General features: G+C 45.2%; 1 protein-coding gene and 1 long non-coding RNA gene across 2 annotated transcripts; one reads left to right on the top strand and one right to left on the bottom strand.

The window, feature by feature from the left end:
* Positions 1 to 87,460: 87,460 nt before the first annotated feature.
* Positions 87,461 to 114,649, bottom strand: LOC118025768. Its single transcript, XR_004683385.1, has 2 exons — positions 114,505 to 114,649; positions 87,461 to 87,887 (listed from the first exon to the last, which is right to left on the bottom strand). It is a non-coding gene; the product is annotated as an uncharacterized LOC118025768 (long non-coding RNA).
* CCND2 (cyclin D2) lies at positions 112,941 to 143,282 on the top strand. Its single transcript, XM_035028440.1, has 5 exons — positions 112,941 to 113,415; positions 115,219 to 115,434; positions 118,087 to 118,246; positions 128,027 to 128,175; positions 137,885 to 143,282. The coding sequence occupies exons 1-5, from the start codon at positions 113,221 to 113,223 to the stop codon at positions 138,032 to 138,034; spliced, it is 870 nt and encodes a 289-aa protein (XP_034884331.1). The 5' UTR covers positions 112,941 to 113,220; the 3' UTR covers positions 138,035 to 143,282.
* The last annotated feature ends 897 nt before the right edge of the window (positions 143,283 to 144,179 follow it).

Raw genomic sequence — 144,179 nt, 5'->3', positions numbered from 1 at the left:
GACCTGAGCCAAAACCAAGAGTTGGACGCTTAACTGACTGCACCACCCAGGTGTCCCTGAAGATTCCCAAATATAAGCATCTGGAGCTCACATCTCTCCTCTGAGCATGGAATGGGACTGATTCCCACCTGGATACCCTTACTTACTAAGGTGCCTTTCCTACATCCACCCCCATTTCTGAGAATCCATTCCCACCTCCCCCATGGAAAGGATACATCCAGGTAACCTTATTTGTACCAGAGAACCCTGACACTTTCCTTAAGCCTGTTCTACCTCTGCCCCCAGGCACAGTGATGAGAATACCAATATTACAGCTGATTGGAGCAGACGTAGACATCTGAGTCTCTCTTTTGAAAACTGAGTTCAGAGACAGAGTGACTGAAATCGGAAGCTGGGAAACACTTGTTCTTAGAATAGCTGCTGGCATGGCATGAGCCCTCAGTAACTGCTAGCCATCACTGTTGCGTCTTCTTGCCCCTCTGAGTATAGCCATATGCCTTCTACAGTCGTCTAATCGGGAAGCTTGGGAGTTGTGTTTTTCATTCTTTACCCCCTCATTATGCATATCAATCAATCATAAAGCAGCTTCCCAACTGGCCCATTGCCTCCAAGCTATGCCCCAGTCATTCTCCACACGTAGCCAGAGTATTCCTTCTGTGATAGAAACCTCACAGAGTCATTGTCTCACAGTTCAAACCCCCCATGCAGGCACATGAGCCCCTCTGTGACCCAGCCCTGATGCCTGCTCAGCTCTATTCTTGCCATCCCTCTCCTCTCCCTAGACCCTACAGCCAGAAGTGCAGTTTCCTACGTTCTCTGCTTTCTTTCAGCTGTGGATCTTTGCACGTTTTTTTGCTTTGTTTTGTTTTGCTGCTTGGAACATTCTTTCTCCATCCTGTTTTGGCTGTGTAATTCTTGACCATCCTTCCAGTTATGTCCTTAACTGTCACTTCCTTGGGGAACCTCTCCCCAGTGTTGCCAGTCATGGACCCACATGGCAACCTTCCTTCACTCGGTTATATCACCCACCACAGTCTGTTAGAGTTCTCTTTGGATTGGTTTGACTCAACCTAGACTAGAAGGCACTTGAGAGAAATCCATCACTGCATGACATGGCCCTAGCTTAAGATCTGGCACATAAAAGTGGTTGAGTGAGGGGCACCTGGGTGGCTCAGTCGGTTGAGCATCCGACTCTTGTCTTTGTCTCAGGCCATGATCTCAGGGTTGTGGTATCGAGCCCTACACTGGGCTCCGTGGTGAGTGTGGAGCCTACTTGGGGTTCTTTCTCTCCCTCTCCCTCTGCCCCTTCCCTCCCACACCCTTCTCTCTCCCTCTCTAAAAAAAAAAAAAGTTATTGAAGGAATTAATGTTTGTTAATGCCTTGTAAGTATTTACCACTTTTATCACTTTTATATGCACTGAAGAGTCAGAGATTAAAAATAACATGCCTGCATAAAAGAACTTGGGTAGACCAACAAAGTAACTAAGTATGATGAAATGTCATCAATACCATACAAAAGTATGACATGGCCAAGTCGGGAACAGGCACAAAGGAAGATGTGATCAATTCTACCATCTCGAATGATGCTTAAGAGACTCCGTTTCCTTTCTTTCTTTAACTTTTCATTTTGAAATAATCTCGGACTCACAGAAGTGACAAAAAGAGTATGGAGTTCCCTTCTACCTTTCATCCAGAGTTCTCAACTATTAATAACTTAAATAACTACAGTCCAGTGGTCAGAACCAGGAAATGTACATTGATACAACTCTATCATCTAATCACAGACCTATTCAAACTTCACCAGTTTGTTTCACTAATGTCTTTCTTTGGCTCCAGGAGCCAATCCTAGATCCTACCTTGCATTTATTTGCATTTAGTTGTCATGTCTCCATAATCTTCTTTATTTTTTAAAAATATTTTATTTATTTATTTGACAGAGAGAGACACAGTGAGAGAGGGAACACAAGCAGGGGGAGTGGGAGAGGGAGAAGCAGGCTTCCTGCCGAGCAGGGAGCCCGATGTGGGGCTCGATCCCAGGACCCTGGGATCATGACCTGAGCTGAAGGCAGATGACGCTTAACGACTGAGCCACCCAGGTGCCCCTCTCCTTTATTTTTTTAAGATTTTATTTATTTATTTGAGAGCACGCGGCGAGTGCCGGGAGGCAGTGCTGATGGGAGAGGCAGAGGGAAAGAGAGAAGCAGGCTCTCTGCAGATCATGACCTGAGCCGAAGGCAGCGGCTTAACCAACTGAGTCTCCAGGCATCCACTATAATCTCCTTTAATTGGTATAGTTCCTTAGTCTTTCCCTTTTTTTAGTTTCATGACCTTGACACTTCTGAAAAGTATTGGCTGGTTATTTTGTAGAATGTCCTGTTTGGATTTGTCTGATGTTTCCTTATGATTAGATTGAGGTTACGTATTTTTGGCAAGACTAACACAGATATGATGCTGTATTCTTCTTAATGCATCATATCAGGAGCTCCGTGATGTCAATATTTCTCATTACTGGTGATGTCAACTTCAACCATTTGGTTAAGGTGGTGTCTGCTAGGTTTCTCCACTGTAAATTTATTATTTTTCCTTCATAATTAATAAGCGTCTTGTGAGGAGATGCTTTGAGACTATGCAAATATCCTGTTTTCCATCATATTTGTACCTTGTACTTCTAGTACCCATTGATGATTAATAGCCACCACAGTTTTTAATGTGATGTTGCCAAATTGTGGTTTTCTACTTCTCTCATTCCTCCTATATTTGCTAATTGGAATTCTACTGAGAAAGAGCTGTTATTTTTTTCTATTGATGTATATGTTTATTCAATTATTTAGTTATGTTGGCATGGACCCGTGAACATTGAGTAATGAAATAAATGTTAGGTATAGATTATAATCAGTAGAATTGAGTAGGATAAATGTTCATGGGTTCATACTGAGATAAATAAATAATGAATAAATAAATACATAAATTCATTCCCACCATGAATTTCTCTGGGACACATTAAAGTCCAATGGTCATATCATCTTGCTGAGTGAAGTTCAAAAAATTAAAATCTAAAATCACATAAAATGTGCAAAATGTGTCAGATATTTTTAAAAGTGATAGAATAAGTATCTAGTTAATGAAATAAATATTTCATTATAATTTCACTGCCAATGTTAATATCCTGAATTAGTATATTGTTACTCTTGCAAGTTTTTGAACTGGATTTAAATTAATCACAGTGTAGGAGCATCTGGTTGGATCAGTTGAGAGAGAACGTGACTCTTGATCTCGGGGTCATGAGTTGGAGCCCCACGTTGGGTGTAGAAATTACTTAAATAAAAAGTAAAAACAAACTGAGGGTTCTAGAGGGGAGGGGGGTGGGAGGATGGGTTAGCCTGGTGGTGGGTATTGAGGAGGGCACATTCTGCATGGAGCACTGGGTGTTGTGCACAAACAATGAATCATGGAACACTACATCAAAAACTAATGATGTATGGGGATTAACATAAGAATAAAATAAAAAAAAAGTAAAAATAAATTAAAAAATGAAATAAGATAAAATTTTTAAAAATCACATAAAGTCCCAAGTCTGAAGTTTTAAAGATTGGATGAATTGAAGCCTCTCCCAGTTTCTGATTCTGCTCAGCTGAGGAAGATCTGAATATGTAGTGGAGTTAGGGTTCCTTCAGCAGCCACAGCCTGCCTGGGCTATCTCTGGTGGGAATGAGTGGGGTTCCTTCAGCACCTCAGCAATGGTGGTGACCATTTAAGATGAGCCTCATCTTAATAGCATCCAAAGAGCTAACACGGTGAACCCAACAGATTAATGCTATGCCAGCCACACAGTGAACTCCCAGCTCTTGAAACAGTTATCGCAGGCAAGTGTATTCCCTGGGTCTGGCATGCAGTGCTGCAAAGACCATGGGAAAACCCAGAGGACGTGGGGAAGAGACGGAGCAAGAACATCTTCCATTCTGCCAGGATAACAATCAGGGAATGTTAGCCTGGAGTCTGGAGTCCACCTAAACTCAATGGGGTCAAATCTCCCTTGGGAGGTTCCCTTTGCCACTATGCAGGTGCCATATGGAGTGGGGGACACCATGCATGATCTCTCTTCTCTGAGATGATGGATTTGAGACTCCATTGCCTTCACACTAAGTTTAGCAATTTGCAATCATGGCAGCTCCAGTCAGCAGGTCTTCTTACCTGAGGTACCTTCCTTTCCGAGCTAAAATTTTCAAAACTTCCTAATGTCCATTTTGGGGGGGCTCCAGCACCTCCTTGAGCATGAGCACCTCCACCCCTGTTGTGGGCAGACATTTGGGGGAACATCCCACTGAGGGTGTCCATTACCTCCTGCTGTGGAAGTGCTAAGACTCCTGAGGAAGACTCCCCCTCCCCATTCCCCATTTGTTCCAAATGGGGGACCACTTTGGCTGAATCCCGAACTAAAGCTGTAGTGATGATTCTGGCTCTGCAGGTACTTCTTAAGACACACCTCGGAGATTTTTAAAAATTGTCCAACCCTTTAGATATCATGTCTTTCTCTCATACCTTTTTCTGCTATGGTGAGATCCTGCACTAGTGTGGTCTTCCTCTGGACTACACCTCCCTTCCTTCAGGAAGGTTCAGCATTATAACAGTTTAACCTGTCTTTTAAGTTGGTCACTTTATTTCAAAACAAAAACAAAAACAAAACTAACCCAACCCTTTCTTTCATTTTCCAATGACTGTTTTCTGAACATAACCCCCCAACTGTTTTTTCTTACGGGATTTCCCATGATGCTATGCAATCCTTAACTCTGGGTCTGTCAAAATCAAGCACTGCTTGGACAAATCTTGCACACCCTCACCTTACTGTGTTGGAAAATCCCACCCAAAGGTCTCCTCCCATCAACCCAGGATTCACTGCTGCCTGTTCTGGTTCTGTCTGTCCTGCCTGGCTACACTTAAGAGCATCTCATTTTTCCTGGGCTTTCTTCGAGAAACCAGATTTCATAAATTTTGCAGATATTCCTTTAGTCTTAGGTGTTTCTTGGGTCATGCAATAAAGTTCATAGAATGATTTCTTTTTAGGACTTTAAACTGATATTTCTGGTTTTTCATTGTAAATTTGTCTGCATGTTGGTAACCATTTTGAATATCTGTCCCATCTTTCGAGGAGTAGTTGCCAATCATTTTTATAATGCATTCTTGCTCTGCCATCCTCCCTGTAGATCTAAGACAGACACTTCTCAAATTTTCCTGGATCCTGGCTGCCCCTGCAAAAGTCATTCCAGTCTGCTCTTTGTAAAAATTTGCTTCTCTTCTTCTGTTGGACTTCACAGAAATCCAAGCACTGTTTCTGTTATGGGCATATCTAAAATATGCCCATTGTTTCAATTTCCCCTTGAAGAACAATTAACCTTGCATTTTCAATAACATAGATCAATTTCTCTACCACAAATTGAGAAGATAGCATTCTTTTCATGATAAAGGACCTCATTTCTTCGCTCTCTCTCTCTGTCAATAAAATCTGCTATCTTTCTGTAAGGGAGGCCACAATTTGGGTCCCTGACATTTAGAGCCACAGACAGAGTATGTATAAGTAACAAATCTGGAACCACCTTGAAATCCCAGAATGGGCATTTCCCTTGAACTTGTGGGCAAGTTACAGGAATTTAAAGTCAGTTCCTCTGCAGTCCTCTCTCTTGGTCCTAAAGAACATTCAAAGCAGTATAAGAAATAGAACAGCATTTAGGGTAGTTTATCTCATTTTGCCTAAAAATACCTGCCACTAACACTCTAAAATGCAAAATTCACTGCTAGTCTGCAAAACCAGAACTTCAGTTTAAGGTCCTGGCCTCTTGGCTTGAAGATCTTGCTGAGGAACACAGTAAAATTGTCCTGCTCCCTAACACCTAAAAAACCTCATGAAATGCTCTCATTTCTCTTTAATCAAATCCTTTCTTCTTTCTTAATCCTCCTTAATGCCTCCTCTTAATCAAATCCTTGCTGTTTCTGGTTGCTGAGTCCATCTGAAAGCCACCCCACTTGCTAGGGTCCAGCCTGCCTCTCTATGCTTGTGTAAAACAGCCACTTGCTGGTGACCCACCAAGGTGAGGTCCTCCATGGCCCATTCTTAGTACAGCCTGATGCCACCTGCCCAGGCCACACCTGTTAAAAGCCAATTGTGTTACAAAGCAATGAGAATGAGTGACATACAAGTATACGTGACAATATGGGTGAGCTCATAAATATAAGTTGAGTGGAAGAAGATGGACATAGAGAAGTTCGTACTGTATGATTGTATTTATATAAACTACAAAAGCAAACAGAAACAACTGTTGTGCTGTCAGGAGTCAGAATGGTATTTGGCAGGTAGTAACTGGCATGGGGGCGTTTCTGGGGTACTGGTAATATTCTATTTCTTGATCCAGGGGCTGGTTACATAAGAGTGCTCAGTTTGTAAAAATTCATCACACTGCCCACCTATGATAAGTGTACTTTAATAAAAAGTTCATTAAAAAAAAAACAAAACAATAGCACAGCCATCAGAAACAGTCACATGACATCATGGAAGCACTACTACCAACCGCCAAGGTCAAAACCCTGACTGTCCCGGTTGCAAAAGCCTTGCCTCCTGACCATGCCCAAAGTCCCCATCCACACGTGCCAGGTGTTCCAGAAATGACAGCTGTTATCCATTTTTCAGTGTTCTCTACTCCTTAATGAGATGTTAGGGTTTGGAGGAGTATAGTGGGTTGAACTGTGTCCCCTAAAATGACATGCCCAAATCTTATCCCCAAATATTTATGAAGATGATCTTATTTAGAAATGGAGTCTTTGTAGATGTAATTAAGTTAAAGATCCCGAGATGAGCTCATCCCCAATTTATAGTACTCCCTAAACCCAGTGACAGGTGTCCTTATAAGAAAAAGAAGAGGAAGGTTTGAGACATAGACACGGAGGAAGAGATACAGGGAAGAAGGCCATGTGAAGATGGAGGCAGAGGAATGCTGCCACGAACCAAGGAACACCAGAAGAAACTGGAAGAAGCAAGGAAAGAGTCTCCCCTTGAACCTTCAGAGAGAGTGTGGCCCTGCCAGTGCTTTGATTTCAGACTTGTGACCTCCAGAACTGCGAGATAATACATTTCTATTGGTTTAAGCCAATCCGCTTGAAGTGATTTGTTATGGTAGCCTTAGGAAACTAATACCGGGGGCCAAATATAAAACACTCCCTTTTCCCTGCCCTAGTTCTAAACTCAGAGATTAAAAATTACACTCAAACAAACAGAGATCAAAATTCTGTCTTGATTGCTGATAAAGCCATCCTGGATGACATGCCAAATTAGCCTACTTATTAGGCTGAGAATTGAATTTACTCCTCTACACCACAGACCCACCTAGCAGGGGCAGAATCTGCCCTAAAGTACTTACTGTTTAGCCAAGAACAGGAAACATCTCATTTATCCAAAAGGTGTTCAATATTTGTTTAGAGGTGCTAGATGCTTCCTGGGGGAATACAGTAAAGATACTATTTATCAGAGAAAGACAAATATGTAGGATATTACTTATATCTGGAACTTGAAAAAGCCAGACTTAGAGAAATAGAGTGGTGATTACCGGCAACTGGTGGGTGAGGGAAGTGGGGAGATGTTGGTCGAAGACTACAAATTTTCCAGTTACAAGATAAATAATTTCTAAGAGTCTAATGTACAGCATGGCAGTAACAGTTAATAATATTGTATTATATACTTGAAAGTTGCTAAGAGAGTAGATCTTAAAAGTTCTCACCCCCCCCACACACACAGCAATTCTACGACATGATAGAAACTATATGTCAATTATATCTCAATAAAGCTGGAGGTAGGGGGAGGAGAGATGCTGTCCATCACTCTGAGTAATTCAGCTCTGGCCCCATACCTGCACACCCCTAATCAGGAAGGAGCTGAGTACAAGAGTCCTTTTTTATCCACAGGGGGGTACATTCCAAGCCCCCCAGGGGATGCCTGAAAACACAGATAGTACCAGAGTCCCATATATACTATATTTTTTTCCTATATACACAATACCTATGATAAAGTTTAATTTATAAATTAGGCACAGCAAGTGATCCATACCAATAACTAATAATAAAATAGAATGATAACAATATACGGCAATGAAAGTGATAGGAACGTGGTCTCTCTCTCTGTGTCAAAGTATCTTACTCTACTATACTTACTCACCCTTCTTCCTCTTGGGATGATGAGCGAGGAGACAACAGAGACCTGGTGAGACAAGTGAGGTGAATGGCGTAGGCACTGTGCCATGGCGTGAGGCTGTGTCAGGAGGATCATCTGCTTCTGGACAGCGGTTGACCGACACTGCAGAAAGCACCACTGTGGACAACGGGGAGGCTATTGTCATCAACAAAACCATCCTTGAATGCAGATGTGAGGCTATTAGTTGTCACCTGGGCTTTGATTATGTCCCTTGGGCTTTTACCTACACAAATATCCACCAAGTGTCTTATTCACCACTTATACTACTGTGCCTATGAGGGGTCATTGCTTAAAAAAAAATCTGTTTTGTTATAGGTCAGTGATGTTGTTATACCAGTTACAGAATGTCGTCCCTTACTGTGGCTTGCCTGGCCTGCCCCCCATCCTGCTCTGCTGTGGAAACCAGTGGAGAGAGATTCTCTTTAAGGTGATACAATCCCGTGGTCACTCTGTAGGCCAGAGAACAGGCTGGACATAACTTCCTGTCTGGAAGGCTTACTGTGACAACAAATTTCCCACTCCTAATAGTATCAGAGTAACCAGACCCAAAAAACAGATGTGACCAGTAGCAGGTAAAAGTCCCCTTTGGCTAAGGCCCTCCTAGGGGTCTATCGCTCTCCCCAGTGGGTATTCTTGCTACCAGTCATGATGCTCCACCCTGGACCACCCATCCCAGACAGGACTCCATGTTCCAAAATTGTTTTCCCCTCTTTTGACTCCACCCCACTTCTTCTCCCAGCTAAATGTCTGGGCAATGTCTTGGTGACAGTTCATCCCCTCTGAGGGGCCATGTTAATGACAACATGCATTATCTCTCTCAGGGCTATGTGTATTTTGAAAGAAGGCAATTGATGATAGTAAGGCCTGAAGTCAAAGGAATGAAAGTGTAATGTTGCAATTTTAGCCAGCGAGAGTGAATAGAAAGATCCTCTTATAGCCCTCAAATAATGTTCGGTGGGGTAGCACCAATCGGGTCATGCCTAAAACAGGGGCTGTTCAGTGCGTCTGTCACTCACTGTAAGATGTGGAGGTAGGAAGTCCTACTTTCCATCGCTAGGACACATGATGGGATGTAGGAAAGAGAAGACACTACACTAGAAAGGCAGGTGGAGCCCCAGCATGCCATAGTAGGAAATTTGCACTTTCTTCTAGGGGTGACAGGGAGTAGCCGGGTCAGATTGGCATTTTAGCCAAACTACTCCACAGTGGTGTGGAGAATGGGTATGGCAGACCCAGCAAGCTCAGTTGGAAAATCATGGTGGGGATGATGTGAGAGATAATGAGGCTTGGAACTAAAGCAAAGTTGGTGTAGATCAAGAGGAGGGGAAGGGTTTAAGAATAGCAGGGAGACAAAAGAAGCAGCCCCAGGGACTGCCATCACTAGTGGCTGGGTGTCTTTTCCCACATCTCTGTCCTCCATTGACTTTCTCTCCATCCACAAATAAAGGCGCTATGTTGCTCCTATGCGTTAAAACTCAGGGGGCATCAAAAAGGGGTACAGTTTGAAAAATTGGTGTCAGTGAAGCCTTTAATCAAAGCACCAGGATGCTCCCCCTCCCCCTTTCTGTTTCATACATGTTTCTGTTAAGGACAAAACTTGGTCTTAAAAATGGGATATTTTGGCCAATGATGGGGTGTTCTCAATTCAGATGTATTGTAGAATGGGCCTGGACTGAGAGTGATTTCCATTGAATGACCTCTTCCGTCCCACTGTTGCCAAAGGTTGTGTCTCTTCTTAGGGGCGGTCCTGGGAGAGCAAAGCCCAGAGAGCCTCAGCGGGGAATGTGAAAGGTGCCACCTTTACCTTTCATCCATGTGACACACTCATGGCGGGTCCCCTTGTCATTTCTTCTCTATCTATCTATCTAGAATTTAGAAGTGACAATGTTGTCAAAGGGTTCCTCAAATGGGGAAATGACAGTGGCCTCTTTCTGACAGAAAGGATCACACAACTGGTGATCCATTGAATGTTTTCCACAAATTGAGTGAGATAAATCTGTGCTACCAAGGATCTGATGAAAAGAGATCTAAAGCAAGTGACAAAATAAAAGCATTTTAACTCTAAGACATATTGGCAAAGATATATTGAAGTTAACAAATATTTCTATTTCCTGAAGCTCTCTGAGTTTATCTGGTTGAGCAAGTTGCCTTTAAGTGAAAGAGTCACAGGTATAATTTACAGTCATTTAACATGTCAGGGTAAAGCCTTCTTAGCTGAATTCCCAGAAATTGAAAGCAATGACATTAGTATCTGAATATCAAATCCACTCATAAGTCAAATGGCTTTTATTTCTTTGTTTTCAACAAATTGGTGGGGGACATAAATTATCAGTTGATAAATCATCAACTGACAAAACAGTTTTGATGACACATCACTATGTGATGTTTTGGCAAATAACTTAGAACTCGTTCAAAGAATTGAGTGACTCTTGTCATAATAAAACTTCTTCCCTTGTCATCTACTTTTTATGTGAACAAAATGTCCATAAAAGTGAAACATCAGAATGGAATTGATGCTGAATCACGTAAGTAATATTCATCCACGGACACATGGACTAATTGAGAATAAAATCTTCCAATTAATCGCCAATAAAAGTTTACCATTTATGTAATAATTATAAAAATGTGCATATTGTGTAAAATCTGAGAGAAAATTTCATTTCAACCTATATACATACTTTGGTGGTGGGGAAACATAACAGGGTGACCAATAAAACATATTCAACCATAGTCATGTCCAGATAAAATTCTGTGGGGTCCAAGGAGAAAAGAGAACTAGGTAATGCTTTTGGCCTTTAAGAGCCTAAAAATGTATTTTTTAAACGAATGATGATCTGGGTCAAGTAGCTTTGATTCTCTGTGTTACGTTTTAAAGTGATACAACCAGATACATTTTTAAATGTCAATGAAATGTCAATAGGGCAAGAGTTACAACGTTGACAACTATTTAAAGTTATGATGAGAAGTTCTGCATGCTTAAGATGGGCGGTTTTCAAACTTGGGTTGGCAATGATCTTCGGGGGTTGCAAAGGCCGGCGCCTGCTGTCCCTCCAAGGCGGCGCGTCCCCCTTGGGCGACCTCCCTGCTCCTCGCTACAGTCCCACGCTGTCCCCGGGTGCGAGGCAGAACAGCGCCCCCCCACTCCCCCCAGCGGCCTTCTCCTTCCCTCACTTTCACACCCGTTTTCCCCGGCGACGCCCCGCCGGCTGAGTTGTCACCACTTCCCCGGCCGGCTAACGGGCCGCAGAGAAGGCGCCGGAGCCCCGCGCGCTCCAAGCCCCTGGGCGCGGGCGCCCCCTTCCCCGCAGGCGCACCCCCAGCCCGGCGCCCCGCGCGCCCTGCCCCGGCGCCGGGCCCGGCTGAAGGCGGCCAGCCCCGCTATTATGTAATCCAGCCCCGCCACGCCAAGCCCGGCCTTCGCGCGCCGCGTGCATTTCCGTCCGCTCTGCCTTTCATCCGCCGAGGGCCCGGGAGGGAGAGGATGTGACCTCATCCGCGTGGCATCTGAGCCCAGGGGTGCCCCCACGCTCCCACCCAGGCCCCTGTCTGCGTGCGGGAGGGGCGCGCCCACCCCGGGGGCTCGGCTTCGAGGGAGGGGACGCAGCAGTTGTGAGCAAGGGCAGACAGGAGCGGAAATGGACTTGGCTAGACGTTCACTTTCTGTAAAACGTTCCCCAAACCGGGCTGCCGTGCACAGAGCTGTACACTCAGGCTCACACCCGCACAGCTCCTCCCCCCAAACACACACACACACACCCCTAACTCATTCGGGCCCAGACACAATCAGGAGGCCTGAACGAAGGCGAAAGCTATCTGGAAGAAAGACAGACGGAAACCCTCGGAATCGCGGAGTCGCCCTGGGAGGATGGGATCAACAGGGTTAGGAGCTGCATCTTCAGAGCTCCCAGGCTATTCTGGGGCTGGCAGCATGGCCGCCCATGGCTGTACCTCTCTCTTTTCTCTTGCCCCCAAAGCAAACATGCTCTTCCCTCAGATGGTGCCTGGATTTTCTATATATATTGGAGCTTAATTCCTTTGGGGTCTTCAGGGTTTCCAATCTTCCGGAATTCTTGGCTTAATACAAGTACCTTATGGAAGAGTAACATACACAGGTGCGCGCGCACACACACACACACACACTTCTGAGGGAACACGACAGGAGCAAATGGATGAAGGGGCAAGGCTTAAAAGGAGCAGGGAGGAAGTGTCCCTCTCCCTCTCCAAATCATTCCCCAACCCACAGCACAGAGCTCAGTTGGTACCCTCAGGCGGGGTGCCAGCCCCTAAGCATGGTTTGCAGGGATGGCTGGATGTGCTGCTCCCTCACCTCAACGCCTTAGAACCCCACCAAAGGTGGGGCTCCCATCTGGGCCACTGAGAGAATGCCCCTGCCTTGTGGGATGCGCACTAACCCCCCACCCCCACCCCACCCCTTCCACCCCGCCAAGCTTGCAGAGACAGCTTTACTCTTAGGTATGCTTCCTGCAAGTTAGTCACCCAACCACAACTAATACAAAATAATGAATACAGCCAAAGTTGCTGATCCCCATCTCAAATGCTTTCCACGTGTCTTTCTGGCACACACACATGCCTACCACCCTGGCCACCATTCACCTCATGGACTCTTACACCCTTCAGGTCTTTATTAAGGAGGTCCCTTCCAACCACGTTATCTAGACTTGCCCCCCACCCCTGGACCCTTGTCTCCTATACTGCCATGCTTATTTCCTTTCAAAAACTTATCTTTTTTTGATCTTATGGACTTATTTACTTGTTTATTATCTGAGCAGTATCATCACCTCCACCACTCAGTCCCCAAGAATGTGGGCTCCACAAATGAGGGGCCCTTGGCAGTCTCACTTAGCATTTGTACAGCCCCACTATCGGCCTGGCACCCCGGTAGGTACAGATTTGTTGAATCAGTGAAGGAAGGGAGAAACGTTAGGTGTCAGTGATGGCTCGTGCCCTCTGAATCCCGTTATGTGAAAGCATTTCACAATAAATTATTATTTATAATGTATAAACATATATAACATAACATACATATTATATAAAATATATAAAATTATATATACATAAAATATATAAATATACAACATATAATTACCAGGGTTTGCCTTCTGTACCAGACTGTGAGCTACCCGAAGGTGTTCACATTGCCCTCTCTAGAACTCAGCATCTAGCCCAAGAGCCCAACAGAAAATAAGTACTCAAGATCTATTGACCTGTTTTGTTTTCTGCCCGATGACAAGCAAAACATTGTATTTTACCCAAAAAGAAAATGATCAATCTTACATGTGTAAAGCTATTAAGAACCTACTAAATTCATCCATGTCCACTTCATTCCCACAGCTCCAAAAAGTAAGCATGGAATAGCACTATCTCACTTTACAGATGACCAAACTAAGTCTCAAAAGGTTGAGAGATTTGTCCAGGGCAAGCATTGGTAAGAAAGGAGCATGGAAATCTCCAGCAATACTTGGGGAATTGCCTACTTCTTCTTTTAGTGCTATCAGATTTGCTTTACGTATTTGGAAACTCTGTTACCATAAATCCTTTTAACCTATAGAATTAGGGTGGACTCATGCTACCTCCCCTCACAGCTGTCCTTCCAAGCTTTCTAGTGGGGTGGTTTTGGCCTATCCCATAAGACTCAGGGCATATGTCACTTCCTCTTACTACCTTTTCCTGATATCTCGAGCAGAAATCAGCACCTCTGCAACTGTATTCCTGTCGTACTTGACATGCACATTTGTCATAGCTCTTAACCCGGAAGAGCTCATGCCCCATCTAAAAGGACAGCCCGTATTCAGCCCCAACATACTGTGGCCATGCAAGAATGGTGGGAGGAGGGGTGTTAATGTATATTCCAATTTTTCAAAAGAATCTGGAAACCTGGACTTTTATGAGAAATTCTCTGATTTTAAATGTTGGCTCAACTTAAAAAAAATATTGTGTGTGCCAAATAAAACACACCTGTGGGTTTTAATGGGCCAATGGGTAGCCAGTCTGGGAGCACTGGGTTAGAATGTATATAAAGTGTGAGGCCGGACGTGGCTAACAATGAGCAAAAGTGGAGGCTGGAGCATGAGGAAAGTTCTGAAGCCAGCCAAGGAGACCAGAAGGGGTGAAAGACCATTGAAGGGCTTTAATTTATGATCAGGTTTATATGTTAGGAGGACCACTCTGGCTGCAATATGGAGAATCAACGGAAAGGAATCAGCAGTGTTAAGGAGAAAGACCAATGATCATGATAACCCAGGTGAACCACATGGCTTGGTCTCAGGTGGTGGCACTGGAGGAGGATAGAAATTGAAGCATTTGGAAGATAGTCTGGATCTAGAATCATGGGATTTTCTTTCTGATTGGCTGTGAAGGGTGAGGAAAAAAGAACAGGCAAGAGTGATGTGTAGGCTTCGGCTTAGACAACCGAGTGCATGTTAGTGTCACTTAGCAAGAGAGAAAACATAAAAGGGGGAGCAGGTTTGGGGGAAAGGTGAGTTCCATTCTGACCATGTTGAATTTAAGTTTCCAGAGATCACTCCAAATGAAAATTTTAGTGGACAACTGGATTTCAATGAAAGAAATTTGCGTTAAAAAGATAGATTTTGGAGCTACTGTCAGGTCGTTATAAAGCCATGAGAGACAGTGTGCAGAGTGAGGGCATTAAAGGGCCCAAGAAAGAGCCCATTCTGTGGGCGACTTTGAGGAATTGCACATAGATCAAAAAAAAAGAAGGAGAAAACCAGTCGAGTGTTGGAGTGTGGTCTCATAGGAACCAGGGAGAGAAGTGTTCCAGGAGCAAGCGGACAGCTGTGTCAGATGTTGTGGAAATGTCAAATAAGAAGAGAACTGGAAAGTGTCCATAGATTAGTGACACGCAAGTGCAGGGTGATCTTGGGGATGAGAGTTTCACGGAGGTGATTGGATGAAACCCAGCTGATAGGACACTCAGGAGTATATGAGACATGAGAAAAAGGGTCCAATGAGTTCAGATATCTCTTTCAAAAATGTTGGCTGTGAAGGGAGAGAGAAAGATATGACCAGAGGAGGGTGTGGGATCAAGAAAAGGTTTTAATACAGAGGAGAGAGTTGAACATATTTTAAAATTTATGAGAAGTATTTAGAGGGGGAGAAAGAAGTTGAAGGAACAAGAGAGAAGAAAAGTCATCAGTAGCCCCAAGGCGGCTAAGAATGCAAGAAAGATAGACTCCTGAGCAAATGGGGAGAGGTCGCTTTAGACCCAAGATGAAAGAAGGAGAGTTGCGGACTCAGTGTCCATAGTGAGTTCATTTGAGGGCTTCTCCTTTTTCCTTCTCAAGTCAAAGTAAGGGTGGAAGTGGAGGCATTCTGAGAGTCAAGAGAAAGTGACTAATCTTTGGGGACATCTGGAAAGAAAGTGAAAGACTTGCCCTAGTTCCCACATTTGGTAAGTTTGGGATTATCTGTGTGTTCTAGGATTCCTCTTTTGTGCAAAGGGCAATTGGATTTCTCCCCAATGGTCCACAACATTTGTAGTCCTTCCCACACACCTTGCAGAAAACATTCTGGACTGGGGAACATCCCAGCCCCACCACTCACTAACCTGGACTTAAGAGGTAAAAACACCTGGGCATGAAGGGAGAGGTCGTGTTTGAATACTATATGTTAATGCTTTATCCTGAGTACTCAGCCCCCATCTCTTCCCCTTTGTCCCAATTGCCAACATTCTGCCCAGAACCTTAGTGTTCGTTCAATCTCCAGGTGGGGACCACTCCCACATACTCAATAGAAATTACTTCCCTATTTTCCACGTCCAAATTTTTCATTTCCAAGATTTGGCTCCATTCTGTTAATTCACCCCCTCTCAACAATGTTAGAAAGAGAATAAGGAGACATTCTCTTCTGGCTTCCTCCTTGTGAATCCAGTCAGGCAGCAGGGCCAAGGGGACAGCACAAGAGTCAGGCAACCTGGGGAACCAGGCCCAAGGCTATGTTGCATGCTGAGTGGTGCCAGAGATTCTTCTCTCTTATCTTTCACATTTGAACTTGGACTGATACTTGGTTCTTCAGAGGGCTGGTGAGAACCTGCTGCACAGGTCACATCATTCTCTAGCCTTCAAAAGAGCAACACCTAGAAGATTCTAGATAAATGAACAACTTAACCTGCAGCTCTCTGCCTTGCAGGAAAGACATCTTGGCCGCTCTATCTCTTGCTAAAGTGAAAACTTTCTTTTTTTTATCCTTTCTCTGTGCACAGAGAAGGCTCCCTTTGGACCTTACCCTGAGTTTAAAGATTTGTCTCACACCTCAGCCTTCTGTTCTCCTATCTATTTGCCCATGATCCCTTTGCATTTTGTTTCAGTCCACCAACAACAATGATACTACCATGTAACAAAATGGAAAAACCTGGATTTTCCAGTATTTCTCTTAGGAAGAAAAAGTATCTTTTGACAAGTGCTTGGGTCTATGGGTAGAACCATGCATAGAACTCTTTGGCACAGGTCAAAGGAAGAATTTGCTATTGTCCATCGCTCAGAACGGATGAAGAGAAAGAAGGAGAGAAGAGATGAAGTTTCCCCAACCCCAAATCCTCATTAAAAATACCTCACTCAAGGGCCATCTGGGTGGCTCAGTCAGTTAAACGTCTGTCTTCGGCTTGAGTCGAGTCCCGGGGTCCTGGGATCGAGCCTCCTTGCTCAGTGGGGAGCCTGCTTCTCCCTCTCTCTCTGCTCCCCTGCTCTTGCTCTCTCGATCGCTGTATCTCTCTCTCTCTATCTCAAGTAAATAAATAAAAAACATTTTAAAAAACTCACTCAAATGGGTGCCTGGGTGGCTCAGTTGGTTAAGCGACTGCCTTCGGCTCAGGTCATGATCCTGGAGTCCTGGGATCGAGTCCCTTATCAGGCTCCCTGCTCGGCAGGGAGTCTGCTTCTCCCTCTGACCCTCCTCCCTCTCATGCTCTCTGTCTCAAATAAATAAATAAAATCTTTAAAAAAATAAAAAATAAAAAAAAATAAAAAAACTCACTCAAAAAATGTTTGAGTCTGACCGGATATTTTTATGGAAAATACTGAAGGGATAGAGACACTAGATTGCTAAAGCAGGGAAATATGACCAATATCAAGATTCTAGGGGAAGTCATTAGTCACCTATTGCATAATAAGTTACCCTAAAAGGTAGTGGTTTAAAACAGCACATTGTTTTATTATCCCCTGTTTTCTAGGAGTCAGGATGCAGGCATGGCTCAACTGAATCCTCTGTCTCAGAGTCTCTTACAATCAAGCTGTGATCAAGGTGTCGTCTAAAGCTGGGGTATCTCTGCAAGATCCTCTGGAGAAAGCTCCACCTCCAAACTCACACAATTGTTGCCAGTCTTCAGCCCCTCTCTGGTTGTGGACGAGAGGCTGCCCTCAGTTTCTTGCCACATGGGCCTCACCGACGGGGTGACTTCATAAGCGAACACGAACCATGCGGGCCGTGGAGTCTAACAGCAAGGCAGAAGTCACGATCTTTTGTAACCTAGTCAGAGAAGTAACATCCCTTCGTTTTTGCCATGCTCTTATCCATTAAAGGCAAATTACCAGGGCCAGCCCAGGCTCAATGGGAGGCAGTTTATACAAGGGCACAACTACCAAGGGGCAGGGATCCGGGGGGCTACTTTTAGAAGTCCACCTACCACAAATAGGCTCTGGATTTTCCCAGGGCTGTGGAACAGGGGTTCATGCCAGGTTTAATCATGTCTTAGAGAGGCAGAGTGGCCCTGGCCGACATTTGACTTTTAAAGAGCCACAACTAATTGACACAACTATGTGCCAGTCGCTATGCTAAGCTCTATACCTGCACTTCTTTTTGAACGTGCAAAATAATGTTACAGATTAAGCGTTTCCACTCTCAAGATTTAAGAAACAAAGTGAAGTTAAGTCATCTGTCCTGTGCTCACAGAGCCAGGAAGTGGCAGAACCTGGATACAAGCACAGACTGATGCCCTTCAAGCTGTATGTGCTTCCTCCACTCAGCCAGCTCCACACTTTAGACTCAGTTTACCTCTGGATACCAAAATCAGGATCAGCGAAGAATGCATCTGACTTTATCCAACAACCAGGGCTTAAATAAGAAAGGCTTAAATAAAAGCTCTTAGGGGCGCCTGGGTGGCTCAGTCGTTAAGCGTCAGCCTTCAGTTCAGGTCGTGATCCCAGAGTCCTGGGATCGAGCCCCTCATCGGGCTCCCTGCTCGGCGGGAAGCCTGCTTCTCCCTCTCCCACTCCCCCTGCTTGTGTTCCCGCTCTTGATGTCTTTCTCTCTGCCAAATAAATACATAAAATCTTAAAAAAAAAAAAAAAAAAAAGCTCTTAGGACAGGCAGTCCAGGACCCATAGGGTAGTGACCCCCCAATTTCATCCAAGCCCCAAGCTCCTTCTCTTTTAGTTCTACCAACTTCCATGTGGTGAGTGACTGCTGCTCCTCTGGGGTCCCACCCATGTCCCAAGCGAGGAAAAAATAGGACCAAAATCTTCTTTTGTGACTTTTTCTCTTTATTCAGGAAAGAAATCCTCTCCAAGCAGATTTGCACGTTCAGCTCTTTGATTAGAAATGGTATTATCCTGTTCTCGCTAATGGCAAGGGGTACAGGGAGAGCTAGAATTTTAGCTTTCCAACGTTTAATAAAGAAGGGTAAAGAGAGACGCCTGGGTGGCTCAGTCGGTTAAGCATCTGCCTTCAGCTCAGGTCACGATCCCAGAGTCCTGGGATCAAATCCCACATCGGGGTCCTTGCTCAGCGGAAAGCCTGCTTCTCCCTCTGCCTGCTGCTCCCCCTCCTTGTGCTCTCTCTCTCCCTCGCTCTCTCCCTCTGACAAATAAATAAATAAAATCTTAAAAAAAAAAAAAAAGAAGGGAAAAGAAAACAAGATGACAAACAGGTTGGAGCTAGCCAGTTCATACCCTGTTCCCAGCTTTATACACATTCTATTCATTCCAGATCTCCTTGTCCCCATATTGAGGATGAAGAAATAAGTGCAATTAAGCCTCTTCCCATCTCCTCTCCTTTTTCCATCTCAAGATTTGTATTACTTATATTATTATTCCTACATCATCAAATTGATAGCATTTACACTCTCTTCTGATACTGTAACTTGCACACATTTTTTTAAAGATTTAATTTATTTTTAGAGGAAGAGAGAGAATGGGGTGAGGGGGTGGAGGGACAGAGGCAGAGGGAGAGAGAGAATCTCAAGCAGACTCTCCACTAAGCGCAGAGCCTGAAACGGGGCTCGATCCCACGATCCTGAGATCATAACCTGAGCCAAAACCAAGAGTCAGATGCTCAACTGACAGAACCACCCAGATGCCCCTGAAACTGTAATTCAAACACTTTTTTTTCTTAAAGATTTTATTTATCTATTTGACAGAGAGAGACACAGCAAGAGCAGGAACACAAGCAGGGGAAGTGGGAGAGGGAGAAGCAGGCTTCCCGCTGGGCAGGGAGCCCGATGCGGGGCTCGATCCCAGGACCCTGGGACCATGACCTGAGCCGAAGGCAGACGCTTAACCACTGAGCCACCCAAGCACCCTTGAACACTTTTTAAACTGTCACCCTATATTTAAATCTTTTTAACATGGCTTTTCCATTTATCTTTTTTTTAGGTTAAACTATATGCAATTGCCAATCTTGGACCACTTTTGCCCTAGAAAAATGTGAATTTAATATGCTCAATCTAATAGTCAAGAGGATTTTTAAAATATCTGTCAGTGCCTTCAGAGAAAATGAAAGTTTTTTGTGAGACACTTTTTCCTTGAGGGTTTGTAGATCTTCCTTTGTTTTTTCCTAATATTAGGATATTGTTGAAATCTCAAACCAGCCTGATAGTATTTTCTTCATAAATGACTAGGATTCTTGTTTAGATGCCCACAAGATTATTTATTACTTTTATCTTTCTTCATTTAAAAAACTCTTAATCTTAGAATTCCTGTAGCTTTACTGAGATACAACGTAGTTTTGACAGTTCATTATCAAAGATTTGCCTGGAACACAATTACAATCAACACATTCATGTCTTTTAAGAAGTGTTTTCATCTATGATCTATTTACTATTTTTCTTTTTCATTTCCAACATTCTTTTCCTTAAAGAAACTCACTGTTCATTTGTTGGATTGTTCTTATCTTCCTTATCTGTCATCTTCCCTCAGATCCTTAAAATCTTTCTTTTCTTTTTAAATTTTAATTATGTTTTAATATTCTTTTTCCATTTCACTGACTGTTTTCAGCACTATTTTTTCTTCCTTCTGTAATTCTTTTAAGATAAAATTAATATATAGACCATATAGGATATAAAGTGTTCCAAGACTCTCGGAACAAGAAAAGAATAAAAATATAAATTTGCCCAGATTTTAATAAGTATAAATATTAAAAAGTCTAGAGTAATCATCTGGAATACAAGCATAGTGTAAAACTTCCAAAGAAATGGAATAATATATATATATATTGGTTATATATCAATGCAAAAGAAAGTAAGCAAAGTAAAGAAAAGTAAACACAGGCAGGAAAAGTGGAAAACATAAAAGATGGTAGGAAAAAATATTAAGATCTATTCATCTTTACAATGACTATAAGTGACAAAATGGATTGTTGTAATGGGTAATAATTGACAAAAAAATCCAGAAACATGCTTATTACTAGATACAAACCAAAAGCATAAAAATGAAAGTTGAAAGTAAAGGAATGGAAATAAAATTTAATAACAAAAACAAATTGACAAATCAAAAATAAAGTAAGAGCGGAGGAACAAAAAGCAAATGTGACAAATAAAAACAAATAACAAGAGAGTAGAATTAAATACAGTCACACCAGTGGTTATATTAAATATAAGTACACTGAAAACACCAACTGAAATTTGAAGATTTTCAAATAGGCTAAAAAAGTAACACAACTATGTGCTGTTTACAAGAGACATACTTTAAATATATGAACACAGATAGGTTGAAAATAGATGGGAAAAGATACAGCATGCACAATTTAACCTAAAGAAAGCTGGTTATAATTTTATATATACACTAACAAATAGATATATAAATATACATAGCTGGGTTTGGCTATATTAGCATCAGAGAAAACTAAACTTTAAGACAAAAACTATTTCCAGAGTTAAAGAAAAGCATTTAAGAATTATAAAAAAGATCAATTCATCAGGAAGACGTAACAATCCAAACCACACATGCACCTAATAATAGAGCTCCAAAACACGTAAAGCATAAACGGACAGAACTAAAAGGGGCTGGGGGATAGAATAAACACACAAAACCTCAGTAAAACCGGTCAGAAAACCAATAAGGCTATTAAAGATGTGAACAACAGTTTTATTCAACTTGACCCAGTTGATATGTCTTGGACACTATATGCAACAACTTCATAATATTCGTTCTTCCAAATACACAAGGAACATTTACTAAAACACACTCTATGCTGAGCTATAAGACAAATATTAATAAAATCCAAAAACTGAAATCATACAAGTATGATCTCAGGCCACGATAGGATTAAACTAAAAATTAACAATAGAATATAATAGAAAAATAATAGAAAAACTTTAGATGTTTGAAAATTAAACAATATATTTTTAAATAATTCATGAGCCAAAGAAGAAATCAGAAAAGAAATTAGAAAAGATTTCAATTTGAATAATAATGTAAATATAATGTAAAAATTTAGGTAGCAACTAAACTAGCACTTAGAAATTTATAACTTTAAATGCATCCATTTCAAGGAACTAGGAAAAGAAATGCAAATCAAAGGCAATGGAAAGAAGGAAATAATATAGATAAGAACATAAATTGAGGAATGAGAAAACAGATATATAAAGATATAGAACAAAGATGAGTAAGATTGATAAAGCCCTAGCAAGACTGATCAAGAATAAAAACAACAGAAATTACCAGTATCAGGAATGAAAAGGAGGTATTATTTCAAACTATAGATATTAAAGAAAAATAGAAGGATATTATGCTGATAACTTTATGCCAATAAGTTTGACAACTTATATAAGTGGAGAAACACAACTCAGTGAAACGGACACAAGAAGAAATAGAAAATGTGAATAGCTTTAGATCTGTTATTTGCAAAGAGAAATCTTGTAAAGAGAAAATTCCAGGTGCCGATAATTTTACAGTGAAATTCAAATTCGTTCAGTAAAAAGGTAATGCTTCTCAACTAATTTTCTGAAGCTAAAAATAACCTGATACTAAAACCAGAGAAGGAAATTCCAAAAAAGAAAATTCAAACCAATATCCCTTATGAACATAGACACACACATTCAAAAGTCCTCATAAAAGTATTAGCAAATCAAATTCAGCAAGATGTGAAAAGAACAATATATTATGAGTGGGATTTATCGCAGGAAGGAAGATTAGATTAATGTTTGAAAAACAGCGTAGATCACATTAACAGAATAAAGGAAAAAATAATATGATCATCTTTACACAATAAAAAAATCAAAATATTTGATTAAATTCAGTATCTACCCATAATCTCAGAAAATTGAGAATAAATAGGAACTTCTTCAATGATAAAATATCTCCTAAAAACCTACTAACCTGAAGCTTAATAGTCAAACATTGAATACTTTTCTCTAAGCACAGGCTAAGATGTCCATTCTCACACTTTTATTTAACATTGTCCTGGAGGTCTCAGTCAGTGCAATAAGGAAGGAAAGAGAAATAAAATGCATAAATATTAGAAAAGAAAAAGTAAAATTTTATCTATGAAAGCAGGCATAGAAAAAACCTAAAGAAATCTAAAAACAGACTGCTTTAACTAGCAAGTGAATTTAGCAAGATCATTGGTTAATATACATAAATTAATTGTGTTTATATGTATCTATATATACTAATTTATATATAGTTATATACTTATATATTTTCTATACACTAACAGTGAACAGTTGGAAAATAAAACTAAAAAGTACAATCATTTACCATAGCATTAAAAAAAATCAAATTCTTGGGAACAAATATAAAAAATATGTGCAAGAGCTTTACACTGATAATTTTTAAATATTTTTGAGGAAAAAAGAAAAGACCTAAGTAAATGTAGGGATATGCCATGTTCATAGATTGGGATGCTCACTATTGTTAAGATGTTAGTTTGTCCCAAAGTGATCTATGCATCTCTAGATTCAAAGCAATCTCAGTCAAAATCCCAGTAGGTTTTTTGAAGAAATCAACATGCTTATTCTAAAATGTGTATGCATTGGCAAGACAATTTTGAAGGAGAATGAAAAACTGGAGAACTTACACTGTCATATTTCAGGACGATATAAAGCTGTAGAAGTTAAGACAGCATAGTATTGTCATAACAAACTGTGGAATAGAGAAATCTAGAAATGAAACCACACGAATACAATCGCTTGGTTTTTGCAAAGGTGCCAATATGACTCACTGGGAAGAACAAGAACTTTTCAATTAGTGGTGTTAGAACAACTGGATTTTCATATAGAAAAAAAATTACGTATGACCCCTATTTCATAGCATACACATAAGCTAATTTAAGATGAATCATAGGAGCACCTGGGTGGCTCAGTCGGTTACGCATCAGTCTCTTGATTTCGGCTCAGGTCATGATCTCAGGGTGCTGGGATTGAGCCCTGACTCGGGCTCCCCGCTCAGTGGGGAATCTGCTTGTCTCCCTCTCCCTCTGCCCCTTTCCCTGCTTGAGCTCTCTCTCTCTCTCAAATAAGAGAGAATAAAAGATGAATCATAAAACCATGCGTGATAACTAGAACTATAAAGCTTCTAGGAGATTGCTTAGGAAAATACCTTCATGACCTTGGAGTAGGGAAATATTTTTTAACAGGATGAAAAAAGTACTAACCATAAAATTTTTAAATGATAAATTGGGTTCATCAAAATTCAAAACTGTGCTCATCAAAAGACATCTAAAAAAGTGAAAAGTCAAGCCACAGCCTGGGAGAAAATATTCACTATATATACATATATATAGTGAATATATATATATATATATGAGAAAGGACAAATATATAGTGAATATATATATATATATATGAGAAAGGACAAATATTCAAAATATATTAAAAACTCCTAAAAAATAGGAAAAAGACAAACAATAAATGTTTTTAAAATGGACAAAAGGCTTGAAGAGAAACTTCATGAAAGATGATATCCAAGTAGCCAATAAGCATTTGAAAGGATGCTCAATATGCCATAAGGAAACTCATTATCTTCTTAAAATGAAGATCATAATTAAAGTTATGATCACGTACTCATCAAAAGGCACTACCAAAAACTAGAGAATGGGAGAAGACATTTAAATAACAAGACCTAAAAAGATTAGTATCCAAAATACAAAAACTCTTGCATATCAGCAGGGAGAAGACAAACAACCTCCCTCCAAATTTAGCAAAATTAATTCACAAAATCCCACAGAAAATGAGGCACGAATTTTCCATACGTATGTAAAACTATCTTCAACCATTAGTCGTCAGGGAAATGCAAATTTAAATCATACTTTTTATACCCACCAGAGTAACAAATATTAAAAATCCTGCCAATCCCAAGGGCTGGTGAGAATGTGGAGCAATGGAACTCTCACCTAATTGCTGATGGGAATTCGGAATGTCATCATAACTAGGGGAAACTATTTGGCACTTGCACATGCGCACCAGAAGACTTTTACCAAATGTAAGCAAACCAAATATCCATCAACAGTAGAGCAGATAGGTTTCTTGAGGTATTGTCATACATAGGGATACTCTGTGAGGGTAAAAACTCTATGCGCTAGAGCCATGTGCAGCAGCATAGGGAAAATCTTAAAAATAGGACATTGGGCAAAAGAAGAAAGTCAAGGAAAACTGCATACAGTAGAATTCTACTCATGTGAAGGAAATAAATAGATAATAATTTAAAGGATTGATAGCTCTACTTAGGAAGTAAAATTGCTAAAGAAAAGAAAGAAAATAATTAGCACAAAATTTGCTGTGAGGAAAGAGGAGAGAAAATGCAATCGGTAAAGGGCATGGCAGTACATGTCTGAGGGATGATAATGTTCAATTTCTTGCTCTAGATGATGAGTACGTAAGAGTTTATTTTGTTATTTTTCTTAAAATTGTATAAATGCTTTTTCTTATATTCCTTTGCATGCTTTTTACAGTTCACAACTTAAAAAAAGAAGTCACATGGTGTTCATTACTAACCTTTGACTTTATGAGTTCTATATTTTACCTCATAATCCACAATTTAGTTTCTGAAAACTTGGATGTAATTTTTTTGAAAAGACTATCATGTTCTGTTGTTCTGTGAAACTGTTTCTAAACCTAAAATACCTTGGGGCACCTGGCTGGTTCATTTGGTAAAGCATGTGACTCTTGATCTTGGGGTCTTGAGATCAAGCCCCTCATTGGGTGTGTAGAGATTAAATAAATAAATAAATAAATAAATAAATACATCTTAATTTTGGACTGCTTCTTAGTGGGTGTGATGGTTAGTTTTATGTGTTAACTTGGCTAAGCTGTTTAATCAAACACTAACCTAGGGGCGCCTGGGTGGCTCAGTCCGTTAAGCATCTGCCTTTGGCTCAGGTCATGATCCCCAGGGTCCTGGGATCAAGTCCTGAATGGGGCTCCCTGCTCAGCAGGAAGTCTGCTTCTCCCTCTCCCTCTGCCCTTCCCCTCAGTTCCTGCACTCTCTCTCTCTCTCAAATAAATTAATTAATTAAAAAAAAAAAAAAAACACTAACCTAGATTTTGCTGTGAAGCTTTTTATATATGTAGTTGAGGTCAACAGTCAGTTGACTTTAAGGGGATTATCCTTGATAATGTGGGTGGGCCTCATCCAATAAGTTGAAGGCCATAAGGGCAAAAACTGAGGTTTCCCAGAGAAGGCAAAATTCTGCCTTAGGAATACAGCATCAACACCTGCCACAGTTTCCAGGCTGCTGGCTTGCCCTATGGATTTCAGACTTGCCTGTCTCCATGATCAAGGAAGCCAATTCCTTTAAATAAATTGGTTTCATTTCTCTCAAGAACCCTGAGCGATCTGGATTCTGGTACCAGGAAGTGGGGTGCTGCTGTAACAAATACCTCAGAATGTGGAAGTGGCCTTGAAACTGAGTCATGGGAAGAGGATGGGAGAATTTTGAGGTGCAGGCTAGAAAAAGCCTGGATTGCCTTGAAGAGACAATTGGTGGAAATGTGGATGTTACAGACGATTCTGGTATGGGCCCAGAAGGAAGTGAAAAGAATGGTAGACAGCATCTATCATCTTGGAAAAAATATATATCATTATAAAAAGAATGTCAGCAGAAATATTAAAGGGGCTTCTGGTAAGGCCTTCGAAAGAGGTGAGGAGCGTGCTATTGAACACGGGAGGAAATATGCCCTTTGTTATGAATGTCAGACAATCTGGCTGAATTGTGTTATACTGTTGGATGGAAGGCAGAACTTGTAAGCCATGAACTGAGGTGTTTAGTTGAGCTTTCCAAGCAAAGTATGGAAGGCTGAGTTGTTCCTCACTGCTTAGAGTGCACAGTATTGTATAGAAGAGAGATAAATTGAGGAAGATAAACTTACTGTTAAGTAAAAAGGAACCAGACCGGGGTGAGCTGGAAAATTCTCGGCTATCCATCTTAGAGAAGACAAGAAAGCATGCTCTCATGGAGACACCAGCCACGGTGCCGCTGGACAGCTGGCTGTGACTATAGCTCCGACCGGGCACCTCGGCAGAAGGCAGGAATCAAGATGAGGTTATCGAGGAAGCCCTGCAGAGAACGGTTGTGTCTAATGATGTGGATCCTCTGTGCGTACACAGAAGACCCCCAGGGTTTAGAGAATTTTATACCAGCTTAAACACTGCCAGTCTGGACAGAGAGGGGCAGAGACAAAATGAAATGAAGGAAGAATGATCTTTGAAAAGGAGCTCAATATCTTATCACGGATAGGATAGAGTCACCGATAGAGGGGCCGGAGCAGGCGGAACCAGAGCCCTAGAGGCTGGGACCCCCACAGGCCCAGAGCACAGAGAGCGTTGAGCCACAGAGGCTCATTCTCAGGACTTGAGAACTAACGGAATTTTCCCTGCTGAGTTTCAGACTTGTTTGGGACAGGTGAACCTTTCATTGCTTCTATTTCCTCCCTTTCGGAATGGGAATATTTATCCTGTGCCTGGCCCAACATTTAGTTTTAGAAGCAGAAAGCTCATTCTCCAGTTGCACATGTACACAAAGGGAGAGGAATTTTGACCTAGGATGGCTCACACCCAGAGGCTTGTCCTTACCAAATTTAGATGACCTAAATGAGGAGATTTGGGGCTTTTTGAGCGGATGACATTTAGATTCTAGACTTAAAGTAGATGCTGGAATGAGTTGAGACTTCAGGAGATAGCTAGATGGGGTTAATGCACTTTGCACATGGACCAACATGAACTTTGGGGGTTTTAAAGGGAGGACAGTACTGGGTTCAATAGTTTCCCCCCAAATTCATGTCCACCCAAAACCTGAAAATGTGATCTTATTTAGATATAAGGTCTTTGCAGCTGTATTCAAGTTAAAATGAGGCCATAGTGGATGATGGTGGGACCTAATCCACTGACAGATCTTTTTTTAAAGATTTTATTTATTTATTTGACAGGGAGAGAGAGAGAGAGAGTACAAGCAGGGTGAGGGGCAGAGGGAGAGAGAGAAACAAGCTCCCCACTGAGCAGGGAGAGCCCCACACGGGACTCGATCCCAGGACCCTGAGATCATGACCTGAGCCGAAGGCAGACGCTTAACCAACTGAGCCACCCAGGCGCCCCTGTTGACAGATTTTTATAAGGGGTGTCTTTCAAGGGAGACAGAGATACAGACACTGGGGAAAGCCATCGGTGACACAGGCAGAGACTCGAGTGGTGCAGCTACAAACCAAGGAATGCCAAGGATTACCAGCAACCGCCTGAAACTAGGAAGAGGCAAGGAAGGATTCTTCCTGAGAGCCCCTCCAGGGAGCATGGCACGATGGACACCTTGATTGCGGACTTCTAGCCTCAAGAACTGTTAGAGAATCAATTCTGTTGTTGAAGGCCAGCACGTTGGTGGCAATTTGTTGCAGCATCCTAGCAATCTGCTACAGCGGGTACCGGAAGTGATTGCTTCTAGGGAAAGGGGATAAGGTGAGGAGTGGAACAGGTGTGTTCTCTTTCTCACAGCGAATCCTGTAGAGCTTTGCTTCTCTAAATCATTTGCACCTATAGCTTTGACTTTTAGAAAGGAAAGCTGTCAAATTATAGTTATAGATCAGGTAAACCTGACAGTGTTTATATAAAAATAAGCAAACCACTCTCAGTTATGAATACCAAAGCAGGGGGTTGATTCCAGAGCTGTAAAAATGATTCAATATTGAAAACTCTTTATATGATTCTCCACTTTAATAGAGAAAAAAGATGATATTCTCCATAGATGCTGAAAAATAAAATTAAACATCTTTTAGTGTCTATAAAATGCTTAAGAAAGTAAGAATAGATAGGTACTTTCTTAACATGATAACATACATCTATCATAACCTAAAAGCCAGTATCCTCCTAAATGCAAAAGTATGAAAAGGAATTCCATTATACTCAGGAATGGGACACAGATGTTCAGGATCATCAGGTCCCAGAAAAGGTAATTAAATAAGAAATAGAAATCAGACATGTAAAAATGAGAAATGTAGAGATCAATTATCATTAAAGACAAGTGAAAATATTGTATACTTCAAAGGTCACTGAACTTGTACTTTAAAGGACCAGATAGTAAATGATCTCTGTTGCATTTTTTTCTTCTTCCTTTTTCTTTAAAACAGCTCTTTCAAAATGTAAAAAAAAAAAAAAAAAAAAGTCAGGGTGCCTGGATGGCACATTCAATTGACCATCCGGACTCTTGGTTTCTGGTCCAGTCATGATCTCGGGGTTGTGAGATCGAGCCCTCCGTTGGGCTCCGTGCTCAGCTCCATGCTCAGTGCAGAGTCTGCTTGGGATTCTCTCTCCCTCTCCCTCTGACCCTCCCCCCTTCTAAATTTTTAGTTCTCAGTGGTACAAAAACAGTCCACGGCTGGCCTTGTCCCAGAGGGCATAGTTTGCAGATCCCTTGTATACCTGGAAAAAGAAGAATCAAAGGAAAATATAACAAACGAAAATAGAATTCAATAAATTCCATTTGTATATATATGGAAATCAAGCAGGACTCATATCTACAAAAATAGCCTGTTAGAAAATACAAAGAAAGCAAAGACCCTATTTAGAATAGGAAAAAAAATTTGATTTTTAAATCCTGAGAATAAACTTAACAAGAAATGCAAGCTCTATAATTTACAATTTTAATGCTACTGAAGGACACAACAGAAGATTTAATAATGCAGAGGCACACCATGTCCTTGGATTCTCAGCATCATAAAGCTGTCAAAGATAGTTCAACTGTAAATTTAATGTCATCCCAATAAAAATACCAAAAGGGTACTTTTTTGGAACTAGACTAGCTGGTTCTAAATTTCATATGGAAAAATTACCAAGAATAGCCAGGAAAATTTTGTAAAAATTAAAGTAACAAGGAAGTTTAAAACTACCATATATAAAAAAAAACATTCAAAGTCCTTAAAACGTGAATAGAAACAAAGATCACTAACACCAAATAGAACATTCAGAAATAGATTTAAGAGGGGGTGCCTGGGTGGCTCAGAGGGTTAAGCGTCTGGCTTCGGCTCAGGTTGTGATCTCCAGGTCCTGGGATCAAGCCCCACATTGGGCTCCCTGCTCAGTGGGGAGTCTGCTTCTCCCTCTGCCTCTCCCCTTGCTTGTGCTTTCTCTAATGAATAAATAAAAATAGTTTTTTTTAAAGAAAAAATAGATTTAAGAGAATTTATGAGAATTTTGCATGTTAAATAAATGATCTTGGCTCAATTGGATATTCATCAGCAGAAAAAATAAAGGTGATGCCTAGCTCACTATTAACATCAAAACAGATTCTGACAGAAAAAAGATTTCAACGAATTCATAAATTACTAGACAGAAAGATGAGAAGTATTTTATAAACTCATGTGAGAGAAAGTATGACACAAAATCCAGAAGCATAAAAGAGTGATTTTTTTTAATGTAAGTTCTACACCCAACGTGGGCCTCCAATTCACAACCTCAAGACCAAGAGTCACATGTTCTGCCGACTGAGCCAGCCAGTTGCTCCAAGAGTGATGAATTTTAACATGTAAAAATTTTTTACTGTTTGTTTTCTCTGAAACAAAGACAAAAATAATAACAGTAATAATAGTAATGTTTCGTAAAACCAAGAAATAAGCAACCAACTGGGAAAAAAATTTTTTTAGGGGGGAATCAAACTATTTTATTGAGGGGCTTCAGAGAAAAGCCCAAAGAGCAGGATGATAATGAGATTCGAAGTCCTCGACTCTGACAGAATCTCCCCAGCTCCACAGGTGCCAAAAAAAGTGGGAAAAATATTTTTAACTTGTATGATAAGCAAGTGCTGTTTTCTTAATATATGAAGAACTAAAAGTAAGAGAAAAGCCAACAACCTAATGGAAAAATAGACAAGGAATAGAAACAACTCTACAGAAAAAGAAACCCAAATAGCTCTTGAACATATGAAAAGATGTTTCAACCTTGCCCATTGAAAGAGTTACAATGAAATAGCATCTTTTCACCTGTAGGGTTGGTAAAGATTTTTTTTAGGGTTGATAGCCTAGTGTGCTAATGAAAATATTGTTTCAAAATATTGACACTCACATATTGTTGATGGGAATGCAAACTGATACATCTTCTATGCAGCAACATTTGCCAATCTATCAAATTACGAGATCACATACCCATTGAGTCAACAATCGCATCTCTAGGGCTCTATCCTACAAATATGCCTGCACATATGAAAAATTGCTGTCAGGGACATTCATTATTTGTAACAACAAACCAATGACCCTACCTTGAAAACAACGTAAGTGCTTTATCATCAGTATAAATTTTGATACATCCATATAATGAAATACTATGTATCATCTATTAAAAAGTGTATGGCAGTTATTTGTCCTGATAGAGAAAAATTGCTAAGATATGTTGTCAAATGAAAAAAACAAGGCATAGAACAATGAATATTATAGGCTACCACTTGTTTACTATATATATCTATATATATATATATAGATATATATATCTATATATATATAGTGGGTGTATGCATGTGTTGTGTATGTATGTAAATTAAGAAGCTGGCAACTCTGGTTGCCTTTGAAGAAAGGAACTGGGTAGAAGGGGTACAGGGATGGAAGGGGAGGTTTTCTCTTTACTAAATATCTATTTTTTGATGTACCATAAAAAATGTAGAAACCTGTTTAACAATTTTGTTGAAGATTTTATTTACTTATTTGAGAGAGAGAGAGCATGAGCAGAGGGAGGGGCAGAGGGAGAGGGAGAAGCAGGCTTCCCGCTGAGCAGGGAGCCCGATGCGGGGCTCCATCCCAGGACCCCAGGATCATGATCTGAGCTGAAGGCAGATGCTTAACTGACTGAGCCACCCAGGTTCCCCTAACAATTTTTTTTAAGTAATCTCTACATTTGGGCTTGAACACAGACCCAGAGGGCAAGAGTTACATGCTCTACTGACTGAGCTAGGCAGGCGCCCCAAGCCTATTTAAAAAGTAAAGTAATATAGGGTGCCTGGCTGGCTCAGTCAGTTAAGCATCTGACTAATGGTTTTAGCTCAGTTCATGATCTCAGGGTAATGAGAAAGAGCCCCTGTGTCGGGCTCCACGCTCAGCAGGGAGTCTGCTTGAGATTCTCTCTCTCCCTCTGCCCCTCCATGTGCACTCACACGCTCTCTCTCTCTCTCTAAAAAATAAATAAGTCTTTTTAAAAAATAAAAAATGAAGTAATATATGCTCATAATAGAAAACAAAAATATTAAGGAAGCAAACAATAATCTCAGCACCAAAGAAAATTTAACATTTTGGTGATTATTTCCAGCCTTGTCTTTTTCTGAGCATATCATTTTTTTAGTGGCAGGTATGTTAAGATCACACCGTGTGTGATTTTTATCATTTCCTTTAATATTACGTATGTAATGAACATGTTCCCCTTTTCCTTTTCAAAATGTATTCTTCTATACAGGTCTCTAACTTTTTCCTGGGTCAGAGCTGGGATTATATGGATACCTTTATTTCATTTTACATCATGTAAGCAGCATCTCGGCAAGAAATATGCTGCATCTAACACCAGTGGGCAGCCCTCAGCATCTTCTGATCCAAGCTTATTGAAGAAAAGACTGAATGACCTCAAGAGCCCTTCTTATAAAGTTTAATACTTGGTAGGGAAAGAGAAATAGAAGGCACCATATATTTCTTAGCAAAAGCCACCAAGTGGTGGAGAAGGAAAACATTAGCAACCACCCAGGAGGGCACACAAACCTTCCAGGACCCTGCGGGGGGCCTTGGCAAGGTCCTGGAACTAGGGCCAAGGCCGCTGGAGACTGTAACCCAGATCCTTCACTGTGCCCTAGGGTCATATTTGCTATCAGCGAGGATCTTTTATAACCCAAGGAACAGACAATGTGTTTGAGCACATGCTAAGTGACAATAATCGGCTAGACACTAGGAATCAGATGAGTAAGATACAGGCTCTTGCTTCAGTGGGCTTCCACTCCGGGAGGTGGTGGGGTGGGGCGGGGGTGGGGACGGTGAAGCTTCCCACGGGAGCAATTACAAAGTAGGGAGGTGAACACCGTATGAAAGTGTGCAGAAGGTGGTTCCAAGTTGGAGGAGCTGGTGATCCTCGGCCCTCCTGGGCTTGCCTCCACAGCAGTTTGTCCCCTGGCATTCTCCCCTTCTTGTAAGGGGAGTGTGTGTCCTTCCTGTAAGGACCCCAGTCATACTGGGTTAAGGGCCCAACCTCTTCCAGTATGACCTCATTTTAACTAATCACATCTGCAAAGACCTTAATTTCCCAATAAGGTCACTTTCTGGGGTTTATACGCACAATTCAAGGGGTAACACTTGCTTACTAGACATTGGGGGGAGTGGATTAATAGGGAAATACATAAACACATGGGAATGGGGTAGCTTGGCTAGAAGTGGGGAGTGGCACCAGTGTATCCCCCAGGGGCACATAGCTTGCAATTTCATCCGCTCCAGGTGGGAATTGCTGAAAAGTAAATCCTTTCCATTTTTACCTGGTGAAGAAAGGCAGCCTTCCCCACCCGCTCCAGATACACATTTTCTTTGGTACTAATCTTCACTACCACCCTGTGGATATGAAATCACATTATCTCCACTTCGTGGATAGGGAAACTGAGGTGCAGAAGGGCCATGTGGCAAGCCCTGTTACTAAGCAACGAAACCAGAATGACAGCCTGGAACTTTGGGCCCATGGGCATTTTTTTTTTTTTTCATAAAAAAATTATCTATTTTTTTTTCATTTCACATATCACACATGAACAAATGTTCACAAGAAAAAATGCAAATAATACAGAATTACATCAACTAAAATGTTAAAAAGCCCCTTCACCATCCCCAAACCACTCCCAGGGCCAATCCCTTCCGGGGAGATGACTCTCTTTGCAGCCTAGTATCTCTTTCCTGGCTTTTTTTCTCTGCATTTACTGCCCAATATGTATATTTATGCCTATTTTTAGTGCTTGTTTTTTATTTACATAAAGGGGATCGCACTCTTCATGCTGTTCTGGTACTGGCATTTTCCACTTAACGACACCCTGGAGATGTTTCTCATGTGTCAGCAAAGCTGATATTCACCCTGGGTGTACGGGCGCAGGGACAGGGCGGCCTCCTGTTTCTGCCCGCCAGGCTTCTGTTCTGACTGGTCAGCTCCCGTGCTCAAGCAGGGGGTGCCTATTTTGAATATCGCTCTGTGTATTATTAATACATACGGGTTTGTCTTCTTTCTTTGAACTGCGGTATGGTGCTCCAAGGGACAGAGCTGCCATTTTTATGTAATTGTGTGCACATTTAGGTTTTCCCATTTTTTCAGTATTTTATTTTTGTTTGTTTGTTTTTTTAAAGATTTTATTTATTTGACAGAGAGAGACGCAGCGAGAGAGAGAACATAAGCAGAGGGAGTGGGAGAGGGAGAAGCAGGCTTTCCGCAGAGCAGGGAGCCCGATGCGGGGCTCGATCCCAGGACCCTGGGATCATGACCTGAGCTGAAGGCAGACGCCTAACGACTGAGCCACCCAGGCGCCCCAGTTTTGCAGTATTTTAAACAATCTTACTCCACCATCCTGTACCTGCCCTTTTGTGAACACGTGTGAAAATGTGAAGTCTTCTCTCCAGAGCCACTTGCATGATAGAGACCTTTGTGATCTCTTCCTGACTTCCGGGGGACGGGGAAGGGGGGGCATCCCCTGGAAGGAGCTTCTCCCGAAGACACTGTAGGCATATTACCCAGAACAGGCTGGCCACCTGGGCTGTACTTAGGATCAGATCACCTGGGGAGATTCTGAATTAACACCTGTGCCTGGGCCTCACCCCAGGGAAATCCCATTTAACCAAACCAAGATGGCTCCCAGGCACCGGGATTTTTTAAAAAACTTCTGTAGTTGATTCGAATGTATAGTCAAGGTTAATAACCATTAACAAAGGACCTCTGAGTCTTTTATAAAGGGCCTACCAAAAGATTCAAAACAAAAGAAAAAGAAAGAAACAAAAGAAAGGCAGGGAGGACAGAAAAAGGAAAGGGGTGCTTTCCTCCCAGGGTGCTGAGCCAGCCCCACCTCCAGCCCCTGAGAGGCCCCCGCAGGTCGGGCTGGATCTTTCCCCTGGAGGGCTGCATTCTCACCCGTGGATCTCTGGACACGTTCACTCCCTCTAAAACAAGGCCCAACCCAACACCCACCGGTGCTTTCCATCCTCTGTGAGGATAAGGACTCCTAACAGCAAGGAAACTTAGCCATAGTGGTGGATCCATGACACTGTACATCCAGCAAAACCCACAGATTGTACAACACAACGAGCCAGCAGCCCCTCATGAAGTTCATGAGCCGTGAACCTCGGTTAATAACTGTGTATCCATCTTGGTTCATCAATTGTAACAAAGGTATCACACCCATGCAAGATGTTAGTAGTAGGAGAAACTGAGGGGTTGGAGGAGTGTAAGGGAACTCTGTACCTTCTGCTCAATTTTTCTGTAAACCTACTCGGAAACCTAAAATCTATTAACTAAATCAAAAGTATCCCCTTCGGGAGTTCCTCCCTCTGCCTCTCCCCAACTCCCCAGAAGACCAGCTGAACCTTTTAAGATCTTTTGACTGAGAAATTGCAGAATGACCCAGACCACTGCGAACGCCTTTGGGCTTTGTAAATAAATCGCTAGCTGATCATCCCAACAGCAGGGCCAGGCAAGAAAGAGAACATCGCTCTGTTCGGAGTGCATGGCGCCTTGTTGCTTCAATCCCTACTGTGTGTGTGTGTGTCTGTGTGTCTGTGTGTGTGTGTGGCAGTGTGTCTCCAGCTCCCGGAGCCTCCTGCTCTAAGTCCTCCCAGGCCATCCAAGGGTTAAGGACCTCGGGATGGTGTGAACCCCTCGCACTACCTTTTCCCTTACTTCACATTTCTCTGGCCCAAGATTCCTATTTCAACGGAGGTTAATCTGATTAGAGTGAAGGTGCTAATAACTTGAATGAATGCCATTAAACAGTACTAGATAAAATCTGCATTTCAACAGAGGTGCCCAAAGGGCCAGAGGCTGGAATGTCAAGCATCCGGGTGGGGCCCCGGGAGTGAGGTTTGGGACTGGTCCTTTGCTGGACCTCTGGGGAGCCTCCCGCTAGGTATCTGATAATCCCTTTCATGAGCGTGGTATTTTAGAGTTTGTAAGGCAATTTAACAATGATTTTTCGAGGGCTTCTAAGGGTCAGTACTGCGCTGTCTTTATATACATGATCTCATTTTATTTTCGAAGCCACCCCATGAGGTAAGTTGTGGGTTGAGGTGGCACCGTCTCTATTTGGCAGAGAAGGTGCTTGAGGTCGGGTGAGCTAGAAACTGCCTATGTGTGTGAGAGGTGCCATTCAAAGCTAGTTTGCACTCCCCTTTAATTCCTTCTCTTCTAATCTGTGGATCCCTAACTGTTAGCGGAAGTTATGCGCAGCAGACTTTCTGTCATTCCTAGGTGACAACAATGGGTGGGACCTCGTGCACCTGCAGCTGTCCTTCGACCAGGACAGACCTTACCCCACTCCTCACCTCCCTGCTAGTCCTCCCAGGCCTCTTGGCCCTGCATGGCTAGCTAATGTTATCAGCCCTGTTTGGAGAGACCCCCATCTTCCGCAGCCTGACTCTGCCTTCGAGGCAGCTTTGAGACAGGCTGTGTGCACCCTCGAGGACCTGCAGATTGAGCTATAGTGGGCCAGGCCATGGCAGCAGAGTCTGGTAAAGAGACAGGAACCTGTAATTCACTAGTCTCCGCCCACTCATTGAGCATCTGGAAAGTACTGGGTGTGGGATACCAAATATGGCTGAGATGAGGTTCCCACCCTCAGAAAACTCCAGTCCAGTAGATGAGGAAAGGAGGGTGGGAAGGAGAGGAGGAGATTGAATGGACAGGCAGTTGATTTGAAAAAAACTCACAAGAGGCTTTGACATTGCCTCCCGTCTATTGAGAACCACTCACAGACTCTTCACACTTTCAGGGGCTCCTCTAACTCAGTCAGCTTTTCCATAGTTGTGGTCATTATACAGGAGACGGGATAAAGCAATGCACATGGGCCATTTCAAACCTTATTCATTCATTTATTCAACAAACTGATACCGGGTGCCCACTTTGTGCCTGGCACTGTTCTGAACCCTGGCGCATACAGGAGGGGAAACCAGACAGACGAAACCCCTGCCTTCAGGGAGCTTCCACTTGAGCCACCAGATGATTGGGTAATTAAGTAGACATAGAGTACAACAGCAGGTGACGTTAAGTGCTAGGAAGAAAAAGAAGGCCACATAAGGTGAAGGTAAGAACATATTACTTTGAATAACAATTCCATATACACATTATGTGTCTCACAGGGAGGGGCGGGGGGTGCCAGCAACATCAATTCTATCTGAAAAGCACAGCTCTGTCATCTGAAAATGATTAAAGTGTAAATACAGATCACAGAAGAAATGAAGGTATCACACAGAGAGACAAGCTAGTACTTACCAGAAAAAGGACCCGAGGCACAGGTAGAGTACTGTACAGGGTACTGTTGAAGAATTTGACGCCAGACAACCCTGGTTCAAATCCTGCTGCTCTCATCTGCGAACTATGTGACTTTTGGAATTACTTGATCTTTTTAATGTGCAATTTTCTCACTTGAAACATTGGGACAGTGATCTCTATCTTAAAGGTTGTGGTGAAGTTGAAAAATCGATAATATTGGCAAAGTACACAACGTCTTGGCACAGTAAATGGTAAGTACTGTTATTAATTTTTGCTACCAAGAGCAGAGAGGGTCCAAATATTTCTTATTATTTTAATCATTGTTGGTAGAAAGCATGGTATTTATATTTGTAACACTTTATTTTTTTAAGTACTTTTACATATGCTGTCTTACTCGATCCCCAGCAAATCTCAGAGTTGGGTATTATTTGGGCACATTTTCCTGGAAATGACATTATCCATATTTCATATGAGAAAACTGAAACTACGTGAGATATTAAAGATCAGACATGGTGAACGATAAAGCCAGAACTTAACCAAGACTGTCTGAGCCCAAATCAGTCTTCTCTCTCCTTCCTGCATTTTCAATTGACCACCAAGGGCTATTATTAATTTTGCCTCCTGAATGTCTTTCAGAGCTGTTACCATCCTCATCCAGGCTGTTACCATCCTCATCCAGGCTACAATGTCTCTCTCCCATCTAGCCCCTGCTGGGCTGCAAAGTACAGAAACTGGTTTCCTGGCATCCCCTCCTTTCTACTCCTTGCTGCCAAGATGACCTTTCCAAAAGTGATCATACCCCTCTCTGCTTCTCACTCTTCAGTGGTTTCCGGCTGCTCTCAGGAAAATGTCCAAAGGCCTGCATGGTAGGGGCCCAGCCCACCTCCCTGACTCATTCTCCTCCCTGTTCTTCAGATTCTGCATCCTACCTGCACTGGTTTCTAGTTCCTGCTTCCTCTCCCCAGGGGGCCTCTTCTGAGCCTTTCTCCAAACACAATTCTCCCCTCTCCAGCACCTCTCCCTGCTACTTCCCACTTATCCTTGGTATGTGCCACCCTCCCCTCAAACACCCTCCTAATGTGGCTCAGGAGTCTATGTGAAATGCTCTATCATCTCTAAGCAGCAAAGACCCCCGTCCCCCAAATAGTGGTTTAAATAAGATTGGTGGCGGGGGGGGCATTCTGAGCGGGGGGTGTCTTTTCTCTCATGAAACAAACAGCCCAGAGAGATAGGCAGTCAAGACTGGTGACAGACTGGTGACAAGACTGGTGACAGACTGCTGGGACCAAGCGCTCTTCCTCAGGCTTGTCAAAGGGCTTCCCAGAGCTCTGGCCATCACAACAGCTACCCTCTATTAGAGAGAACTCCCAGAAGTCCCACCCAAGAACTTTCACTCTACCTTATTGCACCCAAATTGACTCAACAGCCACACCGGTCTTCAGGAGAGGCTAGGAAGAGTAAAATTCCAGCTGGGCCCTCTATCCCCTCTAACCAAATTGGGCTTTGGTGAGTAAAGAAAGGGGAGATGGGGCTTTGAAGAGGCCATCAGCAAGCAGCCTCTGCTACAACCACTTGCCCCAAACAGTCTCCTTTCCTTCATAACACTTGGCTGAGTTGGAAGTTACACATGTTGGTTTCAGTGTTTGAGCATTGTATGGATATCTGTCTCCCCAATGGGTTGTAAAGTCCTTAAGAGCAGAGGCTGTGTTTGGTGTTTGTTCATGATTGAATTGTTAATGCCTGGCACAGCTCCTGTCACATGTAGGTGCTCTATAGATATTTGTGAAATGAATGAATGAAAAGCAAACATTAAGTAGTTTATCTTCTTCCTGGAGGCATTTTGAACGCATGCAATTCCCAGTGATGTTGTAGTGATGAGGATAAGGTAACAACTCGAGTCCTACATATTTGGGGATCTGCAGACAAATGAAAAGAACCATGGGACAAGAAGTGAATTATGACCTCCCTAGAAGAGACAAAGCATTGGATGGCTCCAGACCACGATATGTTTAAGCAGGAGACTAACTCCTCCCTGGTGGGTCCTGGAGGGCACATTAGTTGTTGGCCCACCATGTAGTATTGAACGCTCTAACATAATAAGCTAGAGGCCCAGGAATTCCTGACCTTGTAATATCATTAACATCCAGGGCTTGACTTGAAAGTGGCAGATTAGAGGCGCCTGGGTGGCTCAGTCGGCTAAGCGTCTGGCAGATTAAATCCCTGAGAGGCACACATTGTCCAGAAGCCTCTGGCATACTGGAATCTATAGTAGAAAAAAGTCAGTCAGTAACTCTCAAAACTCCAACTCTTCATCATCATAAACCAGGGGAAGTCATAGGATATTTGTCCTGTTAAGAAACCTTAGCAGCAGGGCGCCTGGGTGGCTCAGTCAGCTAAGCGATTGCCTTTGGCTCAGGTCATGATCTCGGAGTCCCAGAATCGAGTCCCGCATTGGGCTCCCCACTCAGCGGGGAGCCTGCTTCTTCCTCTGACCTTCCCCCCTCTCATGAACTCTCTCTCTTTCACTCTCTCTCAAATAAACAAATAAATAAAATCTTTAAAAAAGAAATCTTAGCAATGACCTTGCCAACCCCTTCATCTTACACACCAGGACACTGAGGCTCAGAAAGATGAGCTGTTCACATGGGAGTTAGAGATAGAATGAGACCTACAACTCAGGACCCCACTCTTCACAATAAAGTGCTCAGGATCTTCAGAGAGGGCCAGAATGCAGAGGGCCCACAGTGAGAACTGAACCTCCTTCCCCACATCCCTCCTTCTTCTCTCTAAGGTTGTTTAAAAACAAACTAGAAGACAAAAGTGTCCATCTTCCCGTGGGCAGTTCCCTTGCAAACCTCAATTTTCATCCCCTTAAATTCTCTAATGAAGTCTCTGCCTTTGTCAGCAGACCCAAATACAGCTCCACGTGTGGCTCTGGGCTTGCTTAGCCAACCATCAGTACACAAAGCAGTCTCTCCAGGCAGCCAGTGGCCACTGAATTGTAAGCAGTGATTCCACAGATCCCGCTCTCAAGAAACTTAGATTGTATTAGAGTGCACAGGATGTGTATCTGATACAAATGACCAGTAGGTAGAAAGTACTGAACTGACCTTCGTCCAGAGAGGAGAGCCAGCTGCCTCCTTTGCCCTTCACAGTACCCCCAATTTCAAGCAAGATGCACTGGAGACCCCTCTACTAGGAATCAAATGATTGCTCTTTGGCGTTTTCATTTGGAATTTTAAGCTCTGGGGTTCTGACATAATTCTTTACTTACTAATCTCATTATTGTTCAATAATTTTTTTTTGTAAGTCAGTATTTATTGATTAACTGCCTAAATGAATTAATTAATAGCACATATGTAATAACGACCCGTGGAAGAATGTGTTACAAATAACTTAATGAAACTTGCTCTAATTATCATTTATTTAGTATGCACTATGTTCCAGGCACTTTGCATGCATTATCTTTAATCTTCATCACAACAAACATGCAAGGAAAGTATTTAAAGAGGGCATCATTTGCCCAAAGGCACACAGCTTTTTAAATAGTGGACATAGGATCTGAACTTAGTCCTGACTGACTCCTAAGTCTTTGGTCTTCCACTACCACGCTACTTTTCAACTTTGCAGAATGCACTTGTCCATGCAAACATAGGTCAGCCCTGTCCTTTCTACTTTGGGAGTCAAATGAAATGTGTAATTTGTTTTTCAGTCCAGCTTATGGCCCACTTTTCTGGGCCAGTAGACAAGCAGCTACTTAACAGGGGTCAGGTGGGATGTGGGAAGCATCCTCCTTTCTGCAAATGGATAGGAAGCAGGCAGTGGGCATTCAGAATATTTTCACCAGAAAGGTATTCTAGGAGTGGTAGAACCACTTAACAGAAACAGGCCAAGATAAAAGGGATTTCTCATCCCCTTTACAGATGATGTTCTGCTAGCACTCCCTAACACAGAGGACAGAGGCCGATCTTTCATGTGACAGATTGTTTAGACAATGCCTCGCCTCTCTGGTGGAAAGGGTCCTGGGGTTAAATTTCCTCTAAGGACTCTCCCACCATCTCAAACCCCTTGAATCACCGGAGGGAGACACATACATTGGTGCCAGTGTAGAGCCAGCGATGCACAGAAGGGGGTAGGGGGGAGTACGGGACAAGATCCCACTCCAAACTTAATGCAGAGTTATCCATCAACCTCTGTCGTTTCTGACTCTGGGTTGTTTACAAAACCCTCACCCTAGTCTGCACTGGGCTGCCTTAAATAGCCCTTGTGCCTTCTTTAAGAAGGGGGCATTGATTTTGTTATAGCAAAAACAAAAACCCTAACTTTTCCCCCAGGCAAGACACACCCAAAGACTGGGCGGGGGGAAATAAGGCTGCTTCCCATGTGAATTCAGCACCCACGAAGTATGGATGCTTTCTCTTAATATCCTTAAGGCGTTCTTTATCCCCATCTCTCTCCCCCTTCCCTGTTTATGTGAGTTTATCTACTATAAGCACAGGCTGGGGGCATGAGAGTGTCAAGCAACCTACAGGAGTGAGTGCCACTGATTCTAAACATAAAGGGGTGAAGAGGGTAGGCAAGAAAAGCAGATTCTCATGCATCTCACAGTTGTCTGTATATCCTTGTAAAGCCTAAGACCTGGTCAAGGAATTTCTTAAGGGAAAATGGACTTCTCTTTTCCCCTGTGCTCATTCATGAGTGATGGAAGATGGGGAAGCTGCATGGACAGCGACTAAGACTGAGAGCCATGCATGCAGCCCTGGGGACTCTCATAAATTCTACCTGCTCACACTGAGGTTCCAGGCACAAGTAAGCCAGCTGGTCAACCCTAAGTCAGAAGATGGGCGTCTCGCCTGATCTAAGGGTAAATGCTCCCCTCTGCCCTCAACACAGGCCTCTCATCCACCCTTATCCCACCCCTCACAAAATAAATATGTGCTCAGGGAATACAAATTCATTTTAATATGACCTTAGAGAAAGCGGCTGGAGGTTAAGCCCATTGCCTATCTCAGGAAAAAAGCAAAACACTCATAAAAATTCCCAAGTTTCTATTAACCCTATATCCACTGATCAGGGATGCTAGTGTATCTCAACTGACCTGTGAACTTTGGGAAACTAGAGCATTTGGCATATGTATATTTCTTTTTTTTTTTTTTAAGATTTTATTTATTTATTTGACAGAGAGAGAGAGTGCACACAAGCAGGGGGAGCAGCAGAGGGAAAAGGAGAAGCAGACTCCCCGCCAAGCAGGGAGCCCGATGCGGGGCTCAATCCCAGGACCCTGGGATCTTGACCTGAGCCGAAGGCAGACGCTTAACCGACTGAGCCACCCAGGCGCCGTGGCATATGTATATTTCAAGGACCTGAGTTGTAAACCTTTTTGTGCAGTGTGACCCTGTCTCCCCTAGCCCGTCTTGGCTCTGGGTAGCCATGGGTGTGGGCAACTGAGAGATGGTGGTGGAGACCGTCCTGGGCTCTCCTCCTGTGGGCTGTCTGGCCAGCTGAACTCCTGTGGTGGGTGGGGAAGGCAGCCAGGCTTGAGGTTCAGTCAAGCATCTTTCATGAATTTACTTTCCACAGGAGCTTGAGCTGGCAGAACCCAAAAAGCACTTTGTCCTCAGCATGTTCTCCCTTGATTTTCATACCTTTCTGGATTTCAAGGGTAACATAATTCAAGGGTGTCTGATTTATTGAAAATAGCTCAGCAAAGTCTGGTTTGTGAAAGCTATTTGATAACTAAGATGTCTTTCTTTTCCTCTTGGGCTTCTGAGTCCATCTACTCCAAACCCCACCCCTGGCTGGAAGCTGGAGAGGCCTAACCCAGATTATAGAGGGAAGTGGAGCTGCGGCATGGTGCAGAAGTGTATTTAAGCCTTCAAAATGCTCTATGGTTCTTATCCCTAATTCACAGACAGGAACACTGAGGCTCAGCTAGGGACATGACATTTGGTAAATAAGCAAAGAGAGCTTTGAATAGGATTGCCTGAGTCCACATCCCCCGGAAGCAGGCTGCTCAGCCCCAAGGATGCCAGCCAATAGTTTATGCTTCCGTTGGCTTTTTCTTCTGTTTCCTCGTTCTGAAGCCCTCCACTAGGCAGGAGTCTAGAAGGATCATCTCACAGTTCTCCAGCAAAACGAGAACCATTTATACTGTGTTATCGCCATTGAAAGTTTGCCAGGTCCTAGCCCCTGATGCTGGTGGGGAGTTTGGGAAGGCAGTGCTCCACATGGGGTGTACAAGAGTGCCATGACCAGTTCTAATTGCGAGTGTGCCACTCAGGGGCCAAAACAAGATGGGACCGCTCATCTTCAAGACTCCTTTCTACTCTCTCGAAATCTGCAAGCCTGAGTCAATACAAACATCTCGGGACACCTGGGTGGCTCAGTTGGTTAAGCATCTGCCTTCAGCTCAGGTCACGATCTCAGGGTCCTGGGATCGAGCCCCGCATCGGGCTCCCTGCTCAGCGGGGAGCCTGCTTCTCCCTCTCCCTCTGCTGCTCCCCCTGCTTGTGCTGTCTCTCTCTCAAATAAATGAAATCTAAAAAAAAAAAAAAAAAAATGCAAACATCTTGGTGCCAGGAAAAGATGCTGCTCCAGAGGTAACCGAAGACACACCTGCAGCTGGAGACACAGTTGCAGCTCAGAGGCTGCAGTTCCAGCCACAGGGACTCAGATTAAAGGGCTGCCGGATAAGCTGCGAAATGCAGCAACACGTAGGGAGCTTTTACAATTTCTTTCCCGGAAAATATACACCCATCACCCTAGCTAGGATTAGTCTCTCTAATAAGACAAAGAACAAAAAACTTTAGGACTTGTTAGCCTGGAAAGACACAGCTGAGAATGGCCAGGAGTCTCGGGAAGAGAGGCAGGGTAGAGACGTACTTCCGGCTGAGGAAATCAAACCTGACCTGCCGCCTTTACTGAGTTGCCGGCGCGGAATAAGATAACATCTCTGAAAGCATTTTGTCAGCCGTTTGGTGCCACGGCAAGGACAAGGGATTTGTATTGTGTACAGGAGCTCGGGGTTCTCTCTTGAGGCCTTAAGAATAAACAAAGCAGGACTGCCAGCCACCCACCTGACACGAGTCCAGGCTGAAAAGTATAATGGAGTCCGAACAAAGCTGGAAGATAATTCATGAAATCACAGGATTTGAAGTTAGAATCAAGGCATCCCACTGCGGCTTAACATGACCAAAAACTTGGCATCATCGTCTCTGTTATCATCCATCACTCTTCCTATATGCATTTTTCACATTTCTCCTTCGATCCTCACCACACCCAACAGAAGCAGTTCAGGGAGCTATTACCCCATTCTACAGATGACAACACTGAGATTCGAAGGGGTTCCATGAATTGCCCAGGGTCATACAGCTGGCTGAGCAGCACAGCGCCTCTTCCAGATCCAGGTCGAGGCTACTGTCCTTTATACCAGCCTTTGGCTCTCTTCTGTGATTCCTTCCTTCGTGCATGAGTTTATTCTTTCAACAGATATTTAGTAAGCATTTTTGAAACACAGGGAACAGTTAACTGGAGTAAATTTTCTTTCCAATCTCATTGTGCAATTAGAACATTGCAGCGGAATAGTGGGGAATTTGGGAAGGCAGTGCGCCCCTATAGGGGCGCCTGGGAGGTTCAGTCGGTTGAGCATCCCACTCTTGGTTTCGGTTCAGGTCGTGGTCTCATGGTCAAGGGATGGAGCCCCACATCAGATTCTTCCCACAGCACAAAGTCTGCTTGAGATTCTTCCCCACCCTCCCCCTCTATTCCTTCCCCCCCGCCACTTGCCCTCTCTTGCTATCTCTCTCAAATAAATAAAATCTTTTTAAAAAATTTTGGTGGCATGCCATGCCTCTGCTCTAAAACCACCCACTGTTGTCTCCATCTTGAACACTTCTTCCCATGCGGATGAGGTCTTGAGGATTTGGGCCCCCTCTCTGACCTCATCTTTTGCTTCTTCTCATTTCTCTCTCTCTCTGTGATCTAAGCACATTGATCTTTTACGTCCTTAATGATTCCTGTTTCAAGGCCTTTGAACATGCCATTCCCCTGTACATACACATCTGCACTATCCTCAGAATTCAGGCCTGACCTCAAACGTCCTGTCCTCAGGGAGGATTTTCCTGACCAACCTATCACATCGTCAACACATACTGACTCTCTTATCACAAGACTCTATTTTCTTTATGGCACCATCACGATCCACAATTTGCTTATTTATTTTTACTTCTTTGCTGTCTTTCTTCCCCCACCCACTCTCAGGAATTCCAGGAGTGGGGGCTTTGTCTGTCTTGTTCTCCAAAGTATCCTCCTATCCTGTGTTTTACACACAGCAAGCACGCAGGAAATATTTATTAAATAAAGTCATGAATTACTGGTCAGAGTGTTTACTGCATGGCATTCAATTGCACTGTGTACCCTATGCAGCTATAGGTGGAAAACAAGTCTTCCTTAGGTTCCACTGAAATCTAATCACCTACAGGGAAAAAGTTGCAATAGCAATAGTCAGATGCATAGGCAGTGGAAACCTAGATCACAATACTTCCTCCATCTTTTGTTTGCATATGGCTTCAGTTTATGAACACAATTTCTTCAGCTTCCAGGCTTCCCTAGGAGCCCCCAGTCTCTGAGAAATGCTGAATACCAGAAAAGTATAATAAACCATAAGCGGTAGACAACAACCTCTTCAGAGAGGCCATGAAATAAAAAATGCTGACAGGTCACAGAGGGGGCTGTGTGTCCAGCCAGAGCGAAAACTTTCACCCCTGGACTCAGAACCAGACTTACAAGAAATCAATCTAACAGCTCCCAGCTCGATTCTCTTTCAGTAGCTTTTCCCTTCACAGTTGGTACCTTTTCCTTTGTTACTTACTTCTCACTCTAATTTTCCCCTTCCCCTCTTCTCCCTTGCTTTTATGAAAGGAGCTGGAAAACTCATTCACATGAAGGGATAAATGACTGATAACCTCCTGCAGACTAAGAGAGAAGAGAGCTACGCCAAGGAATAAAGCTATAGTGGAATGCTAAGCATCTCCAACAGCTGGATAGGCACGTTCTCCCAGCTCCCTCTTGCCCCATCTGGGGTGTCTTGAAAGAAAGACCTCCCAGGCCATCTAATCATGCTGATAGACACGGAGATCCTGAATCTATAGGTAAAAGAGCCCTCCTGCAATGTTGAGAGCTGTCTATAGTCACATGGTGGCCCAGTTGGTTAGGCGTCTGCCTTCAGCTCAGGTCATGATCCCAGGGTCCTGAGATCAAGTCCCACATCGGGCTCCCTGCTCAGCGGGGAGCCTCCTTCTCCCTCTGCCTGCTACTCCCCCTGCTTGTGCTCTCTCTGACAAATAAATGAAGAATGCTTAACCTTATAGTCACATGGCCTGAAGATAAATCTGGAGGGAATCTTCAAGAAATGGCTGGGCCTTGTCTACACCCACCATTTTTGTGAGAAATTTCCATTGGGTATCTTAAAGGCATCTGGTTGTAGAACTTTTAACTCTTATCTTAACCCAGTAATATGGAATGTAATCAGAGAGATGAGTGTGGGTTTAAGGAACTTTAAGAAACATAATTGCTCATTTATAGTGCACTTCTTTATAGCTGCAGGCATGGGGATAAGACTCGCGCCAGCTTCCTTGCTAAGGTTTGAATTATGTAGCATTAATAGGACTCTGAGGAGAGTGTAATAAATATAGCTTCCATTTATGAAACAGTGCTTTGTTTAATGCCCATGACCATCCTATGAAACAGCCATGGTCATCCCCATTTTTCAAACAAGAAGAAAACTGAGGGTCACAGGAGTAAACACCCCTGCCCAATCTCATATAGCTAGGTATTGACAGAGCCAAGATTCCTTCTGATTCTGAAGACCTTAATCTTTCCTTGAACTTCCTTCTTCGCATTTGTAACTCATAGTAACCTACTGAAGAATGAACTTGTAATTCCCAATAAAATTATACATTTAACTTCCCAAACTAGAAGTGAACATTCAAACTAAGTTTTCAGTCATTTGTTTGGGTCGGGCTACATGATATTCATTTCTTCAAACAAATATTTACTAAGTGCCCGATAATACTGTTGGAGGGCGGCAGAGATCCAGCAGCAAACAGAATGGTCCAACAGCCTTGTTTTCAAGGAGCTTATATTATAGTCAGGGTGCAGTGGAGAATAAACAAGTAAGGAAAGTGTAGATGATGTCAAGTAGTGGGAAGTGCTGTGGAGTAAAATGAAACAAGGGTAGAATATGGAATGTGGGGTTGGGAGTTGCAATTTTAAGTAGTCTGCTCGGAAGAGGCCTCACAGAGAAGAAGGGGTTTGAGTAAAGGCATGATGGAGGTGGGGTGGGGGAGCAAAGCAGGTAAATATCTGGGGACAGCTCATTCCAGGAGTGGGGACAACAGGGACAAATGTCTTAGGGTGGGGTGTGTCATTTTCGCTCAGTTAATTACAAAAATAATTAATTTTATGAAAAATATCAGTCTTGTAAGTTGTCTGGTATAGTAAATGCCAGAATAAGAGAAAAAAAATCTTTAATCTCTTGAGAATCAGAATGAGGGGTTATCCCTGGAGAGGACCAGGTCTGCTTGGAGGGTGAGGCCTGCTAGAGTGCTGGAAATGCTTTCTAGCTTGATCCAGATGGGATTAAATGCTTAGAGTCATCTACTGTACACTTAGGTTTGTGCACTTCACTCTATGAGGTTATACCTCAATAAAAATTTTTTTAAAATGTTTTTTAAAAAGGCCTTGGTTTTTCACTTCTGGCCTCTGAAATTCCATATTTACAAGCTGTGTAATATCAACATTTTTAGTGCACATTTCATGGTTCCTTCTTTCCCAGTTCTGCTCAAGGCCACCAGCATCACTCAGAAAAACAAAAGCTTAAAGGGACCAGGGTTCAAGTCTTTGCTGGATGACCTTTGGAGAGGCGATCATTCTCTCGGGATCTGAGTGTTTAAGCCATGAAATAGGGCCAAGAGTGATGGTATCCACCTTACAGAGTTACTGGAAGACCAACACAAGGTAAAGTCTGTGAAAGTTCTTGTTTTAACAGGGTAGGGAAACAAAATATACACCCCAAAATGTGTGTCAGTGGCTTGTGGATTATTTTAGGCTAATTATTTTTAAGAAACAGAAGACTCAAGGAGACACTTTGACCTTCCCCCTGGGTGCCCCCCAAAATTTAGTTGGAAGACCTGTTCCAGGAAGAGAGCTATCACCACAGAGGATGACAGTATAATATGAACTAGGTGTGGCAGACAGGAACTTGGCAAAGTCTGTTTGTTAAAATTCCTCTCTGGGTCCCATTGTTTCTGTAATGTCCAGCAAACATTTGTTTACCAAACAGTGAGGCTTTTTCATCTTCCTATGAATTGTCTTCCTTCCCTTTGAAGTCCCAGACTCCTACCCCCTTCTCCTTCATTCTGGATGGCATGTAAGCCTCAACTGCCTGGCTGACTGTGGGCCTCATACTCTTATGGAGCCCTAGAATGTATGTAATTAAATTTGATTTTCTCCTGCTAACGTCTCAGGTCAATTTAATTCTTAGACCAGCCGAAAGAATCTTGAAGAGGAGAGGATACTATTTCCTCCCCAACAACGGCAAGACCACAGAACTCTTACTTAACGTTGTAATTAGGCACATAGCCAATGCTTCAGTGGTACTGCCTACCAGGTCGCCGCTGTGGTCAGCTACTACCTGGGCTCTATGGCTATTTGCTCTTGAGCTTGTCACCCTCTGGTGGGCACTGGGCACTGCATGGTACAGCAGGTCTACAGCCACAAAGCATTCTATAGCAAGGGGGCAAAAGGAGTCCTGTTACTTCGGGGTAATACTCTGTTGAGAAGGACCGCCTAACTGAGTGAGTCATACCCTAAAATCTCACAGGGTTTAATCAGTGGCCCTTTCTGTTACCACCACCTCAACCCTGCTGGACTCAGACATGAGCTCCCTGGGAGAGAGCAGGGAGATCAAAGTGAGAGGTAGTAAAGTCAATTCATATGTCTGGACCCACATCACATAATGGAGCCCACAGCAGTGGCCCAGCCCAGGTCACAGAAAACTGGTGTCCTGAGTTCTGTGAGTTCCTAAGTCAGCTTGTACTTTTGGGAAACACTTATGGGTGGTGGAGGTGGTGGGGGGAATGTAACACACCCCAATCACAGTCCTCCACCTCAGCTTTAGCTAGCTCATCTTACCCTGAAAAATAGAACCTGCTAGCCAATCACACCATTTCTGCATTGCCACTTCTCAGGCTCTATAAAACTCAAACTTATCCCAGATCCCTCAGGAAGTGTCCCTCTGTCTGTGAGGCACTATGCTCCCCCAATCCATGGCTTATTTTCTTGAATAAAGACATCAGACTCACTACCAAACTGCTTTGATTTTGTCATTTGGCAGAGGGGAAGGCCCTGCAGTGCTGAGAAGAGCACCTTCCCTCTGTGGGTAGGCAGCTTGATCACGCTTTTCCTCCCTAGCCTAGCTCCTTTAGCATGAGTTTTCTGAGGATGGACTGCTTGCAAGGAGACAGTAATGGGGAGCATTTTCTGTAGAGAACTTAAAAACAGTAATCAAACTGAAGTCAGTGGACCTGACATTCCACTGCAGTTCTAAACAAAGTCATTGAGAAAATGCTCCCTGTCCCACCAAACCTTATATAGGTCCCAGTTCTAAATAGTTGCCATGATTACTCTTGAGTTTATACATACAGATACACACTTACATGATTCAAATTAGCCCCTTTTTAGGGAACATTGTATTCCACATGGCAATTAATTTCAAGAACTCCCAGTTATATAGTCCTGTTTCCCTGACCCACCCTACCTGTAAGGACTCAGCCAAAGGATTCTGTTTCCAAGGGTATGTTTGCAAGGGCATGATGGTTCAGAATTGTTGGAACTCTCCTCCAGACACACTTCATATCTTCACTCCCTGCAGTATCATATCTTCTCACATTTAAACAGCTGATTTGAAATAAATGGTGTGATACATATATATTTTGGTCTTTATTCACGGTTCTTGGCTCAGATCCCCAAACTCTTGGAATTTCCTGAGTGATAAGAGCAATGGGAGCATCTTTTGTTACAATATTTGGTCGTTTTTCCTCAGTTCCTGAAATCACTTCAGAGCCATAAAGGTAAAATGAGTGTCTTGTTATTCATAACAAGCTCCTTTCCACCACAACTGGGTTTATGTTAATGAGGTAACCTTCCGGAAAGCCTCTAGGGATGGGGGCTGGTTGTCAGGGGAAAGAACCAACAAGGCTTTGAATGTTGGAACTTTCGGTCCCACCCCTTCCTCCTATACCTCTAGGGAGTGAATTTGGAAGTTGAAGAGATCACCAATGGCCAATTATTTAATCAATCATGCCTATGTAATAGTGCCTCCATAAAAACCAAAAAGGAGGGTTTCAAAGAGTTTCCAGGTTGGTGCCTCCATGAGCTGGGAGGATGGCACTTCCCAAACTCCACTGGGACAGAAGTTCTTATGTTCAAGACCCTTCTGGACCTCACCCCTATGTATTTCTTTTATCTGCATGTTGACTCATATCCTTTAAAATCCTTGGTAATAAACCAGTATCCAATAAGAAAACTGGTGCCCTGAATTCTGTGAGTTCCTCTAGCAAATTAATCGAACCCAAGGAGAGGGTCATAGGTACCTCTGGTTTATAGCCAGTTGGTTAGAAGAACAAGTAATAACCTGAGATTGGCATCCGAAATGGGGTGAGTCCTGTGGGACTGAGCCCTTATGTGTGGGATCTGACACTACCCCCAGGTAGCCAGCATCAGAATTGAGTTAAATCTGTGGGACTCCCAGTCAGTGTCCACTGAGAACTGGAGAATTGCTTGATGGTACTGAAAAAAAAAAAAAACCCACACTGGAAAATGTAACAGTACAGTGAGTGTAGAGGCAGTGAGGACTTAGTCTTACTTGGGTTTGAATTCTAAAACACTGGAACAGAGTGTGGACTGCAACGTATACTATGTTCTTTGGTAACAGTTCACTTTGGACCATGCATAAAGTATTCTACTAAATTTGGATGATCTCTTTAATATTACTATTTATCTTTTTTAATTGCTATTTTAAAACTGTAGAACTAATCAAGAAAATGATTATTATGGAAAATAATTTTGAGGAATGGAGGACTGAATAAAAAAATGACCTATTCCAGGCGTCAAATACACTAGGCACACCAAAGATTGAATTCCAACTGTGGATATATTTGCTCTCAGGCTGCATACTCGCCTACATTATTATTATTATTATTATTATTATCATTTTAAAAGGATTTTCTTTTTGGAGGACCTGGGTGGCTCAGTCGGTTGAGTGTTCGACTCTTGATTTCAGCTCTGGCCATGATCTCAGGGTTGTGAGATCAAGCCCAGCACCAGGTGCCACACTGGGTGTGGAGCCTGCTTAAGATTCTCTGTCTCCCCTCCCTCTGCCCTCACCCACCTGCATGAGTTCTCTCTCTTTCTAAAAAAAATAAAATAAAATAAAGATTTTATTTTTAAGTAATCTCTACACCTAACGTGGGGTTCAAACTCACAACCCTGAGATCAAGAGTCATATGCTCTATGGACTGAGCCAGTCAGGTTCCCCTCCCCTACATGATTATTGCTACCATTCTAGGAGGGTTTCAGATATAGCCCCATTAGGATGCAAGGGAGTGATGCAGATGACCTACAAGATCTCTGTATTCATTCACTCAAAAAAAAAAACACTACTTATTGGACACTTTTATTGCATGCTTGGCATGTTCAGAATACTGCACTTGGCCCTAGAGAAGGTTATAGAGCTAAGGAAACTAAGATTTTCTTTAATTCCAAAATTGAGAAAAATAGTAACAGATCAAGGTTAAATATCTTAGTCTTTAAATGGCTACAATTATGGTATCCTTTCCAAAATACACTTATTTAAAAAGGGGGTTTATAGGAGGAACACACACACATATAATGTAATAGTTGATAAACAGAAAGCCCGTTCATGTCATTATATATTTATAAGATGAGTCCTAGCCTGCTGTTGAGACCAGTAATTGTAGAGAAACTCCCTCATAATGGTGAGCAACGCATGCGCCAACACCATCCAAGCATTTAGAGGGCCTCTTGACGTGTCTCTGGAACATGTTGTAAAGTGCATTTTCCTGATTTATTTAATAAAAGCAATTCTTGCTCATTATTCCTCTTATTATCATTGGTAATAATAATAACAGGGTGTTTGAACATGTTACTTTAGCTCTGGGATTGGCCAGAAGGGAGGCTTATATCCTACTCTATTACTCATCTAATAGTGGAGACCTGTGAACCAAGTGGGGTGTGCACGGGATGGAGAAGAGACCCTGCCTTAAGGGCTGGGGGAAGGGTGCTAGTGCTACAAGTCCATCCGCGGCAGGAAGAGCTCCTCCCATCCGTGTCATTCCTCAATAATAGGATGCTGAGAAGATGCTGGTCCTGTCAGTCTCTCAGACCGTGTCTGAAGGATGTCAAACATCATAAGCGCAAATGCTCCGAAACTGAGGTAGTCTTTGCTTTTGAGCCCGTTTCTGCCATTGTGGAGCTGGGAGGCCATGTTCTTTCTGTGACGTGCAGGCACAATGATGGCCTCCTTCAGTAGACCTTTGAAGAGACGGCTTAATGGAAACAGCCATAACGTACAGGGAAGATAGTCTTTTATTTTGGACACTGACCCAGAAAAGGCAAGGGTGGCAAAAACCATCAGACGTTGAAGCCAACGCCCTCTGTCAGAGCATGTGTGGAAACTTTCTCCCTGGTTTAAAAACAATAACTAGCAATTTCACAATGTGCTGGAGTCTATAAGAGGCTTAGCCTTATGCCTCCTTACCTGTGACCAGCCTGACTTCCTGTAGAACATAGGCTCAGTCCTCTTTGCCCTGGACACAAAGGAGCTGAAAAATCAACCGGGGAACACCAGGAAAGAAGGCTCCAGCATTGACCTGGGCTTAAAGTTCTGCTCCTTCATTTACCGGAGGTGGGAACTTAAGTAGTAGCTCAAATATTCTGAGCCCCATCTTCCTCATCTGTATAATGCAAACCATAATGTCAAGCATACAGGCCTGTTAGGAGACTGAGGCAAAACTGTATGTCCAGCAGCCAGCACTCAACCAATGTCATTCTCGTGACCTTCCGGCCCTAGGAGGGCTGTGGCCCTCAGGGCGCTTCCCTGTTACTCAAAGTCCTGAGGCATTCTCCTTTCCATATTCTAGAAAAGGCCAGAATAAAGAAAGTGAATTGGATGATTTTCATTTATTTCCTCCCAAGGAACTTAAAGATAAATCTGGTCAAGATATTACCTCACTGGTGTTTAAGGGCAAAGCATAATAACTCCCATGCTTTAGATAGAGAAACTGAGGCTTGGAATTGCTTAAAATCATGTAATAAGCTGGAACTTTTACCCTGGGAATACTAGGGGTTGAGATGTTGTTGTTTTTGTTTTTTTTCCCTCTAAGGGTGCTTTCCACTCTTATCACATTGGTGAATAAGAAAATTCTATCTGCAGTATAAGTAAAATGAATTAGAACCAATATTAGTAAACAGAGCTCTTTACAGTTTACAAATCATTTCCACAAAAATGTCTCCCTAGTTTTGTAATCTGAAATTTCAGAACTATTACTTTCAAGCTGAGTATGACTATTATCATTTACAATTGAAACGGAAATTCTAAGACGTTCCTTGACCCGTCCAAAGTCACAGTGCTCAAATAAGGAGACATGCATTATACACTATTCTGTAAAGTAGAAATTGTATGGGTATCTTGCTTAAAGTATACTTCCTGACCCTCACATCTCTCACCACCTGCCCTCTTCATCTTTTCTCTCACTCCATGAGGGTTCCAACTTTCAAATCCTTGCTCCACTGTTTGGCCTGCCTTGATTCATGCCTTCCTTTCAGATCTCAAGGTATCCTGATTCTTCACCTCATCTGTTGTGCTCCTGACTCTCCAAGAGCATGCTGCAAGGCATGAATTTGTAGATTCCTACTTTACCTTCTGACTTTAAAACTCAATCCTCCATAAGGAATGATCCAAGATTTGTGGCCTTGAAGTTTATGCAATTTGGGGGTGTCTCTATAGGCAAGAAAAACAAAATTAGGTACAGAGCCTTGGAAGAAGCCCTTCCAGGTTAGGGGCCCTAAAACTCATGCTTCATGGGTTCATAGAAAGTTGACAGACTGCCTCTGTCCCCATGTAAGATACAACTCCAGTCGGGCTACCTGTTAAGTGAATCTACCTGGGGCCAGAGGCTGAACCTGCAGGCTTACCCACTTCACCCTTCCAGCATGGTCGAGAAGGTGTGATAATTTCCATTTTATAATTCGACTCTTCTCTAGTTTATTGTTTTCCACTTAAGTTTGAGTTTTTTGAACTCAAGGAGCCTGCTTTCTATTTCTTGGTAAGACCCCTCATTGAGCCCAACATAATCCTGAGTTCAGAAATGTTTTATGAATGAATGGATGTTTGAACAGATGGATAGAGTGCATGTCCAATAACTACTTGTTGAATTTATAGCAGAAAATGTAATGATTTTAATAATTACCCCTTATTGAGTGTCTATTATGATCCAGTCATTCTTTATACATTATTTCTGGTTGGAGCAATCCTGCAGGGTGGGAATTATTATCTCTAATTTATAGCTGAGAAGACTGAGACTCTTAGTGGCTAAGTCACCTGCCCGAGAGCCCATCCCTCTAAAGCCCGAGTTCTTTCCACCTCACTCTACACCTTAGAAGCAAGAACCAGACTACTTGGATCGAGTGAACTGAGTCCAGCCCTGCTGGGCACCTGCTCACCAGTGTCTGCTTCACCTGTAAATGAGGAAGTGAAGGGAAGTCCCTTTCCGTGTGAGCAGGCTTTGTCTTCTATCTCCCCTGTTCCCACAGCACCTTGGACATGCTCTTCTCAGTAACATGCTAGTCCCATGATTTAAACAGTGGGCAAAAATTCTCTCAGTGGGTCTTCAGTAGGAAGTAGAATTAAATAAAAGTTAGCCTGGCAAACAAAATAAACATGCCAAGGAGACCAGAGTGCTGGAGACCATGCTGGTGAACCACCACCAGGGCCCCAGCAGCGGGGAGGAGGCGGGCAAGATACTCTGATGCTTTTGCCTTCTGCCCTAGACTGCTCTGCAGATAAACAAGCAGAATGATGCCCTTTGTGGTAAGACTGTGATCATAAGGGAATGTGAGGATGAATGCCAGATTCCCACCAAGGGCTGGTAATGAGGAGATCTCTCTTGGGCAATTTTTATTTGATGAAAATATGGTGGTGCTTTTAAGAGGTTTCAAGAGCCTTAGGCAAAAGATGCTCTGATAACTTTGGAATGAGGTGCTCAAAGGCTTCCACCTCCATTATGCCACTGAATTCTCTACAGCCCTTTTAGGGTGAGGAGGGAGACAGTCATAGTGATTCCCATTTTATACAGGGGAAATTGGGAACCCAGGATCATAGAACCCAGAAGGTCACTGTATTCATCCTGTATTTGGCACAGCATGTGACTGTTCCAAATACAAGAAGTTTCTAGAAGACAAGGTATAGAATTTTCTTTTGTATTATACTTTTGTATTGCACTAGCTATCTAGCACCACAGAAAATTTGGTATTCTCAAATGCTGGTCAGTGCTGGGGAAAGTGGTTGTGGGAACACGGTGATAGGGACCATGGTGACTGGGGCCCCCAGCAGAGACTTGAATTCATGCGAGAGTACCAGCACAAAGGACATGAGGTAACTCACTTGTCCCCAAGTCCTTGAGTACTGAGGCCCAAAGACCTTGCAGAGTCCTCCCAGCTCAATGACACACCACTCATGATGTGACCCACAAAAAGGGGGGGTGGGGATATTGGAATCAACCCGCTCTTCAGTTTATAGTCCAGGTCTGTGGTCCATGATTCAGCCAGTAACTGATTTCCTGGAGGAATGTCTGGCGTTGTCTGGAGCATTGGCAGATCAGGACATGGACTGCTCAGCTCCCCTTTTAAGGAAGGACTTGAAGAGCATATCTAGATAATAGGTGCCAAATTTTAGCTCCCTCGGGGTGCAGTTCAACTTCTTTGGAGGGGCCAGGTGGGAGTGAGGTGGTCATATGAAGATCCAGCGATTTCTCTCCCGTGTGGGGCTCCTGGGTTGGGTAGTCCTTGCTCTGCAGCTCCCCATCGAGCTGGCAGAGACTTTAGGTGTACATCTTCTGGGTCCTCCTGCCCAATTCTGCTTGCTCTCCTTCTTTCGCACATACTCCCCTCAAAATTCTCTGTACTCCTAACTCCAGCTCAGCGTCTACTTCCTGAGGAACCCAACCAATGCACCTTCCTTAACCTTCAAAGCAACAGCGGTGCCTAGTGTCAGAGGAAGCTAGAAACATTAAGATCTTGCACCCAACAGGAGGACAAGGAAGAACCCAGCCCACAGGTCAGCAGAGGAAGAATAGCCTAAGTGACCAGAGGCGTGCACGGCAGTGGCTGGACCCGGACTGAATGTGCGCTACCATCAGGCTGCCTTGTAAGCACAGCTAATTGCACCCGGGGGGTCATACCAAGGCACCAAACTTTCACTCCACTGTCTAAGGAGGGAGTGAATTGAAAAGTAGGGCTTTCTGCAGTCTAAATCACTCAGAAGCTTGGGTGAATGACTGCTCTAAGCCTCAGGCGCCTCATGTGTAAAATAGGACAAGTAACACATGTTGTTAAGGGTTACCTTTCCCCTGATGCAAAGATGATTCTGTTCTTAAGCTCCATGTCTCGATCGAATACATCAATCTTCTTGCCCTGCATTTTGTGCCTTCATGAAAAGACAGGGACTTAAGTCACACATAGGCTTTCAGATGGCTGACCCACATCTGAATACTAGTCTTCCACTCCATTCCACAAGCTGAGTTTACCTGATTGTGCGGGGAAAGCTACATACCCCCCCACATAGGTACATTCAGCACCCGTCTGTGTGTGATCCAGGGGAAATTTCTTGCTGGGAGGGAGCGCAGCTCCAGTCTAGGGCGGTACCAAGATGGCTTAGTTAACCCCAGAAGTGAATTCAATCTGGGAGATGCAAAATCTCCAGCCTCCAGAGTTCTGTACCAAGGGTCAAGAACCAAGTGTATTTTTAAAGAACATTGTTTTTATTAAAGTAGGCTGTATGTTAAGAAAAGTACATAAGTCAAAATGTTCAACATGATTAGTCATCAGGGAAATGCAAACGAAAACCACAATGAGATACCACTGTACAATCACTAGGATGGCTGTAATCAAAAAGACAGATAACAACAGGTATTGGTGAGCATGCGGAGCCATCAAAAGCCTTCTACACTGCTCGTGGGAAAGTGAAATTGTGAAACCACTGTGGAAATTGTTTTCTGGCAGTTCCTTAAAAAGTTAAGCATGGGGTGATCATACGACCCAACACTTCCACTCCTCAGTGCATACCTGCGAGAAATGGAAACGTGTCTACACAAACACGTGTACATGAATGTTAGTAGCACATTATTCATAATAGCCATAAGGTGGAAACAGCCCAGATGTCTGTCAGCTGATGAACTGATAAACAAAAATGGTATATCCGCACAATGGCATATTAGTTGGCCCTAAGGAAAATAAAGTATTGACCCATGCCACAACACAGGTGAATTTTGGAAATAGTACGCTAAATGAAAAAAAAAGGCACCTGCAAAAGACCACATATTATATGATTCCACTTACACGAAATGTGCAGAATAGGCCAATCTATAGAGACGGAAAGTAGATTAGTGATCGCTTAGGTCTGAGAAGGAGGGGGCTATAGGAAGATGATGGTCAAAGGGCACAGTTTCTTTTTTTGTGGTGATGAAAAGGTTCTATAATTGTAGTAAGTGATTGTGTATATCTGCATACATTAATATATACTAAAAACCATTGAATTGTAAAATTTAAATGGATGAATTAGGGCGCCTGGGTGGCTCAGTTGGTTAAGCGACTGCCTTCGGCTCAGGTCATGATCCTGGAGTCCCGGGATCGAGTCCCGCATCGGGCTCCCTGCTCAGCGGGGGGTCTGCTTCTCCCTCTGACCCTCCCCCCTCTCATGTGCTTGCTCTCTCTCATTCTCTCTCTCTCAAATAAATAAATAAAATCTTTAAAAATAAATATATAAATGGACGAATTACATGATATGTGAATGGTATCTCAATAAAACTATTATTTAAAAATGTTCAACTCAAAAAAAAATGTTCAGCTCAATGAATTATTTAAAAATGAGCAACTCATGTAACCATCACCTAGGTCAGGATGTAGAACACTCTAGAACCCCAGAAATCTCCCTACCTCCTGTGAGGATATGTATTTTTTGTTTGTCTGACTAGCCCCCTATCTCCAGAGATCTTACTGCGTATCTCTGGAACAGGTCATTTGGTGTGACTGGTATTAATTTCCACTGGGTCTGCAATAAAACATGGTGACTTCTCTGGTGATCTTTCTCATGAAGCACGGAGTTATGTTACTGGTTCCCATTTTACAGGGGGTACTGACAAATTTGGGCTCATCCCAAAGCATGTGGGCAGCATGGGGAGAGGACCAGATCATGTGAGGAACAGCTGAGGAGCCAGGTCCACCTTCCCTATTAAAGGGTGGGCACTTGGAAGCGAGGGTACCTGTGTTGTGCTACCCCTATGGGACATCTAAGAACAGGAAGCAGGGCAGTCCTACCATGTAGTGTCCAGCACTATGGGTGGCCCTCAACACACAAGCATCATCAAAATCAGTTGCCGAGGGCCTAGAACGTGTCAGGCACTGCATTATCACAAAGACCTTGTCAGATCGGTGTGATTACCCACATTTTGCCAAATGAGGCGTTAACCGAGAGGAGAAGAGTTGCTGGTAGAGATGGATGGCACAGTGTGGTCCTCTCCAGCCCCAGCATCTTCACCCTGCTCTGAATAAAGGTACAAAGTTGCTCACAAGAGTGTCATAAGAAGCTCTCTGGAAGAGTGGGGAGGGGAAGCTGAGAGGAACAGGGAGCTTCCCAAGCTGGTTGTAGGTGTGTCTTTGGGGTTTCAGAGGGCCCCTTAGCCTGTCCTTGACCACTCCCCAAGTTCCCGTAACCATGCTCTAGACTCACTATAAGCCGGAGGAAAAGGTTTTCTTACTTTGATTCCAAAATCCATTCCCAAGGACCAAGGAACATCTCCCCAAACACAAAGCCAGTAGTATGTCTATGACATGGAGCCAGGGAGACCCAGGGAGACTGGGGGGGCTGCCAGGAAGGAAGGAGAAAGAGGGAGGATACCAACATGTCATAAAGGAGCTGTGGCCATGGGGATGACACTGTCCCAGTGGGTGGTCCTGCCCCTTTCCTGGAAATTCACATTTCAGATTCTATTCATCCATAATGCCTCTTGCCATGTGCTACGTGCTGAGCTGGATACTTTCCTCCATGGTAACCTCCGTGGAACCCCACAGCATCCCTGTGAAACATGCAACATCATCCCTAGTTTATTTGTTCGTTGGTTTGTTTTTTCTTTTTTTGTTTTTTGTTTTTTGCTTTTTGTTATTGCACATCATCCCTGGTTTAAAGATGATGAAGCCAAGGCTCAGACCAGCAGCTGCATGAACCTCTCAGTAAAATGTTGGTCTAAAAAAGGCTATTTCGGGTTTATTCATGGCTTCTCATCTAACCCACTGTTAGATGACCTGCACACATTACTCCTTCCCAGGCCTCAGTTTCCCAATCTGTAAGCATGAAGCATGGGCATAAGGGCTGCCCAGCAGCTTGAAGAAATGGTCTGAAAAGAACAAAGAAAGTGCTTTTCGAAAAAAGAAGTCCATGCAGGGGCACCATTTAGGTGCAGCCCCTGGTTTTGGCCTAAATTGCTCACAGAGTTGACCATACAGAAAATTACTCAGATGGCTGAGATTTGGGCAGATGGTGTCAGGATCTGAAAGTAAAGGCTCCATGCCCCAAAGTCTCAAATGTTTCTGTCTCCGAGGCTCTGGCCAAATCTGTGTGTCATAAATTTGCTTTCAGTTTCCTTTGACAGAGGTGGGGAGCTGGTGGGTGGGGGAAACCTACTTTTTTCCTCAGATGCTGTAATGCATACTTAATTGGCGTGCAATTACGATCACCCAGTGAGGGCTCTGACAGCTTCTCGACTTCTGAACATTAACCCGGCAACCCACGCCACATCCCTGCGGCCTGGCCCTGGTCCAGGCTTCTGAGTCTTATCTGTCAGACCCTTAATAAAAACAGGAACCGATCCTTAATGACCCAGTGGCTCCCTCTGGCTCCTTTCTTGCCTGCTCTACTCTTGGCTCTCTCCTATAGACTCTAGGCTCTGAAGGAACGGTTTTCTCAGCTCAGTGAAGGGCCACAAACGTCTTGGCTTCTATAGCTGTGGCTCAGAGTTTAGCCTCTTATGGCTGGGAGAGCTTTGGAAGTCCTTAGATTCATCCCACTACCGCCAGGTCGGCCACATGTAGGGCTCCCAAACCTCTCCGCCTTCTCCTTTCTTCAGGTCCACATCTGGGCAGGCCTTGTGAATCTTTTAATCAGATCAACCAGTCGTGGCCAAAGATTCTCACCATCCCGTGCCAGCTAGATCCTCAGGCAGGCACAGATGGTGACTTGGTAGCTCACATCTGCACCTGCTGCTTTAGAGGACTTGAGAAGTGCAAGTCCTTGTATGACTCAGGATGTCTCAGGTGGTAGTCCCTGACCTTGTCCTAGTGGCCTTGGAGCACTCCCTCCTCCTTGGTCTGATAGCACTGACTGTGTGTTCAGGTGTATCAACAATCTCTTGTAAGTGCATGGGCTATTTTCCCAAATACAACCTATTCGCCTTAAGGAAGGGAGAATGTATCTTACACTTTAGCGGATTTCCCACTGTGCCTAGCATAGAGCCTAGACGTTGTGGTAGTAATAATAACCATGAGTTATGAGTACCTAGTCTGTTTCAGACACTGTGAAAAGAATGGTTAATACATTCTCTTGTTTTATTTTGATAAGAATAGCACAGTGAAATACTGTTACCATTTTAAGGCAAAGAATCGAGGATCAGGCTCATTAAGGGACTTGTTCCAGGTCATACAACCTATAAATACTGGAATTAGCATTCAAACCCAAGACAATCAGAGAGAAAGTTGTATGAAGCTAAGCTATGCTATGCTGTGTAACAAATAAACTCTGAAATATCAGTAGCCATATACATAAAGAAAGTATATGTCTGTGGTGCCTGGATGATTCAGCCGGTTAAGCCTCTGCCTTAGGCTCAGATCATGATCCCGGAGTCCTAGGATCGAGCCCTGTTGGGCTCCCTGCTCAGCAGGGAGCCTGCTTCTCCCTCTGCCTCTGCTGCTCCCCTTGATCGTGCCCTCTCTCTTGCTCTCTCTTTCTCTCTCAAATAAATAAATAAAATCTTTTTTTAAAAAAAGAGAGAGAGTATATTCCTTACCCACTCAAAAGCTGCTGCAGGTCTAAGTGTCTCCCCAGGGTAGCTTCCCTCCTTGAGGCCACTGATCAGCCCTGTGTCTTTCCATCTCTTGTTTCTGCCTCTCTGACATGTGACTTTTCCGATCCATCCATCTGAGAAAGAGAGGGTTGGAAGGATGTGCCAGGCTGCCACAGTTAGACGTAAAGACGACCAGACTGTGTGACTTGCACCCATAGTCTGTGAACAGATCACTCACATGCCCCACCTGACTCCTCTGTGTTCAGGAAAGAGGAAAATCAGAAATGGGGAAGCCCTAGTAATCTGCTACAGAAGCTTATGTGTATTCCACCATGCTAAGCTGCCTCTAAAACCTAAAATTAAAAAATAAAGTGTTTTCTGACTGACATCACCACTAGGGTATCACTGGGATACAAAAGATTATAAGGGAGGAGGTGGGGGGCAATTCACTCTTGAGAAAAAATTGACTTTGATACGTTTAATCAGCCCCCAAATCCCCAACCTAATTATCACCCAGACAGAGGAGCTGGACTGCCCTTCCTTCCCCTTATTCTGATCCTCCGTGACTTCTCATTAAGGTGCCCCTAATATTCGCTATACCCTAATCTTCCTGTGCACAATGTGCGGGTGGTATGCACAGCAGAGGGGGTCACCAGGAGTCAGACACTCTGTGTGGGATGCTGGGCAGCAGACACATGGCTTTCACACTCGGGTTCTCATTTAACCATCACCACAAACCTATTTGGTGTAGCTCCTGGTACTTTCACGCATGTATGGAGCAGGAAATGGAGCCTCCGCGTAAATTACGTAACTTTCCCGAAGTTACGCACTGGGATCTTCTGATTCCAAATCCTGAACTTTTCCGGTGCAATCCCACTTCATTTTCCCCACCCTCTTTTATTTCCTTAAGTGGATTTCAACTGCACTGAACTGTATTAATAATAATACTTATTTCATGATACACTCTTTTTTTTTTAAAGATTTTATTTATTTATTTGAGAGAGAGAATGAGCTAGAGAGAGCGAGCACATGAGAGGGGGGAGGGTCAGAGGGAGAAGCAGACCCCCTGCCGAGCAGGGAGCCCGATGCGGGACTCGATCCCGGGACTCCAGGATCATGACCTGAGCCGAAGGCAGTGGCTTAACCGACTGAGCCACCCAGGCGCCCTCATGATACACTCTTATCTTTGTTTCGTGCATAATCCTTTTTGGGTTTTTTTGTTGTTGTTGTTTCCATTTTTATTTTTAATATGACAAACTCCCAGAAACATACTACCCAACATGTGGCTTTTCTTCATCCCATGCTCCCTGCCTCCTCCACTGATACAATGTAACCAATATACTAAATTCTGGAGGCATCATTTTCTTGCTTTCCTTTTTACATAATTTTATCTAGTTTATATGTATTCTTATATTTATTTTATTTGTTTTTAATTTTATAAAAAGAGTATAATTATCATAGGTTATATTTTGGGATGTACTTTTGCACTGAATATAATACTACTAAAGTTCATCCATTCTGTGTTACAGCGGTTCATTCATTTTGAACATGGTATAATATTATTGTATGAATTATTCGTGTTACAATCTACTTTTTTATTATTGCTACTGAGAGCAATGCTGCCATGAAATGTCTTTTGGGGGGGTGTGAAAAATTTGTTTATGTAACTAGGAGTGAAATTACTATGTTGTAGCATATGGGAAGATTTTCCAAAATAGTTGTAGCAATTTACACACACGTAAGAAATGAGAGATGTGTGGACCTATATCCTCTTCTACATTTGGTTTGGTCAAATTCTTAAAGTTGCCAACAGAACAGATGCATTTCTCTGATCACTAATGAAGTTGAGTTTTTTATTAGCTATGTGTGCTTCCTCTTCTGTCAATGCCTGTCCATGTCTCGTGCCCATTTTTCTACTGGGTTGTTTATGTTTTTCTCGTTGACTTGTAGGAGTTCTTTGTGTATTCTTTAAGCCAATCTGTTTGTAAATTGTCTTTTCAATTTCTTCAAGGTGTCATTTAATGTTCTTTGCTTTAATATTTCCAAAATTATCACTTTCTGTGTTTTGTTTGAGAAATCTTTCCCTGCTCCAAGGTCTAAAAGATATTCACTTATGTTTTCTATTAAGTCTAGAATTTGAAATCTAAAGTTAAAAGTTGTCTTTTTTAACTTCTCTTTGACTGTTAAGTCAGTCTGAAGTGTTTATTTTTATATGGTGTGAGGTAGGGAACAAATTTCCTCTTTTCCCATATGGATGACCATTTTTTACAGCTTTGTTTGTTGAAGAGCTCCCCGTTTCCCCTCAATTGGCAATGCCACCTCTGCCACATTTCAAAGTTCTAAATCCACACAGGTCTGTTTCTGCATTCTTTATTCCATTCCATTAGTCAGTGTGTCCATCCCATGGCATTGCCTCAATGTCTTAATTACTCAAGCAGAGTGAGATTGTCTTCTGGTTCTACTTACCCCCAACACTGGCAAAGACATCATCTCTCTCTAGAACCATCCAGTTCAGATGAATTTCCTTTTCTCCCTAACCTGCTCAATCACAATCTGAGACTCACTTCATCCAAAGAGTCTCTATACACAGAAGGAGTCTGGCAGGTCAAGAACTTGATTCAGTGGGCATTACCCCCTGGGTATTCTTGCCTGGCTCACCCTACAGTGCCCAGTGACCAGGGTTGCACACTTGCTTGTCTCCAGCCCCAGGCACAAGGTTAGGACAAGGTGCCTGGAGCTGGAGACAAGCAAGTGTGCAACCCTGCTTTGTCTAGACAACAACTCCTGTCATCTGCAGACGTGCTTACAGTGCCCCAGCTAGGCAGAGTCCCTATTTCCAGTGTTGCTAAAACCCAGGGAAATGTGTAATGGGAAGAGAAGAACTCCACAACCTCTGGGATTGGCCCTAGTTTGTGGATGCGTGAGTCCTGCTTTCCTAAGACATGATCCAGCCCAAATTAAAGAAGTTCTAATTTCAGAGTTTCTCTTGTTCTTTGTGTACCTAATGGTGGTGGAATATCTGGGGTTTAAGGATACTCCTAAAAGGGGTTTTTAGATGTGCAAAGGGAGATCTCAGAAAATTCAGTTGGATGTTGAGATTAAAAGTAAAATTGCTGGGGCACCTGCGTGGTGCAGTTGGTTAAGCGTCCAACTCTTGGTTTCAGCTCAGGTTATGATCTCGGGGTTCTGGGATCCAGCCCTGCATTGGGATCCACACTAATCGGAGAGTCTGCTTGAGGATTTCTCTCCCTCTCCCTCTATCCCTCCCCCTGCTCGAGCACATGCACACACATGTGTGCACACACTCTCTCTCTAATATAAATAAATAAATATTTTAAACAAACAAACGAACAAATAGATAAAAGTAAATTGCTTTGTGAGCTGCCAAACAGACATTTTGAAGTTACACAAGGTTGGGACCCTGGAAGAGAGGAGATGGGTGCAAGAGTCTTCAGAGAAAGGGTCCCCAGCAACTGAGTGGGGGCATGGCCAGTGAAAAATCTTCCCTGTCAGGAAAGGGCCAACAAGTTTCTAGAAACAACGATGTCTGACCTTCAATATGTAGTTTTCTCCCCTTCCCTGTGCCACCCAGCTAGCTCTTCCTAACCCTTGGGAACGTCTGTTAAGCACAATAGCTGTGAGTTCGTGTTGCTCTAGGGGAAGGAGAATCAGCTGTGGTCTGAACACTCGGCAAGACAGAGGGGAGGAAGAACAGCTGCCCCAGTGTGGGGTAGGGAGCAAAATGTAAGTGAGAATCCCGAATTTCTTAAGGGCAAGGATTAGAAGGTAAATATAAACATGAGAACATAAACTCCCAAGCAGGACCATGGAAAATATTGGAGAGGACTCTGGGAAAGACTCTGGGCTTCCAATGGTGCTGAAATAGATGTTCAATCCATATTATTTGGATGTTAAGGCAAAGGTAACAACAGAAGACTGGAAAATGTGGATTCATTTAGTAAATGCATGGATACAGGGGCCATTGGGGGTGTGATGGTCTTGAAACCTTATGGGGCTTCTTTAAGTCTGGTCATTTCACAGTTGTTTTGTGGAAGGAGCAGGGATGGCAAGTGGGCGACCCCAGAAGCTGAAGGATTAATTTACTAGGGTGAAAGACAAAAATCCATCTTTTAGGGGTTCCTATGTCCTAACCGCAGACCCTCCTCTGAGCCAGGGCCAGCCAGAATCACGTGATAGCTGCGATCTCTCTTTCTCCCTCCTTCTTCCCTACTGTCCTCATGTATGATGACCAGAGAGCACCTGTCAAGTCATTTGAGGAGAGTCTGTACCAGGTAAGCTTGGATAAAGGAAGAAGTGGCACTGAGGGGCCCTCTAGTCATTTACTGAAACAGTCTCTCTCTGTCTCTCTCTCTCTTCCCTCACCACTCATATATTTTTCTATTATGGCAAAATATACTTTTTAGCCATTTTCAAGTGTACCATTCAGTGGCACAATGTTGTGCAAACATCACCACTATTTCCACAATTTTCTTATTACCTCAAACAGAAACTCTGTGCCCATTACACAATAAATCCCCATAATTAATTAACAAATAAATAAACAATAAATCTTCACTCATCCACCCCATCTAGCCCAGGTAAACTCTAAAGCACTTTCTGTCTCTGTGAATTTGACTACACTAAGTACCTCATATAAGTGAAATCATATATTTGTCCTTTTGTGTCTGGTTTATGTCATTTAACAAAATGCTTTCAAGGTTCATCTATGTTGTAGAGTGTATCAGAACTTATTCCCTTTCATGGCTGAGTAATGGTCTATTATATGTATATACCATATTTTGTTCATTCTCTGTTGATGTAGACTTGAGCTGTTTCCACCTTTCGGCTATTGTGAATAATGCTGCTATGGACATCGACGTACTAGTATCTGTTAGAGTCCCTGTTTTCAATTTTTTGGGGTATATATCTAAGAGTGGAATTGCTAGAATATATGCTAACTTTATGTTTAGCTCTCTGAGGGACCACCAAACTGCTTTCCATAGTAGTTAGACCATTTTACATGCCACCAAGCAATACATAAGTGTTCTAATATCTCTACATCCTCTTTCATTTATTTTCTTTTTTTTTAAATTTTGATATTAGTTATTCTAATTGGTATGAAATGATATTTCATTGGGGTTTTGATTTGCATTTTCCTGATGACTAGTGATGTTGAGCATCTTTTGATGTGCCTATTTATTGGCCATTTGTATACATTCTTTTTTTTTTTTAAGATTTTATTTATTTATTTGACAGAGAGAAAGGCAGGGAGAGAGGGAGCACAAGCAAGGGGAGCAGCAGAGGGAGAAGCAGGCCTCCTGCGGAGCAGGGAGCCCGATGCGGGGCTCGATCCCAGGACCCTGGGATCATGACCTGAGCTGAAGGCAGACGCTTAACGACTGAGCCACCCAGGCGCCACCATTTGTATACATTCTTTAGAGAAATGTCTATTCAAGTTCTCTGCCCATTTTTTAATTGGGTTATTTGTTTTTTTGTTGTTGAGTTTTAGGAGCTCTTTATATATTCTGGTATTAATCCCTTATCAGATATATGACTGACAATTTTTTTCCTCCCATTCCGTGGGTTGTCACTTCACTCTCCTAATATCCTTTGATGCACAAAAGTTTTTAATTTTGGTGGAGCTCAATTTATTTATTTTTTCATTTGTTGCCTGTTCTTTTGGTGTCATATCCAAGAATTCACTGCTGATTCTAATATCATGAAGGTTTCCCCTATGTTTTCTTCTAAAAGCTGTATAGCTTTACCTCTTATGTTTATTGTCTTTGATCTGTTTGAGTTAGTTTTTTAAATATAGTACAAGATAAGTTTCTAATTTCATTCTTTTGGATGTAGATATCCAGTTTTCCCAGCATCATTTGTTGAAAAGACTGTCCTTTTCCCATTGAATAGTCTTTGTTCCCTTGTCAAAGTCCTTTGGCCATACATTTGAAGGTTTATTTCTGGGTTCTTTATTCTGTTCCATTGGTCTATATGTGTATCTTTATACCAATACCACACTGTTTTAATTACTGTAGCTTTGCAGTGATTTTTGAAATCAGGAAGTTCAAGTTTTTCACCTTTGTTCCTCTTTTTCAAGATTATTTTGGTTATTCAGGATCCCTTAATATTCCATATGAATTTTAGAATGGGTTTTTCTATTTTCACCTATAGATAGATAGATATAGATATTGATATATATACCATGTGTATATATATACCAATTATTGTTATATTGATATATGTCATTGGGGTTTTGTTATTAGTATTGTTATTTTAACAATGTTAAGTCTTCCAATCTGCAAACACAGAATGTCTCTCCATTTATTTGTCTTCAATTTCTTTCAGCTAAGTTTTGTAGTTTTTCATGTACAATTTTTTTTTTTGCCTCCTTGATTAAATAGAGTCCTAAGTATTTTATTCTTTTTGATTGTATGACAAATGAAATTGTTTCCTTAATTCCCTTTACAGGTTGTTCAATATATAGGAACAAAATTGATTTTTGTGTGTTAATTTTGTATCCTGTAACTTAACTAAATTTGTTTGCTTAAGAATTTTTGGTGGAGTATTTAGGGTTTTTTATGTATAATATCATGTCACCTGTGAACAGAGATCAGTTCACTGCTTGTGTTCTGATATGGGTGTCTTTTATTTCTTTTTCTTGCATAATTTCTCTGGCTTAAGCTTCCAATACTGTGTTAAATGGAAATGGTGAAAACAGACATCTTTGTCTTATTCCTGGCCTTGGGGGTGAATGTCTTTTTTTAGAAATGGAATCCTTTCACTCTGCTGTCAGAAATGATGTTTTAAATGCACCTGGGAAGACATTTGAGGGCTAAATTCATCATAACAAGTGAATAATTAAATTAAATCCTCTCTTTGGAACAATTCTCACAACCTCAGAGAACATTGTAGCTGAAGGCCCAGAACTCATGGGAACTTTGGAGAACGTTTTAGCTGAAGGCCCAGAAAGGTAAAGTGACTTGCCTAAGCTCACATAGCAAATTGGATACCATGCTGGGACTAGAAGTCAGGACTTCTGACTCTTGTCAAGAGTTATTGACATTATAGCACATAGTAAAACACAAAAGATAGGAACCTGCAACTCTGTAAATGAGAAAAAAATTCCAAGAGAAGCAGGAGAGGCACAGAAAGGGAGTGAAGCTTTGGGGAACTAGATAGGTTTTGAAGACAAGTCCTCACTACTTTACAATTTGGGTAGAATGGACCTAGAAACAAATTAAGTTGCACAATCCCTACCTGTTGGGGGTTTAAGTTAATGAATTGACATATTCATTTAAAAAATATAGTGAGGCCTACTATGTGCCAAGTACTAGGAATACAGCATTGAACAAAAACTCAAGGTTTTGCCCTCAAGGAGCTGACATTTTAGTGCTACTCGCTCCCAATCCCCTTTTTGACCATCTCCATCTTTCTTTTAATTCTCCATGGAGTGAGCCACAACCTATAAAGTAGAAAGATTCAACTGAGGTCAGAGATTCTATTAAGATAACAACAATGGGGATAATGGCAACTTTGAGGATTCTTTGGGGGATGTGAAGGATCTCTGGTGGCCCCTGTCTGTCCCAAGGACAATGAAGAGTTGATGGTAATCCTACTCCTGGTGCTGAGCCATGGCTGATTCAGTGGCAGAAGTCCTTCCACTCTATTCTTAGGACATCCTTGGAGCTCAGTCTCCCTCTATAGGTTGAAGATCCCACACTAAACCCCAACTGTAGCTGGGATGCTAGCCCTATTTCTGAGAAAGGTGTGGCATGGATCTGAATGCCAGAAAATCCTGTCACAGAGTTCAATCCTAAAAGCTACAGGGAAAATAATCACAGGACTCCTTGGCTGGCAGCACCCTGGCTTATCATCAACATTCTTAGGGTTGTTCCTTCTCACCAGCTGGGTCTCTCTACTTTGCCTGCCTCTCTCTTGCTGTCTCACTTTCTGCCCCAGCATCAGCCCCAGAAGATGAAAAGGAAGAGCAGGGAGTAGGCAAGGTGAAAAAGCCTTGAGAAGACATGAGGTGAGTCCCCACTGAGGTTCAGGGAAAGGCCAGTGGCAAGAGTTGGAGGACTTGGATTCTAGTTCCATCTCCTTCTTTTTTTTTTTTTAAACTTTTTTTTTTTTTAAGATTTTATTTATTTATTTGAGAGAGAGAATGAGCTAGAGACAGAGAGAGCATGAGATGGGGGAGCTTCAGAGGGAGAAGCAGACTTCCTGCTGAGCAGGGAGCCCGATGCGGGACTCGATCCAGGGACTCCAGGATCATGACCTGAGCCAAAGGCAGTCGCTTAACCAACTGAGCCACTCAGGCGCCCTCCACCTCCTTCTTTAGCTAGTTCATGTTCCAAGCAAGATCACTTTACTGTTCTTGACCTCAGCTTCCTCATCTGAAAAGTGGGGAATATATTAGTTAAGAGAAGGCTAGTTACTATAGCAGTGAGAGCCCCAAATCTCAGTGCCTTAAGACAAGAGAAGTTTCTGTTTCACTTAAAGTCCACCTGGACAGTGGGGTGGGGTGCTACTCCACAATATCATTCAAGGACCCAGGCTGGCAGAAGCTCTGCCATCTTCACCATGGCATTCAAGGATGCCTGGCTGTCAACATGCAGCTGCCAGACCGGGGAAGAGAAGAATGAAATGAGGATTTCATGGGAGGTATCTACAGACCAGGTCTATAAATGGCATATATCACTCTGCAGACATTCAATGCAGACATCTCACTGCAAGGTAGACACGGACACAGGTGTTCTTAGGAGGTACAGGAAGCTGACAAAGACCCTGCACAGATGAGGTTCATTTTCTAGGGCCTTGCTGCTAAAGGTGTGGTCCATGGACCACCAGCATCAGCATTTCCTGGGAATGTATTAGAAATGCAGAATCTCAGACCCTACCCCAGATGTACGCAATCAGAACCTGCATTTTGGGGCGCCTGGGTGGCTCAGTTGGTTAAGCGACTGCCTTCGGCTCAGGTCATGATCCTGGAGTCCCGGGGTCGAGTCCCGCGTCGGGCTCCCTGCTCAGCAGGGAGTCTGCTTCTCCCTCTACCGCTCCCCCCGTCTTGTGCTCTCTCTCTCTCTCTCAAATAAATAAAGAAAACCTTTAAAAAAAAAATAACCTGCATTTTAATAAGAGCCATAGGTTGGGGCGCCTGGGTGGCTCAGTGGTTAAGTGCTGACTCTTGATTTTCGCTCAGGCATGATCTCAGGGTTGTGTGATCGAGCTTGGCTTAAGATTCTCTCTCCTTCTCCTTCTGCCCCTTTCCCCCCTCTAAAAAAAATATAAATAATAAGAGCCATAGGTAGTTTGTGTGCACATTTCAGGTTTGAGAGGAATCCCTTAGTGAGGGGTAAAGAAGATGCTGATCCAGTACCCTGGTTACTTAGTTAACAAGGGCTGTGGAGTCTGATGAGCCTCACTTAATCCTGTGTCTTCCACTTGTTAGCTACATAATCTTGGGCAAGTAACTTAATCAAATTTTAGTTCCTCCCATGGTAGTAATAATGGTTCTTACCTTACAGGGTCATTGGGGTTATCAAATGAGATAATCCGTGTAAGTCTTCACCACAGTGCCTGCTATATAGTTGGTGCTCAGTGGATGTTAACTAGTACTAGTCTTCTTATTGCTGTTATTTTCCCACAGAGTTGATCCCTTTAGCTTCCCTAAACCAACCCCAGGACAGGGATACCAAATACATGGCATGCATCTCACTACTTTATTCTCCAGTGTCCAAATCACTCTTTTCCCAGAGTCCAGACTTGCCTGAGAGTCTGTCTCACACAAGGCTCCAGGTAGCTCTTACTATTTAATTGAAGTAGGTATGCAAGATAAAAACTATTTGCCATCTCTGGTTGACTTGGGCATTTGCATTGACCAAATCTCCCTTTTACTCTCAACTGTATTGGTATTCTTTTTTTTTTTTTTTTAAGATTTTATTTATTTATTTGACAGAAAGAGAGAGAGATAGCGAGAGCAGGAACATAAGCAGGGGGAGTGGGAGAAGGAGAAGCAGGCTTCCCGCTGAGCAGGGAGCCCGATGTGGGGCTCAATCCCAGGACCCTGGGGTCATGACCTGAGCTGAAGGCAGACGCTTAACGACTGAGCCACCCAGGCACCCTGAATTGGTATTCTTATTAGTGACTGATATGGGGACAAGGAAAGGGAGGAGGACAAAGACCAGCAGAAAATGTCCAGCCTCTGAGACTCTGAGAATGATGGGGTCATTGCAAATGAGGGGTCAGGAGAGGGAGTTGTTCTGAGGAAGGTGCTCAACTGGAGGCATGTCAAATTTGAGGTCTTTAAAACATCTAAGTGGAAATATCAGAAGGTATGAAGACACAGGACTGGATTTAGGAGAAACTTCTGGGTGGGAAACAAAGATCTGGTCACACCTGTGGCAGACACTGTTGATTATCCAACAATCATTTCCCCCTTCTTCTTAGCTAACTATGCCCCACTTTTGTTCGCATGTAGAGTGGTCAACGTTCCAGAGGAGATTAGACCCAAATCTAGCCTCAGACCCTAGCACTGTGGGTGAATCTCGATTAGCCCAAACAGTCACAGATAATTCCATTCCCCTTACCAGGGATTTGGGAATGTAATACAGTTCTGGACAATAAAATATGTCTGCATAGAGGATTCAAAACATTTTTAGGGTTCAACTCTTTAAAAAAAAAAAAGATGAAAAGAGAATCTTCCTTTTGTCTGTCTCTAGATGTGGCTCTATGAGATAGACTGCCTGAAGCTGCTGCAGCCACTTTGAGACCATGAGGGGACAAGGCTGAGGGCAAAAACCAACATGCTAAGAAAGATGGAAAGAAATGGTCTCTGGTGATATTATCAGTCTATCAAATTATCCAACCCCAGAAATGACCTCAGGACTTCTTGCTATGTGATAATGAATGTTCTCCTTATTTAAGCCAGCAGAGTCAAGGTCTCTGTTGCTTGTTGCCAAAAGAATTTCAACCCATACACAACCTCTGCAGAGAAATATCTATATTATAGATGTGACCATTAAAGGCATGAGAATGCATGCCTTTAATGCATGGAGTGTGCAGGGAGGAAGAAAGCAATGGGGGAAGGCCATTGGTGTGGTGAGTGAAGGAAAGGAAAGAGCAAAGGAGACAGAGAAAGAACACCATCAGGGGCAGGAAGATAATGAGAACACCCTATGTCATGCAAATAAATGGAAAGAGGGGTTCTAGGAAAAATATAGAGAGTGGTGCAGAAGCCAGTGGGAAGGGAGAGAAGACAATTATTTGTTGGTTGACTGACTACCCGTATGTTTGATTGCTTGTTCAACAGCTCTGCTCCCCCTCACCAGCTACTCCATGGTGGCCGGGATGACCCCAGTGGCCAGCACTTGAGGAGCTTTGGCCCTTTGGGTGAGAAAGAAGCATCCCCCTGCAGATATGAAAGCCACATGCCCAGGGCTTCCGGGACAGTGGGGTTTACAGAATGCTGCCCATTGTCAGACCATGAGTCCTGACACCTGGTCCTGACCCTATCTTCTGTAGACAGAACACGAAACACAAAGTTTTGTTTATCAATTGTAACTTGAGGGAAGTCACTTTGTTGCCTTTTTGTAACCAGTACAGGGAACAACCCCAGCTTCCTGGTACTCTCCTCCCTCCTTCTTCCTTCCTCCTTGCTCTTTTAGTATACTCCGTGCTTCCTGCCTTTGATCACAGGGTTCCCTCTGCCATGAACATCCTTCCTCCTCATCCCATCTCAACTTGTTAAAGTCTCTTCCTGTCCTTGAAGACTGACACCTCCTCCATGAAGCCCTCCCCATTCCCTCAGGTGGAAATCCTCCCTGGTACTTAAGTGATCCCATTCCACTTGGCTTGAACCTCTGTTTCCCTAAGCACCAAGGGGAGAGGGGGGAGTATTGGGGGCATGTGTGGTTTCCTGGGAGACAAGAAGGACACAGAAAGAAATTCACCTATACAAATAATGCAAGGTCTGCACAAAATCTGTCCCATGTGTGCAAAGGGTGGGCACAGGGGAAATAGAGAAGTGACTGGATCCTCTCCTCCCCGGTACGAAATAGCCCTTCCTCTCTTCCCTCCTCAGATGACCTCTGGGGCAGAACAACCTTGGCAAAGCAGGCTGGGTAAGTCTGCAGTCATCGCCTGGGAGCAGTGTTCCCAGGTCGGCCTGTGCACTGCTGGCCTTCCCCACCAACGGAGGGTAAGTGGCCTCACAGGCCCCCAGATAAATGTCCATTTCCTTTTGGGCCAGCCTCACTCTTGGGCCTCCCCTCTGCTTGGCCCCTCTCCGCCTCTGCAGTCTTTTCTGCTGGGCTCCAAGCCCAATGTCTAGCCACTCTCTCTGTATCGCTCTCCTTCTTTATCTGGCATTGTTTCTTTCTCTGTCTGCGCATCTCTCGCAGTCCCTGTCCTTGTCCTTCCTCGCCCTTCTTCCTCACTCCCTAGTCCTCCCGACTGAAATAAAGATCCTCCAAAGAAAACAGGCTTCTTGCATACAGAGACATTGATCCGGGGAACTAGGAAACAGATCCAAAGGAGTTGATGCTTTAGAGTGTCTGGTACCTGACAACAGAGAAACTTACACATGTTATTCAGATTCAATTGGACCTTGGAGTAAAATCATGGATCATGGGGGAGCCTGGGTGGCTCAGTCAACTAGGCAGCTGACTCTTGATTTTGGCTCGGGTCATGATTTCAGGGTCCTGGGACTGAGCCCCACATCAGGCTCCATGCTCGTGGAGAATCTGCTTGAGATTTTCTCTCCTACTCCCTCTGCCTGTCCCCCTGCTCACGAATGCGTGCTCTCTCTCTCTCTTTCCCTCTCAAATAAATAAGTCTTTAAAAAAAAATCATGCGTCAGGGTCCAGAAAGCCCGAGTTAGAAATGCAACTCAACCCCTTTCTAGTGTCTTAAACCCGCAGCTTAAACTTGTTGGATTGTATGCCCTTACCAGTTTTAAAATATATATATTTATCCCTCAATATATGCACATTTAACTATTTTTAAGTTGTAAATGAAATAAAATTATCAGTTGTGGCAAAGAATGCCAGCTACCTCCTATTATCCCTTTTCCTTTCTTCTATAGGATTAAACACATGGCCATCTGAAATGAAGACTACACTTCGCATTGCTGGAGCAGTTAGCTAGAGCCATCGGGATCAAGTGCTGGCCAATGGGATTTGAGGGGAAGCAATGTGTAAATTCTGGAACCTGCCCCTTGCCCTCACCTCCTGCATACTGCCCTTTAGAGCGTGGGCTTGGTAGTAAGTCCATCTTGGACTCCGTGGAGTAGGATAAGATCTAGCAATGGTGAGGAGACAGGAGAGAAGGAGCCTGGGTCTCTAGACAGCCTGATGGAGAAGAGACTACACCCAAGAGGGGGGTCCAGATGCTTTTATGTAGTTGAGTCTCACCATCCTGCAGCTGAACCTATGTTTTAACTGTGTTGTACCTTTATGGAAACATTGTGTACATCATAAAGCATATAGAAAATATGGACCATTTTATATTTTATTTATTTTTACTTATTTTTAAGATTTTATTTATTTATTTGACAGAGACACAGCAAGAGAGAAAACACAAGCAGGGGGAGTGAGAGAGGGAGAAGCAGGCTCCCCTCTGAGCAGGGAGCCTGATGTGGGGCTCGATCCCAGGGCTCTTGGATCATGACCTGAGCCGAAGGCAGAGACACTTAACAACTGAGCCACTCAGGCGCCCCTACATTTTATTTTTTAAATAAACTTTTGTATGTGAGAAAAAGTTTAGATTTATAGAGAGTCTGTAAAGATAGTTCAGAGAGTTCACATATACCCCATACCCAGTTTCCCCTATTATTAAATCTTAATATAGTATGGTAGATTTGTCCCAATTAATGAACCAATGCTGATACATTATTACTGAAAACCCATGCCTTACAATGGCATTTTTAAAAAATAAATAGGAGTTTCCCATCTTCTTCCCAAGCCCATGTATCTCTCACACCCCCCATATATGTGTACCCCAGGAGAACACCATTGCCCTAGTTGATGGGGGTGTCAGTCCCCTTGCTAGTCACATAGCACAGAATGAGACACGGAGAGGTGACGCCAGGGGAAAGGAGGCCAAAAAGGGTGAGTACTGAGCAGGTGCCGAGAAATGGAGTGAGTGGTATCATCGAGGATCAGTCCAGAAAACTTGGAAGTCTGGTTTTACCAGGAGATACAGGGACGGACAGAAGGGTCTGGCACTTCCAAGGTGGGACTAACCCATGTGCAGACCCAGGAGGGGGAAGGAGCAAAGGGGAAAAGGGAGTGGCAGTCAGGTAGAATCTGGTTTGCATTAGGAATGTGGCCTGGGGGCACCTGGGTGGCTCAGTCGTTAAGAGTCTGCCTTCGGCTTGGGTCGTGATCCCAGAGTCCTGGGATCAAGCCCCACATCGGGCTCCCTGCTCAGCGGGGAGCCTGCTTCTCCCTCTCCTTCTCCCCCTGCTTGTGTTCCTGCTCTCTCTCTCTCTCTCTCTGTGAAATAAATAAATAAAATCTTAAAAAAAAAAAAAAAAAAAGGAATGTGGCCTGGGAAGCAGCAAACAGCGAGGCTGAGGCAGGGAGCCTGGGTGGTAGACTTCGGCCCTGGGTCTTGGGTACTTTCCTTATTACAGAGCCTGTCTGTGGGTTGTGTTTTTTTTTTTTTGAGCCCAAGGCACTGTCTGTTCTGCTGGGGTCTATGTGTCCTGGCTCCTCATTAAAGCAGTGGGATTTTCCTTGACCCTTGGGAATCCATATATCTGGAAGGCAGCCATAGTCTTCGAGAAAAATCACAGCAAGACTCCCCTTTTCAGGCTAAGCCAGGGGATAAGAGCTCTAGGGGCATCCAGGCCTTTGCCAGCATGTGTATGGAATGCATCTACTTGTACATTGCACACCCTTCCCAACAGCTTCTGTTCAAATTCTGACTCCCAGCAAGGAGCAAGAACCAGGTTCTTGGTGGCTGGGCAGGGAAGATGCCTATGGATTGAAGGAGTTCAGAAAGCTGGATGCCTGGGGTCATCTGCATTTTCTCTCACTTGGAGAGAAGAGAGCCCAGGGAGTTGTACCCAGTGGCCCAGTGACCTGGCCATCTTCTAAGTCTGGTTTGTAGAAACCCATGTACAGAACAAGGGGTCACAGACAGCCATGGGTGGAAGGAACATAAGGACACTTATAACAGTGTATTGAAACAACCTATTTATCTGTCTAAACTGTGAGCATCCCTGCGGATGGGGACTGGGTCTCGTTCCTTTTGGGGATTTCCCTGTCTCGCCCAGTGCCTGGCATGCAGTATGTGCTCAGTACATGTGTGTTGAATGAATTCTCCATCTAAACATACTTATCTCATTTGTGGCAGAGCCATAGGAAGCCTGGGTATCCTGACTAGGAGAGTTGGGTCCTACTGTTCTTTTCACTACACTGAACTACCGAGTTGCTTCTGGGCCTCGGTCTGGCATAGCTGAAAATCAGGGTACCTTTTGGTTCTGCCAGCCATCTTGCTCCTCCACTCCCAGTATATCCATGCCTGCCCCCAACTGGGCTCTTTAGGACATGGGGCTAATGAAGACATTGTAGCCACAAGGTCATTGCTCACATGGGCTGGTTAGCTTTGACCAGGCTGAGCACCTGGCTCTACACAGTCTTCTTGTAGATCGGAAGGTACAAACAAGTGCCGATAACTTCATTCAAACCCATGACACTCAGTAGGTCCATAGAGCCCCGAGAATAAAATCCCAAATCTATACGGTGAAACTAGGATCCTCCATATTTTGGCTGGAGCCCCCTGTATCTCCAACAAAATTTTCACCCTCTCACTTGGACCCCACCTCTAATCACCCACTCCCCTAAACATCTGTGGTTTGGTCAAATGTAATATGTGCCATTCCTTACACACAACATTTCCTGTTCCCATGCCTTTGCTCAGATATTTCTATGCCTGGGAGTGCCATTCCCCATCTCTCTTTACCAAAATCCTACTGTCCTCCGAATTCTGAATCAAATTCTCTTCTAAGCTTTCCTGATTCCTCTGGCCACCTGTTGGAAGGATGTGAAAATCCTCCATCCTCTATGTTCCAAGAGCCTTATTTACTCCCCAGTATTATTGCTAGTTTTACATTTGTGTCCGGCAAGAGACTGTGAGCTATGGGGAACATGGATGCTTACCCCTTTGTTTTCTGCCTTTCTCATCCCCATCTCCAGCACTGAACCCAGAAGAGATTCCTGGTACATCCTACACAGACGGGAAGGGGGAGTGGTCAGTAGCATTTTCTCTGTGTTAGAAAAGTAGAGCTTCCTTCTTTGTCCACACTCTGGATCAGAACACCCCAAGTGGACTGTCTTTCCTGTAAGCTAGGTGAAGCCACTACTGTGTGAGGAGGTGACACTGGATCTTGGGAGCCATGAGATTAAGCAGGGATCACATGAATTAGCCTGTCCAATGGCAGGAGCATCTAGCCTCAGGAGGAGGAGTCTGGGCTGGGAGAAACTGGCTGGCCCAGTCCTTGGGAAAGGTCACCCAGCTCCCCAAATGGGCAAGAGGACTGAGTTATGGAATCCCAGGAGGCTCAGTAGACCCAAAAGAGGAGAGGGAGCAGTCCAGACATGGCCGTGAACCCACCCAGGCCCTCTTCCTGCTCCCCCCTCCTCCCATAGCCCATTGCTCTGCCTTCCCTGTCCTGAGGAAGAAGAGAGAGAGGCAGGAGTGAGAGCAGGAGAGACATGGCTTGCACGTGTTCCCTTTTTAGAATCTTCTTCACTACCCTTGTAAAGATGGGCTCCAAATTTACCACCCAAATTTTATTTTTAATCCAGGACAAAACATATAAAATTGGTATTCTTTGTAAACCATCTCCACCTGGCACAAAACGAATGATTTGTTAAACTCCTGTTCAAAACTATTTCCTCTGTGGAAGGGTCGCCCAAAGCAGGCATGAGGACTCTTGTTGCCTCAGCCATCCTATTAGGCGGTGTTCAGGGGCACACTCCACGGTCACCAGCTCCTACCTGTCTACCTCTTCCCCGCTCCGAAGTCACTGTGCCCAGAGCTTCAGCAGAGCTGGTTCTTATCAGCAGCCTTTTCCCAGCATCCCCCAGGCCACCCCTTCCCCCATTCCCTCTGCACCTTTTCCCTCCAAGTGCCGCTGGGATCCTCGGATGGAAGGCGCTTGGCAGCTCCATGGGTTTCCCAGGCAGCTGCTACTCCCCTAGACTCTGAGTACTGGTAACCTTCGCCCCGATGCAGCCATGGTTGGGCTTGGAACCAAAATCATTAAATTCATCTCCCTCTTACTCTCCAAAGGGGGTGGGGTGGGCTGGCTTCTGGGAAGCGACCAGACTCCCCACCACCCTGTGCAATGCTCAACTTGTGACTCCGGGCAATAGCGAGAAAACAGGCTAGGACTGAGCTCTCCATGCCTACTTGAGAAGGGCCCACTCACCTGCCTGTGAAACACACAGGTTTTTCCTCTCTCACCGGTCGGATTATCCACAACTGCCCGATCAAAGTAGTGGATTATCCCCACTGTTGGCCCAGATAATGCAAAAGCACGAAGACCCTCAAACCAATTCTGTTTGGCTTTGGAGAACTTGATGATTTTCTTTCCCCCTTTCCTGCAGCTGACTTTCCTGACTCTACTGAATATTAAAATCCATGCAGTCCCTGGACAGGGATGGAGGAAAGCTGATTCCTGATGAGATCTCGCCACAGACAAGTCTCAAAACAGACAATTATGTAGAAATGTCTAAAAGAGGCTGTTCTCTGAGAAGTTTTCAAAAAGCCACAGGAATTGCAGAGATTCTAAGTGCTGTCTGTATCTGTTTAATATTTCCTCGGCTTTGAAAACAAAACCAGAGTCATAAGGTATCAATGGGGGAAGGGAACTGTGAGACCATTAAATCCAACCCCCAATTTGTGCAGATGGAGAACCTGGAACCCACATGGTAGGTAGGCTGCGGTTTTACATGACAGCACATCTCTTCCTCTTCATCACAATTTTGAGTCATATTCCCCTTTACCCAGAAACCACCCTACCTTCCCAGCTCCCTTCACACAACAGCTCCTCAACACAGAGATTTCTGCCCAATTGCTATTTTATGCACCTGCTGGGTGTGTCCTTTTTGCGTGTGTCCTTATGTATATTTTAATGACTTATTTCCCCTATGAACCTATATATGCTAGAAAAAAAAAATGAGTCCTCTGGGTTTCTGCTTGTAAACTCCGTGCTAATGACTCATTACCTAACGACTTCTCACTAAGTGCCTCCTGGCAGCCATATAGGTCTCATCCAGCAACGACCCAGAGTTCAAGTCCCGCCTCTGCTACTTGCCACCCACGTGATCTTGGGCAAATGACTTAACTTCCCTCTAGAAGTGGCCACCAAAGGAGGGCTTTAGTCCATATAATTGTGATAGCCGCCCCCTAAACACACAATGTGTAAAGTAAAAACAATGCATAGCGAAACCCAGCTTCTGAACGAATCCCCTGGCACGGCCCCAACCTGATCATAACCTCCCTCCCTCTCAATCTGCTCATCTAGAAAAGGGGGCGGGGGAATAATAACCTACACCCCCTTTTTACAGGAAAGTTACAGGAAAGTTAAGTAAGAAAGTCTATGTAAAGGACTTAACATTTTGAAAAACTGTTCAGGGGTGCCTGCGTGGCTCAGTTGTTAAGCATCTGCCTTCGGCTCAGGTCATGATCCCAGGGTCCTGGGATCGAGCCCCGCATTGGGCTCCCTGTTTGGCGGCCGTTCAGTGGCGACTGGGGGATAGGATAGACTCAACGCAGGATGAAAAGATAGTGTTAAGCAGAGGAAGGAACAACTTTCGGGAGGTCTGGGAAGGTTTCACAGAGGATGAAATGCTCGAGCAAGAATCTGGAGCACAAATAGGAGTTTCCTGGGCAGACATGTGAGTATCACACTAGCCGGAAGGAATACCCTGTAGAAAAAAATCCGGAGTCTTTGAATGTAGCTCCTCCAAGGTGCAGGAATAAGTAGGTAAAGGGAAGTGAAAAGTGGTGGGAATGAGGCAGCAGAAAGAGACAGCATGGCCGGGAGGAAAGGGAACGAGCTTTGAAGTGCTAAGAGTGGGTTCCGATCATCAGCTGCATGAGTGAGTTCCTTTACCTCTCCATGCCTCAGTTTGCTCATCTGTAAAAAAGGTGGGATAACAAAAACAGCTACTATCAGTAAACAACACTCATTACTTAGTAGACCGCACATACATGGTAGCCTGGGGCGGGTCTCGTAGGCGTCACCAGCCTGGGCTTCGTCTGCAAGCTAGGGGGGTTGCAGGCTGCGGGAACATTGGTCTCAGAAGAATCAAGAGGGTGGAGGTGGCAGCTGTGGAGAGGGGTACCCTTCAGGTCGCTGCAATATTCCAGGAAAGCCGGGGTCCAGAGATTGGGGGGGCTGGGAGGCAGTCCCACTAAAGTGCAGGAAAAACTGAATGAGGTGAATGAAGGATACAGAAGGGGAATTGAGTGAAGCCTTTACCAACTAAAACTGTACATTTTTTGGTGTGGATTAAAAGAAAAAAAAACCATGAAGGATACATGGTATCCTATATATGATATAGTATCCTATATATTATAACTCTACTAATATTAGCATAATTATTCCTCCTATTTTTACTGAGTTATCCTTCTGGAGGGAAACCTGGCCCATCCTCCTTTCCAGGATGAAAAAGCTGAGGCCCCAGAGAGGCAGTCACTGTCCCAAGACCAGCAGTGCGTGTGGGGGTAGGGATGAAACAAATACCGCGGACTCCCTGGGCAGTGACACCAGGGACATCGGTTCACCTGCCATGTGTAGAAGTGACTGTACGTTTTCGTGTTTTAAACTATTATGTGCTATTGAAGTGGGTCTTAAAATGTCGGGTCCTGCAGAAGAGGACATGGACTCTTTTACGAGAGGCCAGTTCATGTCAGGGAAACCCCTGGTCTTTCACGTGATTCTAGCCTAGCAAGAAGCCTCCTCCGGTGGCGGAAAAGCCAGACAGGACTGCCAGGCTGGACCCAATCCTCCCTCTGGTTTCGATGGGCAGTGCACCGTATGCCCTGCCTGCTGGCCCCAGACCTTTCCAGCATCCCACACACAGGCTCCCTGAGCCTCACCCTGCCCCCGCTCCGAGCCCCCGTGCTTTGCCTATGCTGTGAGCAGGCATGGTCGACCTAGCCCAGGCTGGCAGGAGGAGGGCTCCCCACTCCCCCCAGCTCTCTACCCTCCAGCTGTCACTCCACTCCTTGCCCACCATTTGGCAGAGTGCAGCCCCCACCCCCGTCCCAGTCTGGTCCAGCAGGCGCAGCTTAAGTTTCCAAAGAAACTCTGACTTTCCTGGGGTTTGGAGCAGGCTGGGCAAGGAGGGAGGAGGGTGGTTCGGCCAGCCACAGTTCCAACTACTGCTGGCTTCTGGAGCCCTCTCCTCCCGAGGCTCCCAGCAGGGCATGGCCCCTGCCACTACAGAGCCTTGGCAAATTCTGGCAGAAGGGGTGGGGTGGCCCATCGTGGGTTCCTCTTTCTCTGCTCCCTGACATGCAGGATAACAGCAATCACTTACATGTCACTTTCAACCTTTCAAAGAACGTCCTAAATTTTATTTCACTTGAGCCTCACTCATGGTTTCCCAAGCAGGATAATTCAGATTACCTCCTTTTGGCCAAAGGAAAAATAGAGACCAGGGGGAGTAAAATGACCGGTCCAAGGTTCCCTTGCTGGTTAGCTGGACTGGAACCTGTGGAACTTTCCCGATACCCCACTGCCCCCACCACACCTTCTCTAGGTGGCACAGTGCACTCTCCGAGGTGGCTGTCAAAATGTCTTTGATCGTTTCATAGCCTCCTCTTGCATAAAGAGTCTGGAGGTGTCCCATTTAGGGGGCACGAGGGGCAGTGGAGGGAAAGCAGTTCACTCTTGGGCAGCCTCACCACATCTGCGCTCGGGAACCTGCCCCCCATCTCCCCACAAGAATGAAGCCCTTTCCAAGCTTGCCAGAGACACATGATTTGTGATCAACTTTGTGTCCTGGGCAAGTCTTTTCCTTTATCAACATGAACATCCCAGAAGGAAATATGCTTTGTCTGTGCTTTTCCATGGGGTAATGGGAAGCTTCAAAGTATACAGGAAATTAGAAAAGACTGGGAAGTATGAGAGCAGAAGAAGAAAAGGCGTGTAGCATGTATGGCTAGAGATGGGAGTTTCTGGGCTTTGCCCAATAGGCGCCCACCACCTGGCAGCTTCTTGTGTGGACTTACTGATTTGACCCCACTCTAGCTTGGGAAGAGTATGCTTCCAAAGGCAACCCATGACTACTCATTCCTGAATCTACAGGACCAAAACTGTGGAGTCCACGCCCCTGCCTCTGTGCCCGCCCATCCCTAAATTCCCCCAAATGATGAGTCTGAACCTAGTCTTAGAGACCGCCAGAGAAGGACATGCCTTGATGATCTATGCCTGGGTCTAGACTCAGGTGGTTTTGATGTTCTTCTTTGGTCTAGCCTAAATCCTTCTGGCTGCATTTTAAAAAGACCTCTTCGGATCTCTGCCGAGGAGAGCAGGCACCGGGCCAACAGGCAGGAAATGAAATCATGATGCTGGTCATTTTCCTTTTTTCTTTCCTCTCCTCTCCCCCCTCCTCCTCCCCATCACCCCACTGCCCCCACCCTTGGGACTGCTTGTCAGATGTTTTCACGGTGATGAGCAATGCCTGTATATACAGTGCCTTTATGTGTTATAGATTTTTGCCGTGAGCCTTCAGGCTTCTCCTCGCAGCCCTTACAAGGGAAATCCCATAATGAAGGATTTCACGGAGCTCCACGGGCTGGGAGAGGCTTTTCTTTCCATCTGTCATTTTACTTCAAGCCTTGACCTTTCTGTTCCCATGTAAAGCAGTACCAGGAAGAAAGTGGGATTGGGGAGGGAGTGTCTGAGCTGAGACCCTGGACTGGGCTGTGAGTAAACTAGAGCAAGTATCCTCGGGTCTGGAGAGCACTAAAATGGGGAATTGAGGAAGACACTTCAGAAGATGTGGATGGGAGGTGGGGATGGGGGTGAGGAGAAGAGTTTAAAGATGGGAGAGCCCTTCAGTTTAGAATGAAATCCTGAATACAGGTAGGGCAGCAGAACAGTCTGGGAGACCCCTGTCCAGTCGTCCCTGTACAGACACTCAGGGACACAGAGGCTTTGGAGTCCCAAAAATCTGGGTTCAAATACTGACTCTACACCTCACTTGCAATGACCTTGGGTCAAGTGCTTAACTTCCTCAAGCCTCGGAGTCGTCCTTTGAAAGTTACGGGTAATACATACAGACTTCATAGGACTGCTTTGCAGATGGAATAGGATAATGTCTAGTGCTCAGCACAGCACCTGCAGATAGGTAGCTTGTAACCCAGAGTGGCTACCAGCACAGATCTACCTCACCTTATGATGGGGCTACATCACATGACCCCATCGTAAGTTGAAAACATAGTAAGTCGAAAATGCATTTAATACACTAACCTCCCAAATATCATAGTTTAGCCTAGCCTACCTTAAATGTGCTCAGAACACTGACATTAGCCTACAGTTGGGCAAGATCATCTAACACAAAGCCTCTTTAAGATAAAGTGTTGAATATCTCATGCAATTGACTGAATACTGTATTGAAAGTGAAAATCAGAATAGCTGTCTGGGTCCAGAATTGATTTTAAGTGTATCGGTTGTTGACCCTGGGATCACATGGCTGACTGGCAGTTGTTGCATTGTGAGAGAGCATCACACTGTGTATCTCGAGCCCGGGAAAAGATCACAATTCAAAATTGGAAGTACAGTTTCTACCGAATGGGTATGGCTTTCACAGGATCATAAAGTTGAAAAACTGTGACTTGAACCATAGGAAGTCAGGGACGGTCTGTGCCTTCAGATGAGGCTAGAACCAGACACAGCAGCACCTGGAAGGTAACAAACCAGAAAGCCATGCCTTGCTCTCCTTGCTGACCAAACTCGCTAAAGTCTCCAGAGGGGCCTCACTCTGAGACAAACAGCCGATGGGAAAGCAAGCTTGGGGCTTTGATGCCGGTGAAGGGCCATCGTTTGACCGACTTTCCCATGTCAGGTCGATGGGGACAGTGAAAAAGAAAAATCCCAGTCTCCAAGGCTCCACAACCAAATACCCACCCGGCACTGCTTTGAAAGGGCAAAGCCTTCGAGATGCACAAGGATTGTGATTGTTTGAAATGTTGGTAACATTTCATCTTCCCAGAGACCTTGTTCATTTATCAGGGTTCTTAAAATCCTTTTGTTCATAAGCTTGTGGTGAGCGCAGGAAACATTCTATCTAATATCAGAGCACAGCTGTTCCCCGACAGAGAGACTTAGGGAGAAAGCCCTTAAAAAAAGGAAGGGGGGGGGAGGAAATCCCACCAGGGATACAAACATGGGAAAAGCAACTGGGGGCAGAAAGACAGCCCTGTGAACTACAGCTGCCTACCAAGAATATGCTGTTTGGGGAAGTGTGAGAAAAAGAATCGCCACGCTGACAGCAGGCCTCTGGAGCTCCCAGTAAACACTGTGACCAAGGCAAGGCCCAAAGCTGGGCTCCTCCTCTCTGTAGGGTTCCTGGCAATCGTGCACGAGGCCCCAGCCAGGGCCCCTAAAAATGTTTGAAGTAGGTGTGGAGCCTTGAGTAACATCTTCTTAAGGGCCAGTGTGGCTGGGGGAAAAAAAAAAAAAAGCCTAGTGGAAAACTCTGTCCACCCGAGGCCACAGAAGCCCAGGAAATATTTTCTAAAAAGGGCTTTGATTGCTCCTGAAAGCACAAGACAGAGTGAGCAGGGCCAGGCCAAGGCGGGGACTGTGTGTCGCTAGCCATTGGCTGTGTGAGGTTGGGGCAGACAGGTCCAGAGCCTAGGATTTATTTTCAGCTCTTAATTATTTAGCTGGGAGTCCTGTAGAACTTCAGATAAAAGAAAATCACCTCCACGTTTATGCAATGTCTGAAAAGTAGAAATGTTTTGAATGTAGGTTTTTTTTTTCATTATCAAAGCCAGATTAGGAAAGGGAAGAAAGATAAAGTCAAGAGGTAAATTTTCTCAACACTGAAAATTACAGTTGCCTTGCATTGCAATACTAGTATATTACAGAAATTACCAGCTTGAGCTCCGGAATCAGAAAGACCTGGGTGTAAATGCTGGTGCTGGGTGACCTTGAGAAAATGTTTCAGCCCCTCTGTGCCTGGGATTCTTCATCTGCAGAATGAGAATAAAGGCACCGATTTCCTAGGGTTGCTGTGAAGGTTAATGAGCGTCTATGGTTATAATGTTACTTTGTTGCAGTCAGAAGAGCCTAGTCAGGCAACTTGGGTGGTCTTGGTTTGACCATTAACTGGATCCTGTACAAACCCCTGGCCTCAGTTTCCTCTGTCTGAGGCAAATGATACCTGTCTACCCTATCTGACACCAGTGCCATGGCTCAAAGCAGCTTATGAAATGTAAAGGCATATATAAATTTGATCCATGATTATTACAAGTATTCTTAGCATGTAATTTATTTCCCCTTGTTTGCAAACATTCCAGGGCAAGAACTTTGAATGATCAGCCGATCATTCCACCTGATACTTGAAACCTGATTCCCAGCTTTGTTTGGGTCCTGATTCTAACAAATCAATTGCAAAAGAGAAAGACACACACACACACACACACACACACACACACACACACACAGAAAGGTGAACAGAAAACTAGGATTTTGATGATATTAAAGATTTATCATTAATTTTTTTAGTTGCAATAACTGTATTATAGATACAGATATAGATATATGTATGAGAGGGTTCTTATACAGTTACACATGGAGTATTTCTAGATTATATTATATGATGTTTGGATTTGCTTTAAAATCATCTGTGCAGGAGAGGGAGCTGAGGATAGGTACAGATTAAAGAAGATTGGTCATATGTTAATAATTGTAGAAGCTGAGTGAGGGGCACATGGGAGTTATTTATATTATATTCTCTATTTTCTGTTTGAAATTTTTCAATGATAAAAGGGAAAAAATACAAAAGAGGAATCAACGAATGAGTAAGCATCCCTGCCAGCAGCTGAGGACCAAATAGTCTTAACCAGGGACTGCCAGATATTTTAGATACAAGGAAGATGCACAGTAATGGGAAAAAACTTGAAATTGGACAGCCTGCCACAGACAAAGCCTTTCTATGTGACCAAGTCACTTAATTTTTTCCAGGCTGCTGTCTCCTCATCTTTAAAGTGAGGAAAAGGAACACAAATGTCCCTTTCGGCTTTAACACGATATCATTTTTAAGGATTTCAATATCAAGTACACTTCACCAGATTTTTTTTTTTTTACCTTTTCAAAGACAGATTTTAATAGCCAGGTTCTTTACATTTCTATGATGACCAAAAACTTTTTTGTGTGTTTTTTTTTTTTTTTTTGCACATGTTGCATCTTACCATATAGGAAGTATGTGAATCCATTCAGGCAGGTACCACTTTTCTCATCTTACATCAAGGAAAGTGATTTATGAAATGTCAGCTCCTCAGAATGTGAGTTACTTCACCAGATTTTCTGAGTGGAATATATAAAGCTCACTCGCAAGTGAGTGAAACCATTTAAAATGTACCAGAAGTGCTCTCAATTTAAGGAAGTACCAAGATAAAGCATCTAGATAAACAACGAATCTTTTGGTGAAGTGTATACCCTTTTTCCCAATTTATTTGTGTCTTCCAATTTGCTTGTTACAGTAGAAGGTCGATTGACCAAAGCATGAAGCATTTGTAGAAGTTCTTCCAGACGTAATTTTTTATGAGCTGGATATTAACTTGAAAAAAATTCTTTATGTTTCAATTCTTCTTACAAAAAATCTCTCAAAACCAAGAGGTGAATTTCCTATCTTGGCAAGCACAGAGAAATGAATGCAACCTTCTTAGTGATCTCAGTTAGGGGATTCCTCTGACTTGAGGTCGCCACTGGGCACCCAGTCTTAGTGTCCAGGACTGGAGATGTAGACAGACAGGCAGAGATCAAGTCAGGTGGACACTGCTGCCTTGGCATCTTCTGGAAGGTGCATTTTCAACATCAATCCTGGTATGAGCCAGTTTTACTGTATAGTCTCCTACAAGTGGAAAACAGACAGGGAAGAGCAGTTAATAAAGTGGTTTTGATTTGCTGAAATGGGTCATCTCCCTGTACCCCTCATTCCCAACCGTTTTTCCCTTCTCTGTTTGCTCCTAGGAAGTGTGTTTACTCACAACCCTTCTGACACAAAATGTGGGGGCTTTCCCCACAAACCAACCAATGCTCCCACTAACTAAAATTCAATTCTCGGGGTTAGCACAGACGTCATGGGTTAAGTGCTCAGCCCCGCCAGACTGCCCTACGTCTGATGCCAGTCACAAGCTCCAGGTTGCCAACTCTGCTCCTGACTGACCAGCTATAAACTCAGGGGTTCCCAAAAGACCCTTCTCAGGTTTCATCATTTGCTAGAATGGCTCACAGAACTCAACAACAGTTTACTTACTATTACCAGTTGATTATAAAGAATATTATAAAGGATGCAAATCAACAACCAGATGAAAAGGTCCAGAGGGTTAGGTCTGGAAGAAGCTTCTGTCCCCATGGAGTTGGGTGTTCCCCCCCTCCTAAGTGAGATAATGGTAAATTATCTCACCATTAAATCACTGGCTATTGGTGATTGACTGAATCTCCAGCCCCTCTCCCCTCCCGGGAGGCTGGGGGAAGGGGCTCAAAGTTCCAACCCTCTAATCATGCCCGGATCTTTTTGGTGATGGGTTCCCATCCTCAAGCTATTTGGTGGGGGCCACCAAGAGTAGTAGTCTTATTAGTGTAAAGAATGCTCATATCACTCCTCTCACTCAGGAAATTCCAAGGGATTTAGGAGCTCTGTGTCAGGAACCAGGGACAAAGACCAAATATCTGCTTTTTATTATATCACAGCTACCCTAATGACTTTGAATAAAATTTTCTAGGACACTGCCTACAAATCTCTCACTTCTTTAAGAAGTACCTGAGTTTGTCTAGCAAGGATTTGACATTATTTTGTCCTCTCAAAAGTACTTTCACTCACTGATCATGGAAAAAGCAGACTATAAATGTCTTTGTACAGTCAATAAACCAACATTTATTGAACAACTACTATGTACAGGCACTTGCTAGGAGCTCTAAGAGATACACAAAGGCATAGGAAGGTTCCTGACTTCTTTTTGTTGAGGACAAGTCAGAAACAAATCCCAGACTTTGATGCCCAAGGTTTAGATATTGTGTTTGAGTCCTGGCGTGCTCCTTAGCCACGAAGGACTTGGGTCTCTGTCTCCTTCTCTGCAACGCACTGTGATGGTAACACTGACTCACAGGATTGTTGGTGGGATTAAATGAGATCAGCCCTGGAAAGCTGTTTCAGTCATGTTCAGCACATGGTAAGTGCTCAGTAAGTGTGCTGTGAGCATCTGAGAAATGTATGTATGCAAGGAGCTGCTAACACCAGGAGACGCCACACCAGAGAGGTGGCAGGCACCCACCCCCCAAGGCCGAATGAAGAGCAGAGAGGGCGTATTTGCTGTAAGAATGGAGTTACTGAGAGGAAAGCTCCCAGGACTGACTCGGCTGGATTCCAGAGTGTCTGAGGCACCAATCACCTGAATGATTGGTCTCAGCCCACTGGGGACCCCTGTCCTGAATGAACGTGGACTGGCCTAGACCTCAGAGTACCCAGGCTTTCTGGCCCCTGAAACTGAGTTCTGGCCATCAGGAGGGCTTCATGGAAGAGGTAGCAGAGGAGTCAAAGCTCCAAAGATGGATAGGGTTTCAGAAGGTTAAGGGCAGAAATAATGCAGAGGTCAGCTTCAGGGTGGTCCATCGTCTCTCTCTACAGGCCTCTCCTCCGGGCACAAGCTCCATGGCCTGTCAGGGATGTATCCCTCTTTCTCCCTGAAACCTCCCTGCTGCCACCTAAACAGAAAGCTACTCTTTCTCGCCTGGCTCTTGGGAGAGCTGCTACCTACATCCCTTATCCCACAGAACAGCCCTTCTCAGATCTGAATGCTGAGGTCACGCCAACCCTTCCCTCGGGTTTTCTCCTCTCCCAAAGACCATGTTCTGCTGGTCTTCTAGAAGCCACGATTCGTCCCTGTGCACTGCCCAGCATGGGGATGCCAGCCCACGAGTGGGCTTTGCGGCCTTTCCTGGCAGGGCCTCTGGCTTGCGGCTGCAGTCTCCACCGCCCCCATCCCAGAGGTGCAGGGACGCAGCCGTCACTGGCACCCCCTCCTAGTCCAGCTCAGAGACTCTATTCTCAGCACCCTGGCTTCCCGGTCCAAGTTATCACAGGAGAGCTCAAGAGGAAAGCGAAACAGAAACTGAGGCATGTCTTCCTATTTTATCACAAAATGTAAGCAGTCAAATGTAATCCCAGCTCTGCCTCTTATCAGCTGGGTGAGCTTGGGCAAATGACACAACCTTTCTGTGCCTCAGTTTACCCATTTATTAATAGTAGTCTTTATCATAGCATTGTGTGCGCTGAATGAGTTACTATAAAAGAAGTACTTGAAACAGTGCCTTGAAAGGAGCGAGGCACTATTTTTTTTTTTTTTAAAGATTTTATTTATTTATTTGAGAGAGAGAGAGAGCACGAGCAGGGGCAGAGAGAAGCAGACTCCCCAATGGGCAGGGAGTCCAATGCGGCGCTCCATCCCAGGACCCTGGGATCATGACCTGAGCGGAAGGCAGATGCTTAACCGACTGAGCCACCCAGGCGCCCGAGAAGCACTATTAGTAAAATGTTATTATTATGGTTAAGACAGCAGGGTACCGAACCAAGGAAGACATTGGAGACATCACTTAATGTCTCTAAAGGTCGGTTTCTTCATCTTCTGAAAATGGGAAGAATAATAGTATCCACTTTGTTGTACTGCTAAGGGACCATACGAACGGCTTTCTGTGAATGATTTAGAACCATACTTGGCATATAGTATGGCAGGAAAAGGCTTAAACCATAAAGAAAAAAGAAATCTTTGAAGAAAGAGACACACAAACACAGACAGACCCTGGCTAGAAAGGTGATGACCAAACTCACTAGAGAATAGAAGAATCCCCGCAATTCCACCTCCCCAGTGCAGGCGCCTGCCACGTTGCCTGCAGTCTGCAGCCCCTCCAGAGAGCTGCCACATCCGGGACATCGAAGCCCTCCCTCACTGGGCCTGGCCCGGGGTCTCCTCGCACAGCTCAGTCATGGAAGTAAAGTCGTGCGGAATGAACGGCATGCTTAAACACGCCTACTCGACCCCCAGGAAACCAGGGGAGTAAAAAGAATCCTCTTTAGAATTCTTGCTTGCCCCATACTCAGAGCTCCACCATCTGGGATGGTAAGCGCTGTGGGGGACACAGATCACTAGGACGAGCCACGTGGCTTTGAATGCTGTGGTCAGAAGCCCAGGCCTTGGCTTTTGAAAGATTGGTTCAAGTCCCGAGTCTGCCAGTTACTGACTGTGGGATTCGGATAAGTTTTTAATGCTCTCTAGCCTCAGTTTCCTCCTTCATAAAATGGGAAAGGTGAACATTATCTCACCATGGACTTGTGAGAATTCAACCTTAGCACAGTGCCTGGTAGATATGGGTGCTTCATATATTTTGGCGATGGTTATCGACTCTGGATTTCTAAAACCCCGAAGACAGCAGGGTACTCTGTTCAGGAAGTCGTTTTGGGGAAAAATCTGTACCTTCTTCATTTTCCTGGTTGGGGGGGGGGGGTGGTCAGGAAAAGAAGGGTGTGACCATGGCCTGAGCCTCTGGAATGCATCTGCCCAGTGGGCCAGCCTTACCAATCTGTGCCCATCCCGCTTCAGGGGCGTGGTCCTCCTCTGGCTGCAATCGTCATTCCTGACACCATCAACACCCTTCCTTCTGCAGAGATGTGAACACTCTGGCATTGTTTCTTCCAGCCAATGGCGGCTCTCTGGCCTGCGATTGGTACCTCCGGGATTCCATCGCAATCCAGGCATCCCAGCTATGTCAGCGTGACTCACGTTGTGTGTGTCTGACATCCACATGGCCCCGGAGAAGGCTGGCTCCAGCGAAAGGTTATTTGGAATGCTGCTGAATGTTTGAGGGCTGTCAAGTTATCTTTTTGGGGTTAGGCCATTAAAGTCGCATCTGATGTTTTATGGAACAAATGAGATAAAGTGCATTTTGAAATCCATGGGGCAGAGAGGGGATTTTTGTGGATGTAGACACAGTGGCAGCTAAAAGTAGGTAGGGTTTTGTTGTTTTTTTTCCTAAAACCTTGCAGTTTTTCTCCCACATAGCTATTTCACTTCAGTGCAAAGCAGAAACAATCCCCAAACGTGAAGCATGAAGACTGCCATACTAACAGATTCAGTAAAACCTGGAGCTGCTGGGTTACCTGGAACAACATGGATTCATCTGTCTGGTTCCTGTCATCCCAATCAGCGAGCTGTCTGCTCTGTCCTTAAATTTTCTACCCAATCTTCATCACACATCCTGCAGAAAAATTTCTTCCAGGCAAACCTAAATCCCTCTTGGGTGTTTTTTAGTCCATGCCTTTGATATGTTTCCATCCCCTCATTCCCCCCGAGGTGACCAGTTCTCCAGATGCTCTAGCCCCACCAGCCTACTCTTAGCCCTCTGAGCACACCATGCATTTTCCCACTTTTGTTCCTGAGCTTTGTCAGAGCATCTTTCCCTTCCATCTCTGCTACTATTCATCTAACCAAATGATCTAACAAAGAGTCCAGACAAAGAACAGGCACACTGCCAGGCAATGGTAAGAAGATAAGCAGACCAAACCTCAGAGCCTTCTCATCCTCTAAGCCCAGACTCAAGTGTCACCTCTTCCACGCAGGCTTGTCATTCATCCATTCAACTGAACCCCTTACTCTGTCTCTTCCTGCACTCCCATAACATTGAGGTGACCCCCTCTCCCTTATACTAATGTGAAAACTATGTGTGCATGTGTCTGATCCCCTGTAGACTGTAAGTTTGCTGAAGATAGGAACTTCAAGATGTTCACTTTCTATCTCAGACCACTTAATTTATAGAATTAAGACCCCAAGGTTTTTCTCCTCCCACAGACACCTGAATGTTCAAAGAAACCAAGTACAACGACGCTGGATGGAACATTCTTTATAAAGGCAAAACTGGTGAGGGAGGGTGTCCCAATGCCTACTGATTTTAAGTACTTACATTATGATACATTCTTACTGTTGAAAACCATTCTGCATTTACAAAGAATGAAGTTGGGGTGCATGGGTGGCTCAGATGGTTAAGCATCTCCCTTCAGGTCATGACCTCCAGGTCCGGGGATCCAGCCCCACGTCAGCCTCTCTGCTCAGCAGGGAGTTTGCTTCTTCTTCTCCCTCTGCCGTTCCCGCTGTTTGTGCTCTCCCCATCTCTGTCTCTCTCTCTCTCAAATGAATAATTAAAAAAGAAATCTTTACAATGAATGAAGTAGATCTATATGGACTGGCATAGAAAGACTCCAAGAGGTTATTGTTAATTGCAAAATATCAAGTTACTGAACAGTATGTTTGGCATGATCCTATTTAGGTTTTAAACTCTTACTCAAAAGAAAAAAAAAACCCAAAAAGTAAAGATCTCTGTGATGCAATTGAGCAGATAATGGGTTCTCTGAAAATGTTGGGAGAAATCATTAAAAAATGAATCATATGTACCCTAAATATTTCTTTGAGGTTGATGTGCATTTATTTACAATCTCTTGATATCAGCCCCAAGTTTTGTTTGTTTGTTTGTTTTTTTATAAGTAGGCTCCGCATCCAACCTGGGACTTGAACTCCCGACCCTGAGATCAAGAGTTGCAATCTATACTGACTGAGGCAGCCAGGTACCCCAGTCCTAAGCCTTCTTCTTCTTTTTTTTTTTTTAGCATGGGTCTGATACAGAGTTCTACATCATCTTTTATATGTAAGCCACACCCATAACACATCATCTACGATTTCTAGTTTTATTTGCTGTAAGTTGGAATGAGAACTTAAAGACATGGATACAGTTATTTGAGTGCAGGATCCTAACTTAGGATATGTAGAAGCTGAGTGACCTACATGACTTAAATAACCTCTCCAAGCATCAGTTTCTCATCTGTTAACACAGGGCATAAGAATAGTAGCCATAAGTGACCAAGAGAAAAAAGATCCATTCTGTGTGTACTATGCCTAGAGCTTAATAAGGTTTAGCTAATCTATGAAATATTTTACTTTCTTCTTATTATTTTTTAAAAAAGATTTTATTTATATATTTGACAGAGAGAGACACAGTGAGAGAGGGAACACAAGCAGGGGGAGTGGGAAAGAGAGAAGCAGGTTTCCCACAGAACAGGGAGCCTGATGTGGGGCTCGATCCCAGGGTCCTGGGATCGAGCCTGAGCCGAAGGCAGATGCTTAACGAATGAGACACCCAGGCACTTCTTACTTCCTTATTATTATGGTGCAATAAGAAGCAACAGGGAATCACTCTACCTGGGACTCTGGCCACCTTCCCTTTCTGCCTTATAGATGCTCAAAGTCCATAAATACCAGGGAGAACAAATACCGTGGCATGAACCATAGGTGAATGAGAACCTGCTATGGGACAGCACCATGCTAAGTGGCATGGCAACACAGTACTTAGCTAGTTTCTGTTTCAAAGGACATTACAATCTAATGACAAAGGGTTGAATACACATGGGAAGGTAATAATAATATGGAGTATCAATTAGGATATTTTTAGTTGAAATGATTAAATAAAAACTAATAAAGTAGCCTAAATACTAAATTTTTTAATTGGCTGGAGCAATGGAAAACTTAAGAGGTTGAGGCACTTCAAGAGATACTTGATCAGGGCTGTGGGTCCAGTTCTCTGTGACTTTCTTAGCGCTGCTGTACTATATGGGTCAGCTTTGTTCTCAGGTTGGCTTCCTGCTAGTAGAAAAAAATGGCCCCAGCAATTCCACTCTCACACCTGAGACCACATCATCAAACTACAGTCCTCAAAGTTCCTCCAGACTAGTCTAGTTCACATATTCATCCCTAACTCAATCACTCTGGTGAAACAGTGGGATTATGTTGATCAGCTTAAGCCAGTGAGGGTGAATTCATCCCTACATCTGGTGATGGAATCAATTTATTGAGTACTTCTTTCCTGCATCAGGCACTGTTCTACTTGTCTTTACACATTTTTCTGCACAAGAACCCTAAGAGGTAGGTGCTACCAACATCTCCAGTTTGTAGTTGAGGAAACTGAAGTCTAGAGAAGTTAAATAATTTTCCCTAGGTTGTACAGTAGGGCCAGGATTCATACTTTGGCCCACTGACTCAAAAATTAGTTCAAGTGAAGTTTTATTTATTTATTTATTTATTTATTTATTTATTTATTTATTTGGGGGTGGGAGAGGGCAGAGGGAGAGGGAGAGAGAGAGAGAGAGAGAATCTTAAGCAGGCTCCATGCTGGGTGTGACATGGGGCTCAATCTCACAACCCTGAGACCATGACCTGAACTGAAATCAAGAGTTGGACACTTAACTGACTGAGCCACCCAGGTGCCCCTAAATCAAGTGAACTTTTAGAGACAGGAATCATAGCAGAGATAACAAAGTCAATGACATCAGACAGCTAAGTCTGCTACTTATATAGAAGCTGAGTGACCTTTTCCAAGTTGACTTCTCTGAGCCCACAGGTGAAATAAGAAGCCATCAGAGTGAATCAAAGGCCTATGAGGAGAATCTAAAGAGAGAAGGGGGCAGAGAATATAATACTAGAAACCCTGAAAGGGACCAGTGAGAGTAAAGCCAATTCCTGTGGAAAATGGAAAGTCCTTTGGAAGAGTAGAGAGTATGAAGCCACAACCCAGGGAGTCACCATAGTGACAAGTCTAAAGCAATTATTCAACGGTGACCTTACGCTGCCAGCTAGGAAACAAGAAAGAGAGGGAGAAAGTTGGAGCCTTGGGAACTAGAAGGCTATGCTAATAAAGATACCTCCTCACAATCACTCAATTCTGGAACTGGATGAGACAGTGGACAACATGTAATACAACCTGTTTATTTTACAGACAAGATAGGAGACATATTTGAACACTTATATAGAGAGAGGCTTGTGGGTAAAGTGCCTAGCACAGTGCCTCATAAATAGTAGATGTTGAACAGTTAATAATTCTTATTATTTTTTGGAGTGACTTAACCAAGGTCTCAGAAGTTGGTTAGTGACCAAAAACATATGAGCATCCACGTCTATTAATACCCAATGTAGTTCCTCCCATTACTCTTAGCTTTTTTTCTTCTATGGCAAATTTGAGATGAAGGATGCCAAATTCCACTGAAAGAAGGGGGAAGAAAGAAAAGTTAGTTAGCTGCTCACTCATCCAGAGCCAGCAACACTTTTTAGCATCCAAAGTGGGGAAAACAATCATATGAGGAAAATGTTGGATTATTCCAACATTAGATGAGGAGTTTGGAAATCAAGATTATGGATGTTGGTCTGCCATTAACCAGTTCAATGATCTAAACAGCTTGGGCTCCCATTTACTCATCTATAAAATTAGAGGTTTGGAAAAAGTAATCTTAGTTTCCTTCCAACTCTGAAATTCTATGAATGTAGGTTCCACTCTTAACACTGCAGTAAATTTCTTTATTAGAGAACATACCCAAATTGTTAAAAAAAAAAAAAATATATATATATATATGATATATATATATAGGATAAAGATTGCCTTACAAGATTAAAAGTGAGAAAAGACATGAGAGTTGGCTTCAAACATCTGAAAAATTCTCAAGTCACATAGGGATTAGATCTACTTTGTGTGAGGCTCCAGAGGACAGAAATAAGACTGAAGAGTAAAAGCAATGGGGGCAGGTTTCTGCTTAATACAAAACAGATTTTTTTCCATGTATTTTGGGGACTCTTATATTAGGTGCATGTATATTTAAAATTGTTAGGTCTTCGGATGAATTGACCCTTTTATCATTATAAATTGTTCTTTCTTGTGTGTGTCTACTAATAATTTTTGTCTTAAAGTCTATTTTGTCAGGTATTAGTATAGCCACTTCAGCTCTCTTTTTTAGTGTTTGCTATATATTTTTTCATCTTTTTATTTTAAACTTAATTGTGTCTTTGCAGCTAAAGTTTGTCTCTCAGAGAGAGCATATGGTTGGATCATGTTTCTTTATCTATTCTGCCAATCATTTCCTTTTGATTGGAGTGGTTAGTACATTTACATTTAATGTAATTACTGATTAGGTAGGATTTACATCTGCCATTCTGCTATTTGTTTTTTATATGTATTATGTCTTTTTTGTTCTTCTATTTTTCCATTGATGTCTTCTTTTGTGTAAAATAGTATTATCTAGTGTGCTATTTAAATTCTCTTGTTTCATTTTTCTTTCATTTCCTTTAAAAAAAAATTCTTTTCGGGGTGCCTGGGTGGCTCAGTCATTAAGCATCTGCCTTCGGCTCAGGTCATGATCCCAGGGTCCTGGGATCGAGCCCCGCATTGGGGTCCCTGCTCTGCGGGAAGCCTGCTTCTCCCTCTCCCACTCCCCCTGCTTGTGTTCCCTCTCTCGCTGTTGCTCTCTCTGTGTCAAATAAATAAAATTAAAAAAAAAAAAAATTCTTTTCTTAGGGTGTCTTAGGGATTACAATTAACATTTTAATTTAAAAGAATGTGGTTTGGATTAATATCAACTTAATTTCAATAGTACACAAAAAATTTTCTCTGATATAGTACTGTTCCCTTTTGCTCTTTTGTGCTATTATTGTCACACAAATTACATCTTTATACACTATAAGCCATCAGCACACTTTTATAATTACTACTTTATTCAGTTGGCTTTTAAATTAGGTAGAAGAAAGTTGTTACAAAAAAAAAACTACATCTATATGGCTTCTTATATTTACCTATGTGGTTGCATTTACCAGTGCTTTTTATTTATTTGTGTGGATTTGAGTTACTATCTAGTGTCCTTTCATTTAAACCACAAGAACTCCCTTCAGTATTTCTTGTACAGAAGATCTGTTAGCAACAAACTCTCTCAGTTTTTGTTTATCTGAAAATGTCTTAACTGTTCCTTTATTTTTGAAGGATAATTTTGCCAGATAGAGAATTCTTGGTTAACAGTCTTTCTTAGCTCCTTGAACATGTTATCCCACTCCCTCTGGCCTTCAGGGTTTCTGATAAGAAGTCAGCTCTTAAACTTATTGAAGATCCCTTGTATATGATGAGTTGCTTTTTTCTTGTTTTCAAGATTCTTTCTTTGTCTTTTGAAAATTTGACTATGATGTGTGTAGGTGTGACTATCCTTAAGTTTATTCTACTTAGAGTTTGTTGAGCTTCTTGGATATGTAGATTAATGGGGTTTTTAAAAAATATTTTATTTATTTATTTGTCAGGGAGAGAGAGAGCACAAGCAGGGGAGTGGCAGGCAGAGGGAGAAGCAGGCTCCCTGTTGAGCAAGGAGCCTGATGCAGGACTTGATCCCAGGACCCTGGGATCATGACCTGAGCCAAAGGCAGCCACTTAACTGACTGAGCCACTCAGGTGTCCCTAGATTAATGTTTTAAAATAAATTTGGGAAGTGTTCAGCCACTATTTCTTCAAATATTTTTTTCTGCCCCTTTCACTCCTCTCCTTCTGGGACTCCCATTATGTGAATGTTGGTATACTTCATGGTACCCCACAGGTCTTTGACACTGCTTATTTTTCTTCATTTCCTTTTTCTTTCTGTTTCTCAGACTGGGTAATCTCAGTTGACTTATCTTCAAGGTCACTGGTTCCTTCTTCTGTTAGTTCAAATCTGTAGTTGAAGCCACCTAGTGAATTTTTCAATTTAGTTATTATAGTTTTCAAATCCAGAATTTATATTTAGTTCTTTTTAATAATTTTTCTCTTTATTGATATTTTCTATTTTTTATACTCTAACTCTTCAGAAATGGTTTCCTTTAGTGCTTTGAACATATTTAAATTTTAAATAACTTATTTAGTATCTTTGTCTAATAAATGTAATATCTGGGCTACCTCAGGAATGATTTCTATTGATTGTTTTTACCCCTGTGTATTGGCCATATTTTCCTGTTTTTCTGTGTGTCTCATAATTTTTTTACTGAAAACTAGACATTTCAAATAATACAAGGTGGCAACTCTGCAAATCAGATCACCCCCCCACCACTCTCACACATGCACTACTAGGTTTATTGTTTTTGTTGCTGTTTGTTTACTTAGTGAATTTCCCGGACTAATTCTGTAAAATCTGTATTCTTGGTCATGCCCAACCACGGAAGTCTCTGTTTAGCCTGCTTCATGGTCAAATAATGATTAGACAAAGATTTCCTTAAATGCCTTGAACCAATATGTCTCTGAGCCTTTACCAAGGGACTCTAGTGTATGTGTGGGCACACCTTCAACAATCTGGCAAGCAGTTTAAAACTCTACCTTAGCTTTCTGTTTGCACAGAGGCTCAAGATCAGCTGGTGGCAAGTAATTAGGGCTTTCTCAGGTGTTTCCTGAGCACATACATGCAAAGCCATATACACATGAATGTGGCCTTCTGGGTTCCCAAGAACATGTCAGAGCTTTTCAAAGTCCCTATGGACAGCACATGTTCCAGTGTTTCCTTCTAATTTTTTTAGCCAGCCTCTTATTAACCCCAATGGGTATTGCCCACTGTTAAATGTTAAACAACTGCCACTGATTGTTTTGGACAAACATGCTGGGAATAAGGCTGTTCATGGAGAGCAAGCTCTGAGTCAGGTGAAATAATGACAAACCTTGAGATTGGAGCTTTCCCAGAAAACTGCTAAATAAGTCAAATAATGACATTTCTCTGCCTTTAAAAAGGCAGAGAAGTTTGAAAAGGTGACAGGACAAAAGAAAATCCTACTTGGAGAGGCAAAAGTCACAGGCAGTTATGGACTGGTAAAAAAACAAGGCACCCAGTCCATAAGTTCAAAGTAGGGAAAATCTTCAAAATTAAAATGAGTGGAGTGCCTGGGTGGCTCAGTTGGGTTAGGCATCTGCCTTTGGCTCAGGTCGTGATCCCAGGGTCCTGGGATCAAGCCCTGCATCGGGCTCTCTGCTCAGCAGGGAGCCTGCTTCTCCCTCTCCCCCTTGCTCATGATCTCTGTTGCTCTCCCTGTCTCAATCTCTCAAATAAATAAATAAAAATTTAAAAAATTAAATTAAAATGAGCAATAAGTATCTAAGGCCAGTTGGAGAACATAATAAATTTGGAAACACAATAAAATACTGACAGAAGAAACAGGAAAATTAGGGAAATTGTAATGATACAGCTTAAATGAAAAGATCCATGCAAAGCCTTAACTTCTTTAGTTTTTAAAATGAGGGTTGCTACCTTAGTCCCAGCACTGTCACTAACATCCTATATGTATGTGGGTGTAACTGAACTGCTATCCCTTAGTTTTCCAAGGAAGAATTAGAGTTTGGAGTTTCCCAAATTTTAATTTTTGTATACAACCTTCCTGATTTTTTTATTTTTTTAATTTTTTTTTAATTTTTTTTAAAGATTTTATTTATTTATTTGAGAGAGAGAGAGAGAGCACATGAGAGGGGAGAGGGTCAGAGGGAGAAGCAGACTCCCTGCCGAGCAGGAAGCCCGATGCGGGACTCGATCCAGGGACTCCAGGATCATGATCTGAGCTGAAGGCAGTCGCTCAACCAACTGAGCCACCCAGGCGCCCCAACCTTCCTGATTTTTAAACCCCCATATCTATATACCACATTGTCAACTTAATTTTTAAAAATTTGATCCTTTTTCTAAACACTACTATAGTTTTTGCCAAATTATGAGTTTGATATGTTACATTTTCTTTTAATACTATTAAAATAAACCTCAACCCATTAAAATACACAATGCTCCTCCAGGTACCAAGTACCTCACTTTGGTAGACTTGATGTGTAACGTTCTTTCCACTTCTGTGATTGTGTGGTTGGGCTTTCCCCTATCCTTTCTATTCAGGTTATAAGATTACCTCTTGGTATATGTCTCTCTGAGGACAAGATAGTTTGGAGTTTAGGATGGACCAGTTTGTGATCAAAACATGCTGGCAACAGCCACTGAGTAACTGATCCATGGTGGTGGTAAAAAGTGGGTTGAGACACCCCAGAGGTGAGATCTGGTACAGAAATGTTCATGATTTCATAGAGTGTATGAAATACATTAATAATCCCATATACTAGAGCTGAACCAATTCTGAGAGAACATGACATAGTACAGTTTGACAATAATAATAAACCTCACTTAACTCGATCTCAGCATTTACGTTACGCCAGAGTACTGGGCTAAGCACACTGCCTTTACTCTTTACAACCACTCTGCTAGGTAGATACTATTATCTCCATCTTACAGATGAGGAAACCTAGGCTCAGAGCAAAGTGATTCATCAATCCTCTTGTAACAGCCCTAATGAGGCCCTTTATTTAATCACTGGAGGTAACCCTTGCCATATTGGAATGGATTGCAGAGAAAGCTCACTATATGAGCAGAAATCTTCCTCCTTCTACTGTTTTATCAGAGACACTAGTTTTGTTCCCTAGGGCTACAAAACATAAGATAAGATCATCTGTAGTTTAATTCATCCAATTTATAGATGAGAAAATGGAGTGCAGTTTTGGGTTTCATTAATAAGATCAGCCTCCAAAAGATGGGATGACCATTTTCTCTTTCCTGTCTAGACTAGTCTGCCTCAAAACCACTGGGGATGCCAGGAAAGTGGTACCAGAAAAGTGGGTGAGGGGAGGCAAATGGTGGTCCATGGCCCTAGTGTGTTTTGTTGTAACCATTTTAATGGTCTGCAGGTTTCTGAAGTTGCTCCATGTTGTTCTTTCTCATTAGCCACACATTAAGAAAGGTACCACACTTTAAGATGGATATCAGCAAACTAGTCAGATCCAGAGGAGGACAGCCTGCTAATGAGGGGCCAGCATCCAACTGAATAGCTGAAGAGAAAGGGTAGTCTAGCCTGGGGGAGAATGGGTGAAGGGATGACATCCTCTAATATCTGGCCAACTGTCAACATAAATGACAGAGATGGTCAATCTGCCTTGTGTCAGTGGCCAAAGACACCGTTTGTGGGCAGAGATTGCCAGCAGCAGAAAGTTCTGGGCCCCTAACTAGCTGTGTGACCTTCAATATGTCATTTAACCTATCACCCTTCAGGATCCTAATGGTACATGGTTCTTGGGAAGAGTCTATATAACAAAGGACCTAGTTCAAGGCCCATCAATAGTAAGTAGACACCAATACTGCTAAGTTTAGATGCTGATGAAGTATTTTGTTCAACCTAAGAAAGCAATGTATATACATATAATAGACAATGAGGATACTTTATAGGACATGTGGTTCTCATCAGCAGAAATGTTTGATCAAAGGCATCATCTTTATCTGGCAGGGACACTAAAGAGGTTCCTCTGTGATAGATGGGGTATAGACTGAGAGACCCACGAAGTTCCCTTCCAACCCTAAACTGTTGTCATCCCATATAAATCTTGCCCCAAGTTACACAGTTTGTGGCACAACGGGGACTAGAACCCACCTCTTCCATCCCTCAGTCCAGTGCTCTCTTCATGACATCATATATCATACATTACAAAAATAATGTAGAACACTGTCTAGAAACTATTCCAAGTGTAATTGTTTATTCATCACAAGTTTCAAGTTTCTCTCTGTAGCCACATTTTAAGAAGGAAACATGTCTATAAACACATATTATAAAGCAAATAATTTAAATCTAAGTAGATTTCATTGGAGTACAAAGAATCCCAATGAATAAAGTTTCTCACATGTTCAAAGCAATGAAAAGTGATGAAGAAAAGCGGAACACAGCAGAAAGTTTTATTTGCTTATTCCTAGTTTATTAGGACATGCCAGACAGCAAGGAGGGATGTCCTGTGTAAAGATGGTGACTCTGGAAATTTGCTGTAATCTCTTTTCACCAAAGTAGCCACCTGATGCACATGAGCTCCATTAGCTTAGAAAATGCTTCTTTTAAAGATGCCCATAAGGCTCTGAGCTGTCACTTAGTCACCTAAAGAAGGACATGCAAATTAGGGTCCATTCAAAACTATATGTTTATATGTGCTCGAATGGGGGCTGTGTTTGAGTTGTAGGAATAAAGCATTTGGTTGGTTTACCCCTTGTGCTGGGTAAGCACTCTGTGTAGCACTCTGGGTAAGCACTCTGCACTTAAGCACTCTGGAACAAGTATATATTCCATATATTTTTACATTCCCCATATATATTTTCATTATGCACACACATACACACACACACACGTTTGTTAGGTCCACACCCAGCATGCAGCCCAACGCAGGGCTTGAACTCACGACTCTGAGATCAAGACCTGAGCTGAGATCAAGAGTCGGCTGCTTAACCAACTGAGCCACCTAGGCACCCCTACATTCCATATATTTTTTGAAGAATGCCATCCTATTCTATCAATTTAGGATTATGAAAACATCATTCTCTATTGGCTGACAACATGCATCCAAGTGCCCACCTATACAGGGAACTGAATTTAAAAGGTTCTGATCTGGGATGAGTTAACATCTCCCAATTGTTATATAAAACATAAAATATATAAAAGATGCTAGAAGATAAAATTCCTATTGATGATGGTGATGATGATGATGATGATGATGATGATAAAGCCATGGGGACATAACAAACATTTTAGAGCCGAAGGGGAACTTAGTGATCATTTACTACAGCTAGCTAAGTTTGTAGATGAGGAACTTCAGAAATAGAAACATTTAAGGCATCTGCAGGTCACAGTGTTGCTTCGTGGTAAAGTAGGAACCAGAGAGAGGGCGCCTGGGTGGCTCAGTTGGTTGAGCGACTGCCTTCGGCTCAGGTCATGATCCTGGAGTCCCAGGATCGAGTCCCGCATCGGGCTCCCTGCTCGGCAGGGAGTCTGCTTCTCCCTCTGACCCTCCCCCCTCTCATGCTCTCTCTATCTCATTCTCTCTCTCAAATAAATAAATAAAATCTTAAAAAAAAAAAAAAGTAGGAACCAGAGTGCAAATATTCTGAATTCTAGCCTAGTGCCATTTCACCAACATGATGCTGTGGCAAGGACAATATTTTCTGCATCAATTTTAGAAGACATCCAAGCTACTAATTAGAGGTCTATATTCTGTTCTGTCAGTGTCTGGAGGACTTCTGGGACAAGTAAATGATCTGCTCTGACCTCCACTTCCTAACCAAAGGAGTGAAACACTAATCGATACCCTGTCGGATTCAGGGAGGATTCATTCAGACGAGAAACAGATGCTCTGGGAAATACATCTACTCTAAGAAAGGAATGCTCTCAGATGGACCAAGAAAGCAGCTCCATCTTTGGCAACTTTAAAAGTTGCCAAAGTTAGACTGCATCTAACCAAACCCCAAACATGTAATCCAGACATCCAACCAACTAGTCCCAACAGAGTATAAACAAATTAAGAACATAATTTGAGAATAATTTAAGAACATTGTAAAAAACACTGTGCAATTCAAGTAATAACTACTTGACTGGACCGAGTTCTAGAGAAGATAAATTTCCTATCCCTGGCTCAGTAGGTTGTGTAAGATGGGCAAAACATGGCATCTCATTCTGTGCCTTTTGTACTATAGTTTTATTATATTTAAAGCATTCATTTCTCATGCTTACTCACTAGAAAATGTGCTTTTCAGGGTTAGGGACTGTATTCTTCGACTCTTTTTCCCTTTTGCCTGCCTTCCAAAACATTCATTGAGTGTCTAACTATTATGCCCACGACATTCCCAATGCCTAGCACACTGTTTGGCACATGGTAAGGACTCAGTTTTCACTTTAAAAAATGAAGGAATACATCACAAAAGCTAAAGGCATTCTTCAAAGCACAGAAATCTCCACATATTTGACTCCTCCATTTAAACCATTAAAATTCTACCTTACAAATCTGAAGCATGCCCCCGACCTGCTTTGATGTATCTGTGCACAGACCTATGATGTTATCAGTTTAACACATATGTGAGATCACTCAGCATGGATACTATATAGAATTTCAATCACAGACTCCTAAACACAGAGGCATATTCTGTGACTGACAAAATATCATGAGGTCCTATAGTACATTCCCCTGTTTCCAAGCAAGACTGCATCTAATCCATAGTAGAGAACAAGGCTTTCCTAAAGCTGAGAGATTTCCGCTCAGTGAAACATACAGGCAGCCTAGGTAAAGTCTTAAGTATCTAAATGGAAGGTAAGACTTTGGTTTCTTGAGCTAGGTATGATTTTCATCCCAAATGAGCCAATTTCACTGGAGTGCCATTACTGATTTACTTAAATCATCTGCTGGATGACAAAAAATTGTTGGTAATTACACTACAAAGAGTATTTATATGAACTTTTCTTGTATAAAGGCAAGTAAATTTGAGCCTTATTCAGTATTTTGTTAGGGAAATTTTAAATTAGATATACCATTTTATTTAAAAAGAGAAGAATTAGAAGAATATAAATTTAGAAGTGGGGGGTAGAAAAACTATTTGCCCAGTTTATTAGAATTACACAGTAGAGATCTCACGCACTGCTACTTGATACAACAAATTTCCTGAGTTTAAATGATTTCAGGAAGACCCCCACACAAAATGGCCTGTGCAGGTCTAGACTCCCTTCTCTCAAAATATTTTTTTTAAAATAATGTTTCATGATCCTGAAATAATTGGTGGCCAGATGTCAGACATTTCATCTGAAACCTCATGTAGACTAACCCGAACCATTTGCTTCAGGACATCTTCCTCGACACCAGGAAAGAGTGTTTTGGTCCTGGGTCTCTGCATTTGCCTGATGGACTGACTGGCTGGTCTCAAAAAGGAAACATGTGGGCATGAGGAAGGAAAGCATTTGGAAGTTAGGCAAAAGAATTTTCTTGTTCCTTTTTAATCGTGCGTGTTTTTCTCCCTCTAAGCAATAGGTAGAGTAAATTTTGGTGACTTTTTATTTTCAAAAGTGCAAAATTGAATGCTTTTGGTGTTACTTCCCAGGACAAAAACTTAATGTAGTATTCATAATTTTTTTCTTCCAATTTGATGACAATTTTTAAAGAAAAAGAATGTGAAGGTTCACACACTCATTGAAAGGAGAGAGAGGAATCATCATCACCATCATCACTAAATAGGGTTTGACGGAACTCACCTCTGCACATCACAAAGAAAGAAGTATTTGGTTTACAGTTAATGGGACCACAATGAAAGTATGAACTGAGATGACTAACAGCAGAAATAAATTAGGAATTTCTGCTCTAATTTCACCTTCCACATAAACCCCTCTGCTCTGGATTTGGGCTTTTCTAAGTTGTTTACATAATGCATAGGCGCAGACTTTGTTTCAAGTTCATGTAAAAGCAGATGCCCTTACTTAAGGCTGAGCAAAGAGGAAATACATTCCTCCTGAGTCTAAATCCAACCTAGCTTGGATTGTCTAACACACTTATACAAACTGCTTGCTTTCAGGTCAACCCTAAAATAGAAAGACTGTATCTCTCCAGAGGTACACATTTTGAAGATTACAAAATTTTAAAAACAACCTGCTTCACATTTTAAAACTCATTCCTTTTTATGCCAACAAAAGGACCACCAAGAAAATAATTTTAGAAAAATTTTCAATCTGCCTCCTGTAATTTGCCACCAGCAAAAAAACAAACAAACAAACAAACAAACAAAAAACCCCCCCAAAAAGCCCCAACAAGAAAACTATTTCTCCGGTTTTTATTAATTAGTTCATAAAAGTTTGGAGAATATGAACACAGCATGTTGTAGAATTATGTTATAAACTATACTAACAGATGCTGGCAATCCTTGTGTTTAAAGATTGCAAAATAAAATATGAAATAAGGAATATTTGTTAGAAATATTTTATATCGCTTCAATTTGGTTGTAACTGATACACAGCTGAATAAAACCATGAAATCAAAAGAATATTCAATCACACCCGGAACGTGGACATTTTAAAAGGGAATGAATGAACTTGGACAAAATTGAAGTGTTTAGAAAACAAATAAAAATGACTATTGCTCAAAAAAAATTTCTGGTGGGGGTAGTCTTGACATTTTACTAAGAATTTAGATCTACAAAGTGCTTAACCTGACCTCCCACAACTTAGGTGTCTGAAATTAAGCAGGAGCAAAATTTAAAGGACATTCATCTTTTAAGTTTTTAAAACACTTCCCTTGGCTCTTTCCTTTTTTTTTTTCAATAATTTATTCTATTTTTTTTACCTTTGTATACACAAACCAAGTATCCATCAAACCAGGCACCAAAAAGCAAGCCCTCTTAAATACAGTTCCCTCAGACTGAGCTTCAACAGCAAGTATTGCCATTACCACTAATTTTAACTCTTCTTCTTTTTCAAAAGATACAAAACAGTGTCTTGGGTCAGATCAGCAACCATTAAACGAAAAAGAAATAAATAATAAGTTAAAAATAGAGGGAATGTACTAAAACGAATGAAGAAAGTAATACTCAAAATCAAACTCTGTCATCTTAAAAAAGAAACACTTCTACACTTCATATCTGATTGGAAGAGAAAGCTTCTCCTTTATATTTGAAACAAATAATTCCACCTCAAATTCACATTTTCAAAGAAGCCCCCAGCTTTCTGCATCTGATTCCTGCAACAGTCTACCTCATTGAGAGAAAAGCCAGTTCACATTTACTCCTTTTCCCCAAACATTCCCACTACAGCTCCTTGTAAATTTCAGCATATAATCAGAATTGTCACTGTGGGTTCAGAAAATGACATATTTTGGATATCACCCCCCAGACTGAAAGATTAAAAAGACCTTGCCCAAATTTAGGAGAAACTGAAGGTGCATGGGCTCTCTCTGCAGTTGGAGTTTCCAGCTCCTGCAGTCTAGAAGGTTCTTCATGAGTACGGACACCACATGGGTACCCAGTGAGCGGGAGGGGAGTCGCCCTGCACTTTTGCCCGTCTATTTGTGGAACTCTCTGGACAAGCAGATTTCTAGACGGACTTTCTCCTCGCACAGTAAAATTCATCCAATATCGCTCATATCCATCTTCGGGAGATAGATCTTACACGTAATTATTAGAGCATCAACCAACCCAGCTGGTGTTTAAATAGTGAATGGGGCGGGGGGCGGGGAGGAATATGTAGCGCGTGAAAAAACTCCTGGTGTGAAAGTAAACGCAGAACTCAGGACCCGAACAGAAAAAGCACATTCCCGTCTCCTTCACTGGAGACACGGTCGAAAGCGGAGTGGCCGTGCGTCGCGACCAGCAATCGCGATACTCAGTCTGATGTCGATATGGAGCGGAACTGGACCACGACCCCCAGAAATGAGCCTTCTCTGCAGCCAAGAGCTGCTCCCGATTTCAAAGTGAAAAAGTAAACTCCAAGGGGGTGGCAGGCGGCGGCGGCGGGCGCGCGGAGAGGGGAGGGTGCGGAAGGAGGGCGGGAGTCCCGGCCCGCCTGCAGGCCCGCACCGCCTCTCCCGCCCCGCGGGGCCGAGCGTGGCCGGCGGACCTGCCCCGCGGCTGGCGCGCCCACCGCTAGGTGCCGGACACGCCGCCGCCGCCCCGCGCCGCCGCCCCGCCCGCCGGCCCCCTCCCCCGCCGCTTCCTCTCGCTCTCCCAGCCCCTTCCCCCCACGTGTGGGTGACGTCAAAATTCCGCGAAAAAGCCGCGTGGTGGCTCCCCGAGCGGAGGCGCGATTCCGCCGCCCAGTGGCCCCCTCCCGGGCGCGCCGGGGGGAGGCGAAGCACCGAGACGGCGGGTTCCTTTTCCTCCGGGGAGGCAGGGCCCCGCCAACGCCGCGAGCCAGGCGCCCCCCGCCCCAAATCTTATTGGAAAATTCACTTTTATAAAGCCAATGCATTTCCAGAGCTATTTTCGGCCTCGTGAGGCGTGTCCTGCAGCTGAATCAGACAGGAAGAGGGGGAAGTTCGGGTCTTTTTATTTTTTATTTTTTTTCCAAGGGAGGGGAGTGAGATGCTAGGTGGGTGAACAGACGGCAGGCGCAAGCCTTCCTGACCCACGCCTATCGCATCTGCTGCCTCAGGCACACAGACCCGGTCCGAGCTGAAACACACCGAAGGGGCAGCCTTAATACACAGGCCGGACCCGACGCTGCCCCCCGCTGGATCCTGAGCGCCCCAGAGAGGCGACCGGTGGGGCGGGGGGGCGACGACAGGGTCCCGGAAGCGTATTCACACCTGGAGTCCCAGGGCCCGGGCGTTGGGAAGACTTGCGTCGGCTTGTCCCCACCCACCTTCCTTGCCTTGTGCCCTCCATCCCGACCTGTCCTTTTCCTTTCGCACGTTTTTCCAGTTCGCTTTCATTCCCTTCCTGTGACCCCCCCTCCCCACCCCCCCCATTTCTCTTTCTGTACCTTCTTTAGTTCTTTTCTGGTATCCCGGGAGCCAGGAGCTGAGACTAGGACATTTGCCACCTACTTTTAAGTAACCGTCGGGTTTTTGGTTTTCATTGTCTGATCATCCCTCAGTGGAGAAACACAGACCCAGCCCAACTCTTTGGAGGACTTAGGGGGAGGGCGGTGGTCCCCATTCCCGAGCCTGAACTCACTCCCCTCCCCCCACCTTGCCCGAGCGCCCCTGCGCTGAGGCAGCGGGGCTCGAACTCGCGCGGCTCTGAAGCTTTGAGCCGACAGCGTGATCACCTGGCCCGCCCGCATCTGCCAGGTGAGCTTCGGAGTATGTGTGCCTAGCGTTTGCAGGTTCCTGCAGAAATGTGCCTATAAACACCCAACACCCGGCTGCACCCTACACCTACAGGGTTTTGTACACTTTCCAACCGAAACTCCAAAACGCGGGGAATAGGGGGTGGGGAGCCGGCACGTAAGGGAATAAAAGTCCAATAAAACTTATGTTCACTAAAGTTTATCACTGATCCTATAAAGGACAGGATTTTTTTTTTTTTTTTTTCTCTTGAGGGCGAAAAAGGGATAAGGAAGAACCAACTTTTTTTTTTTCCTTTTTTTCCATAGTGACCAGTTTTGACTTAAAAGTCAGAACACAGGAGCTTGGGTTTTTTTTCTCTAAACCCGAGTCTATACTCAAAGAAAACGCGCACGTTTGCCCAGAAGGCAACGTGCCTTTTCCCGCGTGCTAGGCGCAGTGCTTTTTAACAAGCAAAAATTAAGGTTTTAACACATGGTCGGAGTGGCGACCAAAAGGGAAAACTCAGTTTCCAGTCCAAGCCTCCCGGAGACATTCCTGCCAACCTCCGCACCCTCTCACGCCCCACCCCATGCGTTGGAGACTGAAACCCGACTGGGGGACGGATTCGATGCGAGGTTAATGTTCGGGAACAGTCCGTAATAGGAAGGGGAAGTGAATGGGGGAACTTGAGGCGAGCCTGCCACGCGGGAAGCGTCCGCGCTCGTGGGCCTGGGTGAATGGAGAGGCCGCGGGGAGAGGGGGCATCCGCCCGCGCCCCTCTGCGCCCCTCCCCTTCGCGGCTACAGCTCCCCCAGTCCCGCGCCCCGCCGGAATTTCTCCGGGAAGCCAGACGGGGGTAGGGGTGGGGGTACAGGGGAGGGAAGGGGCGAGAGGGCCCTCGGCTCGCTTCCGAGATTTGAGACGTCACCACCCAGGCTCTCTCCCCAGGGTGGGCCAGGCCCGGAGGACGACCACCCGCCTCTTCCCCTCCCCCTCTCCTCCCCACTTCAGGAACCCCAGGGCTGGGGATGCTTTTCCTGCAGGGAGGTGGAGAGAAGACCGTGCTGGGTTAGTTATCAAGTGATGTCAAGAGGCTGGAAGCCTTCGCCGACTTCTGTCCTTGCCTGTCGGGCTAGATTTATACTTTAAAAATACCTCTCTCACCCCCACCGCCCCCCCCCCCCCCCCCCCCCCCAGCAGCTTTCTTTGAACGGCTCATAGGTGGCTGAGGTGAAGTTTGAGTAATTCCTTTATGGGGTCTTAAAATGTAAGTTAATATATTTATCCGGAGTGACTCAAGCTTGAGTCGGGAAGTCCAAGTTGACTAAAATCAATAGGTAATTGTTAGGGACCGACTCTATTCCGAGGAACACTGTACTCAGCCTGAGTGTCATCGCTGCGCAGGACTGTTTCATTTTGAGTTGCAACTTGGGTTTCTCAGTGAGCTTTTTTTCTTCCCGAAAGCTAATGGCTTCCACAGCAATTAGACATTTTCCTCGCCCTCCCCCTTCCCTCCCCTTTCTTTACCTACGGTAGATTGGATACTAATTCCCTCGGCTATTGATAAGGTCGCAGGCGCCCCGGCCTCTCCCCAGCCCTCGCCCGCCCCAGTCCCCGCTCTCCCTCCGCCCTCCCTTGGCTTCCTTTTGATGTAGCGGGGAACGCGTCCTACTAAAAAAAAAAAAAAAAAAAAAAAAAAGAAAGAAAAAAAAAAGAAAAAAGTAATCTGCCCGGTAACAATCAGCGCGCAGTAGCAGGAGCCCCAGAGCTATTGGCTATGCAAATAGAGGGAGGGGAGACGGCGCCCCAAACTCTTACTCACCCTTTTAAAGCGATATCCCCCCTTCCCTCCCCCCACCCCTTCCGCCCCACCCTCGTTTAAAGGGGCTGGCCCCGGGGCCCGAGTTAATCGCTAGCACCTCTGGTTTATTCACTCCCCGCCTTCTCTATTCCACTCCCCCCGCCTCCTTTCAGGGAACCAAGTGTACAGCTCACCCAGCGCCCCCCCCACCCCGCTAGCTCTCCACGCCCGGGTTCGGGCCCCCTTTCTCGGTGAAGGAGGTGCTCGGCCGACCACGGTGTGTCCCGAGCCCTGACCCACGCCATGCTCCCTGCACGTGTCAGCTCGGCCAACTTGCTGGGGGCGCCGGGCTCTCTCCCCTTCCCCCCGAAGTGAAATAACACTGAAAGTTGGGGGGTGGGGTGGAGGGAGGAAGGAGGTGAGGAAACGCCACCATATCCCCTGTAAAAGCAGCCTTGACCCGGGGATGCATTTGAGCACATGTCAGAGCCGACTGCGCCGGCAGCGTCTCCACCGCAATCCCGCTCCGGGGGAGAAAGCCCTGGCTGGCGGGTGAGGCGTGAACCCGGAGGGGTCGGCGAGGATGCAAAGCGAAGGACACAGGGTGGAAGTCTTGGGCCTCCGGGGAAAGGAAGGGGTGGTGTTGTTTGCGCAGGGGGAGAGGGGGGGAGCCAAACCTAATCCCTCCCTCGCCCCCCTCCCCTCCCCTCCCCCTCCCAGGCTATTTCCTAGAAAGCTGTATCAGTGTGGCCACGCTCGGCGCAGACACCTCGGGCGGCTTGTCAGCAGAGGCAGGGGTGAGGAAGCGGGTTTTTCCTGCGTGGCCGCGGGCCGCGGAGCAACCTATGGTAGCCCTGCACCCCCCCCCCCCAGCAAGGCCTGCGGCAGCGCTGGGCGCCTCTCCGCTGCTCCCCGTGGCGCCTGTAGCGCCCCCAAGAAGGGGAGGGTTTCTGCTCTAGGGTCACATTCTATCACGTCGGAGAAGCCGCCCCCTCCCTCCTAACACCCACCCCTTCCTCTTCTTCCTCTCCACACACACATGCGGGGGTGGGGGAAGGGGGGACGTTGTTTTGGCCCCTTTAATCGGGCTTTTGAAACAGCCTCGAAGTGATCAGGAACTCAAACGTCCGGGACAGAGCCTTTATCTCTGGATATCCAAGGTTGCTATTTTCCAAAATCGCCCTCCTTAGTCTTCACTTAAGGGATCTGTTTCTAAATTGCATGAGTCTACCCCATCTTCAAGTGATCTACCCGTCATTTCTCGTATCTTACATACATGGGCAGGAGTGGAAAGATCAATGTTGAGAAAGCCAAAGTTGGAGGGTCGTAATCTGGCATGATACACCCACAGAATGTGCGAAATTAGAGGGAATAAATAGGAATCGGTGTGTTTTTTGTGGGTTCCCCTATCCGGGGCCCCTGGCATGCGGGGCTGGATAGAGGGAGAGGGCCTCGGAGAGCTAAGGAGAGGGGTGGGGGGGCGGGGGACCGCGTTTGAAGTTAGGTCGGGCCAGCTGCTGTTCTCCTTAATAACAAGAGGGGAAAGGAGGGAGGGAGGGAGAGATTGAAAGGAGGAGGGGAGGGACGGGAGGGGAGGGAAGGGGAGGAGGAACCGGAGAGGGGAGCGAGGCGAGAGGGAGGAGAACTAACTGCCCAGCCAGTTTGCGTCACTGCCTCGCAGAGCAGAGAAGAGCGAGCAGGGGAGAGCGAGACAAGTTTGAAGGGGAGGGCAGGCAGAGTTAGCAGCCCCCGAGGCTCTCCTCTCCCACCGCCCATCCCTTTCCTCTCTTCTCCCCCAGCCTCTCCCTCTCTCTGCCCCATAACTTTTCTCTCGAAAACCCCCTATTTAGCCAAAGGAAGGAGGTAAGGGGAACCCTCTCCCCTCCCCCCTCCAAAAAAACCCCCCAACTTTTCCAGTCCGGAGAAAGCAGGGAAGCGAGCGGACACCCGGCTGGCCATGGAGCTGCTGTGCTGCGAGGTGGACCCGGTCCGCAGGGCCGTGCCAGACGCTAACCTGCTCTACGATGACCGCGTTTTGCAGAACTTGCTCACCATCGAGGAGCGCTACCTTCCCCAGTGCTCCTACTTCAAATGCGTGCAGAAGGACATCCAGCCCTACATGCGCAGGATGGTGGCCACCTGGATGCTGGAGGTAGGTCTGCAGACAGACTCCGTCTGTCCCCATACGGATACTCGGCCCCCCACCCCCCAGAGCAGGGACCCTAAAACTGGGAGAGGGCAGGCTCCGCGCTCACCGCCCCGCTCGGGTGCGCGAGGTTACCCCGCGCCCTTTGGCGAGACGCGTGGCTTCATTTCTGTTCCCTGCAGGATGCAAGACTAACTGGGGGAGGGGAGGGTGAAAGGGGAGGGAGGAGGAAAATCTGGGAGAAATGAGGCTGTCCTGGGGCGGGGGTGGGGGAGCATCCCGCGCGCGTGTGTCTGCATGTGGCTGCCTCTTCTTCCCACCCCCCTCTCGACCTGTCTTGCGAAGCCGCGGCTGCTTTCCGTGCAGTGAAGAAGGGAGTAGAAGTGTGAAATCGGGGCCACAAAGTAAAAAAAAAAGCAGCCCCCCAAAGGCCAGAGCAAATGCGTCCTAGCCTCAGGTCCCCGCATGTGGTCGCGACTCCGCGTTGGCACTTAAGGGGGGGGGGAGAGGGAGGGGGAGGAGGGAGGAGGAGAGAAACGGAGAATTCAGGAGCCCCGGAAGTCGCAATGGAGAAACGTGTGTTTTAGGGGAACCCAAAAGAACCACTTTTTTACCCTTGCTCCAAATCTTTGCCGAGCAAGCTGTGTGCCCACGTATGCACAGCTCTGGACCTGCCGTGGTTTCGCCATGTTGCTTTGCAAACTCCGGTTGGAAAGGCTGGAAAACGTCGCCCGCTCCCCCCTCGCACCCCATTATGCCGGCCACCCCACTTGTAATAGTGCCCGCTTCCCCAACCCCCACCTCACGAAGGTTACTTACAGTTTGGCTTTCCAGTTTCCTCAGTGCGGAGATTTGGGTGGGGTAGGAAGGGGGGGAGGAGGTGTGTGTAGGGGGGGATGTCGGGGCACCCCTAAAGGAGAGGTCAGAGCGCCCCGTGCCTCTCTCCGGCGGCTCCCCGTTCCTCGGTTTTCCCCCGCTCGTCACCACGATCCCCAGTTTCTGCCCTTGTGGGCCGCAGCCGGATACTCCCGCCGCGGCGCTCACCCCTCCAAGTTTCCCCTCGGGATCCAAAGCCCCAGGGGTCGAGATACAGACCTTTCCGGCACCCGAAACCTCCGTTTCGGGAAGCCTGGATCCTCTTCGGGGTTTTCACGCCAAAAGGGCTTTTCTAAGATATTTCCTCGATTTTTAATTATTTTTTGAAACCGTCTCCCCATGCTCCGAGTGCAGCCGCCGAGACTGCGGCTCTTCCTCCTCTCCTCCCTCCCCCCCTCCTCCCCCCCCCTCCCCCCCCCCCCCCCCCATAGCGGCGCCTGGGCCGCAGGGACCCCCCCGGACATTTTTTTCAATTGTCGGGAATGATAGAGCAGGGTCCGAGGGTCCGAATGAGACCAAGAAGAAGACCCCCGGAGCTTCCAGAATATTTTTATTGATTTTTTGAAAAGATGACGAAATCCAAAAAAGAGAGTGTGAGTGAGTTAGAGTGAGCAAAGAAGTCAGTAGCCAAAGGGAGCGTCGCAGAGCCGGGCGGCTACTGCGCGTGTGTTTGCCTTCCCAGGTCGGATCTTCAATTCACCTCTTTTTTTACGTTGCTGGGGAATACCCCAGCGCCGATGGGCTTTTTAGATTTACCCCGTTTTCCTCATTTTTATCCTTATCACATATTCTACTCCCCTCCCCCTCCCCACTCAAAAATTAAATATTTTTGCTTCTTTCCATAGGTTATGCCTTTTCATTTTTTTTTTGTCTTTTCCTGGTACTATTCCCTCCACCCCCCTTCCCCCCAACCCTTTCCCGCTCCCATTGTAGGTCTGCGAGGAACAGAAGTGTGAAGAGGAGGTCTTCCCTTTGGCCATGAATTACCTGGACCGCTTCTTGGCTGGAGTCCCAACTCCTAAGACCCATCTGCAGCTCCTGGGTGCTGTCTGCATGTTCCTGGCCTCCAAGCTCAAAGAGACCATCCCTCTGACGGCTGAGAAGTTGTGCATTTATACTGACAACTCCATCAAGCCTCAGGAGCTGCTGGTAATGACCCTCTCCTTCTTCCCCCCTTTCTGTGCGTCCTTCCCTCTTTGCTCTCTCCACGCCTGATAAGCTTCTACCCACTGCTCCCCAAATGAGTCCTTTGATTCCCAAATTACCACACCGCTGGAATTTTCACACTTGTAGGAGTCAGCGCTTTTAATAGGAACTGTTTTTGTGTTCCTACTGTGTGCCAGGCACTGTGCTAAGCACTGAGGCTACATCCATGAATAAGATCCCCCGAGACATTTCTGTGGGTGAAATTCACTTGCAGTTGTGTGTGCAGGTGCGTGCGTGTGTGTGTGTGTGTGTGTGTGTAGGGGAGACTTGGGACACAGTGATAACATTTTAATTACATTCCAAATTTTCAACCACTGAATTCTGACAAAATAGTTAAACTTCTCACATGGTAGGAAGGTCTTCACATGGTAAGAGTGTGTTGTGATGTGTCTCCTAAGAATCTGGGGTTCAACAGTACCATCTATAAACTCTCGAGATAACTGTACATAGTAGTTGTTGACTAAATATCAATTCATTGACTTTGGAGCCAAGTCACAATGTGGCCTCTTATTGGAGGAATCTGAGGTCTGGGTTTCTAGATCCAGTGAGGCTGTGACCTCCGTCCGATGACAGGGGTCCTCTCTTGACTCTGATTTTCTGCCAGCCAACCTCCCCAACCCCCCCCCCCCACCCCATCTAACTCTTTTTCCCTGAAGCTTCACACTTAGGGCGTCCGTGTTGCAGCGGTCTGGAATGGTAGAGTGACTCCCAGGCCCACCTTCCGTGGTCTGCCCACCTTTCTCTGCACTGTTTGGAAAAGGGGGCCCCTCTCTAGCCCCCCCTCCCCTTCGGTACTGGCAAGGCCTGCACAAAGTCCACAGGGCTAGGACTGGCTGCTAGAACTGAGCTCTTTGTGAGAGGCCTTCCTTTCTGGGGCTGTGCTGCCATCTAGTGGCAGACATGTGCAAGGATGGGGGAGGAATTGCGGGGAATGTCTAGAGGGGCATGAATGACTTCACCTTTGAACCACTGCCAGATTTCAGCTGCTTCTGGTTTGGTCCGGGAGGCCCAGAAAGGTGCTTTCTTCTGGGAGATCTGCTTCCTTTAATAATAGTACAAGACGAGTGGTTCATACTCACATTCCCCTGTGAGAAGAAAGGGCTGGAATTTCAAGCCATCTTAGAAGACACTGGTTGTTTAATAATTTTGTCTTTTTTTTTCCCCGTCCCAGCCCTCTGTAAAAAGCCAAGGCAGACTTAAAAGCATGTAAAGGAAAAATTGTTAAAATTCGTTACTAGTTCGTTTTCTCATGGGAGACCGGAAAATGAATCTTCCATTTTGTTCATTTGTTTCAACGTGATGGTGGACCGTGGTGCTCTTCAGGACACCCCATTTTTTTCCAGGACCAGACAAGCTAATGAATAGTGCTCCGCAAAACCCTGCCTTTTTTTCCATTCCCTATTTCGTTATCCCAGAGGCTGGGATCGGGAGGAGTCCTATTTTACACCAGAGGAAGCTGAGGCCCAGCAAGGGGAAGGGGGTCACCCCAGATCACACAACCACTTGGTGCTACAGGAGGGCGGCTGGGGGCTCTGGTTGCTGGCTTAGCAAATGGAAGAGAGCCTGGGGTTTTTTAGGGCAAATGGGGGAGCAGGGTGCACATGCACGCTGGTCTCTGCCTCTCTTTCTTCTGAAGACAATTAATGGACAGGCCCGTTTTCCCTCTAATTGCACATACTTTTAGGATTTCCTTTTTGGCTTGTTTTACTTTGAACACAAGTCCCCAAATGTACCCGGCTAAGGGAGAGAAGAAGTTTTGCACGAGGTGGGCTGGTGGTGAGAAGCCCATGAGAGACGGGGTTGCATTGTTCCCCCTCGGCATTGAACGGAGGGATTCCGTTGACTGTGCACAAGCACTTTCACTTTGCCCCAATCACTTCCCGCTGCAACATGGGGCTGCTGATGACCATCCAGTGGGTCCTTCAGTCACGATGACAAAGGCCTATGAAACATTTAGGTGAAAGGGCACTCTGTGGCTGAGTGTCCTTTCCCCAAGACTTCTGCGTTATGTGTGGAGGGGAAAGTTTTAAAGCAGAGAAAAATGGCACTTTTTGGCACCAACTACAAGTCAGCTAATTGGTTGCCAAGGAGTTGGGCCCAGGAACCTTATTTTGAGCTTCATCTGTGTGCATCATTTTTCCATGAGGATTAAAAAGACTATTAATCCAGCGATGGAGACATAGACAATAAATTACTACCTAAGGGCCACAATGACCTTGGCAGTATCTTTTCGTAGGTTCAGCTTTCTGGGTGGGCAGGCAACAGCACTGCCTGCAAGTCAGGGTTGGCCAGGGGTGGGGAAGCCGAAGAGGAAAAGAAATAGGATAGAGTCTTGGCAACAGCTACCTGGGCCCTCATTATTGCCCGTCGTGCCTGCCACTGGAAGCCTAAGAAGAGACGCCAACAATTTCCAAGCTTTGGGGGGCACTTGGACAAATGGGCCGGCCTCCCCATCCAGCAGCGTCCTCATGAGCATCCTTAAAATGGGTCTGGATCCCAACACACCCTCCCCCTCCCCCCCACTTCCCGGACACCACGTCAGCCTTTGGGTTTTATACTCTTCTTTTCCTTCTTCCTCCCTCCCTTCCTCCTCAGGAGTGGGAGCTGGTGGTGCTGGGGAAATTGAAGTGGAACCTGGCGGCCGTCACTCCTCACGACTTCATCGAGCACATCCTTCGTAAGCTGCCCCAGCCGAGTGAGAAGTTGTCTCTGATCCGCAAGCATGCGCAGACCTTCATTGCTCTGTGTGCCACCGGTAGGAGCAGGCCAGAGCCGGAGGGGCGGGCCTTGGGAGGGGCGGACGCAGGCTGAGGAGCCCTTTGGGGGGTGCTCAAGGGGAGGCTGACGGGGGTCCGATCTGGCATGGGCCTGGGGGGCTTAGGAGATGGGTGGTCCCAGGTAACCTAGAGTACCAGGTTTCATGCCCCGGCTGTGTTTTCCTGACTTTATCTGAGCTGGTATATTCTTTTTTCTCTGCTAAACTCGTAAATGGTTTATAACGACAGGTGTGGTAAAGGAAAAAAAAAATAGTGCCTGTTAAAATAATTCTTTATGATGTCTAAAGTGCTCTTTGAAGATTATATATACTGCTCTCTGGTTGTGTTTAAATCTTTAATCTTTTGAGGAAAAGGATGGCTTGGAGATAAGCCCAAGAGGAAATTTGGGGGGTGGGGGCAAATACAGGTTAAAGGAACACTGTCAAGATAAATACGCGGCTTGCCCTGATAAGCAGTAAGGGAGGCCAAAGGAGTTCTTTTTACTGTAGGGCACATGTGTGTAGCTGTTCCCTCTGCTGGATGGGGGAGTAAACCTGGCTGGCTCTCAGCAAGGACTCACGTTCTGAGCACTAGGTTCTGATGCCCTCGCTTCAAGTGCTGGTATTTTGATTTTGGCTGCAAGCTTTAACATAGCAATCACAACTGGCTTTTTTATATTAAAAGCTTTCCACTCACCCTGTTGACCCCACAATTGATACATAGTTCTTACTGGCCCATTTGCTTTGCATTTCCCTAATAAACGAAAGGCAGTGGTTTGACACTGTCTCATTAAACTGAACCTTGGCCAGTTTCTACCATTTTTTTCTTGGTAGTGGCCATGGGAGAGACCCTGGAACCTTAATCATCCAGGGGAGAGACACCATAGGTAAAGAACTGACATCTGGGCAGATCTTTGGTTTGGGGGGTGGGAGGTTGGTGGGGGAGTGGGGAGGGCTGGGGTGCAGAGGGATCAGCACCAGTTTGTTAAAGGTTGTTGAATTTTATAGTTGGTACTCGGGGGGTTAACTCCTTTCACTGTCTTGTTACATGGTATTCATGAGTGAGTACAGATGGATCACACAGTATGCAAAAGTGTATATGCTCTGTTCTCAGTCAAAAGGTCAGGCTTTGCTACTTCTCACTGGCTGACCTTGGACAGGCTGCTTAACCTCTCTGAACCTCAGCTTCCATCTGCAAAACACACCTAGGGGATACATGATCTTACAGCCTTTTCAGGGTGGTTAGGAAAAGGAAAATCAGAAAGAGATACATGCAAGGAGGTACTTGGTGAACCAAGGAATGTGTAGACAGGGTGTTGTGGTCCTACTTGTGGGAAAATGCCACTGTCTCCCACATGTAACTTCATCCAAATCCAGCAGGACCCCTTGCTCTGCCTGCCCTGGCTGGAATGTGGGATTCCCTGACATGCACATTGGATGCTTGGGCATGGGTTTTGTCCCACTGGTTTTCCGCGGTGCTGCCCTTCCTGATCCAGACCCGTCCCATGGCGTGTGTATGTGCCCTGGGCCCTTTTGTGGGAGAGTGAGCTGCCCTTCCCACAGCCCCGAGGGGGCTGTTGTTCAGAGCCCCCGTGTATACCTTGCTGCCTTTTAGACAGTAGCCTAACCATTCTTTTGCTTCCTCTCTTCTCCTGCTGTCTGGCCTGGGGCCCTAGAGGTCAGTCCCTCATTGACTTGTCATTTTGTCTCCCAGGCCTGGGCTGTCCCTTCCTCTCCATTGTCATGATTCACTGTGGGGGAGGGGTCAACCAGTCCTTTTTTCTCTGGCCCTAGGACAGCTGACCCCTTGACCCTAAGCTCCCCCATTGCCCAGCTGTTAGCCAGAGTTCTGCTTTGACCTTGTCTCTTGACTGACAGATCTTTTGGGGTCTGTCCACCCATCCCTCCATTCTCATCTCTGATCGGGGTGGAGATGGTGGGTGGGATTACCCAGGCCTGGGTAGATCCCCAGATTCTGTAAAGGCCCATTCTCTAAAATTGGGGATCCCATCCCCCACTTCTGATCTTCTTGCCTAGATCCTTGGGGTGGCTGCCAACTTGGGGCCAGAGTGAGGAGCCTGGGCCTCGGGCCCTGAGGACAGAGGCCCACGGGGTGGCACGGGAAGTCACAAAGACTGCCTTTTGGGAGACTTGAGCTAGACTTGGACAGGAAGTGAGGAAGGATAGAAGGAATAACTCCAACTGAATAAAAACCACAAGCCAAGTACTCAGCCTTAGGTGTGGACTGATCAGAGCTGGGCGGGGGGGGGGGGGGGGAATGGGGGGCTTCTCAGAAGTTTCCTGAGTCTGGGAAGGATGGGTCTGTCTCACAAGGCTTTTCTTTCTCCATCTGCGCTTGAGCCTGTGTGAAGGACTGGGTTAAATAGCGTCCTTACCGTGGGGAGTTTCATAGCAGTTGGCCTGACGGCATCAAAGCCAAGGGCTGCTCTTCTTGGAGGAAAGATCTTCCAGTTAGAAGAGATGCTGCACTTCGGGCGGGGCCGGGGTGTGACAGATGGTTGAGAACCTAAGACTGCCTGGCAAGTAGCCGGCGCAAGGTAACTGAGAACCGAAGGTAGGTGGTGACACCGAGACTGTCCTGTCTGCTCCGTCCTGGTTCCCCCAGCCCTGAATATTCTGCCCGGAAGCCGAAGAGGCACCTGGAGCCAGGGTGTGGCAGGCCTACAGTGGGCCCTGAGGAGGTGGTCACCAACCCTGGGGCGGTGTGGCCAGTTAATGGGGAGAGCTGGTTGTGAATGAGCTGGCACTAGTCCCGTAGTCTGTATGGGGAGTGCGTGCATGTGTGTGTGTGTGTGTGTGTGTGTGTGTGTGTGTGAGAAAGGGGAAGAGAGAGGGCAGGAGAGCAGAGAGGGGCCGTGAGGAGGGGAGGGCAGCTGCAGTTCTCCTTGCTGGCCAGAGGGTAAGAGGGCCGGGCAGAGAGGCGTCCTCCCACCCTCTCCCTCCTCAGCTCAGAATGGCTTCTGGCGGGAGAGACCACCTGCAACTGCCCGGTGTCCCTGTCAGGGCCAGTCATGGTCCGCAGAGGCACTGGGGTGAGAAGCAGACCTTCATAACTGCCGGCCCCTGGCGTCCCCTTTCCTGGAGCTTTGGATCCTGGGGAAGCAGAACTGAGCCTCAGTGTCCCCCTGGTTGTAGCTCTGATGGTAGAGTCCCCCAGGTCTGCAGATGAGGAAAGAAGGACCATGGAAGATGACTCAGGATTGCACTCAGGCACTGGAAGATTCTTGATGCATGATATCATGCTCAACAGATGCTTCCAGTTAGTCTAGAAAAGCCAATGACATTGAGTTTGAACTTGGTGTGGGGGTGGGGTGGAGGTGCTTAACCTCCCAGGCCCGTGGCACCCCACAAGTCCCTCTTTTTGCCCAGGGCCCCACCTCAAGGTGCTGGGCTAATAAGCTCTTTGCACCATGCCCGTGAGCAGTCCCACCCAAGGCTCCCGACCCCAAGGTCCAAGCCCCAGTGATGATAACACCCCTTGTGTTCCCAGTCTTCTGGCTTTCCCTAAAGATGCTTCATGACCTTCCATCATGAGGTGTAATCATAGCTGGGACCCTGAAAGGGTAGGTGACTCGGCCCCTTATCCAAAAAGGGAGGTGTGCCCTGGTGGTTGCCAGGTGGGAAGAATTTAGACCACCTTCCCCTCTCTGAAACCCTGCACTGCCTCCAAGGCTGACAGGGTGTGGAGCCGAAGGGAAGTGGCAGTCTCTTCTGCACGGGCACCCCGTGGGGACAGGCAGTGGGACAGGGTTCTCTCACTTCCCGTCTGGCTGTAAAATGAATGAGGGGCAGGCTGCTTGCTATTCTCCGGCCGTCTCCCTCCCCTCCTCCTCCCACCGAGGCCTTTGGCTTTACACTGCCATCAGCTTGGCGTGGCAGTCCTGCCCCATGCGCGGATCCTATTCCGGGGGTGGTAGGTGAGGTGTGTGCGGCTCCCAGCATTGGTTGGCCAATGAGCATCCGGGATCCTGGCCTTTTTAACTTCCACCTTGCTGCAGGTTGGAGGAGGGGGAGAGACTGGGGCGTCCCTGTTTCTCTTCAGCCTCCGGGCAACTCTCTCTCGCCCCCTAGTGGTGATCCAAAGCACAGCGGTCATTCTTGGACTTCAAGGTCTCCGTCACCATAGCCAAAACAATTCGCGCTAAACTTATGCGCAGGGCCATCTAATCTGTGGTTTCAAACCAGCTTAGCTCAGAGCTCTTTCTTCAGTGAAATCTTACCAAGGCGTGCAGATACCAAGTCTATGAATGTGGAGCCCTCGCTGCCCTTGTCCAGATTAAGGAGCCCAGTCAGACCCCAGGAGTGCCTATGGTGGTCTTGGGAAGTTAAGTGGGTTGTGCAGGTCACACAGCTTGCTGGTGCCATGGCTAGGACCTATCTCTCTGACCAGGGCTTGCTTTGGGGGGCTTTTCTTGCACTTCTGATAGGAAAATCACCCTGTATTCCTTCGTGGGTTGTGGGAGGTGGCCTTGAGGAGCTATTCACATTCTGGTAAGTTATAAAGAGCACTGGGGGGACGCCTGGGTGGCTCAGTTGGTTAAGCGTCTGCCTTCAGCTCAGGTCATGATCCCGGGGTCCTGGGATCGAGTCCCGCATCAGGCTCCCTGCTCCGCGGGGAGCCTGCTTCTCCCTCTGCCTCTCTCTCTCTCTCATGAATAAATAAATAAAATCTTGAAAAAGAAAAAAAAAAGAGCACTGGGTCCACAGTCCGAAAGTCTCAGCCTTAACCCCAGGCCCAGGATCGGGGATTAGACAAGTCAAGAATTCATCGATTCGGGGTGCCTGGGTGGCTTCAGTTGGTGAAGCGTCTGACTCTTGATTTCAGCTCTGGTCATGATCTCAGGGTCGTGAGATCCGAGCCCTGCGTCAGGCTCCATGCTGGGTATGGAACCTGCTTAAGATTCTCTCTCTCCCTCTTTCTTTGCCCCCTCCTGCTCCCCTCACTTGCACTCACACACTCTCTCTCTCCCCTGCCCCCCAAAAAGAAAAAGAATTCATTGATTTCACCTGTAAAAGGAAGCGTTTTGAAACCGATGAGTTTTACATTGGTTTTTATTAATACCTCACCACTACTTGGATGAGTAAGCGACCAGTAGAGTTGGGATTCCCCTAAGATGTGCCCCTTGCCTCCACCACCTCCCCAGGAGGGAGGAGGTCGTGCCAGAAGCTTCTAGTATGTGGGCATTTTTCCTTGGCTCTGGGTGAACCACACCTGAGGGAATATAGGGACACTGGGAAGGGAGTGGCCAACTTCTGTCTTCCATTCATTGTACGAGGGCCCTCGGTTTCTCCCACTCCTGACAAACCAGCATGAGGCTTTGGGGACTCGATGAGGTCATTTCTGGGACACAGAACACAAGTGATAGGGGAGGATTCTCCAGGCAGCCCAGAGCCTTCATTCTTCCCGGCGGTCTCGGCACAGTTGGCCTACTGTCAGCATCCGCCTGTAGCCAGTTGCAGAGGTGACTTGTGAGCACATTGAAGTTTGAGGCAGGTGCTTCTCACCCTGGCTGCACAATGGACTCACACTGGACTCACCCTACAAGTTTTAATGGACAAATGGAATGCCAGGGGCTGGGAGAGGAAGTGACTTCCTCCTCATGCCTGCTGATGCTGAACAGCATCTCCCAAGGGTCAGGATTACCCTTCACAGTCCCAGAGAAGGTTCCCATGGTCAGAATAGTGGTAGGACACTGCTGGCTTGCCAGGAGCCAGGCACTGTGTTTTTACATGGATTAGTCCTGTCCTCAGACCAACCCTATGAGGTGGGTACACTTCTCCTGATATGCTGGTGGGAAGATGCAGGCTCAGAGAGGTCAGGTAACTGGGCCATCTTCAGACAGCTGGTCGGTGGTAGGACAGCGGCCTCCCTATACTCTACCTTCCAGTTCTTGGAGCTACTTGGCCCAAATGCTTCCCATGTCCTCAGAGAGTCCTCCTAAGTATCTTCCTGCTCCTGTCCCCTTGGGCATCCCCTTTCTTTTGAGAAGTGTCTTTACTGGCTACCCATGCAGTGTGCACCTAGCCATTTAGAATGCACTGTGCTGCGCTCTGTTGCTATGTTTTTGCCTCGGGGGTGGGTGTGGGGATTAATCCTTGCTGCCCGGAACAGGGAGGAACACTTGTGATGACTCTGTTGGAACCCATCACTGGTCAGTGCTGCGGAGGAAGGGGGGCTCTCAGGAAGTCACCTCTTACCATTCTGGGTAGGCAATGGAGGGTAGAGATAGACCCTCACTCTCTGACTGTGCCTTTTGCCCCAACATATAGCTCGTTGGTATTTTTGACCAAGAGATGTAGAGATTGCGGAGAGATTTTTTACTTGGTATTTTATTTTTGCTGAAACAAAATAATATGAGGAGAAAGATTTACAAAATTACTTCTATTTCTTCCATCTCAACAGTGGGAACATTTATATACGTTTTCTGTGACTCCTCCTACTTAAGTCACATGCACGGGCGTATATGTGTTTTTATGCATCTATTTCTGGAAGGTTGTAATCTTGGTCATAGCATGCATGCATGACGTTTGATTTTTCTGCACCGCCACCCCCGCCCCCCCCGTCCCATCCAAGTGGGTAAGTTTGAACAGTTTTCAATCCAGTTACGTAGCCAGAGTTTAAGGTTTCCAGGAGTGGCTGAGTGGGTTGGGTGAAACTTTCCACGGGTGAGTGCAGAGGTTAGGTAAGTAGAGCTAGTACGAGGACGCAACCCTTCAGATGTTTTATTCAGGTGTTTTTCTCTCTGCTGTTTCCCCTACCAACAGAGGAGGGGGTGTCCCTGAGCAGGGTCCCGGGGCAGCCCCTGAGATCGTGCAGAACTAGCACTGCTCTCTGTGGTGAGAGAGGCCTTGTGACTTCCCCAGCCAGTGGAAGCCATGCTGCGTTCTATTGATGCTTGCTTCTTCTTTTCTTGGGAGTGGTTCTCATTCTAGATCCTTAAGGAAGAGCAAAATAGAGCTGGAAGGCACCTGGGGGATTAGCCAGCCTTTGACCTAAACCATGAAGAAAGAAATACATTTTATAACACAACTCACGATATACATAAATGGACATCAAACTGCTACGAAAGTTTCTCAAGACAGTATTTACTCTTACTACATGATTACTTCCTGATACTTTCTATCCTGTTCTGTTCAGTTAAACGGCAACAAAAACAACCCACCACTGGGTTTCATGACCCAACAGTGAGCTGCAACTAGAAGCTAGAAAAACACTGATCCAACCCCACCCTTTATTAGACAAATGGAATGCCAGGGGCTGGGAGAGGAAGTGACTCACCCAAGGTCCCACAGTCAGGACTGGGCTTGTAATGCTAATGTCACCTCCTTTGGACTTACCCGGAGGAGAGCCTCGCAGTTGCTTGGGAATCTCGAGGAAGACCCTGGTTTGCTACCGCGGGGGGTGGCAGAGGAGCAGTGTAGTGGCCGCCCGGCTTCCTGCAGCTCTTCCCTGGCGGGGGGAGCACTACCCAGCCTGCACAATGCTCCCCATTTCTGGGAGGCAGGGAACAGTATCCCCAGGAGGATGCCCCTCAGCATTTTCCTAGCAAAACAAGAAAGGGGGGAGATATAGTCCTTCTGGCAACTTTAGCCCCTGCTGCACCCCCGGGACCACCCATATATACCCCCTGGCTTCCAGAAGTTAATTAGTTTGCTAAAATTAGGAGTCAGTTTTGCGTGCAGTGGGACAACAAAAGCTAGACATGTGTGAGGTGTGCTTCCTGGTCGGAGGCCTGGGACAGAGGAAAGGGAGGGCCAGGGATATCCTCCTGTCGTTCCCTGCCAGAGGCTCCCACCCAGGGCCTTTGTGGGCCCAAGGCCATGGGCTGGCTGCCTCGTCTGCATTATGAATGTCACCGGGGAAAGCTAATGAGGTTATTGGGCAGAGAAACACTCCTGTGAGCCCATGTGGAGGAGACCTACAGCAGAGCGGGATGCAGGGAGTCTGCCTTTGGCGCCATCCATGGGGATAGAGAAGGCACGGGAGGAGTTTAGTGGACAAGTGGATGGCAGGCTTGGGGCAGAACGCTGTGATATACATCCCTCAAGAGGTAGAAATGGTGAGTGGGCTGAGGAAAGAAAGCCAAGGAGAAAGACAGACTGACAGAAGGCCAGGCTTGCTCTGTCATGGGATTCGGCCAAGACGGGAGGTGTGCGCATGGTTCAGTGAATCAGCCGTATTGCTAAGAACACCACCAACTTGCTGCTGGACAATGGGGTCGCCTATGAAAGTGCTTTAATGGAATATGTGTCTTAATAGGGCATTGGACAGGAAGAAGGGGAAATATTATGTTGCACTGTTTTTATAGTTCAGGAAGAAGGGGAAATGTTCTGTCACATTGTTTTTATAGTTCAACCTGATGGTGGTGCTGTAATTTGAAGTGTGACCCATGTCCCCCCTCTGTATCTCCCTCCTGCCTCCCCCCCACCCCGCCCCTTGCACAGCTATAGGCAGTAAACTCTGGAGTAATGCTAGGACCAGAGGTAGTACATTGTGGAGCATTTGCTCCACTCCAGGACTGACTAAAGTGAGTGATGGAGTAACCTCTTTAGCATATCAGCACAAGGAGCGGGAAAGGGCACTTGCAGCGCTCAGAAGCCTGCCCGTTCTCATCCACCACATGGGGGTAATTGTGCACAGCTTATATGGTGGATGTGTGAATTAGCTGGCATATAACTCGGACGGGACTGTACACGTGGGTCATTAGCAGCTATTAGAGGCAGCAACAGAAGTCAGGTGCGGGTGTCCTTCTGTCCTGATAACTGAGAAGTAGGTGATCTTGGTCACCCAGCCTCTTTGCGGGAGCACTCAGAGGAAACTGAAGTGTTTGGTCTCCCAGGCTGAGGAGCATATGAGCATAGGAACATCCCCTCTGTTAGCTTTTGGAGAAATGAAAGTGGATGAGTGTTTGAGCTCCTTAAATTCATCCTCATTTTGTACTTCTCTTTAGCAAACCGCTCTTTTTTTCCAGCAAGAAAATAGGACCTTTGGGCCCAAGAGCCATAAAATCTAACCAAGCCATCCATCTGATTAGGATGCAGTGGTTAATACTGGTTAACACCTGCTTTCTCTCTCCTCATGTTCTAAGGGTCCTTGGCATTGGGCTAGAAGTTGGGGATTTGTGTGAAACTTGGCCCTCATGCCCTCGATTACTGCTTCTCTCACTTCCTTTTTTTCTTTTTTTTTTTTTTAAATGAAGTCATCTTTTGTTTGGGGCCATATTAGTCCTTTTTGACTGTCCACAAAATAATAGGGCTAGATCACATCAGGATTATTGTTCTTCATAAAATTTTACTTGCTTATGCTTTTCCTGCCTTCCACCATCTAGATCCCTTGGTCTGTCTCACTTGTATGGCACATAAGTTACCTTGTCTGGACTCATCTCAGACCTCCCTGCTCTGCTCCTGCCATGACCCCCAGAGGAGAATGTACCTCACTCACCTTCCTGCCCCTTGCACACATGCTAACCCCAGACAGGATTGTGGGGGCCTGAGTCTCCTCTCTGAGAATTTACTATGTGCACTCAGATAAGCTCTCCACCTTCTCTGCCTCCGTCTCCCCTTTTAGCTTTGGGCCTGCCACAGTGATGGCAAATAAAGAAAAGGTGTCTTGTGAAGGAAGACTCAGGAGAGGATGTGTCTGTAGGGTGAGGGATCACTGTACAGCTTACCTTTCACCATCCTATTTCTGAGTATCTTCAGGCTGGGGAGCCCCGCTATCCTTCCCGGGCCTTGACCTTCGGCCTCTCGTTCTCGCAGATTTTAAGTTCGCCATGTATCCGCCATCGATGATTGCAACTGGAAGTGTGGGAGCTGCCATCTGTGGGCTCCAGCAGGATGAGGACGTGAGCTCGCTCACTGGCGACGCCCTGGTCGACCTGCTGGCCAAGATCACCAACACGGATGTGGTAGGTGGACGCCATCTTCTTGGTTAAAACCAGATGTCTCTTTTCTCAGCTCAGGGAAGGAGACACTTGGCTTGATGATAATGTGTTGGAGGTGCTTTTTTTTGTTGTTGATAGTGCTTTCTGTTTTCCAAGATCAACATCCAAAGTAGTACAAAATTCAATAGATGAGGCTTCCTCCTAAGGTTTGGAAGCCTGTGTGCCATAAAATAGAGAAAAGAACCTAGCAAGCAGATACAAGGTGGAGGAGGGCTATTTACTAATTTTCCTTTGTGGTGTGGGCTTCCCCGGGGGTCTGAAATGCTGCTTCATTTCCATTTATTTTCTTGTCCTCGGGCTGTTTCTCCCCCACAGTGTCGTGCTCTGCTTACACCCACTCAGGCAGAGACACGGTGGAGAGAGGGCTGGAGCCTGGCTCCGCTGCGCTGGGGGCGGTGGGGGTCCAAGAGGTGCCCCACCTCGAGCACCGTGTCTGGCCTTGACACACCTCTCAACCCCACCCACCTCTCACTTCCCTTTCGTTTAATGTGGTAATGGATTAAGAAGTACTGCTAAAAGAATAAAGAGCCATAGTAATTCAAGGAACTATTATTAGCTATAGATTTTTCCATTCTTGTGCCCCATGGACTGCCCAGAGGCTTGCCAGAATTTAAAGCTCCTTAGAAGAAAGGTCTTGAGAGACGGGGGTCAAGTGAGGCTCTGATTCAGCTGGTAGGAAATTGCAGTCCTTAGAAGGTCTGAGCCAGGGTGGCTCTGAGAGGTCAGAGTGGCCGCCCCTGCGTCTTCCAGCGTCTTCCAGCGGGAGGCTCTCCGTGGGAGGTGCAGAGAGTGCTGAGGTAGCCAGCTGGAGGAGGGGGAGGGCAGCAGCAGAACTGGGGCTGGAACCCCGAAGCTCTGACTCCCCGCCTGGAAACGTTGGCTCCACTCTTGCTGTAGCCCCTGACTCTTTTTGTTTGAGAAAGCCTCTGCTTTGAAGACAACTGGCCTGTCAGCTGGGAGGCCCTCCTGTGTCACCATGGAGAGGCTCAAGATGCAGGGGGACTTCACCGTGCCCCCCTCTGGATGTTCCAGGGAGATTCCGAATGCCCTGCTGTGGCAATAGATTGAGTCAAGAGATAACGTGGCTTACAGGCCCATCAGGGATGCTGAACAGAACGTGGACAGCTCCGAGAGCCTAAGGCTGCAGCTTGCTGGCTTTCTCACCTCTGCGTCTGTATTTTGCCTTGGCCTTTATTACCATCTCAAGGAAGTGGTGCAGGGAGGTGGTGAAGGGCCTCATGGAACAAACCCAGGGTCCTATTCTGAAGCAGTTCTTAGATATGCTTTTCAAATTCTAGGTCCAAAACAGGCTTTTCACAAAGGCCTGCGCTACCATGTACTCCATGGTTTCCGAAATACAGATGGCGAAGTCCCTTCCAGTGTGCTTCATGTGAAGAGTGCTTTTCTGATCCTCCAGAGGCAAATCTGGGTCGGAACTTAACATTTATAGAAATGATAAGCTTCCTTCCTTTTCTGAGTATCTCCTATTAAGGCTGCCTTACAAAAAGGACTCCCAACAGCAACCAGCTTAAGACAGGCTCTTCCTCAACCCCCAGAGACAAAAATGTCAGTGACAACAGTTTGACCCCCAGGCACTGTAACCTCTTTCAGATATTTATAGACCTGTCGTGATTGGCTGGTGGCTCTGTGGGTCTCTGGCCTTCTCCCACGTGTCCCTTTATCACCCCTTACTGGTTTCAAACGGACAGAGGTCACTCCTGAAGTGTCACGGAGTCTCTTCCGCCGCTTTTCAAGACTGTAAACCAGTTGCTCCTCTTACACTAGGGAAACCGCTTGCCTCTTTCAGACACTATGTAGCCAGTGCATCCAAGGTAGCCATCAGACTGGGTCAAATGGATACAAGAGCCGCTAGAGGTCTCATACGTCCCAGCTGTGGAACTGGAGATGCATGTGTGCCCCATTCTTACCAGTGGGCCTCTGGTTCAACATTTTAATATTAACAACCAAGCATGAACAGAGAATGTAAACTCCATAGCACTTTTTCAGATAAAAATCTGAGACCTCTGTGAGTTCTAAGCTTACCTCTGGGCCCCAGAGGCTTGCTCACTCTCCCCCCAGGAATGTTCTTAGTAAAAAGGCTTGAGCAACATTGGGCAAGGCTGGCCACTTGTGCCTGACTTCCAAGTGCTATAGGTCTCCTCCCATCCGTCAGGCCGTGTTCTCTGAAGTCCTGAGGCTCAAAGTGAGGAAGGAAAAGAAAAGGACTGGAATTCAGAAAGCATTAGTATCTGGAGGGAGGCAAGTTTTGCTTCCTGAGCCCATTTACCATTTCATGAGTCAAGAAGTGATGTGTTGCAAGCACTTACTCTCCATTTGTTTCTGGAAGTATTTATTAAAGGCTCACTTGTTGCAGACTTGCACGATGAACAAAGCATAGATGGAACCAAGGCAGAAATTGGGACGGGTGGGTCATGTATGGAAAATAGGAGATGATGCTCCTGACTTCAAGGAACTCGGCGACTGTAGGGGAAATCAAAAGCAAAGCATGCAAAATCCTAGCAAATGAAGATCACCAGCAAATGAATGCTGAAGTGTTATGAACTATAAATGCGGGAGGAAAGCAACCCAGAGGAAGGAGCTCACTAGTCCTAATGTGAAACACAGGCCTCCTGGAAAGGGCACTTGGCAATAGAAAATGTCCTTGGAATGGAGAAACAAAATGTGGTATGTATGTGCAGTGGAATATTAGTCTGCCTTAAAAAGGAAGTGAAATCCTGACATGTGCTGCAACATGGATGAGCCTTGAAAACATGCTAAGTGAAAGAGACATATATGGGGCCACTTATAGGAGATAACTCACATAGTGGAGTTCATGGAGACAGAAAGTAAAATCGGGGTTACCAGGGCCCAGGGGGTGGGAGGAATGGGGAGTTCTTTAATGGGTATGGGGTTTCATTTTGGAATGATGAGAAAGTTCTGGAGATGGATGATGGAGATGGTGGCATGACCAAGGGAATATACTGAATGCCACCGTACACCCAAAAATGGTTACGATGGTAAATGTTACGTTCAATTTATTTTGCCACAATTAGAACACACACACACACACACACACACAATATGCTCTCAGGCCCACGCTCTGAAATGCCCACAGGATTGTGTTGAACTCTCCCATGGAGAAGTCAGGTGCCCAGGACCACGTTCTGTTACGCTGGCTCCGGCAGAATAGGACAGATGGGAACCAGGACCTGGTGTCCCTACAGTTCTGTGCCTGCCCTGTGCACCTTGCTATTTGTGATCTCCTCGAGCTGATGGTGTTCTCTCTCCACGCATTGTCAGGGGTCGGACCAGGGAAAGCGGGTCCCCTGGATTCCATTGAGACGGGCAGACAAGTTTCTCCGGCTCACTAGCCAGCAGCAGATAGCTTTGATCGGAGGGACCCAGGCGGCTCTGAGAAAGTCGGTCTTTGTTGCTCCGTCTGGTTGCCAAAATAAACCGAAACGCTTCATTCCAAAGAGAAAGCTGAGTGAGAAGCCTGACAGTTTTACAGGGAATAAAAGTCTCAGAGGGTGGTATATTTTAAGTACTTTTTCCTTCCAGTCATAAGTGTTGCTAAAAACAGACGCCAGCCAGCGAGGCGGTGCTGGCTTTGGGGAAACTTCTACCGGGGCTTCCGTTGCCAAGGGTGAGTTTGAGAGGAGGGCTCGAGCGTCCTGGTTCCCCGGTGAACCTTTCCCTGCTCCGCCGGGCAGACTCGGGGTTCCTCTTCCGTCCCCTCGGCACTCGGCTCGTGCTTGTGCCAGCATTTATCTCAGCGTTCCTTGTCTATAGAGCCTCTTGAACAGGACCCAACTTTTACTGTGCTCTTTATCCAGAGCCCCTGGCAGAGGCTTGGGAATGATGCTGATGAGAGGGAGGGAAGCCGGAAGGAAGGAACGGAGGACACAAAGGCCAGGCATATGGGCTTAGAGTGTGTTTCTTAGTCTTCGGTCTCCCCAGGTCTTTGGGAAAGCCCTGTAAGCCTTAATTTACACGCCAGGGTCCTGAGCAAAACACATCACCTTCACGTGACACAGTTTTACAAAATGACTGATAAAAACGCAGCAGTCAGGCTCACGGGCCATGACCATGCTGTGAAGCTATTGGGAGATAATTTGACGGAGGCAGACGCTAGTCCCTGGTCCCTATATTCCTCCTTTTCTACTCTGTCCAGTACTTAAATAGCGCCCAGAGGAGATTTAGGATACCCCTGCCTTAGGGTCATCCTGGCCTGTTAGGATCGTGGTTGCCAGTGAGCTGTTGAAAACCCATTCGCTGTGCAGGGGAGGAAGTCTTGATTTTGACTACGTGTTCTGGTCCGGGTCCCCAGCCTCGTGTCTCTGTCCTCCTTAGTGAGCGGCACCCCTTCTCCTGAGGGCCCCTGTACGGCTGGGGCTGTCCTTTGTGGACCTGACGGGGCCTGTGGTCAAGGACCTTGGGAAGAGTGGCCGGAGGGGAGGCTGGGCGCGGGGAGGGGGACGGAATCGAACTGGAGGCTCATGCTTCCCTCTCCTGCCTTATTTCTTCTGCGGGCTTCATTTGGTATGCAAGGAAATAAGCCAAACAGCCTGTGAAGAAAGGGAGAATGAGATAGTTTCCGAAGTTGTCTCTGCCTGAGTTGGCCGCGGGTCTGGGGCTCATTCAGCCCTTTGTCCCCCTGTTGAGTGCAGTGCGTGTGTGGTGACAATGGCGTGATGCAGTTACACTGGGGGCTAATGGTAGGAGTTCCGTCAGCCCATTCACGGAGGCCGAGGAGGGTGCAGGGCGCAGAGCCCGAGCCAGCACGCAGAGGAAGCCGGAGGCCCGTGTAACGAGCTGGCGATCACAAACACTGCTGTCAGGGCTCCGGGCTGGGGGGCAGGGGCCAGGGAGGGAGCCGATGATCATCGGGGCTGGAGGTTTGCCCGACCTCCAGCACTGTGGAGCGCCACCTGTCCAGGCTGACAGACGAGCATTATGGCTTTCCTTTTAATCAGCTTAATTTGGGGCATCTTAACACAATGACCGGTGCTTTCGGAGGTCCCAGAGCCGCTGCATTTTGCATGCACGTAGCATCTTTTCACTGGACGACCCGCCCCCCCTCCCCCGCCCACCAGCTCCTTGGGGCTACGTCTCCCTTTCTTGGAGATTCTCTGCCCTGTATGTCTTTCCTTAGAGCTGGGAAGAAGCAGAGGGTCTTAGGGGAAAGAGTTCTGAAGCTGGAGGCTTGCCCGTTTAAAGCCAGGCTTAGCTTTTAACTCGAAGGAACCAGGGGACAAGCCGGCTTCAGTTCTGTTCTCTAGCTGTACAATGAGGGCGTGTGGCTGTTTGAGCTCCAAAAGCCGTTCAGACCCCCAAATCCCCTGACCCTGTAATTGCCACTGTGTGGCGTCTTGTGATTCTGCCCTTTGGAAATACTATGATTCTGCTCTTGCCCAGCTTTGCCTCCTTTTCTTTTCGGGCCCTTGAACTTGCCCCCCCTCTTTATTTCCTTCTCTCAGCTTGACCTTCCAGCACCAAGCGCCCTGCTGGGTTTGAGGCACGGTTCCTCCTTCTCTCAGGTCACCGCTCCCCCCACCCCAGTCCCATGCGCCGTCCTGCCCTGCTGCTCGGGAGAGTCGGAGCTCCTTGGGCAGGAATGGGGCTGTGTTGGGTGGGCATGTCTGGCTCAGGTAACAGCGCCACCACACATTTCCCTCTCCCTTCACTTTCCATCAGCTCACAGAAAATTCTTGTGCTCTTTGCAAGTCCAGGAATGGTTCCTAACGGTGCTAAAGGAGGGTATTAAAATACAGGGAGTGAGTTCTGTCTCCAGGAAGGGGACGTGATGATATCTCTGTCTCCACCATCACAGAGTAGACTGACATTGTTCTTGCAAGACAGACACTTGCCCTTAAGTTTTTTTACCCAGTTAAGGATGGGTGATCTGCACTTAAAACTCAAGCTGATAATAGCCGAGCTGTGAAGAAGGGGAACCTGAAGGAGAGTTAGGCCGAGGCCCCAGAGGGCTTTCCAGGAGTGAGGGACATGATTGAGCCCAGAGAGGGTTAGCTTCCCGCTCTGTCCCAGATGAATCTAGAAGAGAGCCGGGGATGGAGTTCAGGGTCCCTCATTTCTGGGGTAACTGCTGTAGTCATTTATCACTTCAAGTAGGAGGTTATCAAAGATCAAGAGCTGGCCATCGTCAGTCACGATTTAGACTGAAATGAGAACAGGGCCGAGGAAAGTGCTTTACATGAAACCTCCCTTCATTTTATTCAGGAAAGCCGGTACGCGTGTTCTTGGCTGGAACGTACATAAATGTGACTGACACTTGAGGCATGTTATCTTCAGTCCCATGGCTCTGAAAGTCCAGTAGAAGTGACTGTCCAATGTCCCAGCCTTCCCTGTAGGATTTTTTCTAGAACCGTTCTTTGAGGTTTCAGGCTGCTAGAAGGGAAGGCTGAATGCCAGAAACTGTAGAATCGCTGGCGTCCCAAAAGCCAAGACTCTAATATGGCCCCAGATCAGGTTCTTTCGCTTTCTTGAGCTTTGTCTCCTTGTGTGGAGGACGATCTTTCTCAGGGATGCTGGTGTGGCTAATGCAGTGATAATCATGGAGTCCTGAGTTGGTCATATTTTTGGGATGGAAGGTGGGCTGACCCTGATGACCTCCCCATGGCACCGAAATACAGCCTCAGAGGAAGGAAAGCTGGACAGGATCGGCGGGAGGCACTAGGGCTCTCGGTGGTGGGCAGGGTCTTCCACACGACCTTCACCTTCACGTCAGGGAGTCTTCACCAAATGGCTGTGCCATGGGAAACCGTTTTGTTAAAGAGGCCTTGTTGCTGACACCTGACTGGCATTTCTTTTTGAATTTAGTGGTTCAGAGCTATTGTCTGTCCCTCCCCTACACACAGACAGTCCCTCAATCAGCTGAGAATCCTGCCATCTTCTTTAGAGAACAAAAGCCCTTTATGCCACACCTGAAATCAATAGAACACATATGTTAATAATACTCCGGGGGGGGAAGAAAAAAAGCTCTTTATGCCGTATGCTTTGGATAGGATTTGTCCTCCATGGAGGCAAGCATGCGGGTACCGTCCCCGTGGTATGGAGGGGTTCTGACGCATTCCCCCTGTCTCCTTTTAAACATAACCTCCACCAGCTCCTGAAGGACCTCTGTAGCGGAGGGTCATCCCATCACCACTGGCTGGATTCAACTCATTATTCCCTGCGAGAAAGAAGAAAGAAGAAACTAATATTCATTTCAATTCTTCAGCCCCTCAGTTCTCAGTGAGGAGTTCAGGGGAATGAGGGAGGGCAGAGGGCGCCCGAGACATGAGACGGGGCTTTTGAGGATGGTGTTATGCCACCAACATGGCCTCTCAGAACAAGTCGGCTTCTTCAGATGGTGCTCAAATGGAGAACAAGCCACTTACTCCAGCTTTGGAAGGAAAACTGACCGTGGGCCCCATTGTCCACCTCTGATGCACGACCTTCCCAAGGAGAGTTGAGAGTTGTTTACCTATAGTCGTTTGTTTGCCTTGTTTGCCCACACCAGCTTTATCTTTATTTAAGATCAGTTTTCTTTATCGATTGTAAGGCTTTCGGGTTTTCTGATACCTTCTACTGAAATGGAAGTGCCTTTAGCCTTCGCCCCGAACTCATGGGGCGAGTGGTCAGTGACCTGGGAGCGCAACCCCTGGGTGTGGGCTTTGGAGGAGAAGCCCAGGGAAGGTTTCCAGTCGATAGTGAGGGGATCGGACAGGGTAGAGGATGTGGCCAGGGCATGCCACAGAAGTCTGAGAGATGTTGCCAGTCCCTGACCCCTCAGCTTGTTCAGGATGGCCCAGAGATCTCTGAGGCTGGGTTCTGTCTGTCTTGTTCCACGCTCCACTCCCAGTGCCAGGCACACGGTGCTTGCCTTCAGCAATCTGGAGCAAATGCTTATCCATATCTCATCTTAAAGAAATCGAAAGAATTCTTTCGGACTCCAGGACAGGTTTCTTGTTATTCACAAGAAATGGGCTTCATTTATTGAATTTAGCACTTGAGATAGATTATTTCAAGAGCTGACCTTTACCCTATGAGTGTTTTTCATCCTTATTTTACAAGTTGGGGAACAGGTCCGAGAAGTGAAATAACCTCGTTGCTCCCTGCAAGTATGGTGGGCGGGTCGCAAATACTATCTCAGTTTTCATTTGTCTTACCTGCTGGGTGATACTCCATCTCTGCCCTTAGCAGCTGTTGTTCCTAATCTTTAGTTTCGTAAAAAGCTGTAGTTTGAGGGCTCCTGGGTGGCTCAGTCGTTAAGCGTCTGCCTTCGGCTCAGGTCATGATCCCAGGGTCCTGGGATCGAGTCCCACATCGGGCTCCCTCCTCGGGGGGAAGCCTGCTTCTCCCTCTCCCACTCCCGCTGCCTGTGTTCCCGCTCTCGCTATCTCTGTCTCTGTCAAATAAATAAATAAAATCTTAAAAAAAAAAAAAAAGCTGTAGTTTGAAACGTGGAATGGACAAGATAGGAATGGAACATTGGGGCATGGAAACTGTGTCCCTGAGTAGTTCGGTCCAACTTTATTTTAGATCTTCAGAAAATAAAGATAATGCTTTTGTGCTTGGCAAACAGTAGCCTCCAGGCAGTGAGAATTGCACAGTGAAACAAACAACAGGGGAAGCCTACTGCTCAGCTGGGGGTCTGCTTCTCCCTCTGACCCTCTTCCCTCTCGTGCTCTCTGTCTCTCATTCTCTCTCAAATAAATAAATAAATAAAATCTTTTAACAACAACAACAACAACAACAACAAGGGAAGCCTAGATTAAGCTGTGGGAAGACCCAAGCGGAGTCGATCTAACATATTTTCCATATGTAGATGCTGCTTGAGTGCAGAAACAGAGCGTTGCAGAGGACGGGGGGAGCATATCTGCTAAGAGTGATTTTCTTTAGCCCACTTGCCGCTAGGAGCCAGCTCGTCCCTCGTGACACCCATGAATTGCCGCGCATTCCACCGCACCCCGCTAACAGAAGCTTCTGCCTGGGGCAAACTTACTCTGAATTTTCCCTACCAAATATAGACTAATATCAAACAGTGTTGCAAATTCTTACTTATTCCCAAATTGGACAGTTGCAACGTCCAGAGTTCTGTCAACATTTGTGTTGTAGTTCTATGAGAATTGAGGGTGGTTAAGTAAAGCAGAAAACCGGGCGTTTTTCTTTTTAAGAACCTCCGCAGTTTCTGAGTACAGTTCAATGCACTTTCTTCTTATCCATCCCTCCGGTGCCACACCTGCCTGACTCTGTGGCTCTGTCTGCGGTGCTGGCCTTCGCCGTTTCTCTGTCACCTCCCAGGGTCCACAAGCAGAAAGCCCCCAGTTGGCGCTGGGGTTACCGGGTGCGGCGTGTCCGTAAAGGGCTCAGCATCTTGGCCAGATTCTCGTGTGTGTTTGTCTCAGCTGGGCTTCTGCTAAAATACCGATTCTGTTTCGATAGATCTGGAATGGGCTGGGATTCTGCATTTTCCACAAGGGGGTGCCGATGCTGCCTGCTGTGGACCCCACTTGGAGCAGTGTGGTCCCACAGCTCTGCTGGAGTACATCTTTCTACTGGGAAACCGGCACGAAGCCCGTGAGGCTTCCATTGTGTATATTTTCTTCATAAATGCTCTGCACACTGTTGATCTTGCTAACAGCTCTGGTCTGACCCCTTCTCCTTCTAGGACTGCCTCAAAGCCTGCCAGGAGCAGATTGAGGTGGTGCTGCTCAACAGCCTGCAGCAGTTCCGTCAGGACCAGGGGGACGGGTCCAAGTCGGAGGATGAACTGGACCAGGCCAGCACCCCTACGGACGTGCGGGATATTGACCTGTGAGGACGAAGTCGGGCCGAATGGGAGAGACGCGTTCACATCTGCTCTCTCCTTCTCTCTGGTTGTGTTTTGTTCTTTATGTTTTAGGATGAAACTTTAAAAGCAACAACAAAAAAAAATCTGCCCCCACCTAGATCATATTGAAAGATCTTTTAGAAGTGAGAGAAAAAGGTCCTATAAAAACGGAATAACTAAAAGCATTTGGTGCCTATTTGAAGTACAACAGAAGGGAATCCCTTGTATATGCGAACAGTTATTGTTTGATTATGTTAAAAGTAATAGTAAAATGCTTACAGAAAAACCTGCAGAGTAGCTAGAGAAAATGTACGCCTGCAAATACGGGAACAAATTAGAGGAGGCTTTTTTTTTTTTTTTCTTCATGTTACGAACTAGCATGTACACACCCCTTGTAGGATAATTTCAAGGAACTTGCGTGAGCCATTTATGGCATGATTAGATTGCAAAGCAATGAACTCAAGAAAGAATTAGAAATAAGGGACACGATGGGGAGGGAGTACAAAACAGTCTCTCAACCTGATTGAACCATTTTGGATGTAGAGGCACCTTTGTTCTCAACCACCTGTTTGTTACTAAGTCCGGAGCGTAGCTGAATCTCTAGTTATGATCTCTTGCTGTCCACAGTAGCTGCTGCCTAAAAGAGATGTTGTACTTTGCCACTTGGACACAGGTGATTGGATTCTGGGTTTCATGGGCTTGTGACATCTTGCTTCTTCTTCCAAACATGGTTCATTGCAGACACCACCATATGTTTATCAAAAGGGGCAATCTCGCTTTGGGCCATCACCAAAACTCATATGAAATGGAGGCAGATGGAGACCAAGGGTGGGATCTGGAATGGAATATTTTCTCTTAATGTATTCAAGAGGGTAATGTGACCTTGGCATCCTTTATTAAAAAACTGATTTTTGGTGCTGATTGGCATGTCTGGTCCACAGTTTAGCATTGTTATAAACCATTCCATTCGAAAAGCACTTTGAAAACTTGTTCCCGAGGGATAGATGGGATGGTTTATGCAAGTCATGCTGAATAGACTCCTCCCTGCTTCTCCTGTGCTCCTCCCCGCCTGCCCCAAGTCGGGGGACTATTCACTTCTGGTATCTGACATTCTCTGGTACACAGTTCTGGTATCCCTACCGGGACTCAAGAGACACCCCTTTCCACCAACATTCCCATCACAACATTCCTCCAAAAAGCCTACAAACAAAGATCTGTTACCATTTTGGTGGCAAAGAAGGATCTTAATTCCCACCTATATGCTTCTCCTCTGGACATGGAAAGAAAAGTTACTGCTGGTGCAGACAGACAGCTGAATATCAGAGTGTGGCATTTTGTTCCCTTTTCCGTTTTTTCGTTAATTTCATTGCAAAGTTGTATTCAGCGTACTTGAATTTTTTTCCTCTCCACTTCTTAGAGGCATTCAGTTAGCGAAGAGGTTGGAGCAACAACTTTTTTTTTTTTTTTGCACAATTATAATTGACAGGTAATGAAGCTATTAAAATATTTGCCTTTTTAAGTTAGAAAGAAAAAATCAGAACAGGGCTGCTTTGAAGAATTATTTTATACACAGATTCTGCCTTGTTTCGTAGTATGAGGGTTGAAGATGGAGAAAAATCTAAGGGTCTCTTATTTTTCAGTTTATTGTGTTCAGTTTTTTATGATTATTTTTTTTTTGCGCTGCTAAGAAGCTAAGATCATTCATCCTTATTCACATTAACAGTACCTAGCTGTAATGTTTCACAGAGTGTGCTGCTATTTTATAAACATTTTTATAATATATTATTTTACTGCTTAAATTCCAAGTCCTGAAGTAGGTGGTCAAGATAGGAGTTCTTCGTACTGGAAAAGCCCTTCCATAGTTTTTCTTCTGGTAGCGTATTCATGGTTTTTTTGTTTTTGTTTTGTTTTTTGTTTTTTCCTTTTGGTTTTCTCTCTCTCTCTCTCTTCTCACATTCTTCAAAGACAGAGCATTCTTTACCTCAGGTTTACTGGACAAAATCAATAGCTACAAAAGATTCACATTTTTGTTTTCATAATACCTCACAACCGCATAGTTTCTGCTTGGGAGCCGTTAGTGTGGGGAAAGGAGAAGTCGGCGAGGAGGCTGCAAGCCCCTCTCAGGTGGAGGGTGGGGTGGATTTGGCCCTTGGGTCTGACACCCAGGGACCTTTTCAGTCATGAAGGTCATTAGGCTTCCATTTTGACTCCGGTATCCTCATCATGATGGAAAAAATACAATTGAACCAAGGGATTTCCCCTCCCCCCACCCCCCAGGGCAGATGTTCAGCACAAACATTTATGCAGTGAACTAGGAAGTCATAATTTGCACTTAGGGACCAGGTATCAGGAGACAGATTGAAAAGAATTCCAGCAGGCTATTTGGAGATCCTCCTCTTGTGGCCCTTTCTTAAAGCAGCGCTTTCATCTGCTTCTCTCTCTTTCCCCTTCCCTGACATGGCTATCCCCAGTTTAGGATCATCTCAGAGACTTTTCTAGGTCTGAATCTGTGGGCATAGGACTCTGCCGCATGCGGGATCACAAGGGTGCCTCCTCCCACCTGTCTCGCACCGCGGCCGGCCAGCCCCTCTACTAAGTGGCACTCGGTGGTTTTCAGGTTTTAAATTGCATTGAATTGGCATGATGGGGCAAACAGGGCAGATGAGTATTGGAGTGGGAGTGGGAGGGAGGTGAAGAGGTTGCATCTCTGCAGAGATGCCATTCCGATGAGTCAGTCTCTCTTGAAGTATGTTTGGAAGGGTACAGGATTTGGTGAGTTAGCACAACCCTAAAATTCTAGGGAGTTTCTGGTAGGACAGTGGGTGGTGAATTCTGAAGTTTTGGAGAGGAAAGCTGAGCAGCCAGTGTTTTGTCAAGAGCTCACTTTGCATAGGACGCTCTTTCAGGCCCTTGAGGAGTAACACGGAATGGAAGATGTGGTCCCTAAGTCCTTGGGAGTCTTGGAGCCTAACGAAAGCAAGGTACAAAGTCACTTAATGGTGACTGTCCCTAAGCTCAAACAGAACCGGAGGAATAAGGAAGGGAACAGGCCTACAGGCTCTCCCTGCAGTCTGCAACTTCCCAGTTTTCCTGGAGCCCTGGGTGCCACCGGGGCCTTCTGCTCTTTTTCTCCTTCTTGTCCTCGGGGCCTGGTGTGATGGGAGGTGTGGTGTTGCTGATGGGAAGGTGCTAGGTTGTTTGGCTTTTCTGCCTACTCCCTCCTTAAACAAAAGAAGGAAGCTTGGATTTGTTAAAGTAGCTGATGCCCTCCCCTTAGATCTTGGTTTCCTTGGTAGGAGTTTTTGTGTGAGAGGGAGTTCAGCCCTCCCCCACAGATTTTTTTCTCCTTCTCACCTCCCAAAAATGGGGTTCCAGACCTATTCTGGTCTTTTTCTACCTTGTTGTCTTTCTCTCTGTTCTTCCTCCTCTCTGTGTTTTGGTTTTTGGTTTTTTGGGTCATTGTTGTTAACTTTTTCTCCATCAGTGGGGGCTAAATTGTTCCCCTAAGCCTGCCAAATTTTATTCCTTCCCCTATTTTGGCCAAATCCCAGGGGGGAAAGTCCTAGTATGCCAAAAATATATGCTAAGCATAATTCAATTCCATGCAGGTTCCCACCAGCCAAGAAGCCTGCAGGTGGGAGCAGGGGACAGGTCCCTCCTTAGAATGTCTTCCCGTGTTGACAGGAGGGCTCCTCAGAGAAAGGGGCTTGTCTCAGAGGAGGCTTTATTCTGGAACTGCCCCAGAACCCCACTGAAGAGCTCACCATGTCTCAACAGCCAGATCCCCTTTGGTCTACGTGCTCTGTACAGGAGACTCTTGGTCTGCTGCTTTTTCCAGGCAGCCCGGGGCCAGAAGCAGCCCTTTGCCAGCAGGATGGGCTTCTCTTCAGAGGGGGTTGTAGCTTTCCTGTGGTCTGGCACCCTCCGGGCCTTTCCACACTGCCCCGAGGGAGCTCTAGGACGGAGGTGAAGAGCATGAGGCAGGACTGGATGACTTGCTCACAGAGGGTGGGGGAAGTTTCTCTCCATGGGCCACAGGGGCAGGGCTGGGAGAAGAAAGAGACTTGCACCTTATATCATGTAAATAATGATTTTCTAGTTCAAGAAGATAATATTGGTAGTGTGGGAATGGGAGGTAGGAACGGGGAGGAAGTCTGAGTAAGCCAGTTGGCTTCTAAGCCAAAAGGATTCCTCTTTGTTTATCTTTGAGACAGTCCAACCCTGAGAATAGCTTTAAAAGGGAAATTAGTGCTGAGACAGTAAAGTCCCCTTAAGCCAACAAACCGTAGCTATAGAATGAGCGCAGGCTTCTAGCGGTGTGGGCTCCGAGCAGTTTCGAAGAGCCACTCATGCTGTTGCCCATTTGTACAAAATAGGGCAGGAAGATTCAGGAGGGTGTTTATGACTTTCTCATACCACGTGGCTTTTCACGATTCTGGATTCTAAACAACCCAGAACAGTCCTTTCAGCCAGAGCTATTCTACATTTGTGTCTCTCTGCTTTTAGACTTGGCTGGACTATCAGACCCGATTCTTGGCTCAGGTTTCAAGAAGCCATCAGCAAACGTACACATGCACGCTTGTCGCTGCAATGTTTATTCCTTTGCCTGCAGCCTACTTTGGGGAAAAAAAGTGCCTTACTGACTGTAGCCATTGCAGTATCCAGTGTATTTTGACAGGTGCCTGTCCTTAAAAAAAAAAAATTTTCATTTTTTTTTTTTGATTGGTTTTTGTTTCGTACTGTTGGCCAGCTCTTAAGTCCCCAGCAAATCACTGGGCCATTGGATTTTTTCCATTATGTTCATTACCCTTGTACCATGTACCTCAGATCTCTTTCTCTCTCAGTTACAGTTTCTCGTCTTGGACTTCTTTTATTATTATTATAATTTTTTTTTTTGCTTTAAAATGAGTGTGATGCCATATCGAGTCAATGTTATTCTCTCACAATGTACTCTATAAGAGGTGTGGGTGTTTATTTGGTCGGGATGCTAGCAAGTGCTAAAGTAGCATGATCAGTATAAACAAAAGGTTTTTTGGAAGTATGGAAAAAGTGTTTTATTGGTTATGATGGTGACATGGTATAGTCAGCTGCCTTTTAAGAGGTCCTGTCTGTTCAGTGTTAAGTGATTTTAAAAAATAATGGCCTGTGATTCTGACCAGCTTAAAGATGGATTTGCAAATGGTTTTGGATGCAATTAGGTTATGCTATTTGGACAATAAACTCACCTTGACCTAAATCCTCTGGCCACTTTGACTTATTTATGGACCAGCAGCCCTCAGAAGAGAACGCGTCTTTCTCCTGTCAGGACACGGTTGGCAGCAATTGGTAGTGGCATAAAACACAAATCCTAACCTGAGAGGTACTCTGTGTGTGTATCTGTGTATCTACAATACACGTAGTTGATGACTTTTTTCTCCCTTTGGGGTCCCCCTGGGGAGCCGTCTCATAAACTAGAAGCTTCAGCCCACCTTCCTGAGGTGGGCAAGTCCCCGCTATGGCGACTGGGCTTCGTTCCTGAGGATTGCCAGCTATTCACTCTTGTTGTGAGTATCTCCTCCCTTGGGAGGTGCCAGGGGCCCTGAGTGCCATCTCCAGACTTGGGGGGTCTCTGGAGAACTCCACCCCTGTAGGTGTCTTGGCTCCAGTCTGCCGCTCCTCGAGGCTCCCCCCCACCCCCCGATTCCCAACCCGGTCTATAAGTCTCCTGTGAAGACTGGGCCATAAGTACACTTGGGGGAGGGGTGGTGAGGTGGAGCCTAGGAAGGGGGTGGGAGAGTCCACACTTACATGAGTTGGCAGGCCCTGGTCCTAGCTGCTCCTCAGACCAGCCTCTTTCACAAAAGCAATGGGTAATGCAAAGGGCAATGGCTTCATAGCCATTTTCATGTTGCTATAAACACTCGTGCTCTCTGTAGTTCCCTGTATCTCTCAAAGCCACTGGAGGCTGTTTCCCAGTTTAATGCTGTCCTGAGCTGCAATGGGAAGATTAATACTGGTCATTGGGAAAATCCAGATATCCTGAACTAACCCCCCCTTAACAGGATTTCTAATCTTACAAGGATCCTAGAAATTTCCCTTTGTCTCCATCCCCCACTGACAGTCACCATTCTTGGAGACAAGCAGGGATAGCTTT

This window comes from Mirounga leonina, unplaced genomic scaffold (genome assembly GCF_011800145.1).
Source record: "Mirounga leonina isolate KUSES-001 unplaced genomic scaffold, KU_Mleo_1.0 Mir_201, whole genome shotgun sequence".
Lineage (NCBI taxonomy): Eukaryota > Metazoa > Chordata > Mammalia > Carnivora > Phocidae > Mirounga > Mirounga leonina.
Note: the sequence above shows the minus strand (reverse complement) of the source record. Positions and strands in the feature narration are given on the sequence as shown.

What these genes read in the sequence shown, in the direction of transcription:
- CCND2 (XM_035028440.1), top strand. Translation starts at nt 113,221, where the DNA reads ATGGAGCTGCTGTGCTGCGAGGTGGACCCGGTCCGCAGGGCCGTGCCA. An exon ending in TCAAGCCTCAGGAGCTGCTG is followed by an intron (nt 115,435 to 118,086) that starts GTAATGACCCTC and finishes CTTCCTCCTCAG; the next exon opens with GAGTGGGAGCTGGTGGTGCT. An exon ending in AGATCACCAACACGGATGTG is followed by an intron (nt 128,176 to 137,884) that starts GTAGGTGGACGC and finishes TTCTCCTTCTAG; the next exon opens with GACTGCCTCAAAGCCTGCCA.